Raw genomic sequence first — 107,213 nt, 5'->3', positions numbered from 1 at the left:
TTTCAAAATTGAAATAACTCTTGTATGTTCTGAATATGCTAGCAACAGGGTGTGTGTGTGCTGTTTTAATTGTGGCGGTTTGGGGCATCTAGCCCAAAACTGTGCGGGAAACGTATCAGGGGAGAGGACGTCAGCGCCGCCCTGCTCCCCGAGCAAAATTTGAACAAGACGCAACTAGTGATGACCGTCTACGTAAGCAGAATACCCTGCTCAGCACTTCTCGACTCAGGCTGTTCGCATACTATAGTGGCCGCCAGGCTGTGTCCACGTTGGACTAAGAGAAAGATCAAAGTCACCACGATAGGAGGCGAGACCCAGACATGCTGTGGAGCTGGAACTGTCGAGGTTTACACGGACACCGGTGCAGCCACTAAGATCAATGTGCTCGTGACCCAAGGAAATCTCCTGGGATTTGACCTGTTGCTCGGATACGATGCCATCAAGGCACTGGGGGAGTCACAATTCATCGGGATGGAAAAGTATGATTCTTGGAGGCCCCAGTGTGTGGAGCGCTCCACATCAATCGGGCAGATTTTACAGTGGACTACGACTCTCGCAAGAGGGCCTGGATTGCATCTTGGAAGTGGACCGAGGGAAGGGCACCGACTAAACTCAAGAATGGGGTTGCAGAGTACCCTATACCCAGTGAGGTCCGAGCAGAATACGAAAGGGAACTAAAGGCGTGGATCCAAGATGGCTGGTTAATCCCCTACCGTGAGGACAAGCTTGGACCTCCCAAGGGTCTAATACCCTTGATGGCAGTAGTCCAGCATAACAAGTCGAAAGTACGGGCGGTGCTGGACTATAGGGAGCTTAACAAGGATATTGAAGCCTACACTGCCGATGCTGACGTATGTGCCAGCAAGTTGAGGGAATGGCGTCAGAAAGGCACTAATGTCTCGATATTGGATTTGCGAAAAGCCTATTTACAGGTGCGAGTTGATGAGACGTCGTGGCCGTTCCAGACAGTTTGGTTCCAGGGGCAGAGGTACTGCCTTACATGCCTCGGCTTTGGCCTAAATGTGGCACCACAGATTATGAAGACTATTGTCAACACAGTGTTGTCCTAAGAAAAGCCCATGAGGGACTCAACGTCAGCTTACATTGATGACGTATACGTCAATGAAGATGTACAGTCTGCGTCGTGTGTCAAAGAAAAGTTGGCTCAGTTTGGTCTGGAATGCAAGAATCCTGAACGCTTGAGGGAAGGAGCACGTGTATTGGGATTGGATGATTATGAGGAAGATGGCACCCTACAATGGAGGCGTGGCAGCGAAATTCCAAGCATCCCCAACATCGTTACAAGGCGGACCGTTTTTTCTTGGTGTGGAAAACTTGTTGGTCACCTACCGGCCTGTGGCTGACTCCGCGCAGCTGTTGGTGTAATTAAACGCAGAGCAAATTTAACAACCACGGGTTGGGATGACATATCCGATGATGTCCTACTAACTCTGATGATTAAAGAGACACTGGAGAGAGTGAACAAGAAGGACCCTGCCTGTGGGTGGTGGTGTGTTAATGGAGACAACGTAGGTGTGTGGGTTGATGCCAGTTCTTTGGCGTTGGGAGTATCGTTGGAGCAAGGAGGAAACGTGTTCGAAGATGCATGTTGGCTGCGATCCATAACAGATTCTCAGCATATCAACCTGGCAGAGCTGGACGCCGTTGTAAAGGGGATAAATCTGGCCCTGCAGTGGCAGTCTAAGAAGTTGACCTTGTACACAGATTCTCTCTGTGTCTACCACTGGGTGTCTGACACACTTTCAGGACGGACACGAATCCGTACCAAGGCAGCAAGTGAAATGTTAATACGGAGAAGGCTAGACACGCTAAAAAACCTGGTATCTGAGTATGGGCTATCACTGAGCATCACTCTGGTGCCATCACATTGTAATCGTGCTGACTAACTGACCCGAGTACCTCACAAATGGTATGAAGCCGCGAAGATGGGAATGGAGATTACTGCTCGATCTTGTGCAGTTGCAATCGACCCATGTCAAATACAAAAAATTCATGCACAGAGCGGACATCCGGGTATTAAGAGGACCCTTTATTTTGTGAGGCGTGTATACCCAGCAGTGACCAAGATGGATGTCAGACAGATCATCAGAAATTGTGACGCTTGCCAGTCTATTGATCCGGCACCAGAGTGATGGCAGAAGGGTCGATTGGAAGTTGAGGGTGTGTGGCAGCGGCTGGCCATGGATATTACCCATTACAGTGGCAAACCCTTTCTAACTCTCATTGATTGCGGGCCTACGAGATTTGCGGTGTGGCGGCAGATGACCAGACAGGATTCTGCAAATGTTGTTCGCCACCTATCATCCATTTTTTCTGAGCGAGGTGCGCCGGAAGAGCTCCTGACTGACAATGATGCAGCGTTTTGTAGCCAGCAAGTCCGGCAGTTGTTAGATGAGTGGGGCGTCCGACTACGGTTGCGATGTGCGCATGTGCCGTCAGGAAATGGCATTGCTGAAAGAAGCCATCGCAGCATCAAAAGAATTGCTGCCAGGAAGCGATGTACTATTACGGAAGCCACATATTGTTATAACATTACGCCAACGGACGGGACGTCTCCTTCAACCGCACCTGCGAATGCTATTTACACATACCGATTCGGAGTGAAGGGAATCAACACTACGCAGCCAGCCGACAAGGGAGCATGTACCAGATATGAAGTGGGAGATCCAGTGTGGGTGCGGCCCCCAGGAAATCGGTGCACCGACAAGTTTAAGTGAGGACAAATATCCGGAGTGATTAGCCAGCAGTCTGTGTTGGTCGATGGAACCCCACAACATGTGCAAGATCTTCGCCCTACCAAGGCACGTCACACAACTACAGAAGAAAGCAGTGAAGTGTCCAGTGATGAGCTGCCGATACACGGATTCAGTGAGCCCCCTCCAGAGACTGATAGTGATACTTCGTCTGATGAGGCGGAACCAGATCCAGAGCCTGAATCTGAACCAGTGAATGTACCTCTTCGCACAAGCACATGCACTAAAAGGTCACCCCCCCCAATGCTCCCTATGTGATCATCAAATCAGGGGGAGTGTAATGTGCATCCAGGAGACAAGCGCCCGCGTGTTTGTGTGTTGTGTGGATGCGTAAGAGAGACGGACGAAAAGGAAAGACTTACCTCGGGGCCGGCTCAGCGTCGCCAACCGAAAATAGAGAAAGAAAGATCAAGATGGCGGCCGGCGTCTTTTGTAAAGGATGATATCTCGCAAAGTCACATGAATTCTCGCAATATGCAAATTTAGCCGGCCTGCAACGGCCATAAAAGCGGGTGATTGAAAGACGTTGGGAGAGCGATGATTGACTTGGTCGGGAATCGTGTTGCTGTTGCTTCTCGTGCCGTTTTTTTTTTTTTTACTTACCAGAACTCAATGTAGAGAGGTGAAACGATGGAATTCAGTGGCGACGTTCAAGAAAGAAATCTGTAATTGCTTGATCGGCTGACTTTATAGCGTCGGTTTGTTGTCCACTCATGTGGATTGGATGAAACAACATTAGCATAGAATCGACTAGGTGATTATATATATATAAAAAAAAACATATAGTCGATCCGTTGTTAGTTAATTAGTCAGTTTTAATTCGTTCGTTCACTAACGGTTCTATTTTTTGTTACAATTACAAGTACGAGCAGTTGTTGTAAGCAACGAGACAATTCGTTGCAACTCTCACATAAGTTTACTCAAAAGTCGGAGTTACGACACAAGGAGGTGATTTCGTTGTTTCCCCCCCCCTTCACATCGAGTTTGGGTTTTGGTGCTTCAAGTTGCCTAAACTGTCCACACAAATTCATCATTACACGTTTACATGGAAAGAAAAACGTCTTCAGATCACCCGAAGACTGCACTGCGCCAACCTTTTTGCTAGAACTCTAACCCCCCCCCCCTAGTTGAACTTTATTCTGCAGTACGTTTTGTTACACTCGTCGACATCATATAGGTCGAATCCTTTTTCAGGCATTGTTTTTTTTTTTGGGGGGGGGTATGTGTGTGTGTGTGTGTGTGTGTGTGTGTGTGTGTGTGTGTGTGTGTGTGCTTTGTTTTTTTGTTTTACCTTTGCTCATTTCGATATAATAAGCTACATCCCTTCCCCGCTTTATATCTCACTTTTATTTTTGTTGTGTATAATATTTCCTTCTAATGACTTGCTGTTGACAAATATGCAGCAGTCACAGAGAACTATTTTCTCTAGTGAATCAATGCCTCCCTCTGAGTTCTCCGGCCACAGGCTGACCAATCAGCTAACAGGGCGCACTGATTCATCTGCTCTCTTAAGGGAACGTCAGCAGTCAGATCCGGACCGCCAGCCTAGCAACATCTATCCTCTTTCGTATCCTGTCCACCGGACATCTCGCTATAGCATTGACGGTCTCGATTTGAGACAATTGCTATCCAGCTGGAGACGACACGATACTGGCTGACCTTTGACGACCTTAAAAGAACTTTCTTTTCCTTCTTCCCTTTTAGCAGCCTGACCTGCCAGTTCCTTCTACAAATAAAATACTCTTCATTGTCATTGTTTAAAAAGGAGTTTGTGCTTCTTTTGTGCCTTGTTCTTTGCTTTAATTTATTAGGAAGGTAAAACAATCATCCCTCCATAAATAAATATTTTAAATTATACCGCGGTGGTTTTGCATTATCTATCGCATGTTTTTCCTGTTTTCCCTTTCAATACACAATATCTTGAACTGCAAAATATTTTAACTCTGTGTTCTGTTATTAAAATTGAAACCGAAGGACCTAGTGGAAACTATACCGGTTTAAAAAACAAAATATCATTGTAACGTGCACGCTTCCGTATTCCCCAATAAAACCTGCCCGTATTATAAAACTATAACTAATTTTCTTAATGTAATTTTGTTTTAATTTCTATAAAATTAATCGACGTAAATGGCTTTCAATCTTTTCATACTTGAGGATTTGCTAAGGATTTTTTAAAATCCAGAATGACATTCTGTTCGACAATTTAAATGCTTCGAAATCCCTTTCGCATTTCGAAATGTCACTAAGTAATTAAAACATTTTTGGTCATTAACAAAAGTAAAAAAATGGCTGACTGTTTACAAAGAAACGGAAATGCATTCTGATAGATTTAAGTTCGTACTTTTTAGTTGGATTATTAGCAATAAATATCTCCGATAAATCATTAAAGCGAGTAAAAAAAAGTCTTCAACAGAAAAGAATTATGAATAAAAGTATTTTTGGATTTCCATATTTGTTTGATTAATAGCAAATAAAAAGCTTGATTCTATGTTTGACCATCAAAGTTAAGTCAAAAACAGTAATACTAACACACGCGCGTGCGCGCACGCGCGCGCGCGCACACACACAGACGTGAAGTTGTTTCATACACACTTATTTTACGTGTACGACAAACCCCAGTTGTATTTGTTTTCATTACTTTTATCTCCGCAAAGAAAAAACAAATGTATGGAACCCGATGCCACGGGGGACACAGAATAGGGAGAAACTACGCCCAAATACATTATACATGTTTTTTAACATATTCACAAATGTAACAAAGACAACATAACATACAATGAAAGGAATGTTACTCATTCTCGTGGTGGTCTCTACCATACGAGATAGGTTTTATAGGGTTTAGGACAGTCTTGCATTCACCTTCGTGGAATTCTGTCCACTATGGAGAAAACATGCTTTTGCGTCTTGCTGTTGGGAAGTAACCACCGGCATCTTAGTAACTGGCGTTTTTATTCTCGTTATTTCTCTACACCATTCTTACAAGTTTTACGTAATAACGTCTGTTTTATTTATGAGAGAAATCTTATCTCTCCTGGTGAAGCTTAATATGTGTCTCTTTTCTGAAAAAAGAAAACAACAATAGTTTAACTTAATTATTTTCCTTCATAGTATATTAACCAATTTAGGTTATATACAAGGTGTGATAAAATGATTTGAGACATTTGTAGGTTAAAAAATAAATAGATAACAATTAAATAAAGATAATTTTTTTTTTTACGTACGTAGGATGTATTTTATTTTAATTAGGTCAAAATTCATTTATATCTGTATTTTTTAAGGAAATGTTCCCGAATCATTTGATTTTTTTTTGTGTATAATGATATAGTGTTTCCCGCAAGGTCACCTGATCTAAATTCTGTGATTTTTTTCTTGTGAAGAGATTTGAAGTCAAAAGTATTCAGCCACCCTCCTCCACCTCTTAAAGAATTGAAACGAGTTATTTGTTCTGGAATTGCTGCTATTCCACCAGAAATGATCCATCAAGTTATTGAAAACTTTCGTGAATGTCTACAATCGTGTGTTGGCAATGATGGGAGACATTTAACCGATTTAATATTTAAGCCTTTGTGAAATAAAATGGTATTCTACGTACTATAAAAAATGTTCTTTATTTAATTGTTTTTTAATTTCTTTTATCAATAAATGTGTCAAATCATTTGGGGACACTATATGTATTTCATTTATGTTGGTAAAAAAATTATCCTTCAAGTTCTTAATATTTTTCATATATATATATATATATATATATATATATATATATATATATATATATATATATATATTACAAAGGAGTCACTACTTATCAAGGCCCAAAGGCCACTTGAGGATAAAGGTAATGATTGAACGGTAGTCACTGGGACAATATCGTAATAATCGTTAGTAGTGGAAATTTGTAAATTGGATTACTTACGGTGACTGCTCATCAAGAAGTTGTTCATCTTGGACTTGAAGCCAATCATATTGTAGTCAGCTGGAAAGAAGGAAAACAGAAGAGAGTTCCAGAGGCATGCAGTTCTAAGAAAGAAACTTTTTTCATGGAATCTACGTTCAAGTTTAGGCGCAGGCAAAGAGTGGGGAAAATTATTGATAGTGGTTTCAACCAGACAAGTTTTTCGTGAAAGTTTGGCAAGTGGGGGACCACAGATTGGAGCTCAGACGAGCACTTGACATGAAAATAATGATAAAGCAGAGACAGGCTCGCAACCTCTCTCCTGTAGGAAAGAAGTTGCAGGGAAGAGAAAAAGGCATCCCCCACTAGGTTATGAAGTCTATTTTGAACTCTGTCAAGGCAGGATAAGATCTTTCTAGCAGCTTCTGCCCAGATGTGACCACAGCACTCTATCCTGGGACGTACTTAGCTCTTATACAGGTAGAGAATTGCATCAGCAGTGAGATATCTACTGGAGCAGTAGAATGATCCCACCATTTTTCCAGCGACCTTGGCAACGGATTTGATGTACGTGTTCCATCTCAGATCAGGAGTAAAGGTCAGACCCAGAATCTTGTCAATGCATGAGGCCTTTCCAATACGAGAGCCATTCATTTCAATTGATGCCAGACGGGGATCAGAGCGTTGATGATGTAAAGATGGAAGCTTGGTTTTGGATGCATTATAATTAACCACACACTTTTTTCCCCCATTGTACGACATACTCATATATTGCTCCATTTCATACAAAATATTATCCTTATCTTAGAAAACATTGTTTATATCGGTAATTTGAATTATTAAAACTAATAAAAGCGTTTTACTCACTCTTGTGGTGGTTGGTCATTACCATACGAGGAGTCAGCAAGCAGTAAGTTCCACAAGTCTGTGGTTCTTCGAAAGAAGCTACTGGATTAGAAAATTGTATTACATAAAGGTATCAAAACAGCGAATTGATGAAAACCACAAGACAAACAAGTCAAACGAGCTGGAACAAAAAAGCAGGAAGTAGATCAGACAATCCTGAAGAACACGTGCAATAATAGTATTTATAGGAAAGACTGAGACTAGCAACATCACGTCTGTAAGAGAGATATTGTAGATAAGAAAGGAATTTTGTCTCCATTTTTTTTCTTCTGAGAAAGTATTTCCACGCTTGTTCTCAGGCTTATGAGACCTATTGATCCGATTCCGTAAGAGACGAAAACTGTCCCGAAAAGTTGTCCAGCTCGGGTTTCTCCTCCTCCTCCGTTTTCAAGCAAATCGTAATGCGTAAAGAAAGCAGGGGAAAAATGTCATTGGGGAAAAGAATCCAGACAAATATTTATAAATGAAAGTAAATATCGTGCAGTTCATTAGAAATGGGATTTGAATCGTCTAAACATTTGACATATGATCGTTTTAAGAGGAGTCCAAGCATTTCTATAAAAGCCTCTGTCCGTCCGTCTGTTCGTTTATTTTTTTTAGCTTCAGTCTGAAATGACAGTATCATCGCTAAACACGAAGATTGCGTGAAAGTGGGCTAGCTTCTCTGAACTTAGAAAAAGTGAGTTTGCAAAGCCAGATAAAGTTTAAACAAATAAAACTCCGAATTTGTCTATTCCTCTCTCTCTCTCTATATATATATATATATATATATATATATATATATATATATATATATATATATAATATTTTCATTTATTTTTTATTTTTTTAAACAGTAATCTACGTACATGCATGTTCCGGGGCCCTACCCCTCTTCAGCGTAGCTTGACTGTTATTAGGACTCGAACCCTGGATCTTATGTATTTCAGTCCAGCGTCTTATCCATTACTCTATGATGCCATAGACGATTTACTGTTTAGTTTTTATCGTTTTTATATATTTACGTAGTTTTTTTGTTGTTGATTTTTTAAACGATATTTAGGTTAGCGTCTTCACCTTGAAGATCGGATGTATTTCTGAAGAGGGGTAGGGCCCCGAAACATGTATGTGCGTAGATTACTGTTTTTAAAAAATAAATAAATAAAAATATTATTTGTTTACGTCCAAAATAAAAAATGGGCAATTTCTAAAAAGTACATCCGATCTTCAAGGTTAAGACGCTAACCTCAATATCGTTTAAAAAGTTCAACAACAAAAAACTACGTATATATATATATATATATATATATATATATATATATATATATATATATATATATTATAAATCCATATTCCTGTCGTGAATGACGTCATATCATTGTGTGTATTATATATCATTGTGTATACATATGCTATGACGTCATACGTGGTCATAGCAGATGGCGTCACATATGACGTCATAGCAGATGGCCAACCAGCCTGCTATAACACTATTACTGTAGGTGACATAGGCTTTTATCGTGATGATGGGCTAATAATAGTGAGAAACGCTACAAGTGTTAAATGTGATCGGGTTAGAAGAGCAATCCATAGAGAGATGAATAATTTGGGCCTAAAAGTCGAAGTTAATGCAAACTTAAAACAGGTTAACTTCCTCGACGTTACTTTGGATCTTGATTTAAACACTTATAAACCCTTTATGAAAGAAAATGCAAATCCTATTTATGTACATCCACAATCTAACCACCCGCCATCCGTTATTAAACATATACCGTTATCTATTGAAAGTAGAATAAGTAACAACTCATCCGATGAAGTAACTTTTAATGATTGCAAAGCTATTTATAACACAGCACTTAAAAGTAGTGGGTATAATGACATAGATATAAAATATAAAGTCACTAATACTAGCACAAATAGATCTAGAAACTGTAATAGGAAAGTAATCTGGTGTACTCCCCCTATTCAATATTATGCTGCAAACAAAACTTGGTACAAAATTTTTACAACTTATTAACAAGCATTTCCCACCAAATAATATGTTACATAAAATCTTTAATAAAAATACATTAAAATTAAGTTATAGCTGTGGTGATGAATTGAAAAGAATCATAATAAAGCATAATAGAAGAATCGTAAGGATGAAAAATAGTGAAAGTGTAAATGTTAGTGATAAAACAGCGGTGAATAAATGTAACTGCCAAAAACCCGAGGAATGCCCCATAAAAAAGGAATGTCTAACCCCATCAGTGATATACCATGCTAAGATATTCCCAGTGGAAAAACCCGAGGGATGAAAAACTCTATATATAGTAGTACCCAAATGACATTCAAAAATAGATTTTATGGGCATACACGTTCGATGAATAACCAAACGTATGAAAAGGACACCTCGTTATCGTTATACTACTGGAAGCTAGTTGGGGAAAATAAAACGCCTAAGATAGAATGGAAGGTTATTAGAAGAGCCAGTACTTGCCACTCATTAAACTCATCGTGTCAGTTATGCTTATCAGAAAAACTTTAGATAACTAGGCTTAAGGACAAGGACAGACTATTAAATATTAAACAAGGAACATCTATATCTTGCAAACATTTCAGAATACATGCGGTTAAAGAACTCTAAGTTATGAAAATCAAGGCAACTACAATAGCAACTATCCCCCATCCATTCCCACCCACAAAAAAGAGGATGAGTGAGGTCATGATTATGATCTGACCCAATTGATTGCATAAGTCTCTTAATATTCGATTTTCTCAAGCAGTTATAACATTACTAATCTGAATGGATGCCTATATAATGGTATATCTGAACTAAACGGGTAATAAATAGTTAGGCTAACCTCAAAATAATGTATGCATGTGGATGTATGCATGTGTATGTATATATATATATATATATATATATATATATATATATATATATATATATGGGGGCAGATGTATATGCGGTGTGTGTATTGGTATGCATATTTGTATGTAAAACGTCATGGAATTAAAAGAAGGTAAGTACTACAATATATAAACCTTTCTATTCCATTTGTATAACCAAAAGGCTCTGAATTTGTTGTTATATATTGTTATATATTGTTATATATCTATATAAACCTCGAGGAAGTAGTTGTTTAATCGGTGGATAGACCTATGGACTTCAATCTGAATTCACTCTAAGTTTTATCTAATAAAAAAAACGTACAAATTGCGAAAAATAACAAGCGGTTGGGCGCGTGTAATATAAATATGCGTATAGGATGTTGCAAAGAAGAGTTATGTTGTGAATGGGTTCATATCTATATCTACTTTAAATGTATCATGGATATGTGAGCGTGCATAAGTGTGTATCGATATATATATATATATATATATATATATATATATATATATATATATATATATATATATATATATATATATGAACTATTAAAATAGGCTGTCTCATATATGGGAGTAACAATAGTGTATATATTACCAGAGAGTATATGCGTATGTATGTATGTATGTATGTATGTATGTATGTATGTATGTGTACGCCTATATAAACTATAATAATACGCTGTTTCATATAAAGGGGTTACCACACCACCGAAGCTAGAAGGCACCTTATTAAATAAAATCAAATAAAGTATTTGGGTATGTACTTGTATGACTGTATATTTATGCGTTAGGGGTAAGCAGGTATCTGTGTATGTGTATTTGTATATATGTAGATGTATACGTGTGTGTATATAGATATCTATATATCTATGTACCTCATATTTGTATTTACATATATATGTGTTCATGTCCGTATGTGTGTATATATATTTTATTGAAAGGTGTATCCGATTGGGGTCTACAGGTTTTAAGGTTCCCAATTAACAGTTTTATTAGTACTAGTATAATAATAATGGGGGTAGTATAATAATAATGGGGGTAGTATAATAATAATGGGGGTAGTATGTAATATGCAGGGTGTATGGATATTTATTTAAGTATCTCTATAGATATAACCGCGTTTATGGGTATTTATGTAGATTGTATGGGTGTGCGTTTACGTTTAGTGTAAATGTGTATTTAACTGTATATATATATATATATACATTATGTATATGTGTGTGTATGTTTATGTATGTATATATATGTACGCGTGTGTATCAGAGTATTGATTTTTGTACATGTATTTATGTATATTTATGCATGCAGAAGTCGGTAGTCTTCTTATTTATATTTTATTTTTTTATATTTATAATTTCTATTTCTGTACGTATGTGTAAGTTGAAATATAACAAACGGTGTATCCACCCCTGAGTGTATATGTATATCTGTGTGTTTTACTTCTAGAATAGAAGGTGTATATAAACGAATGCCGGCCTAACACTGGGTAGCCACCGGAAGTATCTATGCTCTTTTGACCATCGGCCAGACGAGACAAAATATCTGGTCTGTCAAGCACGTTATAACGAAAACCGAAAGACGAGATAGATAAAAAAAAAAAAAAGGAATATAAAAAGGGAAGAATAAAAAAATAAAAAAAATAAAAAATAAAAAAAATAAAAAAATAAAATAATTAAAAAAATAAGATATGGAAAAATAAAAACCTGTGAGGAATGGATCTTTCAAGAACCTTATTTATTCTCCCACACATACCCCCCCCTTATTAGGTGACAAGATTTCTAATTTTGTAAACGAAATAAGGAAATGTTTTTATGTCTTGAAATGTCAGTTTTAGAAGAAAATTCGTGGCATGAAGACGTAATCTCCCTAGCACGGGTGATTACGCACATATGTAGTCATCAATGTTTGTATAAATAAATTTAATATAGAATTCTTATTTATAAGAAATTATGCAGAATTCTTATTTATATAGAAATTCCGTAAGTATTAAACGTAACGTTAAATTCCTTTAAAAAAATGAAAAAAAAAACGGAAATAAACTGAGGCATTTGCATGCGACTGATGTTTTGCCTAAACAATTCATTTCTTGTAAAAAAAAAAAAAATACTAAACCAAAACCTAAACACAGTGAGTCAAGTACAATAACCTTAAGCCCAGCTTGATATGATCTTTAAAACATGTTTTCAAACCTACTTATTTTTAATATAAGTAATTTGTCATGTCAACTTTTAACGCATGCGCATTTTGTAACAGTTGACAAACAGATAAAAATTCGAGCCCTCAAATATCAATTTTTCAACATTTACCCCCTTAGCAGCTTTTTTTCTGGATAAAAGACGATTAAAAATTTTTTCACTGGTCTAAATACCCTATACATCAAATTTCAAGTCTATAGATAAAAAAACTCGTAGAGTATATAGGTTGAGAAATGTTCTCACACACACATTCTCACTTTTATAGATAAATAGATTTTGATGCAATACGTATCACACTAGGCAGATTCACTATACTCTCTCTCTCTCTCTCTCTCTCTCTCTCTCTCTCTCTCTCTCTCTCTCTCTCTCTCTCTCTCTCTCTACTTCCTGGTGCGACACGCACCCTCGGCAGGCTTGCTGTATTCCTTACCAACCTCTATTTCCAACAATTGGATAAATAGTAATAATGCTATTGTTTATAAGGGACTATTTCATAATATTTCATTTTATTATCTATTGCTGTTCAGGGAGAGATAAATACGAATGGAGGTCAAACATCATACAGAGAAGGCGAGAGTGACATCACAACAGGAGCAGTTGGCGACAGTCTTTGGTTTGCGACAATTGACGACAGTTACAGATTAGGAGAGTTGTGAGTTGGACACATTTGAGGCAAGTTGTGGTTCAGAGGAGATGGGGAAATGAATTGATCAATTGAAAGACAAAGAAGAATATTCTAACATATATTCCGTGTGATCAAAATATAAGAAAAAGACCTTAGAGAAGCAAACGTTTATTAACTCAACTTTAGTTTAATAATAAATAATTAAAGCTGAGTTAACAACTTCTGAATGTTTACTTGCATGGAGTTGCATTTTATCAATGACTTTCAGTGTTATTTATTTATTTATTTATTTTTGCTTGATTTGCAAATTTAAAAAAGTACTTGAAATAACTTTTCGCCTTCTATTTGTGCTTCACTGCAAGACATGGACTCAATTTCTGATGGAGAGTATTTATATAAGTCATTTCATTACGAAAAGATAACACGGCAACATCAAGTGTGTTAATGGATGTAAAAATGAAAGATAACTTGTTTTTTAAAACATGATAACCCTATCATCTCTGAAGAAAAGACTTATACCAAAAAATGTAAAACAAAATATATATAATCACCTGCCTGATGAGATCTTAGTTATAAATAACTACAGATCGAAACATTGTCATGTCAGTGTAGAAAACCATATACACGTAATCCTGACACCCTTTGAGAATGTATTACTCAGTTTATAAAAGACGCTAACCAGCAGTAACTAGTGCGAGTAAGTACATCTTGACATTACGGCATTCAAGATACTGTTCGAATGTAAATGTCTGGTTTGTAACATTGTTCCTTTTTTGTATGAAAATACTTTTACTCTGTGTGTTGACCATCTTTTAATCTGAATTTATATTGAACATATTCCTCCAGGGATATATCAGATTTGGAGATGAAGAATTCAAGAACAAACTCACATCCAATCAAAAGTAGATTTGGCCACGAAAGGATTCGAGAAGAAACTTACATGCAATATACATCAGATGGACACCGACGTATTAGAATACGAAATCACGTATAATCTTCAACAGATTGGTGGAAGAAGATTCGACTACAAAATTATACTAAATTTCTATAAGATTAGCGACTCAGAATTCAATTGCGAGTTTGTGACAAATATATAATCCATCGACAAATATATAATCTATCGACAAATATATAATCCATCGACAAATATATAATCCATCGACAAATATATAATCCATCGACAAATATATAGTCCATTGACAAATATATAGTCCATCGACAAATATATAATCCATCGACAAATATATAATCCATCGACAAATATATAGTCCATCGACAAATATATAGTCCATCGATAAATATATAGTCCAGATTTGATGAAAAAGAATGAATTTTCAATACGTATCAATTTGTAAAAACTTGGACGAATGACGAAGATTTTTATTTTCTGTCACCGTATTAAAAATTAATTTAAAAATAATAATTTTAAAAGAAAAAAATATTTTTGAAATATGTCATCCTAACCTAGCTGGTGACAAGATGTGTAAAAAAAAAATGGATTAATAAAACAATCAACACCCGGGAATATAACATGGTTAAGCAAGGATTTGAATTGGGGAAGAAAATTCAAACAAGTGAAAACAAAAAATTAAGGTCAGAAGTAGATTTTTGGTCTTCCTCCCCCGCCCCTCATTGAAAGAAAATAAAGTAAAACTACGCCTTTTTACCAAAATTATTTAATTATCAGTAAAGATCTTCTTTTTTCTTTTTTTTTTTCTTTTTTTTTTTTTGTAAAAGAAAATTGTTTTGTTTTAGATAAAAACAAGAACGTCAACATTTGGTACATTTTAGATTATGAAGTTAGTATCTTCAGACAGTACATAAGAAGCTTGGCATTAAATTGTTTTGTTTCCTTTTATGAAACGGCATTTTTGCTTGTTTGTCAGATGTAAGTATTAAATAGCATTTTCGTCTGCCTCTCATACTTACGGTTTTGTTGGTCTGTCACGCCTATGTTTAAATAGTACATATTGAATTGATCTATCTTAGCAAAAAACATTAGTAAAAAAAAAATAGAGATCAGGATTAAATATTAATATGGATCGGAAATAAAATTTTTATTTATTATTTATTTTTAAGAAACACTATAATCTATATATTTATAAAAGTGAACGTGTCTGTGTATCTGTGTATCTGTGTGTCTGTGTACATTTTCCTTCGCAATAACTCTGTCAATTTTCAGTCTACAGACTCGAAATTTGATATATAGGGTACTGAGATTTGGAAAAATCTATGTGATCGGTTTTCGGCCAGAAATTTGGCTGTTAAGGGATCAAAATTCAACGATTTGACCTTTGAGAACTCTACCAAACTCCACCCACAATTTGGGGTCTAAACACTTTAAATTTTAGATATAGGTTCCTTGAAGATGGATCTAACTTAATAACTCGATTTGAACCCAAAACAATAAATGTTAAGGGGTCATAATAGGGGTCAAAGTTAAAAACATTGACCGTTTTTACTTATTTTATTTATTTTTTTATTTTTGCTCAGCATACACCTCCAAATACCCGAGCAACGCCGGACTGAAATGCTAGTATATATATATATATATATATATATATATATATATATATATATATATATATATATATATATATATATGTCCAAAACAGATTTTCATGGTAAACAAGTAAAGATTCCTACCATAATATTGAGACAAGCGTATTTTTTCTAGAACCAAACTAATACAATGATTGCAAGAGATTCATTGATTACAAGCAAAGAAGTTTTCTAGCAAAGAACTTGGGAGTAGAAGTTTATTTTTCATAGTTTTCTACACACAACGAGCTAACTACCTTTGCAGGTAAAGTTTTATAATGATAATAAATAACCATATGAGGAATAAAAGTTATATGAAGTTTATTGTGTCATCAGAACAATAAGTTAAGTGGAAAATTAAGAAAAAAACTCTTTAGGCCATGGCATTTCGAAGCTATTGTTCTGATGATATAATAAAGTTATATATAACTTTTATTTCTCATTTTTGTTTACAAGGTGGTCACCACTTATCAAGGCCCGGAAGCCACTCGTGGATAAGGGTTATTGCGTGTACAGTACGTTAATGTTGAGATTTGATAAAGTGTCTTACTTAAGGAGACGGTTCATCAGGAATTTGTTGGACTTGAAGACATCCAAGTTGTAGTCATTTTATTTAATATATTTGTTTAGTCCTCTTAATAGTGTTGAGCTTTTCTTATCTAGATAAGTTTTGCCTTGTTAAAGATTTACTCTTTGATAATATAATTATACATATATATATATACAGTCCTGGTCAAACTCATAAGACCACTTAAGAAAGTAAACGTCTACGCATAATATCGAATTTTTAATCAAACAAATGGTTGAAACCATTGCCAAAAGGAAAAATATGATGGAAAAAATGAAATCTGCTTCATTCGAAACCTTAACTCTGATCTAATAATTATTTTTTAAAAAACAAACATTTTCACCTGATTAAAATGATAAGACCACTAATAATTTATCTAACAAAAGGCAATTATAAATTACTAAAAAGGGTCTCAGTATTTAGTATAGCCTCAATTATTACGAATTACTTCAAAAATTCTCTTTGGCATGCTTGTGACTAAGTTTTTTATCAGTTGCGAAGGAATTTTATCCCATGTACTGAAAACTGAATCAGAAAGTTCCTTTATCGAACCATACTGGATTCGATCCTTGAACACTTCTTTTGGCATCCATCCCCAAAGATTTTCAATGGGATTGGGGTCCGGAGAACATGCCGGATGATCTAACAATTCTATATTATTTGAAGAAAAGTATTCTCGTGCTTGTCGAGAAGTGTGTATCGCAGCGTTATCTTGCTGGAAAATCCAATTTCTTCCACACAGACGTGGACCTTCAGTCCTGATAGAAGCATTTTCAAGTATTGAAATGTACTTCAATGATGTTTTCCGGCCTTTCACTACTTGCAACTTTAGGGTTCCAGCTGACGAGAAAGCACCCCAGATCATTAAAGACCCTCCTCCACTATGCTGAGTTGAAAAAGTCTCTTTGGGCAGATTTTTATCATGCCAATAGTGTTGAAATCCATCTGGATCATCTAGATTAAACTTTTTCTCATCAGAGAAAATTACATTTTCCCACTTCTCTTCATCCCAAGTCTGGTATTTGGCGGCGTATTTAAGTCGGTTAGTTTTGTGCTGTTCAAGAAGACGTGGTTTCTGCAGTCGCTTTAAATGATTGAAACCCTTCATTTTCAGATGCCTTCTGATGGGTTTAGGACTACATTCTGCTGCTGTTTGGCTTTTCAATCGACTTGAGTCCATACTGGAGTTTTTTTTTAAAACTTCTTCTGATACGGCGATCCAGTGATGGGGTTATTTTTTTTTGGTCGACCTGGACTCTTTTTGTGCTCATATTGATCTGGATTTCTTAAAAAATTTGTGATGACCGTTTTGCTACGATTCACTTCGTTTGCAATGGATCTAGGGGAGAGTCCACCCCTATTAAGCTCAAAGATCCTTCCTCTCTCAAACTCTGATAATGGTTTCCCTTTTGCCATTTATAATTTTGTAAGATGTTTTTTATCCACTAACAAGTTGCTTTTAGTAACATAGAAAGCTTTTCATGTTCATTTTTTCAAAACTAGCCGATTTTATTAAAGTGGTCTTATCATTTTGACCAGGTGAAAATGTTTGTTTTTTAAAAAATAATTATTAGATCAGGGTTAAGGTTTCGAATGAAGCAGATTTAATTTTTTTTCCATCATATTTTCCCTTTTGGCAATAGTTTCGCCATTTGTTTGATTAAAAATTCGATATTATGCGTAAATGCTTACTTTCTTAAGTGGTCTTATGATTTTGACCAGGACTATATATATATATATATATATATATATATATATATATATATAAATTGGTCCCCTTATATAAATTTTTCAAATAAATACTATGCTCTAATATTTTATTTTTCTTATAATTGGACATTTTATTCGGGTTCTTTCCCACAAAAACCACACAGATATATATATATATATATATATATATATATATATATATATATATATATATATATATATATATATATATATATATATATATATATATATAAACAATTTTACATTATGGTCGCTACACTGAACATGCTAATGTTTCAGACAAGTGGTCGGTCAAGATCATAAGTCCTCGTTAATAAAGTTTGTCTTACCTAAAAGATGAGAGAATAATTTGTTTAAAAAATAAACATGTTAAGATTTAGGGGGAGGGGTTTTGTGAATTTCAAAATCCAGACATTGAAAGAAAATTAGCTAACAAATTTTGCATACTAATTTTTCATTTTTCATGAGTTGTTAAATGAAAAATGGTAAGATATATATATATATATATATATATATATATATATATATATATATATATATATATATATATATATATATATATATATATATAGTAATTTATAAAATATATATGGCGATTAAGCTACACTGAATATTCTGCGTTTCATCCACTGTAGGATTCGTCAGGCTTATGCGCTGAATATGTTATGGATGAACCGCAGAATATTCAGTGTAGCTTAATCGCCATATATATTTTATAAATTACTAACTAGCTCTACCTACGTATTGAGCACTTTTGAAGTAAATACCTAAAGTTTACGCATAAATCTATACTTTCTTATATTAAATTTGTGTGAGTAAATGAAGTAGTTATATATATATATATATACTTGATTCCTCCAGCCTTGACAGACGTGTTTTAAATATTCTCTCCAGTGCTTTTTCTTTTAATGATTTGGAATTCATTCCATTTGCGATTTTTCCAAGGAACTCTGCCTTTTGGATCATTTTGGACCATTTGGAATTTACCCATTGGATTGGAACTTTTAAATTCGACCGTTTTGGATTTTACTATTCTTGGATTTTTTTACCCTTCACCGGACTATCCTTTCATGTGAAATCTTTTTATCATTTTTCTTTTACCTCCTATTCCCCTTACCTCACCCTTTTTTTAAACCAAGTAAGATCTGTGACTTACTTTTAGTTTCATTAAATACTTTTATATGCAAAATCCGATCCTGCATTTTGCTAATTCCTGCCCTCTGATGAGAAGGAGAGTATTTCTTCGAAACTCCGCGGATTGAGGACTATCCACTTATCTTGTGCTTCCTTTTTTAAAATTAAATATGTTTTAACTCTTTTTCAAGATGCTTTTTAACATGTTTTATTAATTATTTGTTCATATATATATATATGCGTATATGTATGTGTGTATATATATCTGGATGTATGTATATGTATATATATATCTATGTATGCGTATATAGTACATTAGATTATGTTTTTAGTATACTCATGAAATATTTCCCTAGATCCTCCCCCCTCTGTTCAATCTTTTTCAGAAAAATCCCCTGTTTTGACACCTCGCCTTCCCCCTTTATAGATAGTTAATTTATGTTCACCCCCCTCTCTCTCTCACACGCTCTTTCTCTCTGTCTCTTTCTTTCTCTGTCTTATTATTCCGTAATTAAACCTTTTCCATCCCCACTTACACTGACAATTTGATCACATAGATCTTGTTCTTCCCCTTTTTTCTTTCTCTTTCTTTCACCTCTTTCTTCTGCCTTCGCTTTCAATGTCTGGAGTTTTAAATGTCACATAACCATTCTCCTCCTCTTCCTTCTCCTAAATCTTAAGATGTTTTATTGTCCGGAACATTACATGTCCAGTGTCACGACTATGTAAATTTGTCTATATCAATAAAAATATATCTTGCTCTGTTTTATTGAGCACTCATAATAACCTTGATGAATTCAGGAGTTTTATCTTTTGAATACCTTTAACTTGGTATATATATATATATATATATATATATATATATATATATATATATATATATATATATATATATATATATATATATAAGTAGGTTGTAGTTTGCTTGAAGCATTGTTGAAGAAAATTATAAGATAAAATTAAAAGCCAAGAACAATGCGAGATTTTTTTTTATATAGAGTAAAATTAAATGCAAACAAAAGAAATAAATTTCTTTTTTTTTTGTTTGTTTTTTCTTTTTCACACAAATTTTAACTCTAAAGAACAGTAATTTAAAAAAAAAAAAAATTACTGTTCTTTAGAGTTAAAATTTGTGTGAAAAAGAAAAAACAAACAACAAAAAAAAAAGAAATTTATTTCTTTTGTTTGCATTTAATTTTACTCTATATAAAAAAAAAATCTCGCATTGTTCTTGACTTTTAATTTTATCTTATATATATATATATATATATATATATATATATATATATATATATATATATATATATATATATATATATATATATATATATATATCCAAGATGTCGGTTGAGGTAAACACCCAATACAGAATAAGTAAAAAGAAAAAATATATTTTTCATGAAAAGATTTGATATTGACATAATAATAATCAGATTGTTTCTGCATAACAAAATAGAACTGTAAAAAATGTACAGAAATTTTTAAATGCTGAAAAAATTTGGTAAAAAAAAAATGGAATTTGGAATGTAGCTATACTGTTTTACATATGTATATATATATATATATATATATATATATATATATATATATATATATATATATATATGTCTGACTGCGGAAATAATTACAAACACACACACACACACACTCATATATATATATATATATATATATATATATATATATATATATATATATATATATATATATATATATATATATATATCCATCTCCATACAGTACTGTTTCGATAGTGAGAAAGAGAATGAAAGAGACAGAAAGTGATACACTTATTCGGAAATGTACCAATAAGATAAACAAATTTTAGCTTAGAGCTTCACAAGCTCAAGTTTAGGGCATCAGCAAGTCTAAATCAAGCTTTACCCAAAGGAAATGAAATATAAGACTGAACCTCTTCTTTGTCGACGGTGGGTACATATGGTTTTGAGAGTAGAAGCACATGTCAGCAATCTGAACTGAAATATCAATTCAACTATTTTTATTTCGATGCAAAAGAATCCTGCAAAGAAACAAATTGGTTTTGCAAGAATCAAATAGGTTCAAAATAATTCACACCCAATCTTTTGGTATTAACAGAAGGGGAGCGCCCGGCATTTCCTGATCGTAAAATACATTAAAATAAGCTTAAATATGATATTTTAATTCATCCAGATTTCGTATATATTATTATAGAGTTAATTCTCTATTGATTACTTAATGTGATATTGTATCCAATACATAGTCGTGATTTCACGTTCTAATTTATATCAATTTTGATCCCTCTTTTAATCCTTTAGTGAAACCGGGTGAAGACCCATAAATAGCGATCCACAAAAAATGTAATCATTTGAGCCGCCTAGTGTGACTCTGCAACCTGCAATGGAGATAGACAGACATAGTGAGTTTTATAAATGAGATTTGCATTAAATTTGATTCAGTTATTAAACATATATAAAAAAAAATCTTACTTAACCTAGGGCGGGTATATATATATATATATATATATATATATATATATATATATATATATATATATGTATGTATATATATATATATATATATATATATATATATATAACTTTATCTACCCTAGGACAAGTAGTGTACAGTAAATATAGGAATTAAATTTACCTACAAGGTGAAATGATAAATTTGTCGCCCTAAAAAAAAAAACAACACTACAACTTTGTTTTAAAACTTTTATTGAAAAAATAAATTCAGGTAACTTGATTATGTAGTTGAGCTGTCATTTATTAAATGTAGCCGCCATCAGCCTCAATTACTGCCTCGATATGGGTCTAGAACTGGCAGCATGCATTTTCTACAAGCCCTGCCAGGAGCTTGGCGAACACTTGGCAGATGGCAGCGATCAGGCTGGCTTTGGTATTGTGGGAGGTCATGTTGGTGATGTTCTCAACATATGACCAAACGAAGTAATCCCGCGGGTTCAGGTCAGGGAAGAAGGAGAGCTAGTGAGAGAGGGATACAAAAGTGTAGCACTTCTGAAGCCACGCATGGGTCTCTTTGGACTTGTGGGCTAATGTCGAGTCTTGCTGCCACATCGCCAGGGTCTGCCAGCGGCTATCTAATTGCACCAGGGGATCACCACGCTCTTCAGCACATCCAGGTACACTTTCGTGTTAACTTTCAAGCCGACTTTGAAGATGTGAGGTTGCATGATGTGGACCTCACTTGAAACCACACCAAAGACCATAACCGTGGCCAGGAACTTCATTGAACTGTGCCCTCAAGTGTTGAACTGTCTGGATTTGCATTTTGAGGGTGCTGGCAATGGTCCTGTTGTCATAACTTGGTTCGGTAGAGAGCATGAGTTGTACAGCTTGCTCGTTGAAGATTGTGTCACTTTCAGATATGATAGAAGGCGTTTATCGCTCTGGAGATTTGTACACAACTGGCCGACTAGTAGATGGTCTGCAACATAAAAGAAACCCGGTTTTATCAAATGGAAATGGAATCGTGTCGTCTTTTCTATGGCGACAATTTTATCATTCCAACCTGTATCTTAGGGTGTATGTACAGTATATATATAAATCAATTTTACCTACCCTAGAAAAAGTGTTGTACATGCATGAATTAATTTTATTTATCCTATGACGGGTATTGAAATACATATACTAGCAAAGTTCCGACCTTAACCTTTGACCTTGACCTAAATAATGTGCACTGTCTCTAGGTTGTAGACAATCATCATGTCAGGTTTGGTTATGATCGATTCAGCGGTATGGGCTGTAGGAGAGTTGTACACCCAGACACAGACACACACATACGGACGCTACGAGCGCTATTACTTTATATATATGAATTAATTTTACCTACCCTATGACGGGTTTTATATAATGCATATATGAAATAATTTTACTTACTCTATGACGGATATTGTATAATACATATATGAATTAATTTTACCTTCCCAAGCGTTCCAACCTGAGACGTTGCCATGTGAGCCATCGTCAGTCGAATTTAATTTACTAAAAATAAACTAATATTAAATGTACAAAATGTATAAATATTTGCGCATGCGTAGAAGACCAGTTTAAGTCGACTTACGGTTAGCAAGTTCGAATTTCTTCCAATTTTGACTCCACCTTTTTTTTTTTTTTAATTTTTTTTTTACTCTTAACTATATTAACCGGATAAATGTCTATAAATACACAGTCCACAAAAAATGCAATCAACTGAGCCTCTTCGCTCTGCTCTGCGACTTTCGCTCTCGGAGAAGATACAGTTTGAAAAAGAAAATGGAGACAGACATAGTGAGTTTTATAAATGAGGTTGTACACACTTCATACAACGTATTATATAGCACAGGAAGAAACAGGATGTCAAATTCTTTGTACTTTGTAAAGGGACGTCACTCTACTTGGTCAAGGGAGATAACTAAGATTTTAAAAAGTGCTATTTTTATGTTATCTTATTTTCACTCGCACTTATATTGACTCTTATGTGTTCATATTAATAAAATGATGGGTGCAATATAATCAGATTTCGAATCAATAAATTTTATGTAAGAACACTTTTGCGTAATTACGTTGAAATTTGTAAAAATTCCCAAAATTACGAAAATTGATCGAGTAGAAAAAAGTGCTTGTTAAAATATAGTCGACAAATCGATTCTTTTAAAAAATATATCGTTTTAAGCAAAAACAATATTATGTATTTTATTATCATATCGAAAATAGTATTATATCCAAAAATTACGAAAATTCATAAAGTAGAACAACTGCTATTGTGTTTTTAGGAAAATAATGTCGATCGCTATAGACAATATATAATATTGCAGCCTTGACACAAGTAAACTAAAACATCCCTTTATTTATGCTAATTTATAATAACTAAGAAAAATGCGATTTTCAGCCAATTTTTCGTAAAAATTACCTTTAACTAGAAATAACTTTTTACTCGCTGATTTTTCGTAATTTGGAGATATATTACTACTTTCGGCTAGACAATTTTAGTACGTAATATTGTTTTTACTTAAAACAACATATTTAAAAATCGATTTGTTGACTGTATTTTAACAAGCACTTAGAAAAATAATTACAAGTAAAAATAAAATGTATCGAATTATAGAGTTTTATCGTATTGAGTTCATTTTTATTTATTTATTTTTTTTTTTTTTGTATTTTTTTTTTTTCTTTCTTATTTTGTAAAAAATAGTTTTAGCAGAGAGCTCCTGGATCACTTTTCGTGTCTTCTGAATTTTTACTAATTTCGGTACTTGTACATTTAACGAACAAGACGTAACTCAGCATTTGCTCGGCTTTGTCCGGCGCATGACGTCAACAGCCGGATAAAACCGAGCGTTGGCGATAAAATAAAAACAACGCTACAACAAAATAACTGTACAATGAAATTGTAAAATGTAGAAACATAAAAAAAATTAAATAAGTAAAAAGCAAAAACCTACCGTTCATTGTTTTTTTTTTATTATTATTATTGTTTGAAATTGTCTTCTGTTTTCAAAATAAATACATATAAAACAAGTTTTTTTGTTAAATAATAGGAAACTTTTTTTTTGTCTGAACTGGGTTTTTTTTTTTTTTTTCAATTTTTAATGTAAAAAAAACATTGTCTATCTTAAACACGTAAAAGTTAATTTTTTTTTTTTTTTTTTTTTTTGCAACTCTTTATGTCAAATAAATGGAAAAGGCCTAAAAAAAGGGCAATAAAAAGCATCGGGGGGGGGGGCAGGAACAAGGATTATTTGTACATTTTTTTTTTTTTCGCCAGAAACAAGGATTTCTTTTTATTTATTAGTGGAAGGAGGGTTTCGGCGTTCCTATTTGGTACAGTGACCAAGAAACCCTCCTTTTCGGCGGGGTCGTATCCACCGAAGACCCAGACCAGTGTCAAAAGTTTGCCGACGTTGTGTTTTCTGCGGTTAAAAACGGACTCGTCGATTTCTACCGTATGGCCTGGGCCTCCAATCTGCCGGGGATTCCTAAGAAAATAGTCCCTGCATATATCACGCAGGAAAAATTTCCAATCCACGATTGTGTGGCGAGAACGTAACCCACATTCGCGATGGAGATTTTTTGTAGATGCCATCTCGAACGCCCATAAGTATATTATTTTTATTATACATGCGATGGTTAGTCGGGATTTTGAGAAGAAGGTTCCAATCCTAATGGAGGTCCATCGACGACATGTTACACTTCTACACCTCCAACCGTAACCGTCGGAAAGGCTTGTTCTCTTTGCAAGTACACATCCTGACTAAAATGTAAACACCTTTTCTCTTCTGCCAACAATTTCCGTTGCTGGCAAAAGTTTAGTGCAGCCTCTGCAGTCTGGAGCTGGTCCGCAAGGTTTGTAATATTCATTATTATTTCGTCAGTTATCTTTTTAAAACAATTTTTTTTTTTAACTCTTCAAATAAGCGTTTCTTGAGTTGTGACACTCTTCCAATTCATAGCGAAATTCTCGTCTGCTTAATCGGCAACGCTCGGTTTTATCCGGCTGTTGACGTCATGCGTCGGACAAAGCCGAGCAAATGCTGAGTTACATCTGGTTCGTTAAATGCACAAGTACCCTAATTTCAACATGACACGTAAATGTGTAATAAGGTTTTTACTTCAAATACATTTTTTTAAATCCCATTATACTGTATCACATCAGCACCAAAAGATGTAATTTAATCAAAGGAATCATTCCCTTTGAAGCAGTACTTATGTAGGATAATCTTCACAAATGGATGTAATATTTGACTATGATTTTATAAGTAAAAAATAAAAAATAAAAAAAAATAAAAATTCATTGTATTTCTTAATGTCGAAAATTTCTTAAAAGTCAAGAAAGGTAACTGTAGTCTATGATTCTAATAAAATAATTGTAATCCTTCATTTAAAAAATCCGCAATTTAAATACAGAAGTTTTGTTGTTTTTTTTTTTTTAATTTAATTCAAAATGTATTGAAACACGTTTCTTTCTTTCTTTTTTTTCTTTTTTTCTTTCTTTTTTTTTAATTTAATTCAAAATGTATTGAAACACTTTTCTTTCTTTCTTTTTTTCTTTCTTTTTTTCAACTTTTTGAATTTTCTACGCGTTTCGGGAGGGACTTTTCAAAAATGAAAACAAAACTGTCATTTCGATTAATCGTGTTTGTTATTTTCACATTTTTATATTATTTGGGTGCAGTACGATTTAATGTCGGTTTCCAATATTTTAGATAAGAATTGAAAGATTATTTGTATACTATTCTCATTTTATTTGCCCGTGATTACAGCGTCTTAATATGCAGCCAACGTATATCGCAATATCAAATTAAAGGGAACTAACTCAGTATTTCAAAGATGGTGAGAATTATTTCCCTTAGATCTTAAACTATACCTCTGTTTATTTTTTATTTATTTATTTTTTATTTATTTATTTTTTATTTATTTATTTTTTATTTTTTACCGTGTGAAGTAAGTACCTATTTACAATGCCTCCCCACGCGACAGAGTTAGACACCAGGGTCGTTTTTTAACGTGGAGAAAAGGTAAAAAAATAAGAAATTGTCTCAGTCGAAAGAGAAACAATTTTTAACGTTTAAAGATTAAGGTTTAATTGGAGACAACGTTTTCACGTTTAACGCTTAACGTTTAATTAAAGACAAGCGACTCTTTTAGGCACCGCCAAAAATGGCCGAAAAATCAAGTTGTTGTTTTTTAAAACGAAATTACATTTATTAAAATCCATTACTTCTGAGTAACTTTTTTTTTCCAGAAAGATAAAACCCTGAATTTTATCATATAGAAAACAGAATAATGTAAAACTTTTTCTACTATTTTTAATTAAATTTTAAATGTTAAATTTTCCCAAAAAGCTAACAATTGACATTTTTTGTCTTGCACAAAAAACGTACATAAATATTTTAAAAAAAAGAAAGAAAGGTTTTTGAAATAATTAATTTATTTATTTATTGTCTAACTAAGATTTAGGATGATTTTCTATGAGAATATGCAAAAATATTATAATATAAGTACCTGGATTTCAAATAATTCCACTTATTCATATAGGCAACCAGTTACTTCGCGTCGATCTAGAGTCTAGATCGGCAATGTTTACGTTTGTAGTTGATAAAAAGCAAACTATGGAAGACCAAACAGGCCAAAGAAAACTTATTTTTCAGTGACGAAAATTTCAATGTATTATTAATGCTGAGGCTGGCCAGTACCAGATGGGTGACCATTTGTATGAGTTTGGTTTTTAATGTGTATGTGTGTGGTGGCCAGGCTCCTCAAAATGGGGGGGGGGGGGCAATTTAAAGCAGAATAAAAAAAAATTATTTCAGCGCGTTTAGTCCACCGTAGTCGAAAGGCGGCAAACGTTTTCAAACAGGATCGAAAAAATGATGCCATTTTTAACACAAAGGGCACAATATTTATCAATTTTTTTTTTTGTATCGATTCTTCAAAGCATGCCCTGTTTAATAATGGTCATGCATTATTCGGCTCGCTAAAAAAAAATGTTAATTTATTTATCAAAGTTAAAATCTTTGATAAATGAATTAACAATTTTTTTCGTATAAATATTAAATTTTTTTTTTTTTTTTGCTTAACTTAAATTAATTATTTTACTTAACATATTCACCGAATTTCACACTTCAAAACTCAAAAGCGGGATAATTAAACACAATCGAAGTTCTGATATTCAGACGTCAAAATAAGGTATGCAAACAATTTTTTTTTTTTTTTAAATCTATAATTCTGTCCCTTACAACAACACAATATGTTGTGTTCAGTTTCAGATGATTATTTTAAGCATATTTGTACCCCCTCAAAACAAGGTGGGGTTTTGTAAGCAAAAAATATATATATATAAATATCGTTTATGAAAAATAAGTACACTGTTATAAAGTTCATTCTTCTCTTAATAATCGCTGAAAATTTCGTATTGATCGGCTAATTATCTGATTTTTGGTAGATTTTTAAAAAGACGGTCCGTCAAAAAGTACTTACCTGCCCCCCCCCCCCAGTTTTGGCGGTGCCTAGACTCTTTACTATAATTTGGGTTTATTTATAATAAGAAAGTTTTATGTGTTTTTACATGTAAATTTGTCAGCTGCAGAGATTATTTTTTTAAATAGGTTGGTTGGTTGGTTGATTTTGTTTTGCGGCATATTAAACCTTTTTTAGGTCATTTAATGCTGAAACAAGTGATTTTGAAGAAAAGGTTTAATAGAATATGTTTTTTTTTTCGGGGGGGGGGGGTTCAAGTCAGTTTCTATTTAACTCAAAGTTGAGATCCTAACAGGTACTACCACTCCGGGTCAGAATGGACCTGAGAGCAATGGCAATTATGGGGTGGCACCACACTCCCCAAAACCCGCAACTTGGGGCCTCACCATCAGATATAGTTTAAGGTCATATCCAGGGCCTTTTAAATAGGACGACAACAAAATGTTTACATTGACTTCTTATAGGTGCGGGCAAAAAAAGAGCAAATAAAAATAGGGGAACCTAATTTTGAAAGCCAATTTATCATAATTTTTTTGTAGGTTTCCGACTATTTTTTATTGTATTTGAAAGATTAGAGACTAAAGTTAATTTCCTAAAGGAAAAAAATATTTGTACACGTGAAAAAATAGTTATGAGAAATGTTTTCACTGTGAGCTAACCAATTCAGCTAAATTTTGAAGTTAAATAAATTCATTGTAAAAATCTCTTAAAAGATAAATATTTGTTTTCTGGGTCTATTTCAAAGATAATTAATAAAGTTAAGTCCTAAGATATTGAACTAAATTAAAAGAAAAAAAAACACTTTGTTTGTACAAAAAGTAGCTTAATTAGCCCCCCAAAAGCAAGTAATTCTGTTTTTTGCCAAAACGCAATGAATAAAGTTTTGTAAACACGATTATACGGTAGCCCAAAATGACAATCAATCGAAACTCTGTTTCAAAATGAAGTCATGATATTAAAAGGAGAGAGGGATGCCAGTTTTCTTTTTTCCCCCCTCCCCCAGACATGCATCCGTACATTCCTATCCTGAACTTTTGTATCATTTTTATCGTTTTTTTTTATTTAATTATATTTTTATGTTCCTGTTTTAAATTGATTTTTTTTAATCATTGTTCAAGATAATATAAAAATTATGTTACGCCGAAAGTTTCACATTCATGCGAGCAAGAAAATTATTAAAATCTTGCATATAAAAATTATGCGAAATCTGGAATTAAAAAAAAAAAGTAGAAAGATCTTTGCTATTATAATTTTTTGGGTGAAAATATTAAATAAACAATGCTTAATTCAATGGTAATATCGGTAGTTCGAGAAATTAATTTTTTCTTTGAGTTATATCGAATTCATTAATACGGACTTTAGGGGCTTTTTTCGTAATGCCCCTGTAAAAGTTAATTTTTTATTTAATTATTATAATTTACGATGCTTTATTTTAATAAATAAAAAAAGCAAAAATAAATTCATTCATTTTTTTTTTTTTACTACAGCAAACCATAACTTTAGTAAAGGCATTTTTTTTATTATTTAAACAAAATAATACATTTCCACTAAGATTTAAATAAAAATAATAGGTTCATTATATTCCGTGATCATTATTTTATAGATACTGAAAATTTTATTAAAATGGATTAATTTCCTAATTTTTGGTGAATTTTTAAGTAGAGGGAGGGGTCAAAATATTTATACATTTTGAGTATCGGCATTCATTTTGTACATACCTAACTTTTTAACGTATAAAATTGAACTTAATGCTTATGTAGATTAGTGCTGCTTCAAACCAACGCGTTTCAGGTGAAAACATTAGTACGTACTTCCGTGTGCGCGAGCCTTTCCTAGTCTCACACAAAAACACGTTCACATTTCAAGCTATATTACTTGTCGCATACATACGCGCCCACAAAAATACGCGCCCACGTTCACACACGTACATATATTCACGTTCGCGTACATACACTCACATTCACGTGTATATACACACACGCTAACGTACACATATGTACTCACACACGCGCACACGTACGCACACAAGGACGACGTCACTTCCTTTCAAAGGAAATCCACACATGCGCAAAAGACCACCGGAAACAAGTATAAAAGGAAGAGACAAGCTGTTTCTAACCCTTTTTCGGACCAGCTCTTGAACTGAGAGGTTGGGCTAACCAGCCGCCTCCCTTTCGGGAGGCGCACACTCGAGCACGTCACGTCCCCTGCAACTATGTATGGGGCACGAGCTAACAGACCGTATGTACACCTTCACACTCTTTCTGTCTCTATCTACTACTTGTGCCAGAGAACACCACCACGTAGCTGACTTTTAACATGGTGCACAGTTTAACTGATGTCAACTCTCTATCCTCTTCTTTGTCTACACGCTGGACTATCGTTCCAATTTCCACTACATTACTCACTTCTCTTCCCACGCGCGAACAAACGATAGTGACCCGAACTTGAGATGAACACATATTTCCTTTTCTTTCTACAACACCAGTCCCGCAATGAACGATGGTTACACCCGCGTGGACATGAACACATGTTATAACTAAAACGTTCATTCTTTCAACAGTAAATAAACGACGTTTATTTTATCCATCAATTGAGTTTTTGTTTCCTTCAATTCCATTCGTTTCATTATTTCCTTGTAGCGAGTTAGGGTATTATTATATCCTGGTCTGCAACAGTAACACGTGTCATATCGAAATTTGTAAAAACCTACAAAATTACGAAAATGATCCAATAGAAAAAATAATTACAAGTAAAAATGAAAATGATCGATTTATACAGATTTCGAATTTTCATGAGAGGTAACTGCAATCGCTCATTTTTAACTAAATAATTACAACCCGTTATTTTTAAATACAAAATGTCGGAATGTAATTGTGGTTGATTTTTTTTTTTATACATCTAGCACATTTTCTACTGGATCATTTTTCATAATTTTTGTGTTTATATTTCGACATATGTAACTACGCAATAATTCACTATTCTGCACAAGCACTCAGAAATACTTTGAATCATTAGTTTTTGGGGTGTATGGAGGTAACATCAATATGTAGTATTTTTTCTATACTTTAACTGTTCTAACCTTGGTCAGTGAAGGAGAAATTCTTTTAGACTGAATCAATTTTTATTTTTGTCCCAACCTAGAGAGGCCCTTTTGGGAAGCTTCGTTTCCCATATTAAAAACCGGTCTTGTGTCTAACTCTGTTCTCGTGAAGAAACAAATAAATGAACAAACAAATAAATAAACAAATAAATAAATAAGCAAATAAATAAACAAACAAATAAATAAACAAACAAATAAACAAACAAATAAATAAACAAACAAATAAATAAATAAACAAACAAACAAACAAATAAATAAACAAATAAATAAACAAACAAATAAACAAACAAATAAACAAATAAATAAACACATAAATAAACAAACAAATAAACAAATAAATAAACACATAAATAAACAAACAAATAAACAAATAAATAAACAAATAAATAAACAAACAAATAAATAAATAAATAAACAAACAAATAAATAAACAAATAAACAAACAAATAAATAAACAAACAAATAAATAAACAAATAAATAAACAAACAAATAAATACGGACTTCATAACATTTTGAGGTGAATCCGAATAAACTTATCAATCCATGAATATTTTAGTTAAATTTTAACAATTTATTTTTTACGGTGTAAAAGTAGTTTGCTTGAAGCATTATTTAATGTGTATAGATGAAGGAATGTAAGTTTATATAACAAAGAACAATGCAAAGATGTGACGGATAAACTCAAACTGATACAACTTAAGATATAATGGTAGAACCAACTATGCTGTTTCACTTTTATTGATCAAATTCATGTGTTTATGTATAACTACATATGTATACATATTTTTTTATATATACAATATTTTACATGTAGGATGTTCTTAATTGCACCGCTGTACCAACGCACAAAAAAGTATATATTTATTTAAGTCGAATATTACGGCAAAATTCCGTTGTAAAAAAAGTTTCACTTTTCTGAAGATTAAAGATTCGATCCTCTGTGTGGACAACACCTAAAAATACAATTGTGAAATACTTAAGACTTCTGCCCAGTCATGGTTGATGAAACAAGTGCATGCCAGCCCTGTAAGGTTCCGTTCGAAATTCTGCGTAGATTCCCAAGTTCAACAGAAAGATTCCCGAGTTTGACAGAAAGATGTCCGAGTTCGATAAGATACATCTGAAAAAGGTCGGAGGTTACATCGACCGAAACGTTGTGCAAATAGCACTTAAGATGAGAACAGTGATCTAAATAAGAAGATTGAATGTTGTGCCATTTCGATTCTTTTTTTGTGACGTCACAATCAGAACTTGTATTATGACGTCATTATGAAACGTTTACTTTACATACCATAGAATAAGATCTATCATACATTAACTCAAAAACCTCTTGTCTCTCAATTCTTTGCTTATCTGACTAATTGATTTGGCTCATCTTGTCTGCCGTTTGTTTTGCATACTCTGTTGTTGTTGTTATTATTGCGTAGTTTTTTGTATTTTATTTCGGATTGGTAAATAAAATACTAGTTCGGATGCTCAAGTTTGTGAAAAGTCTGGGTAGAAAGCTCTTTGGAATACGACGTTCAATCCAGAGTGATGAGAGTTGGTTTATCAACTATGATGAAAAGTATAGACTCGTCTACAGTGTACGGGACAAAGATCTTGGAAAATTGCATAAAGCTGCGTGGTATGGCCATCTTGATGAAGATAAAATGTTGGCAAAGCAAGATCCGAACACATTTGACAAGTGTCACAGGTAAAGTTAAATGTCAAATGCAATTAATTTATTTGTACGGGTACAGATTTTGGCAAAATTGGGAGTTGAGTGGCAAAATACTCTTGATCCCTATATCATGATCCCTATATTATGATCCCTATATCATGATCCCTATATCATGATCCCTATATTATGATCCCTATATCATGATCCCTATATCATGATCCCTATATTATGATCCCTATATTATGATCCCTATATTATGATCCCTATATCATGATCCCTATATCATGATCCCTATATTATGATCCCTATATTATGATCCCTATATCATATAAAAGGAATCAAATTTTCCTAATTATATTCCTATTTACTTGCTCCCCCACGAGGGTAGAATTAGACACAAGGTCGGTTTTTGATGTGAGGAAAATCTAGCTGCCCCAAAGGGGACACTCCGAATAGGAACACAAATTAAACTTGTCTCAATCATGAAGGATTTCTCCTCCACTGACAAAGGACAGAAAAGGTAAAGTGTAGCATCAAAACAGATACTACACCGTGATCCTAGTAATATCGGTATTTCAGAAGGTAACAGTTTTAAATAAGCAGAACTTCTTTTTCAAAATAAGCAATATAAACAGAACATTTTTAAAAATAGTAGACACTTTTTATTTATTTTAAACAATATATACAGAACTTTTTTAATTTCAAACAATATAAATAGAACCATTTTATAATTTTAAACAATATATACAGAACTTTTTCATTTTAAACAATATAAATAGAACCTTTTATAATTTTAAACAATGTAAACTTTTTTAATTTTGATTTTAAACAATATGAATAGGACTTTTTATAATTTTAAACAATACAAACCTTTTTATTTTTAATTTGAAACAATATAAATAGAACTTTTTATAATTTTAAACAACATAAACGTTTTTATTTTTAATTTTAAACAATATATACAGAATTTTTTTTTTAAATCAAATATTGTTTAGGAATACTTTCACTTGTACGGGGCAAGGTGTCCTCTCTTTCCCTTCTTCGCCACATGAATTCGAACCATATGCATTCCATTTTCAATAATCACGTGATTAAATTTTAATCAACCATTAGGGAAATTTGGTTCCCTTTATGGGATTGAAAGTATTTTACCACTCAATCTCTAATCTTGCCCAGCTTTTGAGTCAGACAAAACCAACGTCTTGTTTGGCATTTTACGGGCGTTTACGTAAACAGCTGGAATGCGTCGAAGCATTTAGCCAATCATAAGCAGACGACAACGCTGGTTTTTCTGATGACATGACCTCACAGAGAAGGAGGGTTTCTGGTGACAGTGTGGAACAGGAATGGCGAACCCCTCATCCCGACTTCTGCACTAATTTTTTAAAAAATATGCATATCTTTTTATTTTTTGAAAATGAATAAAAAATAATTCTATCAAAAACACTGAAGTCTGCACAGCTTTTGAACCAGACAAAAGATGAACTGTTTTTGTTTGTTTGTTTTTAATTTTTTAACCTAACCTAACTCTAAATTAACCCTAACCTTGTTAGTTTTTTTTTGTTGTTTTTGTTTACACTTTCTTCTCAAAGGTCTGCAACATGTTTAAATATGTTAAACATGTTCAATATGTTCAATATCAAAAGATGGTAAAGAAAAAGGAAAAATAAACAGTAAAATGAAGAAGGCGTTAAAAAAGTTCATTTTTTCTTCTTAACTTTACTTACCATTTTACTGATCTGAAAATATACAAAAATTAAATTGAATTAATTAAAAAAGAAAAATCGATTACAAAATTATTGCAAAATGAATTTTTAAAAAAATTTCAAAATTTGAAAACATAATAAATTTTAAATTAAACAAAAATTGTCAATCCAATAAAAGAAGAAGAATAATCACAAAAATAATAACAATACTACTACTATATTTACTACTACTACTACTACTACTACTACTAATAATAATAATAATAATAATAATACAGGATGGAACAATAGAATTGTCGCCTTGGAAAAGACATGATTCCATTTCCGTTTGATTGATGAAAACCGGTTTTCATTTTTTTGTTGCAGACCATCTACTAGTTGGCCAGTTGTGTACAAATCCTAAGAGTGATAGGAGTCTTCTATCATGTCTGAAAGTGAATGTTCACCGAGCAAGATCAGAGATGCGCCACTGTACAACTCATGCTCTCTACTGATCCAAGTTATGACAACAGGACCATTGTCAGCACCCTCAAAATGCATTGCTAGATTGCCTGTCACGAATAACAGGGGCATGCCTAGAGTGATGAAAACAAAGTTTTTGGCCACAATTATGGTCTTTGGTTAGGGTTTCAAGTGACGGCCACTCATGCCACATCACATCTTCAAAGTCTACTTGAAAGTCAACACCAAAATATACCTGGATGTGTTGAAGAGTGTAGTGATCCCTTGATGCAATCAGGTGGCCACCGGTAGATCCTTGGTGTGCCAGCCAACAAGTCCAAAGAGACCCAGGTTTGGCTTCTGAAAGAGTGCTACGACTTTGTATCCTTCTCTCACTGCCCCCTCCTCCCATGACCTGAACCAGCTGGATTACTTTGTTTGGTCATACGTCGAAAGCATCACCAACATTGTTCATTAAGTTCAATTTAGAGGACCCATTAATGAGCTCCATTCAATCCAACCATCTTGTTAGCAAATGAGTGTAAAGTCAAAATTCCTGCCAAAAGTGCAATCTCTGTCTTCTGGCAGAAGTTGTAATATCAACCAATCAGGAGTCCTATCTTATCCATATTATTTCTGACATTACATTATTGACATATTGATGAACATTTAAATAATTTTATGATATCTACACATGTACATTTCATAATTGATAAGAGTATTATTTCAACAAATGTGTTTGTCCTTGTAGAACACCACTTCACTTGGCCTGTTGTCAAGGGTTTGCTAATATTGTCGAACAACTGTTGGTTTTGAATGCGCATACGAACGTGAAAGATAACGAATCTAAGACACCTCTTATGAAGGTAAGCATTTTATGGTACTTGTGTAGAATTTGAACCAGATGTAATTAACTGTCTGCTCGGCTTTGCTTGAAACATTATGTCATGCGCTTGGGTTTGACTGTCATCTGATGTAAGACGGCAATTAGCCAATCAATGCGCAGCAAAGGAGCAGACAATCTTTGGGGAAAATATTAGAAGAAAAAAAATCAATAAATTAAGTAAACAACACACCTTCAAACGGCTGTTCCTAACAACTTTATACAAGATGAATATCTCCACCTTGGATCAACAGTTACAGACGCCGGAAGATTGTCGTTTCATATTGCCAGACAAAATGATTAATCGCTGCAAAAAAAAAAAAATTTCACGTTTTGTGGCAAGAGGTACATCATCGCCAAAAGAGGACCCATTAAGGATGGATGTGGCTGGAGGTGTAGACGTCGATAAGGACTGGCACATTTTTTCAACATGAAAACACAAAAAAGTGCTTTTTTTTAACTTTTATTAAAAAAATATGAAAAACACAAAAAAATGGTTTTCTTATTAATTTTGTTTAACAAAAAAAAAAATGGTTGAAAGAAAATACTTGTTTATTTTTTCACTTAAAAAAATTGTTACAAGAATAAAACAGAAACGTTATGATTGTTACATTGTTATGTTGTTACATTGTTATGTTGTTACATTGTTATGTTGTTACATTGTTATGTTGTTATGTTGTTACCTTTTACTTTCATTATATTTTTTTCTGGTAATTTTATTATATTTACATGTTTTTTTCAGTATTTCCCTTGAGTAGCGTTGTTACACTCAATAACGCTCGATGTCATGTTCCGAGCAAAGCTGAGCGGCCAGTTCGTTACGTGTGGTTCAAACTCTGAACAAGTACCCATTTTAGAAGTACCCGTAGTGATGTTGCGGAAGTTTTTAGCTAAATATTCATCATTTAGATTATTTCTAATACACTGTTGTTATATCCACAACAGTTTGGTCGATCTAAACTCCGACCTGCAGGTATATCCTTTCAAACTTGGAAATTTACCAGTCGGACTTGAGAATCTTTATGACAAACTTGATAACTTGGTACGAATAAAGAATGAGGAGCCCCCCCCCCTCATCCGTGTTTCAGCGCAGTGACATGGAAACAAAAATACACGTTTTATAGCATAGCCTTCCCTCTCCCAGATGGGTGACCTGGCATACTGCTGCCATATCTGGGCAGGAGCTGCTAAAATCAGTCTATCCTGCCTTGATAGAGTACAAAATAGACTTCGTGGCTTAGTGGGGGATGCCCTTTTCTCTTCCCTGCAACCTCTCTCCCACAGAAGAGACGTTGCAAGCCTATCTTTGTTTTATCGTTATTTTCATGGCAGGTGCTCATCTGAACTCCAATCTCTGGTCCCCCCTCGCCAATCTTTTACAAAAAACATCCATCTAGCTGAATCCACTGTCAAAAACTTTCCCCACTCTTTATCTATGCCTAAATCAAAACGTAGATTCCATGAACAAAGCTTCTTTCTTAGAACTGCACGCCTGTGGAACTCTGTTCCGTCTGCCTGCTTCCCTCCTGACTACAACTTGGATGTCTTCCAGTCCAACGTAAACAAATTCCTGATGAACCGCCCCCTTAAGTAGACACTTTAAATATCCACACTAACTTACTGTACTTACAATAACCCTTATCCCTGAGTGGCTTCCGGGCCTTGATAAGTGGTGACCACCTTGTAAAAAAAAAAAAAAAAAAAAAATTACGGATCCATCATGCTAAAAGAAGTAACCATGCACCGGGATTCAAGACCAAGTATTTCAGCAACCCCCCCGCCCCCCCTCCATGGCTGTGGAAAAAAAAAATATTCTACTTAAATAAAGTTTGCTTTCTTCTAATTAAGTTAGCATAAAAAATTGAATATAGATTTCCCTCCAACCATAGGTAGAATTGACATATCATTTCAGCATGGTGAGAAGACGAATCTGTTTTAGTAATTTGCTTTAAAATAACTGAATAAAATATTGTAAAAAAATAATACTTGAAACAATATAAGAAAACTACAAACAAGAAAAAAGAGAAAACAGTGTTGGATTTGCATATAATGGTTTCATAAAAGACTAACAAAATGTACTTCACTCTTGGATCATCTAAGGCTTCTTATTTTCGTCTCTCTGGCCGATTATGTTCGAATGTTTTATTTAGCACATGGGTCATTAAGGACCTAGAAGAGCAGGAGCAATACAAACACATTGGCATAAAAGAAAATGATTCAGATGCCACGATGAGAGAAAAAATATGCAGAGAATATGTGTAAGAAAAAATTGTAAAACAGCTTACAAACAAAAACAAAGTAACTGCCATTAACCAACTTGACATGATTGTGATTGCATACAACTTTGGAATTGTTGATTGGTCACATAAGGACAACTGGCTTAATAAAAAAGAATCTTCAGAAATACTTAGAAGCAATCCATGGAAGACCAAGCTGTAACGCGATACAAATAGCAGCCATAAAGGGAACAGAATCTATTCTTAAAAGAGCCCTCGGATATAAATTTAAATCATAACAGAATCAAGTGTTAGCTCCAGGAAGGAGACTCTTGATCTCTTAAAACTTACTGAAGTAAAATACAAAACATTAAATCGATGAAAATGTTAACACTCTAACGATTAACATGCAGAAACCAGTGTATACTAAGGCCATATATGTCCAAAAGGAGCAGGCGGTATGGATCACTCAGAAATTGACCATCAACATCATGCCACTGTTGTGATTACGGGGTAATATCTGATGAGTTTCCAGAATTCAATCCTCATGATGGTATTATATATTATTTTTTTTATTGGAATCCTTTGAGAATGATTATTTTATGTATTTATTTATTTGCAAACTGTTATTCTCATCTTCATCGTTGTTGTTTCATCATGTTTCGGCCAACTAATCCTCTGGCCTTCTTCAGGTGATTAACCATGATGGGATAGGAATGCTGAGTCTCATAACTGTATCCCCAGTAATTACTGCCTTCCATAGTTGTTGTTGTCACGTTTTGGCCAACCAATCCTCTGGCTCCAGGTGAGCAGTGTCTGAAGATAGTGGTTTCAATTCTACCCAAAGCCAGCCAGGGGATTGGCTTGCCAAAACGTGGTGAGGGGACAACAACTATGGAAGGCAGTAATTACTGATGATACACTTAAGAGATTCAGGATTCCTATGATGTCGCAGTTAATCACCTGAAGAAGGCCAGAGGATGAGTTAGCCGAAACGTGGTGAAACAACAACGTTGAAGATGAGGATGCAAATAAATATTCATGATGGTACATCAACATCACAAAGCAAGATACAGCAGAACAACATCCATCACGAAACTGGCCAAAAATTTTGGACAAGACTGTCTTACAAATGAGAAAGAATTACATAAAAAGCTTGCAATGGAAATAACCAAAAGAGTCGCCAGAAATGCATCACAACCTTCCATCACAAAACAATGGAAGACTAGACCAACCAACAGCCACATATTTTCTATATGAATTCACTCAGAACTATATAGATAAGGAAGACTATATAGACTGGCTAAAAAGAGGATCATTTTATACAGTGTTTCTGTTGAGAAGCCGCAGCTACTTCCTGATTGGATTTTCCAACAGGATAATGATCCTAAGCATACCGCTAAATCTACAAGGAAACGATTTGCTGAAAATGACGTTGATGTCTTGCAATGGTAAAGTCTGTCTCCAGATTTGAATCCTATTGAGAATTAATAGAGATATATAAAAATTCAACTTGAGAAAAGAGAACTAACAAATATCAAGGCTGTTTAAGAAGATAGCTTGACAAATATCTTCAAGTCTAATGTCAACAAATATTTGTTGGGACATCTTCTTAAATAATTAAATTGTGTCCATCACAACTATCATTTTCAATCCTCTTATAGTATTGCTGATCATCCAACTAGCAATCTCCTTATTCTCCAATGGCTTTTGGCCTTAATAAATGGTAAATCATTCATAAAAATGATATGTAGAAACGGCATTATCAATTCAAAAGAAAATAATTATGTTTTTTGTTTTTTGGGGTTTTTGTTTTGTTTTTTGTTTTTTTTTCAATTTTTAAAGATTTTGTTTTTAAGGCTGTGGAATGTGGTCATGCTGATGTTGTAGAAGTGCTGTTGAGTTCTCAAGTTGATGGAGAAGCTCGCTCTGATGGTGAAGATACACTTTTACACTTGGCGATTAAATATGGTCATGTGGCGGTTATTAATGTTTTATTAAAAGCTGAAACGAATCCAAATCTTAAAAACATAGTAAGTATTTCATTTTATTTGCGTTGGATATCTAAGACGTGTGTTATGAGAAGTCACGCACCTACGAGAACAATAACATAATTATTAAAAGGTCATTTGAATAAAAATTATAACCCCAACACTGGCACTTGCATAAAGAAAGAAAGCCATTCGTCCATGTATGGAGTATTGTTGTCACATTTGGGCTGGTGCATTTGCTACTAGTCTCTCACTCCTGGACAGGGTTCAAAAGAGTCACCAATCCGATAGGTCCTAAACTGTCATCTAGGCTTCAGCCTCTGTCACATCAACGAAATGTTGCATCCCTCTGCTTGTTCTACAAGTATATTAATGGTGGATGCTCCAACAAACTATAAGCTCTTGTACCCCCTCAACGTAAATACCTTCAACAAACCCTACAAGCAGCAAAATCCCACCCTTACACAGTAGAGATCCCTAAATGTAAGAAAACCTTCTACTCTAATAGTTTCTTCTCCAGAATTGCTAGACTTTGGAACTCCCTTCCGGGTTCCTGCTTTTCCAACTGTATTGACATTCAGAATTTCAAATGTAATGTGAACAGACATCTTGCTGCTCAACTCCCTACATAGTATCCCTGCAACTTATGGCCCCGATGGTATCCCCCTACATCAAAGTGGCACTGTGCCTCGTCTGGGATGAAAATGGAATAAAAAAAAACAAAAAAACTTGAAATTGTCAGAAAAATAACTTAAAAGTATGATGCTTGGAAGGTCATTTTTGGCAAAAGGTTACACAGGTGTAATCGAAGTCAAGTCAATCAAGTTAAACAACAATGGACAGATAAAATGCCCTTGGTGTCATAGTGACAATATCATTCCAGAAGAGGCGTTTCAGGTGGTCAAAAATGCTTATATAATAAAAGTATATCATTGTTGGTTGATAATTTGGTCTTGAAAAGAATCAATCTGTCAAGAATTCCTGTGCATGTATCTCTCTCTTAACAACCAATCATCCATAATTGTCACCAACAATAAAGACATATCGTTATCTTCCATATCGATTAGGTTGGTGCAAAAATAATGTGGCTTCAATTTCAAAAGATCATAACTCTTTTCATAATAAACTCTATTAATCAAAATAAGAACCATTAGAATTGTAACGCCTCTTCGAGAAGGTGGTTAAGGACTCTTATTTCTCTAGATTCTCGGCACGTGTCATCTAGACTTCTCGGAGGTTGTTACATGAATCTGGTATGCTGAAAGCGAATATCGAAGCGGCAGGCAGGAAGAAAGACAAACAATTGTAGTCTATCTACAAAAGCTTAATTTTCACAAAATTATGTACAAAATGTTTTTACAATTCTCATTCAGATTTTGTAAGTTCTTTTCAAAGTCTCAACTCTCTTCACAGACAGCGACAGACGGTTGGATGAGGTAGGTGGAGGGGAACCCTCTCCAGGGAACGGCGGGTTTATACGACCTGTTCTCCTCGAATTCAACAAGCAATTTGTTTAATTTTAGAGCGCATCGACCCGATGTGGGAGTGGTGTAAGTCTCGCCAGCCAATCAAATCACGCTAAGCCCCAACAATCTGAGACCCCATTCAAGACTAAAAATCCCATAACCTCGAGGTCATCAACCATCACTCAGCCAGTACAATATGTTCGGCTAACATCCTCGCATTTCCTGTTGTTGAGTTTTTCCCAAATAACAAAATATCTCAGGTCTTCCAACCCAAAAAAAACAAATATATCCATTTTGACAGTGAATTAAAATAGATCTATATTTATCTTCTCTATCTTAAATCCTTGGGTTATCTGGCGTCACCCGGGAATACGAAGTTACCTCAGCATAGTTCTAACGCTCCTCAATGGGGGATTACATCACAGAATCGACATATTTTTGCCAACGAGAAACAAGTTTTTTTTATCCCATTAGCATGGAAATCTGGAGTTCTTGAAGCAATGAAATCTTTGAAGGTTGATTCGGCATCATCTCAGCTTTTGAAGCATTTTTCGTGCAGGAAGTTATCGAACTGCTTGAAAAAGTGATAATCAGTGGGCGAGAGGTCCGGTGAAAATGGGTTGATGAGGCAGAGTCTCGTAGCCCAATTCGTTCAGCTTCTGCAGAGTTAGTTGAGCAACATGCGGGCGAGAATTGGAGGAGAAGTGGTCCTTTCATATTGACCAATCTCAGGCACATACATTGGAGCTTCTGGTGCATTTCATCAATTTGTCGACAGTACTTCTCTGCCGTAATCGTTTCGCCTGGATTCAAGAAGCTGTGATGGATGAGACTGGCTGCAGACCACCAAACAGTCACCATAATCTTTTTTGGTGCAATTTCGGCTTCAGAAAGTGTTGTGAAGCTTCTCCAGCATCCAACCACTGGTTGTCGTAGAGGATCCACTTCTGCTAAGAGATCAAAATCGAAAAAAAATACATTGACTTTAGCAAGTCGATTAAAGGTGTTATTTCCAAGAATGTGCAAATATATATTTATACCTTTTACAATGTACTTTTGCAAGATTTTGCATGTGTATGGACATAGTACAGGTGATTACAGATAAGGCTGGAGACATATGTTTTGGTTTCGATTCTAGCTGATGGCACCCAAGTCATGTTTCTTTTTAACTATGAATGATTACTATATATTAGGTACAATATAATAATCAATAGAGAATTGTTTCCATATATTTTACAACCGGGCAATGCTGGGTGGCCTGCTGGTTTTTTCGTATATGAGAGTGTGTCGTTATTGTTTTAAACAGCAGAAATACAACATTTGGATGACATTCATTTAATTGTAACATCAAATTGATTCTACTTTATTAATTTATACTGTTTTTATTTTTTTAATTTAATTTATTTATTTTTTATGTTAATGTTTGATTGACCCATTTGGCATAATGGTAAGAGTGTTTGCGAATGAGCTGGAGACTAGGGTTCAATCCTGGAATGAGTCATACCAAAAATTTAAAAAATTGTACTCGATACCTTCTTGATAAACACTCCGCATTATAAGGAGTGTATTAAAGGTAAGTGGAGTAATCCTGAGAATAGAGTGGCGCCCTCCCCTACACCTCATTGTAGCAGCGTTTAGTCGCATTCGACTACAGATGACCACATGATATGGGTACTTGATAGCTCCGGTAAAAAAAGACACATACAGTTATTGATCTCTACCATATATTGAACTATGTTGCTAAAAAAGAAATTTTAATTTGGTTTGCTTTCTTTGATTTGAATATTTAGTTGTGCTCGCTACATGAAGTGGGAGGATTTTTACTCTTATATCTACTACCACTAGACCCATATGCACCAAGAAGACATGCTTGTTTTGTTTGATTTCTGTTTTTGGTTTTGTTTTGCTTTCTTTTTTTTTTTTTATAAATGACTGCTAATTACTAGTTGGAAGTTTATAAAATTGTGTATATGTTGAATATTGAGCCAGGATAACACCGATAAAAGTGGAGGCGTGTACACACACACACACACACACACACACACACACACACACACACACACACACACACACACACATTCCAGTCTAGTCCAGATGGACTTTTTTATCTACATTCTTGTGTCCCCTGAAATGACCGGAATTGCAATTATCATCAAAAACAAAGAAAGGCTTACATTCCAGGTTGGGAAATTAGAATTATGCAACGCAATATACAAACGAACAATGTAATATTTTTAATATTTACATTTCAGGAATGTTGGTTTATGTCTATGCAAGACAGTTGACATAAACAAGAGAAAGTGAGAGAGAGAGAGAGGAAAACAGAAAACCAAGTTGTCAAGTGTGAAATACATTTCTCTGCCATCACCTGCCACATACACACACACACACATTTTTTTTTTACAAAGGAGTCACTACTTATCAAGGCCCGGTGGCCACTCAAGGATAAGGGTTAAAGAGTGTACAGTAGTCAATGTGACAATATCATAGTAATCATTAGTAGTGGAAATTTGGTAAATTAGATTACTTAAGGAGACGGCGCATCAAGAACTTGTTTACATAGAACTTGAAGACGACCAAATTGTAGTCAGTTGTAAAGCAGGCAAACAGAACAGAGTTCTACAAACGTGCAGTTCAAAGAAAGAAGTTTTGTTCATGGAATTTACATTTAGGTTTAGGCACAGACAAAGAGTGGGGGAAATTATTGATAGTAGTTTCAACTAGACGAGTGTTTTTAGTGAAAGTTTGGCGAGGTGGGACCATAGATTAGAGCTCATGTTAATTTTGAATAAAACTTATATGTTGATAAATTCGCTCCTGTGTTGATTCTGAGGACAACGACAAAAGAATTATCAGGTGTATATATAATATTTTTTTGTTATAAAAGAGAATCTCAACATAAGTAAAATCACTTTTGAATTCAACTGTGACATTTTTTTTTCTTCTTCAGGAAGGTAAAACTCCTTTACATTATGCCGTACTGAAACAAGACTTGACAATTACTGACATTTTATTGCAACACAAATCTGATGTGAATGCAACAGATTTTAACGAAAGGTCAGTTTTATTTGCTTTTTTTTTTTTTTTTTTTTTTTTTTTTTTTTTTTTTACAAAGGCGTCACCACATTATCAAGGCCCAGAGGCCACTCAAGGATAAGGGTTAAAGAGTGTACAGTAGAAATTGGTCAATATAGTAATCATTAGTAATGAAAATTTGGTAAATTTAATAACTTATATGGAACGGCTCATCAAGAACTTATTTACTTTAGACTTGAACACAACCATATTGTAGTCAGCCGGAAAGCAGGAAAACGGAAGACAATTCCACAGGCGTGCAGTTCTAAGAAAGAAGCTTTGTTCATGGAATCTACGTTTAGGTTTAGGCACAGATAAAGAGTGGGGGAAATTATTGATAGTGTTTACAGCTAGACGAGTGTTTCTTGTGAAAGTTTGGCGAGGGGGGACCATAGATTGAAGCTCAGTTGAACACTTTCCATGAAAATAACGATACATCAGAGACAAACTCGCAACATCTCTTCTGTGAGATAGAGGTTGCAAGGAGGAGAAAAGGACATCTCCTACGAGGCTACGAAGTCTATTTTGAACTCTATCAAGGCAGGACAAGTCCTTTCTAGCAGCTCCTGCCCAGATGTGGCAACAGTATTCCATCCTTGGACGTACCTGGCTCTTATATAGGTAGAGAATAGCATCAGCAGTGAGATATCTACTGGATCGATAGAAAGATCCCACCATTTTTCCAGCGGCCTTGGCAACAGATTTGATATACGTGTTCCATTTAAGATCAGGAGTAATGGTCAAGCCCAGAAGCTTGTCAAAACTTGAGGCCTCCTGAAGACGAGAGCCATTCATTTCAATTGATGACAAATGTGAATTAGAATGTTGATGATGTAAAGAGTGAAGCTTGGTTTTAGATGCATTAAAAGTAACCAGCCACTCCTTTCCCCATTGTACTACGTGCTCAAGATCAGAGGAGAGAGAATTGGAGAGAACTTGGTCATTTACTGTCTTAGATGTGCTACCATAAATGGTAGTGTCGTCAGCATAAATGTCTACAAATGATGTAAGGATATGATTTGGAAGATCATTAATGTAGATCAGGAAAAGAGTTGGGCCCAGGATGGATCCCTGAGGGACACCGGCATTAATACTGTGAGCTTCTGATTTTTGCCCCTCAACTACTACTCTTATGAACCTATCAGAAAGAAATGATTTAATAATTGAGAAGACTTTTCCAGCTATACCATAGCTAGCGATCTTATGAAGTAAACCTTTATGCCATACCCTATCAAAGGCTTTAGATATGTCAAGAGCAATTGCCCTAGAAAGATTGCCACCGTCGAGAGATTTGCTAATCCTATGCGATATAACTGTAAGGACATCTGCTGTAGATCTAGCAGAACGGAAACCATATTGAGTGTCACTAAGAAGGTTATTTTTGTTGAGATGTTTGATTACTTCTGTATTTAACACAGATTCTAGCAACTTACTCATGACGCACAGGAGACTTATTGGCCTGTACTGAGAGGGGGATGAGCGATCACCTGAATTCTTAAATACAGGGCATACTGATGAGATTTTCCACGGAGATGGGAAACTATTCTCCTTAAGACAACGTTTAAACAGTTTTGTAAGTATGGGCGCTAATTCAGGTTGAAGTTTTTTGAGTACTATAATTGGAATACCGTCAGGGCCAGTTGCTTTACTCGAATCAAGGTTTTTGATTAGCTTCGCAACATCACATACAGATATACGTATATCACATAGCGTGTTTTCTGATACAGGAGGAAATATTGGGGGTTGGCGGTCTTGGTCGCAAAGGGTAGAATTAGCTGCAAAGTTCTTGACAAAGAGTTTGGCTTTGTCTGATGCTGACGAGATTACCTCAGGTCCATTGATAATAGTTGGGATGGAGCACACGCTTCTGTTCAGGATTCTGTTTGCTATTTGCCAAAACTGGTGGGAACCAAGCCGCTGCTCAGCTACTTTGGACTTAACAGATTGAGCATACAACACTCTTGCGTTCCTTATTACTTTCTTACAATGGTTGCTGGCAGTCCTGAAAACGGCTTTAGTTTCCATACATCTATTACGTTTGAAGCAGTGGAAAAAGTGATTTCTGTGCGCAATGGCAGCAGCACATTCTGGAGAGAACCATGGCTGGCTGTTAGGTTTTTGCTGAAACTTTTTAGAGGGTATGAAATGGTCAATACCTACAATTAACCATTCAGTTAGGTCTAATACTATAGAGGACACATCCTTTTTAAACATGGAATGCAGAGGTAGATCAGATATAAATGTACGGAAGCTATCCCAGTCAGCCTTAGTGTATCGATATACTGTACGATGAAGAGGTACGTCTGGGGACTTATTACATTTCATTTTTATCTTGATTGATACAACAGAGTGGTCGGAAGATCCAAGAGGCGACAGAACAGAAACTGAACATAGTTCAGGGCAAGTTGTGAGAAAAAGGTCTAGTAGGCTCGCATACTGGCCGTCATTATCGGGCACACGGGTAGGTTCCTGAACAATCTGAGTGAGGTCATAGGCAATGGAGAAATCATGACAGAACCTCCCCTCATCATCGGTCTTGTTTGAGTGGGTCAACCATTCGACGTTGTGAACATTGAAGTCTCCACATATATGAATGTTAGCTGAAGGATAAGTAGAAAGGACTTGGTCAATTTTCTCAGATATGCTTTGAAAGATAGTAACTCCGCTGTTGCTTCCCGTTTTATGGAGTTTTCTTTTAATAGAAATGTTCTTTGCAGCTTTCCTGAATAAAATACATTTTCTAAATTCCTCTCAAATCTGACAAAAAAATGTTACAATCACGTGATCCAAACATTTATCTCTCAAAACGATTAGATAGTAAGAATGTGCATGCAGACAATTTTCTCAGAAGTTGTTGGGATGTGAAGTAGCTTCAGACAATGCATGAAACCACTTGATGAAAAGAGCTAGCAAGAATGAAAAACGATTACTGGAAAGACAGGAGATGCTATTGACCTTGCTCTTGAAAAGAACAAGATTATATAAGTAGGAGGAAAACAGTCAGCAATAAGAGAATTCCATAATCATGCAGTTCTTGAAAAGAAGCTACTGGAATATGGAGCTGAATTATATCGAAGTATCTGAACAATGAATTAATGAAGAGAACTATTTTCAATCTGTTAATAATTATCGTCTGAAATTGAATCATCATCATCATCATCATCATCAATTTAAATTTAATGTTTGTTTTACATTCTGACATATGTTGGACGGCTTTTTAGAAACTGATTTTCAACTTTTGACGAAGACTTTATAATCTGAAATGTGATTGATTTTCTTTGAAAGCTGCGACAAGATTTTTTTTTTTATATATAGGCCAGATGTCCTCCTTGACGCCAACCCCATTTCTAGATGATTGCCTAGAAAAGCTAAAAATCGCTTCACTTGATATTTGAAAGAAAACGTTTCTCTTTAAATAAATAAAAGAATGAATATCACGTTGATGGAGACAGCTAAATATATGGGAATAAATTCTTTTAACATTTTCATTGTCAGCATTTATTAAAAACAGGATAAGTTTAAGTTTTACTATATGCAACGAATACAACCGTACTACCTAGTAACGGGACCATTCCAATATCCTTCACAATTCCAATACAATTACCAATTCTGATTATTTTAAAATCTATTTTGTTATAGAGATTATTTTTTTAAACCTTCAGATTACCAAAGAACACATAATATGTGTCTATATTATATAATACACTTGTGTAGGGAAGGGGGGGGATGAGCTGTAGATTTTAGTTTTACTATTTGTTTAAAATCTATAAATATTATTTTATAATAGGATCGGTAAATGGAAAATTAAGTTTTAAAAAATTAAAAGAATCGTTTTTGGCATCTGAAAATAAGCACTAATTTTTTTCAGATTCCAATACCGATTCCAATATCCCAAAGGTTCGGATTTTTCTGGTTCCCAATTCCGATTAATCTCAACACACACACACACACACACACACACACACATGCAGAGACACAAAAAGCGACAGTGACAGGTCAAGTTACAGCAGAAAAAAGGATTACATATAAATAGCTCCTTTTTATTGAGTGGTATTTAATGTCAAAATGGCTGCCACATAGTTCATTCAGGAGCTTATCCAGTTTACAATCCAACTTCCAGCAACTGCATCTGTATCTTCCATAAGCAGAAGCCAAAGCAAAAATAGTGACATGATTCATTCAAAATGCAACGTTCCCCTTTCCCTATCTTAAGAATAGCTTTCTATCACTGTATTTCACACTTTCATTGAAATTTGTTGTCTTCTGACAGCTGATTGGATAATCGCTTTGGCATCTTCCAGATGATTACGCAATCTGTCGGACAATGTCGATGCAAAGTTACTGTAGATTGGGTCGTAAATAAGATAAGTAAAATTTTAAATAAAAAATATTTCATAAAATATAAAATAAAAACTAATTCATAAATATTTACTAAAAAATAATCAATAAAAAATTTTTATTAATTAATTTTAAAGAAAAGAAATAAAATAAAAAAATATTTCATTTGTTTTGAATTTAAAAAAAAGAAGAAATTATACTTAATCAAAATTGTTTGCTAAAAAAGTTGAATTATTTCAATATTTAGTCTTCTTTACTAAAAAAAAAACCTTATCCAGAAGGTAGAATTTATCTTGCCTTTAGTTACATTTTTTTGTGGATTATCGCTGGGCCATTTTACGATACGGTGACTTGATACATTATGAATGCCATGTATCCGAAAGTGAGGGATGAATTTAGTAGAACGTTATAATGAAAATGTGATCCTGACGTTAAAAGTCATTACAAATATTCTTTTTTCAAATTTATTTGATAACCTGAAAGTTAAGTCTGTAATCGATAATACTCCTTGAAAAAGTGTAAAGGAAATCATCTACAGGTAGGGGACAAGCTCCTTCAGGTCCGCTTAGATTTGAAAATATCTTCAAAATGTCAATTCAATATTTAAGTCTGATCTATACTCCTATATATATATTTTTTTTTTTTTTGGTATATTGATATTTATATTAAAAACCCCTTTTTTCTATTTATTTAAAAAGAAAATACAACTTTGTTATATATGGATCGTGGAATTGCATTCATCTGCAAACGATCTAGCTAATTTGCATATTCTTTTAATATTTTGCATGAAAAGATTATAGTAAACACAAACCTCTTTCTATATATATATTTATGTATGCATATATATATTTGTTTAAAAACTTTTGCCTACCAAACTCCTCTGTCAGTTTTTGGTCTACAAACAGGAAACTTAATATACAGAGTATTCGAACCGATGTGAAACTTTATATTTAGATTTTAGCCGGGGAAAATCAGTGCAAAAGTGTGCAAATGAGAGAAATGGAATTTTCAAGGAACAGGTTGAACGATGCATTACGAATATGCATGCATAACGCAATAGCTATTAGTTCATTTTTAGCCTTGCAAAAAAAATCTTGTCTTCATAGCTCAGGCATTTTTTTTTTTTAAACTTTTTAAATCATTACTATATATTGGGTCCAATGTAATCTATATATATAAAAGCGAAAATGTATGTATGTATATATGTATGTATGTCTTAATTAATGGATACTCTAACTTAACATCTAAATCTGACCCCCAAGATCGCCATGGGCATGGAATATGTGTCTACATTAAAGATGGCTTCCCGTGTGACAGGGATATCTTCAAAGAAGACCCTAACTCACCTTATATGTGCTTCCGGGTTGCACTTGCTTACACCACCACCTTTATATTTGCCCTCTATCGCCCCCACAACAGCGGAGTTACTATCTTTAAGAGTATATCGGAGAAAATTGACTACATCCTGTCTGCTCATCCCGCGGCTAACATTCACATTTGCGGTGACTTAAACGTCCACAATGTTGAATGGCTGACCCACTCAAATAAGACTGATGATGAGGGGAGGTTCTGTGATGATTTTGCCATTGCCTATGACCTCACTCAGATTGTTCGCGAGTCCACCCATGTGCCCGATAGTACCAGTCAGTATGCAAGCCTACTAGACTTTTTCTCTCCACTTCCCCGGAGCTATGCTCATGTGCCGTTCTATCTCCTCTGAGATCCTCCGACCACTCCGTTGTATCAGTTAAGATAAAAATTAAATATAATAAGTCTACAGATGTACCTCTTCACCGTACTGTATACCGATACTCTATGGCTGACTGGGATAGCTTCCGTGCATTCATATCTGATCTACCTCTGCATTCCATGTTTAAAAATGATGTGTCCTCTATAGTATCAGACCTTACCGAATGGTTAATTATAGGCATAGACCGATTCATACCATAAAAAAAATTCCAACAAAAACCTAACAGCCACCCATGGTTCTCCCCTGAATGTGCTGCTGCCATCGCACATAGAAATCACTTTTTCCATAACTACCAACGTAATAGATGCACTGAGACTAAAGCTGCTTTCAGGACCGCAAGCAACCACTGTAAAAGAGTAATAAAAAATGCAAGAGAGCTATATGCTCAATCCGTTAAATCCAAAGTAGCTGAGCAGCGGCTTGGTTCCCACTAGTTCTGGCAAATAGCAAATAGGATCCTGAACAGAAATGTGTGTTGTATCCCAACCATTATCAATGGTCCAGAGGTCATCTCATCAGCATCCGACAAGGCCAAACTATTTGCCAAGAACTTTGCAGCAAATTCTACCCTATGCGACGAAGGCCATCAACTCCCCGTATTTCCTCCTACAACACACAACACGCTAAGTAACATACAAATATCTGTGCATGAGGTCGCCAAGCTAATCAAGAACCTTGATTCCAGTAAAGCAACTGGCCCTGACTGTATTCCAATTATAGTATTAAAAAAGCTACAACCAGAACTTGCCCCCATACTTACAAAACTGTTTAAGTGTTGCCTTAAGGAAAAGTGCTTTCCAACACCCTGGAAAACCTCATCAGTATGCCCAGTATTTAAGAACTCAGGTGATAAGTCATCTTCCTCTCAATACAGACCAATAAGTCTCCTGAGTGTCATGAGTAAGTTGCTGGAATCCATATTAAATAGAAAAGTAGTCAACCACTTCAGAAATAACCTTCTTAGTGACACGCAATATGGCTTCCGTTCTGCTAGATCTACAGCAGACGTGCTAACAGTTATATCACATAGAATTAGCAAATCTCTCAATAAAGGCTTCATTTCTAGGGCAATTGCTCTTGACATATCAAAGGCCTTCGATAAAGTATGGCATAAAGGCCTACTTCACAAAATTTCCAGCTACGGTATAACTGGAAATGTTTTCTCTATCATTAAATCATTTCTCTCTGATAGGCTCATAAGAGTAGTGGTTGATGGGCAGAAATCAGAGGCCCACAGTATTAATGCTGGAGTCCCTCAAGGGTCCATCCTGGGCCCAACTCTCTTCTTGATCTACATAAATGATCTCCCAAAAGACATACTTAAATCATTCGTAGACATCTATGCTGATGACACGACTATCTATGGCAATACATCAATGGCAACGTTCTCTCTGATTCTCTCTTCTCAGATCTTGAGCGCGTGGTTCAGTGGGGGAAGAGGTGGCTGGTTACCTTTAATGCATCTAAGACCAAGCTCCTATCATTACATCATAAACGCTCTGATCCCCATCTGGCATCAATTGAAATGAATGGATCTCGTCTAGGGGGGGCCCATGTTTTGATAAGCTTCTGGGCTTGACCTTTACTCCTGATCTGAAATGGAACACATACATCAAGTCTGTGGCCAAGGTCGCTGAGAAAATGGTGGGATCCTTCTACCGCTCCAGAAGATATTTCACTAATGATGCAATTCTCTATCTATATAAAAGCCAAATACGTCCAAAGATGGAATACTGCTGCCACATTTGGGCAGGAGCTGCTAAAATCAGTCTATCCTGCCTTGACAGAGTACAAAATAGACTTCGTGGCTTAGTGGGGGATGCCCTTTTCTTTTCCCTGAAACCTCTTTCCCACAGAAGAGACGTTGCGAGCCTGTCTCTGTTTTATTGGTATTTCCATGGCAAGTGGTCGTCTGAGCTCCATTCTCTGGTCCCCCCCCCGCCAATCTTTCACGAAAAACACCCGACTAGCTGAAACCACTGTCAATAATTTTCCCCACTCTTTATCTGTGCCTGAATCAAAACGTAGATTCCATGAACAAAGCTTCTTCCTTAGAACTGCACGGCTTGGAACTCTCTGTTGCTTGCCTGTCCCCCACCCCCGAATTAACTTGGATGTCTTCAAGTATAACACAAACAAATTCCTGATGAACCGCTCCCTTAAGTAATGACACCTATCAAATCCCCAATACTAACTATTACTACGATACTATCCCATTGATTACTGTACACACAATAACCCTTATCCCCGAGTGGCTCCTGGGCCTTGATAAGAGGTGACCCTCATGTAAAAAAAAAAAAATATCTGTATGTATGTATGTGTGTGTGTATGTTTGTGTCTGCTAAAAACTTTCGACAGACTGAACAAAAATTGACAAACTTGGTCTCATATAAAAGCCCCATCCTTCGTCCGACAACTATCGAAAAATTAGCCAAAAACGTTAATTTTTTCACCCTGAAATCAACACTTTTCTACAGGGGGAGGGGGTCAGCAAAACCGGCCTCTCATGACGAGATCAGTTCTACACATATGTCAGACAACGTCATAACCTGATTTAGTTTAAATATTTGAAGAACTGACACAATTTCATGTACGTCGTGTTAGCTCAGTTGGTTAGAGTGTTGGGTCATTATCTAAATGTTTTGGGTTCGAATCGTGTTGTGAGATGTCTTTTTTTTTCGATTTTTTAAATTTTAATATTGAAACAGACTTATTTAAGCCATTTTTCAGATGTTTTTTTTTTTTGTTTTTATTTTTCAGAAGTTTTAACGTTCGTTTTTCTGTTTTCTTTTTTGTTTTTCAGATTTTTACATTTAACATAGTTCGTTTGCCTAGTTTGTTTTTTTTGTGTGTTTTTTGTTTTGATTACTCAACGCCCCCCCCCCCCACCGCCCGGGTACCCACCGCTTTATTTTTCAGATAAGTTTTAACGTTCGTTTTTCTGTTTTCTTTTTTTACTTCGCTTATTATAAGGTTTTCATTAACACCCCCACTCCTGCTCGACCACACACACCTACAAACACTCGGGCAACGCCGGGTACCCCCCCCCCCCCGCTAGTATAATAATAAATACAAAATCGGCATGAATCAAAATATTATATTTAAGCGTATTTTACGACCGGGCAATGCCGGGCGACTTGTTAATGAATAAATAATTTAGCAAAAGTAAACACTTAAAATATTAATGAAATTATGATGAAAATTCTGCTTTTTATTTCTATTCTATTTATTATTATTTACTTTTTTTATTTTTTATTTATTTATTTATCTATTTATTTATTTGTTTATTTTCTCCAGAACTGCTTTGATGGTTGCTTGTTATTTTGGACTTGACAAAATTATAGCGCTCCTTTTAAAGAATGGTGCCAGTATTTCTGTTAAAGATCGCAAGGGTAAGGTTGCATTTTTTTAAATATTAGTGATGGAACAATTCCAATACTTTTCCTAATTCCGATACAATTATCGATTCTGATCAAAATTTCCGGTTCCGATACAATTACTAATTCCAATTCCGATTCATTTTAAATTTCTAAATATTTAGTTAAAGAGTTGTTGTCTGTATTTTTGAGATGAGGTGTTTTCATTGATTGAGATTGTCGGACTGACTTCCTCATCTTGTTTGTTATCGTCACAACATTTCGGCCGTTTTGCCCTCCGGCCTTCATCAGGTGTTTTGTATCGAACTGGGGAACCATTTGTTAGGAGTCTCGAACCCAACCCTTTATTATTATATGTCCTAGTGACATATGGCCGAGTGGTCCTAGATATTGTATCAAAGTTTACAGTTACCCAAAGGTGCTGAGTTCAATCCTGAACGAAGGCAGTGAAAAGTAACATTCAAAACAGAGAATCAGCAACTATGTCTCAGAGCCTGGCTGGAGTCCGAACACGGTACCCCCGTAATAATAATAAAGGGTTGAGTTCGAGACTCCTAACAAACGGTTCCCCAGTTCAATACAAAACACCTGATGAAGGCCGGAGGGCAAAACGGCCGAAACGTTGGGACTATAACAACCAAGATGAGGAAGTCAGTCTGACAATCTCAATCAATGAAGAGTTGTTGTTTTTTTAATTTTCCGATTACTGCAAAAATCTGTGTAATGTGTGCATGTATTTTCGCAAACATAAAAGTACACTTGAGGTGGGGAGGTACATTATACAAACCAATTTTTATGACTATTTATTTCTCTAATCTTTTTCTCAAAATTGATTGAAAATAATGAATTGATAAACTCATTGTGATATTTTCATCCATATTTTTTTTGTAATAATTTTTTCCTATTTATCAACTCGTGCCATTTTTACTGGTGCCATTTTTATTGTGCCATTTCTTCTTATGTTATTTTCATCTATAGCTTTTAGTTTCACTGGTATTTTAAAAGCAAAAAATATCTCAACAACGAAAGGGGGGTAAACTCAGTCTTAGTAGTGCTCTGAAGGCATCCTTGATTTCATTTACTGCTTCCAGTAGTGCTCTGAAGGCCTCCTAAGTTTTATTTTTTCACTCTTCACATAAAGAAATTTCTTTTCTAGGTGTGTGTATGGGGGGAGAAACTTCACATTATTTAACATCATCTGTTATATTTATTAGGGCAACGCCGGGTAGCTCTGCTAGTATGATAGAAAAGGGTTTTCTAAATAACTTTTTTTGACTCATGTTTTATTTGTGTAGGTTTGTCAGCAAGTAACTACGCCCTCCTGCGAGGGCACAAAGCTTGTTATATGCTTCTGGTATATGAGCAACTCCGACTGCAAGGACAATTACCTAATGATTCAACAAGTCAGAGCAAGAAAGACACGTCTCAGATTATTCCTGGTGGATTTTACATGAATCGAACGCCCACAACCTCATCAATGATGAGTCCAACAGAAAACGATTCAGGTTGGTTACCTTCAACATTTAATTAGTGCATTTGTAGCCAATATAATCTCTCTCTCTCTCTCTCTCTCTCTCTCTCTCTCTCTCTCTCTCTCTCTCTACATATATATATATATATATATATATATATATATATATATATATATATATATATATATAGTATTTCGTGTTTTGACACTTTCTCTCCCAAGCCCTTCTTCATAGATGATTTCAAATGTCAGCTCTACTACATAATCAAATTACCTGAATTGATTTTTTCAATAAAAGTTTTAAAGCTGTACTAGAGTGACAATTTTATCGTTACATCCTCTCTCTCTCTCTCTCTTTCTCTCTCTCTCTCTCTCTCTCTCTCTCTCTCTCTCTCTCTCTCTCTATATATATATATATATATATATATATATATATATATATATATATATATACTAGCAGGCCACCTGGGATTGCCCGGTCATAAAATTTAAATATGATATTTTGATTAATGTAGATTTCGTATTTATTATTATACTAGCTGGGTGCCCGACGTTGCCTGAGCAACAAAAAAAAGTGATAGTAGGCAGGCCCAAACCTGTGAAGAATGTGGAGAGAGGTGTTAAAAAAACATGGTAGTAGCGTGGGGAGAGAATCAAAACAACAGTAGGCAGCCAGGGTGAAGAGAGGTGTTCAAAAAAGTGGTAGCAGACAGGCAAGCTGGAACCTTGGTCAGGAAGGTAGAAAAGAAAGGGAAAGAAAATCTGACGTCTCCATGACGCGACCAGGAGTCAAAAGCATTGAAATTAACTGAAGTCAATCCAACGGTGATGATGACTTGCTAAAATGTTGGTGAAAAAAATCGACCCCCTCCTTGTACAAAACGGTCGTGAAGAAATTAATGTTTTGGGCTAATTTTTCGATATTTGCCGTATGTGACGTCGAGCTTCAAAATGATACCAATGTTGTCAGGATTCGTTGCCTCTGTCAAAAGTTTATGTGAGACATATATACATACATAAATACATACATACATACATACATTTAAACAGACAAGTGATATTTATATTATAGGTTATATTGGACCCAATATATAGTAATGATTTAAAAGTTTAAAAAAAAATGACTTGTGTGCCACCACTGAGAATCGAAATGAAAATGTTTTGCTTACGAATTACTTTTTCCTTTGATGTTAATGCCTGAGCTTCGGATACATGTTTACTGCAAGGCTAAAAATTAAAACATGAACCAATAGCTATTACGTTACGTATGCATATTTGTAACATGTCATTCGACCTTCACCTGGCAAATTCCATTTTTTTAATTTTCACACTTTTGCACCGATTTTCCCTGGATAAAACCCAAATATAAAATTTTGCATGAGTCCGAATATCCTATGTATTAAGTTTCATGTCTGTAGACAAAAAACTGACAGAGGAGTTTAGTAGGCAAAGTTTTTTAAGCAAATATATATACCCATACATAAATACAGAAAGAGGTTTGTGTTTACTATAATCTTTTTATACAAATATTACACAAGTATAAATTATATAGAATATCTGCATGAATACAATTACATGTTAACTAAAGATGATCATCTCATAAGAAAACCGAAAAACTAATAGGGAATTAATTAAAACGAATTTTTAAAAGAATATGCAAATTAGCTAGATCTTTTGCAGATGAATGCAATTCCAAGACCCATATATAACAAAGTTGTATTTTCTTTTTAATTTAATAGAAAAAAAGGTTTTTAATATGAATATCAATACACAAAAAAAAATTATAAGAGTATATATATATATATATATATATATATATATATATATATATATATATATGAGAACTGCCAACTGTCAACACGACGGTTTTAGGTTCAATCCTTGGCTTGAGAGAGATGCTAGTCTAGCGGCACTGATGAGTTGTGATACAACAAAACAGGACTGTATGTCGATGACTACAAATATATTTTAAGCCCTCCTCTTTGGGTAGAGCATTGTCGTAGATAATCTCAGCCGCTACTTAATTGACTGAAAATGCGAAGCTCATTGTTTGTTTGTTTACGAACAGGCGAATTGAGCACTATAAAAGTGGTGGCAGGTGTCTATTTAAATAGACATTCCGACTAGTTATTTACGGGTGTCGATTCCATGATCAAGTGGAAGAACTGCCGACTGTCAACACGACAGCTCTAGGTTCAATCCTTGGCTTGGGAGAGATGCTAGTCTAGCAGCACTGATGAGTTGTGATACAACGAAACAGGACTGTATGTCGATGACTACAAATATATATATATATATATATAGGTTTCAAAGGTTGTCACAACCAAGGATGATAGCAGAGATAAACTCTCTCTCCCTAAAAATGCCTTCATAGTGTGCGTCTCAAATAACTTCTGACAACCAAATCCAGCTCCTGACCTTCTCATGTGGTTTAGCTACTAACCCCAGCAAAACTGTTTATACTAACTGGGAGAAGGGGCAAAGGTGGTCCACTGGCGCCTTAAGACTAGTCACTTTCGACAGGTGAGGCTCGTCACCTAGGAGAAGGCAACTCTAATTCAAATTGTAGGATTACCTCATCAGGGGAAAGGCTAAGGGAGTAAACCCCAATAGAAAATCCAGAGATGAAGTTCCTAAGGCAGCCTGACTTTATATTGTCATCATCGGATACTCCTGCAGCTCAGTTAGAGCAAGCTGTATTAACTCGAATGTTTGGCATATGCTTGCTATGGCTAGATACACTGTTCAGTGTTCAGATGACAAAACAACAGATATATATACCTCCTATTTTTAGATAGCGGAAATAATTATTTCCCGTCAGCATAAAGTAATAATAATTTGAAAAGAATAGATTTCTTTGACAGGTAGTTTATTAGATTGTCTTTCATGAGTCTAATGATTCCTTTGATTATTGGAATGCTTAAAATCTTACTAAGGTTCCAATTTCTTTTCATGTTCTACATAAGACTTTGCTATTTCATTCTCTTTTTCATCTTAGTTTTGTTTAAGCCAGCAACATGAAGGACATTCAACTCGAGTGAAGCATTCCAACATCATTCTCTCCCTCTTGTCTCGTGTCACTGCGTCAGATTTAACAAGTCTGTTTTCTAAGCATGTAGTCACTGTAAGGATTGTGTAATCATTGTGGATGCTCTATGAGCCACAAATATTAATCTTTATTTCTCTAACACGGCAAGATGTGACACAAGGGTCAGAAAATGGGATTTGATAAAGCAACACCCTAGAGGAAGAGTACTCTGCTCAGCAATAGCGTCTAAACCAGCCTTTCTGAACCAGGGGCCATGAACCCCTTAAGGGGTCACGGGTCTTTGATGAAAGAGATATAAGAGAACACTGGCCAAAATTTTATTCAAAATGCAGAAACTTGCAATGTAGAAATAAGATAACAAGACTTCAGCCATGAAAAAAAAAGTAATTCATATGGAACCTCTACGTATGAAATTAATTAATTCCGGCTTGGTTTTTCTATCTGGAAAGGCGTTTTACATGTAAATCACTTAATTTGATCCAAGATAGAGCTGGACAGAAGAAGTCTCATCATATGAGCTCAACAGAAAATGTGTCTTTTTCAGCAAAATTTTCACTTTGATTTATTTTAAATAAAATGATAAAACAAAATCAGCATTTTTTTTTTTTTTTTTTAAGTGCAGGGAGCCATGAGTGTTGAGATACTCAGCAAGAGGGCCATGAGTCATCAAAGGTTGAGAAACACTGGTTTAGGCCATTGTTAAGATGACTCAGATGTTCCCTGTTGACTGCATGACTGTTGAGGTATGGCTTTAGTCCCATACAGTTCTAGGAGGTCCACTTACTCAGGCTTTACCTTCTCCCTTTAAGAAGGGGTTAGTCTTTGCTAATCACCTGAGGCATCTCTAGTAGGGAATGTCAACGAGGTTGACCATGCATTTTTTGCTTGATCCCCCAAATGTCATTGTCAGCGCATTTTGTAGCATTATTTTTTAATTGTTGTACACTTATCTTTAACTTTCTTTTCAAAACTTCATCAAAAAAATATAATTGTTTGGTAGATTTAGTTTTTGACATCTTACCAATAAATTACTTACCAATAAATTTCTTACCAATAAATTTCCAGGGGAGAAATCTTTAAATACAAAATGTGTTCTACATGCAAAAATGCTATTAATAATTATTAATAATTAATAATTATTAACAATTAATAATTAATAATTATTAATAATTAATAATTATTAACAATTAATAATTAATAATTATTAATAATTAATAATTATTAACAATTAATAATTAATAATTATTAATAATTAATAATTATTAACAATTAATAATTAATAATTATTAATAATTAATAATTATTAACAATTAATAATTAATAATTATTAATAATTAATAATTATTAATAATTGATTATTAATAATTATTAATTGTTAATAATTATTAATAATTAATAATTATTAACAATTAATAATTAATAATTATTAATAATTAATAATTATTAACAATTAATAATTAATAATTATTAATAATTAATAATTATTAATAATTGATTATTAATAATTATTAATTGTTAATAATTATTAATAATTAATAATTATTAACAATTAATAATTAATAATTATTAATAATTAATAATTATTAACAATTAATAATTAATAATTATTAATAATTAATAATTATTAATAATTGATTATTAATAATTATTAATTGTTAATAATTATTAATAATTAATAATTATTAACAATTAATAATTAATAATTATTAATAATTAATAATTATTAATAATTGATTATTAATAATTATTAATTATTAATAATTATTAATAATTAATAATTATTAACAATTAATAATTAATAATTATTAATAATTAATAATTATTAACAATTAATAATTAATAATTATTAATAATTAATAATTATTAACAATTAATAATTAATAATTATTAATAATTAATAATTATTAACAATTAATAATTAATAATTATTAATAATTAATAATTATTAACAATTAATAATTAATAATTATTAATAATTAATAATTATTAATAATTAATAATTATTAATAATTAATAATTATTAATAATTGATTATTAATAATTATTAATTATTAATAATAATTAATTATTAATAATTATTAATTATTAATAATTAATAATTATTAATAATTAAAATTAATTATTAATAATTAATAATTAATATCATTAATAATTCATAATTATTAATAATTAATGATTATAAACATCTTGATTAAATTCCACCCTCATTCATCTCTTTAGTAAAGTATTTAAACTTCAGGAATATAAATTAATTTTATAATTAAGATCATTTATTCCTCTAATTAGTGTAGGAGAATAATGGAAAAGAACACCGGTTGGGAGGACGCCGGTGGGTAACTCCTCCTTTGGCAAAGAGAGACTCAGGCGTCAGGAGGTAAAAGCATATTTTCTCCATGATGGGCTGAATTCCACCAGGGTGAATATAAGACCCTGTCCTAGACCCTATACCTATCTCGTATGATAGAGAGCACCACGAGAGTAAGTAACACTCGTTTCATTGTATGTTATGTTACTTGCTTTTATTACATTTGTCAATTTGTGAATAAAACGTGTGTAAATGACACGACCATCTACGGCAACACATCAAAGGCTGTAAATGACAAAGCTCTCTCTCATTCTCTCTCCTCTGATCTCGAGCGCGTGGTTCAGTGGGGGAAGACGTGGCTGGTTACCTTTAATGCATCTAAAACCAAACTCCTATCCTTACATCATCAATGTTCTTATCCCAATCTGGCATCAATTGGGATGGATGGCTCTCGTCTGGGAGAGGCCCCGTGTTTTGACAAGCTTCTGGGTTTGACCTTTACTCCTGATCTGAAATGGAACATGTACATCAAGTCTGTTGCCAAGGTCGCTGGAAAGATGGTGGGATCCTTCTACCGCTCCAGAAGATATCTCACTACTGATGCAATTCTCTATCTATATAAAAGCCAAGTACGTCCAAGGATGGAATACTGCTGCCATATCTGGGCAGGAGCTGCAAAAAACAGCCTATCCTGCCTTGACAGAGTACAAAATAGACTTCATGGCTTAGTGGGGGATGCCCTTTTCTCTACCTTTTAACCTCTCTCCCACAGAAGAGACGTTGCGAGCCTATCCTTGTTTTATCGTTATTTCCATGGCAGGTGCTCGTCTGAACTTCAATCTCTGGTCCCCCCTCGCCAATCTTTCACAAAAAACACCCGTCTAGCTGAATCCACTGTGAAAAATTTCCCCCACTCTTTATCTGTGCCTATATCAAAACGTGGATTCCATGAATAAAGCTTCTTTCTTAGAACTGCACGCCTGTGGAACTCTGTTCTGTCTGCCTGCTTCCCACCTGACTACAACTTGGATGTCTTCAAGTCCAACGTTAACAAATTCCTAATGAACCGCCCCCTTAAGTAAACACTTCATCAAATCTCCACACTAACGTAATGTACTTGCAATAACCCTTATCCCTGAGTGGCTTCCGGGCCTTGATAAGTGTAAAAAAAAAAATGTATTTAAACATAGTTTCTCCTTACTTCTGTGTCTCCCTATTGGCGTCGAGTTCCATATATTTGTTTTTCCTAAAAGATAAAAGTAATGAAAACAAATTAAAAATTAGTTTAATGACTTTTTTGTGCTATGCCGTCCAATTTAAATATTGTAAGAAATTTATTCAAGCACACATTTCTTTCTTTTTTTTATAGCACCTTCATCTACTGATGACAGCGAGGGGGAGATGGAAAGTGACTTGGATGCTTCACCTGTTCCTTCTGTTCAACCCACAACTAGAAATGAAGATAAGGTATGCGTCTCATGATGTACAAACTCACTTGCATGAAAATCTATGCTTATATATAAAAGGCACTTTGTGTGCGGATGTGTGTGTGTGTGTCTGTGTGTGAGTGTGTGTGTCTGTGTGTTTGTTTGTGTGTGTATGTGTGTGCATGTGTTTGTGTGTGTATGTATGTGTGTGTGTGTATGTCTGTGTGTGTATGTCTATGTGTGTATGTCTGCGTGTGTATGTCTGTGTGTGTATGTATGTGTGTGTGTATGTCTGTGTGTGTATGTCTGTGTGTGTATGTGTGTGTATGTCTGTGTGTCTCTGTGTATGTATGTTTGTGTGTGTATGTTTGTGTGTGTATGTCTGTGTGTGTATGTTTGTGGTATGTCTCTGTGTGCATATGCCTCTGTGTCTCTGTCTGTGAATTCTGACGTTTCTTATCCACTCCGAAATGGCTGGGCCGATTTTTTTTAATTCCACGCACACATGTACTCTATGTGTTTGGGAGTGTTCCTAGATAGATTTTATATCAGAATGTTTACAATATCAAAAATTGATAATTGAAAAAATCTGATTAAACAAAGAACAGGTTCGATTTGAACCAAAGTTACCACCCTTATACAGCCTAATATCACAAGTGCACTTGAAAAGATTTATCACGGCATAAAAGGAAGGTTATTTGATAGGACAGGGTCGCATTTGAAATGAATGTTTGTGTTTAGAGCTTAATTGAACCATGATACTTGACTTTTGATTTTAAACTTTAATTCAAGCTATTAAATAATTTTATAAAATCAACAGTAGGTTCTCTACAGTGCAATGTAGACTACAATGTATTGTAGACTAAGTTACTGTGGGGAGAAATGTGAAGCTTCCTTCCAGTGTATCACCGTTGACCCCTGATTAGAGCAGGCAATCAATCGAATTGTTGGGGCGATTTCACCAATTTCAATGACAATGAAAGTATTGGAAGTGTAGAACATTCATTGATCCTCATTCAATCCCGGACAACACCAAGTCTCCCTGCTACGTGTACCTTTAGTTATGTGAGAGACCAGAAACCACGAAAATATAACATGGCTAATGGGCATGTTAGATTTTTCTTTTTTAAGTAAATTGGCAGAGAAAGCAGTTTGATTTGGGATAGCTGCTGCTGCTGCCGCTGCTGCCATCCGGTCAGTCACGTCACTATTCAGTTATTTTACTTGTGTTTTTAAGCAAACATCTTCAAATGTTTGTAAGTTTGCTACTTATGTATCCATATGTTAGGAAGCTTTTACATATGTGCATACTTCAGTATATCATTTTTAGGCACTAATAAATAGATTTGTATTGTTTGGATCTATAACACTAACTTAAGTATTAATTTATTCGTTTCACGCTGTTTAACACTTTATAATCAGAATTAACTTTTTGCAAATTTGTGATCTCTTAAAATTAATGATTCTGAACTTAAATAAACATTTTCAATTTGTTATGGAAAATCACATTTGAATAATTATCGCTTGTGTAGTTTTGCTGATCTTTTAAATCAACGCATTTCAGGTGAAAACATTAATTCATACTTTTGTGTCATCTCAAAATTAGCATAAATTACAAAAATTAAAAAATATGATGCAGTAAAAGATGTGCTAGATGTGTTTTTAAAAAACAAAATAATCATCCACATTTATGGTCGGTTTAAAAATGGTGGACCATAAATTTAAGCCAATTTTAAGTCAAGGAAGATAAGCCAGTTTGCCATACTGAATTGGTCGCACAACTCTTCCACATACATACATTAAAAACTTGATAATTTGATAAATTCTATTTTTACTTGTAATTATTTTTCTAATGGATCATTTTTTGTAATTTGGGGAATTTATACTATGGCACGTAAGTACGTAATAATGTTTCCACCTGAAATGCGTTGGTTTAAAAGATCACCAATCTAGATGAGCACCAAATAATTTACTCCTATCAATAATTCATTATTTTTTTATTTATTTTAACAGAGCAAAATTGTTCAGCAAATGTCGAATGGATTTGCTTCCACTGACACGAATGGAAAAAAAGAAATTCCCATGATTGTTCGTCAGGATTCTGTTGCCACCAAAGATTCTCAAAAAACAGCCGATTCAATTGAAAGCACATCTTACATCCCTGTAACTAATGCGATTGTTGTCAGAAATGTCGTTGATCCTGAAACTGTCGACAATATATTGATATGTAATTCAATTCAGAGGATAGAGTGCCAGAAAACGCTGACAACTTCAATCACAGACTCATCATCATCCAAGCCGCAAGGTCCAGATCTAAGAACGTATGTTTTGCCATCTTCTCAGAAGACTTTTTACCCGTAAGTTTTATTTTTGTGAAGATTTTCTTTTCTTTTTTATTTTTTTTTTTAATTTTCTAATCAATTTGTTCAAACTGGGAATGGAGCATTCTACCGGATGCCAAACATTCATCTGCTAACTCAAATATTCCAACCGAAAGATGTTTTTAAGATTCTGACCATCCCTTTAAGTGCAATTGTTTGAATCTCTCTTGCATTTGGTTCACCGGGTATATTTGGCAGGTAGTTTTTTAAATTCTATTTTATGAACCCAGTTGATCCTATGATTACTAGAATGATGAAGATCTTCCTAAGATTCCAGTTTCTTTTCATGTCATACATAAGACTTTCGTATTTCGCTATCTTTTCCCTTTCAGCTCTCTCTAACCCAGCATCATTAGGGACACTAACTTCTACTAAGGTTGCTTCTTTCTCCGTGTCCCATATCATGATATCAGGTTTTATGGCTCCGTTTTCTTGGTACATAGCTGTGAAAATTGCATAGTCATAGTGGATGGTTTATGACTTATTTCCATCTGTTCTTTGTTGTATATGCTTCTAGGATTTGCTGCTGCATTTGATATTCAACTTTTTACAGATTGTCCAGTGAATATATTTGCACACTCCATTGTGTTGGGTCGTATAGTAACCATCCCCCAGCAAATCCTTACAGTCAGATGTCAGGTAGCTCACACTCTCTACTTCTGTGTAGCAGAACCTGCACTTGCTGTCATTGCTTAGATCACTCGTTTTCTTAAAAGAATTGCTCATCAAGCCTTGATTTTGGGAAGCCATTACAATCCTCTTCTGATCCTAGTGAAGCAATCTTCTTTTCAGCCAGTCTTTTCCTGTTTTCAATTTCTCTATTATTTATCAAATATATGATGTATCCTGTTCACAATCAAAATAATAATTTGGTAAAAAAAAATTTGATTTGAAGATAACTGTGTTGTAGTCTGTAGAGAAGCAGTCCCTGGAACAAATACATTGAGGACATTGCCAAGGCTGCTGCAAAGAGTTTGTGTTCTCTCTACCATGCTAGAAAATTACTCACACCTGAGAGTTTCCTGTATCTCTGCGTCCGCCCATGCATAGAACATTGTTGCCACATCTGGGCTGATGCACTTACCATAAGTTTTTCCCTTTTAAACAGAGTCAAGAGAAGATTTTCCAATCTAATAGTTGACGCACTATCAACCAAGCTTCAACCATTGTCGCATCACTGCTATGTTGCATTCTTGTGCCAGTTTTGTAAGTATTTTAATGGAATGTGCTCTGATGGACTAAACTGACAATAGAAAAATCCTACCCTTTCACTGTAAAAGTCTCTAGATGCTGGAAAGATTTCTGCTCTAATAGTTTCTTTTCTCGGACTGCTAGACTTAGGAATTTCCTCCCTGTTTCCTGCTTTCCTAACTGCAGAAATGCAATGTAAACATATATCTCGCTCATCTCCTCACATAGTCCCCTGTAGACATGGTCCAAAACAGTAGCACCTTAAGTCCAAGTGGCAATATACCTTGTTTTGGGTGAACAAGAATAAAAAATGTGTTCCACGAATGGGAAGCTTTCATTTTGTTTATTTTCTTTTACCAAATTATTATTTTTAATATGACTTTAAATAAAAAACGAATGTTTTAAAATAAAGTAGTAAAAATGTTTAAAAAAAAGAAAAAAAAACTATATTAAAAATGTTTAAAAAAAGTTTTAAAAAATCTACAGTAAAAATGTTAAAAAAAAAAAAAAGTAAAAATGTCTTAAAAAAAAAAAAGTAAAAATTGATAAAATGCATTCTGGTTAATTTAATACTTGAAGACTCTTTTCAATAAAAACAAAAAACATATACACTTACAACTGGAATTGTCTCATTAAAACTTTTCTTTCTTGATTTCTTTCTTATGCCAACAGACCCCTTCGATCTGAAATTATGAATCTGAAATTAAAACATGAAAAAGATCATCCGGTATGTTTATCAAATGTTTTAGTTCAATTTTAGATTTCATAATCATTACTATTACTGAATGCTTACTGAAGAGAACTTTAATGCTAACTGGAGAGAATTTGAATGTCTACTGGACACTATCTTCAAGTGTCTAAGTTCTTTTCATGAGTTTGTCAGGACAACCTGGCATGAGGATAGTTTTCCCTACAAGTACACATGTACTAATTATTCCATATCACATAGTATTCACAGCCCAAATAAGATCTCTTCAGTACGGCTAACCCACACTGGTTTCTAGAAGTAATCGTGCACGTTCTCCAAGTGAGGTTACCTTAGCTAACAGCACGAAGCTGAATACTCCACCAGACTAGACGAATCCTTGTCCTTGAATCCAATAAGACCAAGAGACCACAAGAAAAGTTATGCTTTAACATATTTGAATGTTCAATTGAGGAGAGGGAAATTATGTTCTCAACTTCAATACTAACTCAGTATTTGAGATGTAAAGGAAAACTTTAATGGAACATTCGAATATCTGTGTGTCTCGTATAGAGATCAAGTGTTAGTCTCAGAAAGGGTTCCCTTGATTTCTGAGAATGTTTACTGAAATAAAATGAAACAAAGGACATAAATTGTGTTGAATGAATTCCAGTTTAAAACGTATGAACCAAATATTCGGCCATTATTCACTCCCGCCCTTGTTACATACTTTGATCCTGTCCAAAATCAAAATGGCTAAATGCAAATAATTTTATGCAATCATTATTTACGATAAAGTACATTTTACCCGTTTAGCATAATGTTCAGAGTGTTTGCTAATGAGTTGGGAGACCAGGGTTCAATCTTCAGTCGAGTTATACGAAGGAAGTGAAAAATCGTACTTGATGCTTAAATGTTACTCGCCCTACTCTTAGTTGTGATGTCAAAAATTCAACACCAATGTTTAACACTCTGCTGTCTAAACTCTCAACTTCAAAATGCGACTAACTACTCACATGACTTGTTTCTTCCACATCCAAATTTAAAACTGCACAGTCTCTCAAAACTCAAACTTATTTATTACTAACCAGAGCATCTCATTTGCATATCACGTGACAAACTTGACAAATTCGTAGCCATATAAAGAAAACATTATTTTTCTTTCTTCTTCATTCTTTCCGGCTGCCCCAGAACAGGTTTGTACTAATTTTTAACATCTTGTCCTTGATAACATTTTAGACCACATATTCCAAGATCAAATAAGGTCCTCTCAGTATGGTCAATGCACTGGCTCATACGATGAATAGTGCACCTATTCCAAACTAAATCATTTAATCACAAACACACAACAGTATAAGGTGAGGATCAAGAGTAAGTGGAGTAATTCTGAGAAAGGAGTTGCATTCTTCCCTACATTTTGATGTAGTAGCTGATGAAAAAAGGACGCTTGTTCACTCTCAATTCTGGTTGCCCACTTTACTTTTGGAATCATTTTAAACTTTTTTTAAATATTAAAAATTTGACGCAATTAGGTCACAAATAAGTCGGTAAAAACAAAATAAATTGTTTTTGACTACTTTGAGTTAACGTGTTCATGTGAAAACTTAATTGCTTTTGGAAGTGATGAAGAAAGCGAATACAACGGAAACAAAGAAAGAAAGAGTGTGCCAGTTAGAGCCATTCAACCGTCACACTAATTCTTCAACAGTTTTCCTTTAAAATTAATGTCGGTAATAGTAATAATTATTGTAGATTTTATCTTAATATTTTATATATTTTTTTATTTGAAAATACCTTTTGTTTTGTTCTTTTTCTTACATTGTTGAATTATAAATATTAATGTCTGTTTTATATGCTTATATCTGTTTGCATATTCTATTTATAAACTGACTCAAAAGAAGTGTAAAATTTATTGATGAAATGCACAAAAGGCAAAAGTTCGAATGCCGTGTGTATTGAAAAAAAATTTCATATTCATAGAATTTAACAAATTTAATAAAATAGCATTAAAAAGTTTTTTAAAAAAGTGCAAAAAAAATAAACGGTAAGACAAATAACATCTTGGAATTAGGATGGAATACTGTTACCATATCTGGGCAGGAGCTGCAAAAAACAGCCTATCCTGCCTTGACAGAGTACAAAATAGACTTCGTGGCTTAGTGGGGGATGCCCTTTTCTCTACCCTGCAACCTCTCTCCCACAGAAGAGACGTTGCGAGCCTATCCTTGTTTTATCGTTATTTCCATGGCAGGTGCTCGTCTGAACTCCAATCTCTGGTCCCCCCTCGCCAATCTTTCACAAAAACACCCGTCTAGCTGAATCCACTGTGAAAAATTTCCCCCACTCTATATCTGTGCCTAAATCAAAACGCGGATTCCATGAACAAAGCTTCTTTCTTAGAACTGCACGCCTGTGGAACTCTGTTTTGTCTGCCTGCTTCCCACCGGACTACAACTTGGATGTCTTCAAGTCCAATGTTAACAAATTCCTAATGAACCGCCCCCTTAAGTAAACACTTAATCAAATCTCCACACTAACGTAATGTACTTGCAATAACCCTTATCCCTGAGTGGCTTCCGGGCCTTGATAAGTGGTGATCACTGTGTAAAAAAAAAAAAAAAAAAGGAATATAACTGTTTTGTCATTTATTTGTGTATGCTCTGTAGTTACATTTTACATACATTGAACTTCATAAATAAAAGGATTGGTAGAAATTATTATGTTAATTTTGAATATTTCCCCACACTGACTCTTCAAAAAACTAGAAACTTTTTAACATTAAAGTTACAAAGTTTTTCAAATGAAAAAGTTTTTTATGTTAAAATGTTCCTACTTAGTCTAAAGAGTCATTGCGGAAAATATCCAAAATTAACATAATAATCTATATGATTGTTTCTGCATTACGAAACAGATACTGTAAAGAGTGGACGTTTTGACATGTGGAAATAAATAAATGGTAAAATCAATAACATCTTGGAATTTGGAATATAACTGTTTTGTCATCTCTGTCTCTCTCTTTTTCTCTCACTCACTGTGTGTGTGTGTGTGTGTGTGTGTGTGTGTGTGTGTGTGTGTGTGTGTGTGTGTGTGTGTGTGTGCATGCTTATATACTTTTGTGTTCTTACTTGTGTCAGTATTATTTAATGTAAGTTCTGTATCGTATGATATTTTGGGAAAATGTTCCCTTCTTCACATATGTGTTCAACTTTAGTTCATAAACAGATCCGATAATTCTATACTTTTCACACACCCCTGCACCTCACATCCCTATAAAACGACATACTAGTCCAACTGCTGAAGCATGGTATGTAATGACTGTTTGTTTTTTAAAAGTTGTGAATGCAGAGGTTTATTTCAGGCTAAGACGATCCTTAATAGTTTGCATTGAAGACGGACGCTTTTAGCAAATAAGTTGTGAATTTGCGATATTTTCATTTTTATTTGATGCCAATGCTAATATTACTTATATTTATTTCAGTTTTTAATTTATATTTTGTATTTGATTGCTTTATTAAATGTTTTAATATAGCATAAATAGATCTGACAATTCTATTTATTTTCAGTTAGTGAAAGGGGGATCTATTGCCATACTTTCCCCTAAGCATGTCAATTGAACTTGGCATTATCAGCAGGTTCCATAACTCTCGCTTCTCCTAATTTGTCCCTCAGTCCTCATTTACAATGAGTGATTTTTCTGACAAAGCGAGAAGAAAAATCTATATTCTAGATCGGCAGTATTTTTGCATGAACAGTAGCCTGAGATATCGGAAATTTTCTGTTTCTATGTCTATCTTTGTGGCCAGGTTACTAATAAGGGTCTGGAGGTAAACGCTTTATTTGGGTTGACATTATCTGTCTGATAGTCAGGGACCTGAACCTTGGATCAACCAAGGAGTTTGTCCTATAAGCAGGTTGAAAGTACTGGGGCTGTTGTATTACCATTTGGTGAATGGATTCTGGACCATTGCAGTAGCTTCTAGTGGGGCTTTCGATGCCATATTAGTGGGTACTTGTTATGGCTTTACCTTATCATGTACTAAAAAAAAATATTTTTTTGTTTCTTTTTCTCTCTTACTTTCCCTCTCTGCCCTGCTCTAACCAAGTCTGTCGACCTGTTCCACAAATCCCAAAAGCCCATCATGAAAAGTTTCCAGAAAAAATACACGATTAAATCCAGAACTCCAACTTCCAATGTAGACACCCACTACCATGTCCCCTTCTCTCATGGGCATGGAATATGTGCCTACATTAAAGATGGCTTCTCAAGCCGTGGGGACATCTTCAGAGAAAACCCTAAATTGTTCTATATGTACTTCTGAGTTGCATTTGCTCACACCACTGTCTTTATATTTGCCCTCTACCCCTCCCCACAAAAGTGGAGTTACTACCTTTAAGAGCATATCTGAAAAAATTGACCGCATCCTGTCTGCTCATCCTTCAGCTAACATTCACGTTTATGGAGACTTCAACATTCACAATATGGAATGGTTAACCAACTCAAATAAGACAGATGATGAGGGGAGGTTCTGTCACGATTTCTCCATTGCTTATGACCTCACTCAGATTGTTCACAGAACGCACTCATGTTCCCAACACTGATGGTCAATATACAAGTCTCCTCAACCTTTTTTCTCACAACTTGTCCTGAGCTATGTTCATCTTCCATTACATCTCCACTTGGATCTTCCGACCACTCGATTGTATCAGTTAAGATAAAAACGAAATATAATAAGTCCTCAGACTTACCTCTCTATCGTACAGTATATTGATACTCTATGGCTGACTGAGATAGCTTCCGTACATTTATATCAGATCTACCTTTGTGCTCCATGTTTAAAAGAATGTGTCCTCTATATTATCAGACATGACGAAATGGTTTATTATAGGTATAGACGGCTTCATTCCCTCAAAAAAATTCCAGCAAAAACCTAACAGCCAACCATGGTTCCCTCCAGCATGTGCTGTTGCTATCGTACACAGAAATCTCTTTTTCCATTGCTTTCAACGTAATAGATGTACTGAGACTAAAGCCACTTTCAGGACTACCAGCAACCACTGTAAAAGAGAAAAAAAGAATGCAAGAGAGTTGTATGCTCAGTCTGTCAAGTCAAAAGTAGCTTAGCAGTGGCTTGGTTCCCAGTAATCTCGTCAGCTTCATACAAAGCCAAACTCTTTGCCAAGAACTTTGTAGCTAACTCTACTCTATGTGACTAAGGCCATCAACCCCCAATATTTCCTCCAGTATGCTATGCAACATACAAATATCTGTGCGTGATGTTGCCAGGTTAATCAAAAACCTTGATTCCAGTAAAGCAACTGGCCCTGATGGCATTCAAATTATAGTGCTGAAAAAGCTTCAGCCAAAACTAGCCCCCATACTTACAAAGCTGTTTAAGCATTGTCGTAAGGAGAATTGCTTCCCATCACCCTGGAAGATCTCATCAGTTTGCCCTGTATTTAAGAATTCAGGTGATCGGTCATCTTCCTCTCAGTACAGACCAATAAGTCTCCTGTGCGTCATGAGTAAGTTGTAGGAATCTGTGTTAAATAGAGAAGTAGTCAACCACCTCAGCAAAAATAACCTTCTTATTGACATGCAATATGGTTTCTGTTCTGCTAGATCTACAGCAAACGTGCTAACAATTATATCTCATAGGATTAGTGAGGCTTCCTTTCTAGGACATATCAAAGGCTTTTGATAGGTGTAGCATAAAGGTCTATTTCACATAATCTCTCGCTACAGTATAGCTGAGAATATCTTCTCAACTATTAAATTATTTCTCTCTGATAGGTTAATAAGAGTAGTGGTTGATGGAAACTCAGTATTAATGCTGGAGTCCCTCAGAGATCCATCAACTTTCTTCCTGATCTACATCAATGATTTTCCAAATCAAATCTGTTGCCAAGGTCACTGGAAAAATGGTGGAATCATTCTACCACTTCAGAAGATATTTCAGTGTTGATGCAATTCTCTACCTGCATAAGAGTCAGGTACATCCAAGGATGGAGTATTGTTGCCACATCTGGGCAGGAGCTGCTAGAAATACTTTATCCTGCCTTGACAGAGTTCAAAACAGATTTCGTAGCCTAGTGGGGGATGCCCTTTTCTCTTCCCTGCAACCTCTTTCCCACAGAAGAGACATTGCAAGCCTGTCTCTGCTTTATCGTTATTTTCATGATGTGCTCGTCTGAACTCCAATCCCTGCCCCCCCCCTTGCCAAACTTTCATGCAAAACACTTGTTTAGCTGAAACCACTATCAATAATTTCCCTCATTCTTTATCTGTGCCTAAACCCAAAACATAGATTCCGTGAAAAAATCTTCTTTCTTAGAACTGCACGCCTGTGGAACTCTGTTCCATTTGCCTGCTTTCCAGCTGACTACAATATGGTCGTCTTTAAGACCAACGTAAACAAATTCTTGTTGAACTGTCGCCTTAAGTAATCCAATTTACCAAATTTCCACTACTAACGATTATTATGATATTGTCCCATTGACTGTACACTCATTAACCCTTATCCTCGAGTGGCATCCGGACCTTGATAACCTTATTATTACATTGAATAAATATTTTTATTAGGTATATTTCTACTTTCAAACGTACTTATATTAATTAATACATTTTAGAATTAAATGACCTTTTATTTTCATTAATATGAGAGATTTCTTAATTTTTCGTCACATTTGTTTTTCTTTTTCATGCAAGGGACGCTATTCTACCTAAAAGTATATTGTATTATCTCCCTTATGCTTCACTTTACTTTTTCACTTCACTTTTTGGTCTCGGTTAATGGAGGAGAAATCCTTCATGACTAATACATTTTTTATTCTTGTTATTAACCAGAGTGCTCCTTTTGGGGAAGCTAATTTCCCCTCCCCCACATTAAAAACCGACCTTGTATCTAACTCTGCCTGCCTGGGGAGGCAAGTGAATAATAAAAAAAGACACTAAAGGTTATGTGTCATTAATTTAATTTTTTTTCATCTTCACCCCCCTCCCCTCCCTTTATGTTTATTTTTTAAGTTTTATTTATTTATTTATTTTATTTAGTTAAGCCGGGATATTTTAAATCAATTTTACTGTAAACTAATATATATTTATATATCGCCGTTAAAATAAATGAGGTGGCTATTTTTCTTATTGCTATCTTTTTTTTGTTTTAAGTCATGTTCACCACAAATAAGGCTTATTGCCACTTGGATGTAGGGTTTACTATTTGGGATGTAAGATGCGTGAGATGTTGGTTTATATTGCATTTAAACTTCGCACGTCAGTACAGTCAGGGAAGTAGGTAATAGGGAGGGAATTCCAAAGTTTAGCAGTTTGAGGGAAGAAACTATTAGAGTAAAAGATTTTCCAACATCTAGGGACGGGCCTCTACAGTGAAGGGGTGGGATTTTGTTGCTAAATATGTTTGTTGTGAGTATGTACATCGAGGGGGTACATGCGCAATGAGTTCATCAGAACACATTCCATTAAAATTCCATTCAAGTAACCCAATTTACCAAATTTTCATTACTACAATATTATCCCATTGGCTACTGTACACTCTATAACCCTTATCCTAGAGTGGCTTCCGGACCTTGATAAGTGGTGACTCCTATGTAAAAAAAAAAAAAAAAAAAAAAAAAAACACTTGTAAAACAGGCACAGGGATGTGACATATCGGCGATGGGACAGAGGTTGGAGCTTGGTTGATAGTGCGAGTCCTATTAGATTGGAGACTCTTTTTTAACTTTGTCCAAAAAGGGAGAAACTGGTGGTATAGCAACAATACTCCATCTTTAAAATAAAATTATTTGCTTTTTGTTTGTAACATAAAAAAATGTATACTTTTCAGCTTGATGGAATTGATGGAAAGGCAGTTTGCCTTTTATAATATCAAATAGTATTTAGCTGTCATGACCAAGTGACATTCAACAAAGTGTTATACATAGTGTTTTAAATAAATCGAATAAGAGAAAGGCTTAGAAATTGTCAATTTTATTGATTTATTGATTTTTTTATCGTATTACTTTTGTCTAATCTTGACGACTATGATGATGAGGACAAGTTTAATAGTTTAACTTATTTTCTCTCTTGGAGAACTCTTCCTGTTAGGCGATTTGGTTACACACCGACCAATCAGCTTATGAAGTGCGTTTATTTCATCAGTTCCAAGAACTATTTCAACCCCTTTGGGAATCAATGATGAAAAACGCCTTTTTCTTTTTTCTGTTTCTATCTAATGGACGCCCAAGCACTGACTATCTTCGCCTGAAGATAGTGCTCACAAACTTTCGGCATTCCAAAGAACTTTCTAACTTTTCCTTTTCTCACTTGGACACTGTATAATTTTCTTTGTCCGAACGATATATGTGACTTCAATAAATACTATCATTGTTGTTCATAAAAAAACGAGTTGACTTTTCTTTTCATGTGATTATAGGAATTAGTTTTAACACTCTATGCTAATGTGTGGTGAAAAGTTCTGTAGAGATGCATTGTGGGAATTTCCTTAAAAGGTATTGTTTCAAGAAATCTTGGCTTGGTCACTATTATGAACTGCTTGCTGGAATCCCATTTTCACCTATCGCAAGTTGGATATTTACATTTGGCACTTGAGCTGCTCTGAAGACTAAATGATCATCGTCATGACTTCTGCAAAGCAGCAGTAATTCTTTGTCTAAAATTTAAGGCTTAAGCTTCAGGAGTTTTAAGAAATTGAAATTCAGGAAATCTGGATTTAGTGATGAAACTCATATTATGCCCCCCTCCCCCCAAAAAACTTTAAAATATTTTAAAGAAATTGAAATTTGTCGAATATAATTAATGTCTAATGTCTATTGCTAAAATTTCATAAAAATTAGAGATATCTGAATTTTATCTTTGTCACCTTTACATAAAACTAAATTAAACAAAAGGTACTTCTGCATTACACGGACGGCGCCATTTTTTTATGTTTCACTAAACTATCGCCGGATAGCGCTTCTCAGTCAAAGAGATGATAAAATTAAAACTATACTTTGTTACAGTAACAATTTTAGTTTAATCAAATAAATGCTTAAAAAAACTCCAATGTTGCTTTAATTCAAAAAATGTTTCATTTAAATTATTAAATTGTTTGGGAAAAAAATCGACTTTTAATTAAATAAAAAAATCTTTCAGGAAAACAAACTCCAATATTGCTTTATTTCAAAAATTGTTTTATTAAAATTATATTTTCTTATGCAGACTTTTCCATAAATGTTTTTACAATTATTTATTGATACATTTTTGTACAATAAATAATTGTAAAAACATTTGACCAAGAAGAAATTGGAGTTATCGTCCACTAACAATGGCGCCGCCCATGTAATGCAGAAGTGCCAAACATTACTAGCCTAGCAGCTGTGTTCCAAAATTAATAATGATTGGTTAATTAGTTTAGGAGTGAATCCTATGCATACAAATGTATAAGCACATCTAATTTGATATGAATAAAGAATATCTCTTTTATCTATATACGATACATAAATTTTGACGAAACTATTTTATTATTAAATTATTACTTTGTGTCTCTTTCAGGTTGCTCAGTTGAATCGAGAGAACACACGTTTGAAAAAGCTAATAGAACAGGTAAATAACGTTAACGAACGTTTCTTTTTGTATAAATATCTTTTCTTCTTTTTATTAGGAACTAGCAGGGTGACCCGACATTGCTTGGGATTGAATGATGATCAATGAATGTTTCACACTCCCATATTTTTATCGTCATCAACATCGATTAAATCGCCCATTTTTTAATCAAATCGATTGATTGCCTGCTATAGTTGGAGAACCATCAGAGTTCACTGGGAGGAAGCTTCACATGCCTCCATGCAGTGACTTAGTCCACAATATGTCGTAGTCTACGTTGCAGTGTAGAAAACCTACTGTCGATTTTATAAAATTATTTTTATATATAATGGCTTGAAAATTAAAATGAGAAAGTCAAGTATCATGCTTCAATTGTGCCCTATGCAGAAACATTCATTTTGAACACACCTCTGTCATATTTTTTTTAATTTTTTTTTTTTTACATTTTCACCCCAAACAAGGCAAATTGCCACTTTGGTGTAGGGGGCTACTATCAGGGGCAACAACTACTGGGGTACTATGTAGGGATTTGGGCAGCAAGATGTCGGTTCACGTTACACTTGAACTTCTGCACGTCAGTACTGTTGGGGAAGCAGGGACCTGGAATGGAATTCCAGAGTCTAGCGGTTCTGGGGAAGAAACTATTGGAGTAAAAAGATCTTTTACATCTAGGGATCTCTACAGTGTGGGGGTGGGATTTAGCAGCCTGTCGGGTTTGTCGAGGGTGCTCACGTCGTGGGGGCACAAGTGATTGCAGTTCGTCAGAGCATTCACCACTAAAATACTTGTAGAAAAGGCAGAGGGATGCAACATTTCGTCGATGGGACAGAGGCTGAAGCTTAGATGCCAGTTCAGGGCCTATCAGGTTTGCGACTCTCTTTTGAACCTTGTCAAGGAGCGAGAGACTAGTAGCAGATGCACCAGCCCAGATATGACAGCAATACTCCATACATGGGCGAATGGTGGCCTTATAGAGGTACAGGATACTTTCGGGTGTTAGTAGTTGTCTAGCACGGTAGAGAGAGCCCACCTTTCTTGCAGCGGCCCTGGCAATGCCTTCAATGTAATTGTTCCAACTCATGTTTCCTGTGAACGTTAGGCCAAGGAGTTTGAAAGATGTACTCTCAGATAAAGAGTCGTTGGCCATTGCTATAGGTGGTAGAGAGGGTTTCTTGTAATTATTGAATGAATCAAAGAACCTACTGATAAACTTAATATGTATGTCTATATAGTGGTTTTCCATGGTGCTGAATTCAAATATATATGTCTTAAGGCATGAAACTGCCCCGTTTGTCTATTTTCACTGGGATTCGGCATTCCCAGGAGCTCAAAAGGAGTCACAAATGCCCAAAATTTCAAAAATAACACTTTTTACCCCATAACTTTTGCCTCATCCGTTAGATTTTTCTGAAACTTGGCGACAATGTGAAGGCAACATTGGCCCTTCACACTTCTCATATTCATCATTTCTTCACTATTTTTTGTGGTGTCATCTCACATGCAGCACCAGAGGAGGACTACACACACACACGGCTTGTTATATTCGACTATTTTGAGACAAATTACATTTGAACATGACACAAATTTGCAGATTACTGCTCAGCACCCACTTTCAACTATTCCAATTCTTCATGACAGAACAAATAACAATAGTTCTTAGTCTTTGAGATTGGCTCAAAATGGTAGAATCTGTATGCAGAAAACCAAAAATGAAAGACAGAAAAGTATTTTTTTGTCATATTTGATGCAGAAATCATGAATTACATATCAAGAACCCGTTAACACTAGCATAATTAACCTTGCACGATCAACAGAAAAATTACACGTCACAACTGAAGCAAATTAAAAGATGTGGAAATCTCATCAGCAGCAGCAGCCTTTCCACTTCCCATCCCTTACTATTATTACGAAACAGTGGCTGATGTGTGAACATATTACATTTGGATTTGTGAAATTTTAAAAGAGGAAGCGAGATGCAAATGAAATCATCGTATCCAATGATCAGTTTTATAGTCAGCAAAAAATTAAACCATCAAAACAATGCGTCAGTAGTCATCATTCTTATTATTTCTTTATTGTATTATACAGAATGACCTCAAAAAAACAAAAAACATAGAAAGTATATCTAGAACATATGCTGTAGAACAAAGAAAAAAGGGCAAAGGCCCTAATGTTTTGATATAATAAACTAGTTATGACCAAAGTTTCATTTCATTCGAGCAAAACACTAAGAAACGGGGCCTAATTAGAGTTGGGGCCCTTTTTTGGGGGGGGGGGGCACCCTGTATTTATAAAAAGGAAAACACGTTTTACTTTTAATTTATCCATACCAATAACATTGAGCGGTCTGTGACAAACTACTTAAGAACGGAAGGTCTAGTTATTATTTTTTTTTTTGATTTTATTACAGGAAACTGAGAAATCAAGAGAAGCTGTTGAACATAAGAATGCCGTAGAAGTTTTATTGGAAGCTGAAGTTGAAAAGTAAGATGACACTTTATTATAATATTTCTTTAATTATCTGTTTTCAATTCTGTTATGAATATTTGACTTACTTTTATTTGCATACACCAGAGAGCTTCACCATATGCTTGAAAACAAAATTTCATCACTTATCATGATCTTGGGCCAGACTTTTAGCTGTCAAATTTGGCATGCCAATCTAATCTCAAATCTGGTTGGTATATTTAGCGGTGATCGCCCTCTTGATTTTTTTCCTGAATGAAATCGTCTTGATATAATTTCTTTGGTCTGGTCGTTAGGGAAATACATCCAAACCTTGTTAATCTTTATTTTTTTCAAATTAATGTCGTTGTTGGATCTACGAGGTGCCTTCAATAAGTTTTTTTTCGTATGGGCACTTTTATTGATAGTACACACATGAAACGAGTCACCTTCAAAGTACTCTCCTCTGGCCGCAATGCACTTGTTGTATCATTCCAACAACTTCTGGAAAGCTTGATGGAAATCCTCTTGTATGAGCATATCAATGACCCTCGTCACAGCCTCTTTCATCTCCTCAATTGTTTCATAACGACAGCCTTCAAAGTTTTTCTTGAACGTAGAGAACAACCAAAAGTCACAGGGAACAAGGTCTGGACTATAGGGAGGGTGAGGAACTGCCTTGATGCCCATTTTGGTCAAACAGTCTGTAACAAGGATGGAGTTGTGGACTACACCCTTGGGACATACTTTGCACAAATCTTCCCCATCTTTAAGGGTAATATCTACCGATATCACAAGGTGGTTAGTGTTTCTAAATCATTAAGAGCATTTGTCACACAATCCTCAAATACTGTAGTTAAAAATAGATCTAGAAGTGATTTTTTTTTTTTTTTTTTTGCAATTTCACCCCAAACAAGACCCGGTGCCACTTTGATGAAGGGGGCTACTATCTGGAACATGATTGTAGTGATACTATGTAGGGAGTTGAGCAGCAAAATGTCTGTTTACATTACACTTGAACTTCTGCATGTCAGTACAGTTGGAGAAGCATGAAGGGAATTCCAAAGTTTAACATTTTTGGGAAAGAAACTATAAGAATAGAAAGCTTTCTGGCATCTGGGGATCTCTACAGTGTAGGGGTGGGATTTTGCTGCTTGTTGTGTTTGTTGGCGGTATTTATGTCGAGGGAGTACAAGTGCTTGTAGTTCATTGGACCATATACAATTAAAATACTTGTAACACAGGCAGAGGGATGTAACATTTCGTTGATGGGAGAAAGGCTGAAACTTACTGACAGTTCAGGACATTTCAGGTTGGCGACTCTCTTTCGAATCCTGTCCAGGAGTGAGAAACTAGCAGCAGATGCATCAGCACAATACTCCATACATGGACGAATGGTGGCATTGTAGAGGTACAGGATATTTTCAAGCATAAGTAACTTTCTGGCATGGTAGAGAGAGCCTACCTTCTTCACAGCAGCCTTGGCAATGCCCTTGATGCATCTGTTCTAACTTATGTTCCCTGTGAATGTTAAGCGAAGGAGTCTGAACAAAGTACTTTCAGGTAATGTATCATTAGCCATTGCTATTGGTGGTTGAGAAGGTTTCTTGTGATTATTAAAGGAAAGAAGCTTAGTCTTATCAGCATTAAATGTTACCAACTGTTTTGTCCCCATTCCACTACAAAGTGGAGGTCTTCCTCTAGGATTTCTGCCATTGCCTTGGATATTCATTCGTTTTCCCTTCTTGCCTGCCATAGAATGTGGTGTCATCAGTGAATATCCCCATCTCAGAGACAATTTTATCAGGGTCATTTATGAATATCAGGAATAATAAAGGTTCAAGGATCGACCCCTGAGGTGCACCCGTATTTACATCATATTGTTTAGATGTACAATCATCGAGGACCTGGATTCTTCTCTTATTTTAGAAGGATTTAATTAAGTTAAGTATTTATCCAATAATACCATATGATTTGATTTTCCTAAGAAAACCCTCGTGCCATACCCTGTCAAAAGCCTTAGATATATCTAGGATTACTGTCCTACCTTCCCTTGCTTTATCCAGTGCATGGTAAATGCATTCAGAGATTACAGTTGGGATATCTGCAGTAGAAGGGGCTTGTCTAAATCCATATTGTTGGTTGGACAGAAGTTTAACAACTGTAAAGTGGTATAGAGCTTGATTAATGATGAACTCAAATATTTTGGCCAAAAGAGGGAGCAGGCTAATGGGGCAATACATTACTGGCTCAGTTCTTTTGTCAGAATTCTTGTAAACTGGTACCACAGAAGCAGTTTTCTGGCATTTAGAAAATCAAGATTCATTAAGGCATTTGTTGAAAAGTTTGGCGAGAACTAGAGCAACTTCAGCGAAGCATTTTTTAATAGTACAGCTGGGAAGTCCACATGCTTTTGATGTGTCTGGATTTTTTATACTATCATGCACTTGCGGAGGGGTGATTGTCAAATCATCTAGTGTGGTGTCAGTCCACAAAAAATCAGGGAGGGAGTGGTTTGCTGGGTCCAATGTGGAGTTTGAGGCAAACCGACTGGCAAGCGTGTTAGCCTTCTTGGTTGCCGTGCAAACAATGCCATGATTGTTGGAGAATTGTTGATTGCCCATTATCTACTATTTATTTGCTGATCTTCACAATCTGGAAAGTGGGTCAAAAACATGACTATCTGTGTCTATAGAGAACCTAATAGTATAGTGTCCAGCTGCGTGTGTGTAACTCGAAAAACTACACCAACTACAGTGGTGGACATTAAAATCGCCAAATATATATACTTGGGCATTAGACGCTAAGATGACTATTGCATCTATACTGTCAGAGACATAATTGATTGTGGTACAGTCTTTGCTCAAGGGACAAAATATAAATAGCTAATGCAGTTTAAGCACATGAAGGTCTGATTATCTGATTCCAGATTATGCTCTAGTCAAGAAGAGGGTGTTCCAAATATAGACTTCAAGTCCATAGATATATCTGTCTGAGTCTTTACGGCAGAGAATGGGGTATCCTATCATGTTAAAACAGTTACAGGGGAATCAGGAGTATAGGTTAGTTTCACTTAATGCTAAGATATCTGGGAAGTTTCCTAGGAGAAAAAACTTTACATCATCTAGGTTACTTCTAAGCCCACGGATATTTGTGAATGCAAACCTCAAGGGAGCAGGTAAGTTGTTTTTGTCTGGTTTGGTCATGATTTTTTTTTTTGGAATGGGGGGGATCATTTTATTTTATTTGTATTTGGAATACTATTACATATGATACTTTCAGTTTGGAGGAAAAGTGTTGGGCAAAGTGGGTCAGTTTTTATGCCAAATATACATACACAAGTAGACTATTAGCTGAGTCTTGTTTAGATGGTTGTGACCTCGAGAAAGCCCACTGGAGATAAATGCTGTGTCCCTTTCCATGTGCAATATGACACTAGAATCATCCTGATATTATGCAGCTGACGATAGAGCAGCCGCTATAAGCATTACTAAAGAGTTAGGGCTCCTGTACTGTCAGTCGTAAATAGCAGTCAGACAAACTGCCAAACCTGTACTCTCAACCTCTCAGACAACAGCTGCTCAGACGAGTTGAATTAGCATATGGCATGCAAGTTGCTCAGTTTTCAAGTTTCAACATTCATTGTCCTAGTTAGGAAATAAGGCCAAGCACTGGGTATATCTGGTGAATCCCTGATATTGTAATTCGGTGCTAATAGATAAAGCAGGAGTGTAACTCCTTACTCCTTAAGCCATTTAGGTTCACACACCAGATATTTTATTTTAGTTACCAGCTTTAGGAAGATTGTTGACCAGGACTAATTATATGTAAAACTTAACAAATAGAAACGAGTGTTATCACATCGGTTGTCAGAATGAAAAATAAGAAAAAAGGTCATGGACACTTTATATTTGTGACCACGTGATTAAATCAGTCAATGGTTGGCTAACTTATCATCATGTGATTTGGAACTTCATATTAGAATCTAGAATTGTAGAAATACTACCTGAAAATGCATATCAGGCTGAAGAAGGTGAAATTCTTTGAGAGGTGTGTGAAAGTTTTGCATTTGTGCTAATCTTGAGTGGTATTTGGACATATCTTAGGTAAAGAATTTTGGGTCAGGGTTAGAATAAACACTGACACTTTATCAACTTGGTTAGACGAGAGTAGGTTACTTTTAGCCTCCCCTCCTTTTTAACTTATCTTGTGTATGCACAACGTCATAAGGCATCCTTTATTTTTGTCCTTTTTTATCCTGTCTTTTTTTTTACTCTTTTGTTTGACAATCTCCATTCCCGACCCCAAATAGGTGACAGATTTACTGTTTTGTCAAAGATGTAGGTCCACTTTCGAATTTTTCGAATAAAGTTAGTTTGGGGGGAATCTGCATCATTTTTTAGACTGGCAAAACTGCTTATCTGTCACATTTTATAGTGGAGGAAATTCTTTTACTAACACCCAATTTTCTGATTGCATATTTTTTTGTATATAAAATTTTTATTCCCCATTTCCCCATATCACGTATATATTGTCATGTTTGGTTTTAAGTAGGTTATTCATGCAATGATGTTATTTTTTGGTGATTAGTTAAGTTAATCAATGTTAGGTCAACATTATCCCCCATTCCAACATTTAGCATTTATTTAATATGTGTATTAAATAAATACTAAATTTATTTGTCAACAATATTTAATATTTGTATTAAATATTGTTAACAAATACTTAGAACTATGAGGAGCGTGCAATAAGTAATGCCTCTGACCCACTTCCCATAGCAGTAGAGCAACGAAACTTGGCACAGTTATTAGTCTTTCTCTACATAGGAACCACCCAGAGTTATGCATTTCTCCCATTGTTTAATGCAGGTCTGGAGACCATCTTTGTAGAACACCCTAGGTTGGTCCTCCCACCACGACGTGATTTCAGAAATCAAGGCTGCATCATCTGGGAAACGCTTTCCTTTCAAAAACAACTTCATTGCTGGGAAGAGGTGAAATCAGAGGGTGCAAGGTCAGGAGAGTAGGGAGGATGGGGAAGGATTTCATAACCACACACCCGGGCTTCTGATCTGGCAACATGCGAGTTGTGGACCAGAGCGTTGTCCTGCAGGAGGAGGGTACCTTTGCTGCCTCTTGATTTTGATAGCTTCCCTTAATTTCCTCAAAAGTGAAGCATAATAGACTCCTGTAATTGTGGTACCCTTTGCCAGGAAATCTGTCATCACTACTCCGTCCTGGTCCCAGAAGACTGTGAGCATGACCTTGTCAGCAGAGGGCTGCACCCTTGCCTTCTTTGGAGGTGGTGAGTCCAAGTGCTTCCACTGCATTGACTAGGCTTTGGCCTCTGGATCATAGTGATGGAACCAGGTTTCATCCTGTGTAATCAGTCTTTTGAAAAACTTTGACTCATCTTCTTGGCACATTTCCAAATTCATCCTCAAGCACTTGACGCGTTCTCGCTTCTGGAATGGTGTGAACAACCTGGGAATCCATTTGGCAGACACCTTATACATATGCAGATGGTCATGAATGATAGTTTCCACAAACCCTGTACTAATCTTGACATTTTGGGCTATTTGACGAATAGTAATGCGCTGATCTTCCAAAATGGCAGCCTCAACTTGACGGACAGATACCTCATCAATGGCAGAAGGCGAGGGGGGCAACCAGGTCTGGGAGCTGTTTCCACAGACTTCTGGCCATGTTTGAATTAATGATGCCAGCGTTTTACAGGGTCATATGATGGGGCATTATCACCATAAATTTCTTTCATTTCATCAAAAGTCTCCTGTGGTGTGTGTCCTTTCAAATACAAAAATCGGATCACTGCTCGACATTCAACAGGCTCCATTTCACACCTGACTCAGTTCAAAGACCTGTAAAACAGAAATCACAATTAGTTCAGCGCTGTAATTTGCCACATAACCCGAAGAGTTATAAATCATTGCACATGCAAAATTTCAGCTATATCAGACAACTGGAAGTGGGTCAGGGGCATTACTTATTGCACGGCCCTCGTATGTTAAGGTGATCTGCAATTTTACTTCAAGTTTGGTTTTGTTTTGATTGTAAAATTATTTTCAGTAAAATAACATTCATACTCAAAAAACGTTTTTTAATTTTATTTTCATCTTCATTTTTTTATTATTCTGCAGAAACCGTGTCCTTCAACGTGAATTGAAAACACAAAAACAAACAACTTCGGTATGTTTTTTTTTTTTTGTTGTTTTTAATTTATTTATTGCTTGCTTTGTTTAATTGCATTCCAATCTTGCTAGTCATTTTATGCCAAAAATAGTTTTAAGTGACTTTTAAAGAGTCTGAAGTTAAATGCGCTTGTGTAAGAATCTTGAAGTATTTTGGCGTCTTGAAGTAGACAACTTCATAGATTGACATAGCTTATTATATTTGGAAATATTTCTGTCTTTCATAGATTTTATTATATAGACCAACTTCTCATGCATATTCAAGTATTTTATAAGCTTTTACTTGGAAGAATATTTGTTTTAGGCTTGTTTCTTTGTAGTACTTTTGAAGAATTTGTTTTAAGTCTAAACAATTGTCAAAAGGTGGCATATTGTATACGTCTCCTGACATGCTGTACAAGTTTGAGCTGCTTTCTTCGTAAAGTCACGAGAATGAGTGATGTTCGAATGGCCCACACAGAGTCTTGATAGTACTGTTCTTTTCTAGCCAAATCATTTATTTTTCCAGTTTCTTCTTTTATTACATGTAATATATTTTTGCTGCAAGAATTTCATGATTTTTACCATTTGTTCATTTGGTGTTAATTATTGATTTTTTTTTATATCTAAAAAGAAAATAACAAATATTTTTTATATTTTTTGCATTTTATGTTGATTTCATATCAATGACAATCTAATTGTTCATCATTTGATTTTGTTTCTGCCTGACTTCTGTGTCGTTTCTTTGTAAATGCACGGTTTCCTTTTTAATTTGGATTACTTAAAAAATATCTGAGTGCCGCATAAAATCAGTCCTTTCTGCCTTAACAGATTACAAAATCGACTTCAAAATCTAGTGGACAGGGCTTCCCCACCTTCTCACAGAAGTCACGTTTCTAGTCTCCCTCTATTTTATCTTTATTTCCATGGAGGTGCCTGACTGAGCTCCAGTGTTTGGTTTTTCTTTGTAAAATGTTTTCTATGGAACACATTACCATGAAACTGCTTCCCTGATGATTAAAACTGGATCATCTTCAAATCTAATGTTAATAAACTCTTGTCATAAACTTCTCCATAAGTAATTAAAGGCAGTTCATAGCATTGATTAATGGTAGTACTTCTATAGTGTTTTTCATTTTTCGACTGGCAATCATTCTCGTCTTATTAACCCCTATCCTCAAGTAGCTATTAACCTTGATAAATGGTGATCATAATAATAAAACAGAAGAAATTTGATGCTTTATTGCACTTCTTTGTCTCACTGCTTGAAAAAGTCTTTCATAAATGGGATTAAATTCTCTAAAGACCAGTTGAAAATTAAAGGAGAACCTTGTATTATAAACTTACATAGAAAACTTGCTGAAAGTTGAAAAAAAATCTTTTTTTATCAAAGATTTTTATAATCTGAAAATTTGGTGCTTAATTAATAATCTAATTTATAAAATTCACTCTGTCTGTGTGTCTGTGCATCTCCATTTTTCAAACTGCATCTCCTCCAAAACAGAAGGTCACAGAGCGGCACAAGGCATGTCAAATAATAGCATTTTTGTGGACCGTTCTTTAATGGGTTTTTAGCCAGTAAAAATAGCTGCTAGAAGGTCAAAACTGAAAAGAATTGGAACTTGACAGGTGTAAGTTGATTTAAAGTGCTCTTGTATGTATGCGCAAATGCACATTTATACAGTATAGTCAGTTCACATTTAACTATTTCTTATCCATCTGATAATAGCTCAAATGGTAACGATTAAGGACTGGAGCACTATATGCTTTGGTTTCGATTCTAGCTAATGGCACCCAAGTCATTTTTGCTTTTTACTTTTGAAATCACTACTACATATTAGGTACAATATAATAATCAATAGATAATTGACTCGATAATAATAAATACAAAATTTGCATAAATTAAATTATCATATTTAAGCGTATTTTACAATGGGCAATGCTGGACTAAGGTAGTATTTAGATTTAAAAAAAAAAAAAGCCACTGGAAATAACAAAAGGTTTTAAATATTTTATATTCATTCTTCAACCCACCCCCACTCTAAAAATGAAAATTTAAAATTCACTTTTTAGTAATGTATTCTTAATATTATGGCAAACAAAGTAAAATGTCCAACAAATCATGAAAAACTGATTATATTATTCCCAACTCCAAAAAGAACCCAGCACTTATCATCTCAAATCGATACAATTCAGTAAAAGGTGAAACTATATCTGCTATTGTTAAACATTCATCCACAGCGATCCTCCTGGACTAAGAATGTTTTAATCTGGAATCAAAAGCCAGCAAACGATAGCAATCAATTTGGAAGAAGATCAGTTTTTATTTAGGTGTTGACATTGCTGATGACAATGAGAAAATGCTCCAATGTTGCAGAAACAAAACTCCAAAACCCTTTACTAATCCTTAAGTCATCTTAGTTAAGTCTGCTCTCTCCGATTTCCAAAACTCAACCGACAACTTTATACCCTTTTCCCTGTAGAAGCAGCATGCAACAACAGCAATATGACTCCAACTAGCAACCATTACGATTTTGAATTTATGCTTGATTCTTAAGCTCAACACTGATTAATGTGAGAACTTTATTTTGGGTTTGCCCAAGCAAAGGCCATCTCTCCAGCGAACTGAGGACACAGCAAGATGATAAAAGGGAGTGTCTGCTAGACTCTTCCTCTTTCTGGACAGCGTTTTTTCAATCCACCGATCCCCCCCCCCATCCCCCCCAAAAAACTTCACTTTTGGAACGCATTCCCTCCCCCCGGATAGTTTGGCTCTTTGGTTCAACAAAGATTCCAATATGGCTACGACTGACACACATATACTAAATAATGTATCACACACACTTGACTACATACATACATACACACGCACATACATACATACACACTGACATAGACACAGCTTGATTTTTCACACCTGTATATGTAAAAACATTCCCACATATAAGATCTGTTCTCTTTCTTATTAATCGCATATTTTTTTCTACCAACACATGGACTTTCTAACCCTTGGATATATTATTTTATTAACACTCTTCTCTTTCATTTCTTATTTTATATTTACATGCTATGGTCATAAAATCCAACATGGCACCCACCGATACACATGGACTAAATAATGTATCACACACATATCCACTCGAATTGAAAGCCACGTTTAATTTCAGAAGAGTTTCCAACGGGTACCTATTCTGTACAAGTCCTGAGGAGGAAGAATTTTCAGTGGGCAGCTGTTCTGTACAGATCCTGGCAAAGAACAAAAGATCCTTCTTGTGTTGACACAAAAAAATGATGTGCTGGAATGCGCAAAGATTCAATATTTTTATTGGATAATTCTGGTTTCTGATTGGTTGCTAGCAGAATGAGGCTTAATTCGATTTGTCAGTTCCTATCGGCAGTGTCTATAAGTAGAACCTTCCAACTTTCAGGGATCATTAAATTCTTTGAATTCAATGAGGATGAGTCTCCTTGCTGATTCAGTTGCTTGGAAACTGGGTAGAAACTATCAGTCAAGTGCTGATGCAATTCTCTACCTATATAAAAGCCAGGTACGTCCAAGGATGGAGTATTGTTGCCACAGCTGGGCAGGAGCTGCTAGAAAGATCTTATCCTGCCTTGACCGAGTTCAAAATAGACTTTGTAGCCTAGTGGAGGATGCCCTTTTCTTTCCCTGCAACCTCTTTCTCACAGAAGAAACATTGCAAGCCTGTCTCTGCTTTATCATTATTTTCATGGTAAGTGCTCGTCTGAGCTCCAATCTATGCCCCCCCTTGCCAAACTTTCATGAGAAACACTCGTCTAATTGAAACCACTATCAATAATTTTCCCCTCTTTTTATCTGTGCCAAAACCTAAACGTAGATTCCATGAACAAAGCTTTTTCTTCAAACTGCACACCTGTGGAACTGTCTTCTATTTGCCTGCTTTCCAGCTGACTATAATATGGTCGTGTTCAAGTCCAACATAAACAAGTTCTTGATGAGCCGTTCCACTTAAGTAATACAATTAACCAAATTTACACTTCTTACGATTACTATGATATTATCCTTTTGACTACTGTACATTCTTTAAGCCTTATCCTTGAGTGGCCTCTGAGCCTTGATAAGTAATGATTCCTTTGAAAAAAAAAAATCCACTCTTGAATTCAGGCGAAACAAAATACTGATCCTGCTGAACCTGCTGACTCAGTGTAATGACTACCAGTTAACGTGCCCTTCATTATTTACAAAAAAAAAAACAAACAAAAAAAACACAAATTCTTTTCTTTTTCCTTGTTTTAAAGAAATTCATATTTTTTCTGATGTGCTTTTAAAATAAAGCTGACATTTCTTCGTTTCAGGAAGAGATATTTCAATTGAAGCACAGTCTTAAGGAAGCTTTATTGGAAAAAGACAAAACATGCCAAAAGAGCGCTTCATTATCCTCGCGAATAAATAGAGGCTTGCATCGGTAACATGTTATGGCATCAACACCTGCCGCAGATTCTACTTAGGCCAAAAATTCGGGTGTTTTTAAGTTCCGGTAAGTCAGAACTATAGCATACATAGAAATTAAAATATTTGGAAAAGTAATTCACTCAAGTCCAACATTTATATTCACTGTCTTATTTCACTAAATAAGTGCAACAACAATGAGGTTTGGTAGACACAAACAATACTGCGTTTATAATGCAGATACATCATGGTATATACATATCTATAGTCCTATGAATTTGTTTTGTATGTGTATTGATATTCATATCAAAAACCCTTTTTTTTCTATTTATTTAAAAAGAAAATACAACTTTGTTATATATGGGTTGTAGAATTGCATTCACTAGCAAAAAAGAAAATACAATTTTCATATATTTGGGTTGTGGAATTTCATTCACCAGTAAAAGATCTAACTAATTTTCATATTCTTTTGAACATTCATTTATATTAATTCCCTATTAGTTTTTTGGTTTTCTTATGGGATGATCATCTTTAGTTAACTATTACGTGTAATTATATTCATGCAGATATTCTACATGATTTATACTTGCGTAATATTTGCGTAAAAAGGTTATAGTAAACACAAAACTCTTTTTACATATAGTTATGTATACGTATATACATTTGTTAAAAAATTTTGCCTACAAAACTCCTCTGTCAGTTTTTGATCAACAGACATGAAACTTAATATATAGGGTATTTGAACCCATGCATAACTTTATATTTGGGTTTTAGTCAGGGAAAATCGGTGGAAAATTGTGAAAATTAAAAAAATGGAATTTGCCAGGTGACGGTCGAACGACGGCATTACAAATATGCATGTCCAGCGTAAGAGCTATTCGTTCATGTTTTAATTTTTAGCCTTGCAACAAACATGGCTTCATAGGTCAGACATTAATGTCAAAAGAAAAAGTAAATTGTAAGCTAAACGTTTTGGTTTTGATTCTTAGTGATGATGCACGAGTCATTTTCTTTTTTTAACTTTTTAAATTATTACTATATATTGGGTCCAATATAATCTATCTATACTCCTATAAATTCATTTTTCTTTTGTGTATATTTATATTCATATTAAAAACCCTCTTTTCCGTTTATTTAAAAAGAAAATACAATTTTCTTATGGGTTGTGGAATTGCATTCACTAGCAAAAGATCTAGCTAATTTGCATATTCTTTTAAATATTCATTTTAATTAATTCCCTATTAGTTGCTTCGGTTTTCTAATGGGATGATTATCTTTAGTTAACTGTTACCCGTAATTATATTCATGCAGATATTCTACATGATTTATACTTGTGTAATATTTGCATAAAAAGTTTATAGTAAACACAAAATTGTTTCCGTATATATTTATGTATTTTGTTTAACAAATTTTGCCTAGCAAACTCCTAGAGTTTTTGGTCTACAGATATGAAACTTCATATATAAGGTATTTGAATCCATGCAAAACTTTATATTTCGGTTTTAGCCCGAAAAAAATCGGTGCAAAGGTGTGAAAATTAAAAAAAATGAAATTTGCCAGGTGAAGGGCGAACGCCGCCATTAGGAACGCATAACGTAGTAGCTATTGGTTCATGTTTTAATTTTTAGCCTTGCAATAAACATGTTTTTATAGCCCAGTCATTGATGGCAGAAGCAAAATAACTTGTGAGCTGAACGTTTTGGTTTCGATTCTCAGTGGTGGCGCATGAGTCTTTTTTTTATACTTTTTAAGTCATTACTATGCATTGCATCCAATCTATCTATCCATATATCTATAAAGTGAACGTGTCTGTGTGTGTATATACATTTCCCTACACAATAACTCTGTCAATTTTCAGTCTACAGACTCGAAATTTGATCTACAGAGTATTGAGATTTGGGAAAATCTTTGTAATCCGTTTTCGGCCAGAAATTTGGCTATTAAGGGGTCAAGGTTCAACGATTTGACCTTTGAGAACTCTACCAAACTCCTCTGCCAATTTTGGGTATAAACACTTGAAATTTTAGATATAGGTTCCTTGGACATGGATCTAACTTAATAACTTGATTTGAACCCAAAACAATAAATGTTAAGTGGTCATAATAGGGGTAAAAGTTAAAAATAAATTTGACCTCTGCGGCCTCTACCAAATTACTCAGACAATTCCTGGCCTAAACATTTAAAATTTTACATAAAGAGTATTCAGAGATAGGGCAAGCTTTTTAATCGGTTTGGGGCGAAAATTTGAGCTACCAATATATAAATGTATGTATGTTTGCATGTCTGCCTAAAACTTTCGATAGAGGCGACAGATTTTCACAAGATCAGTATCGTTTTGAAGCTCGACCCTTCAAACAAAAAATTAGCTAAAAACATTAATTTCTTCACCCTCAACTGGGCACTTTTCTACAGGGAGGGGTTGCTTTTGTCGCCGATATTTTCGAAAGTCATCCCCTCTTTTCGATTGTCTAGCCTTAATTTAAACCTATGTCACTTCCGGTTTGGCGGTGGTTGTAACAGCAAAGACGTCACATTTTTTTCCTGTTCTTTTCCTCCTTCACAATACAGGTTCGAGCCTGCCTTCCTACTACCACTTTTTTTTTTTGCTCAACATACACCTCCAAACACCCGGGCAACCAACGCCGGGCTGAAATGCTAGTATAATAATAAATACGAAATCTGCATTAATCAAAATATCAGATTTAAGCATGCCGCCAATACCAGGCGACCTGCTAGTATATATATATATATATATACACAGGGTGGAACAATAAAACTGTCGGCCTGGAAAAGACAACATGATTCCATTTCCGTTCGATAAAAACCAGTTTTCTTTTTTTGTTGCAGACCATCTACTAGTTGGCCAGTTGTGTACAAATCCCCAAAGCGATAGAAGACTTCTATCATGTCTGAAAGTGACACAATGTTCAACGAGCGAGATCAATGCACTGCTGTACAACTCATGCTCTCTACAGATCCAAGTTATGACAACAGGACCATTGCCAGCACCCTCAAAATGAAAATCCGGACTATTTAGGCTCAAATAAAGTTAAAAATTTGGATCCATGTCCAAGGAACCTACATCTAAAATTTCAAGTGTTTACACCCAAAATTAGCGGAGGAGTTTGGTAGAGTTTTCAAAGATCAAATCGTTGAACTTTGACACCTTGACAGCCAAATTTCTGGTCGAAAACCGATTAAAAAGATTTTCCCAAATCTCAATACCCCTTATGTCAAATCTCGAGTCTGTAAACTAAAAATTAACAGAGTAATTTGGTAGGGAAATGTACACACAACGACAGACAGACACACAGACAATTTCACTTTAATAGATATATATATATATATATATATAGATAGATAGATATGTATGTTTACATATGTGTGTGTGCTTGTGTATGTATGAGTGAGTAAGAAAATATATATAACGTATTCAAATTTGTGTATATATATATATATGCGTTAAAAAATTTTTACTAAAACAATTCAATATAAAAGTTTGCTGAATGCGAACAACAGAACATAAATAAGTAAACAATGGAATGTTACATTCCAATTGCCAAATTTTTATTCATTTTTTCTTACGAAAATTAAAAACAATTCGGTGTAACTTGACAACCATTTTGTACACAAACCAGGAACATATATGCAGCTCATAAAAAGACCAATGATTGCTCCCGGGAGAAAACCTTCTAGCAAAAATAACAAGACATAAAAAGCACTTTAATAATTTTAAGCATATTTTTCATAACTCAGGATTATAAATTCAAGATGAATAACTATGATAACATCCTGGTTTCTTTTGAGGAAATGGGTTTTGTGTAAACAAAGTGGGTTTTGTGTAAACAAAATGGTTCCTCCATCGCAACAAACGAAAATAATTTGATCATCCTCACGCTGAGAGTTTGTTTAAAATGAAACGTGTTCATGCAGATCCAGTGTTAATCGCTCATTCTAACTACCCTGATCCAGTAGCAGGACAGGCTCGAGACACCTGAAGACCAGGTGAGATGGAAGAGTGTAAACATCCTCCAACATACAGTACCTGGTATACTAAAATGGTCACCCATCTGGTACTGGCCAAGCTCAGTATTGCTTAATTTTGGTATTCTGACATGAACTCGTATATCAATGCGATTATGCAGGTTCTATTTAAGATGCCAGTAAAAGTTTTTTGCTAATTTTTTGTTTTTATTCATTTTATTAATTTTTTGTTTTTATTAATTTTGTAAATTTTTTTGTTTTTATTAATTTTGTAAATTTTTTTGTTTTATTTTATTTTGGTAATATTTTAATTTTTCTTTTGTTTATTCTCACATTGTTTTAAATTTCGGTAAGAAAAAAATGAATAAATATTTGGTCGTTGAATTTAACATTTTGTTTGTATTTGAATAAACTATTTTTTTGTTTTTCAGAGAATTTCCTTGTACAGATGCACTTATTTCCGCTCGATCATCCGTAAAAAAATTAAATATCGAATGCAGCAGCAAATCCTGGGAACATGTTTACCAGAAAGAACAGTCGGAAATAAGTCATACACCATCCATTATGATTATGCAATTCTTGCAGCTACATATTTAGAAAACGGAGCTGTTAAGCTTAACTTAGTGATTTGGGACAAGAAGGAGAAAGCAACAACCCTAGTTGAAGTCAGCATTCCTAATGATGCTGGCTTAAAAAGAGATTAGAGGGAGAAGATAAAAAAATATCAATATCTGACATGCGACATGAAAAGAAATTGGAATCTTAGGAAGATCTCCATCATTCGAGTAATCATAGGAGCAAACATGCGAATGAAAAATAATTTAAAAAACTGGTAAATATACTCGGTGAACCAAGTGCAAGAGAGATTTAAAAAACAATTGCACAGATTCTTAAAATATCTCTGTTGCAGTCTTTAAATTAGTCTATGATAACATGATGATAGAAAGCCCCTGATAGGATGCTCCATACCCAGCAAAACCAAAAAGATAAAAACCTTTTTTAAATAAATGAAAACTAGCTGTAAGATAGACAGCATTTATTCTTCAATTAAAATATGAGTTATTCCCCTTGCTCAATTTTAATTTTAGGTAATTATTTTAATATGTTTCATATTAACAGTGTTAAACTTTTCACGTTTTTTTGAACAACTATCTTCCTCCAAACACATGTGTTATGGATTTCTTTCTTTTTCATCTTCTTCATCTTCTTCATCCGGTCATGTTGGGATTCTAGTGTTGGTGTGGTTACTAAGCGCAAAGTACTCTCTCTTTGACGGAATGGTCATTATTGACCAGCTGTGGCACTCTTCATGAATCATCACCATTGACTCCAGTTCTGCGCCTTTCTGAGCAACTCAGCCAAGCTAATATCCGTGATGTCCTTCACATTGTCTGACATTCTTGTTTTTGATCTTCCACGTTCTCTTTTGCCAAGGGTTGTACCAAAGAGCAGATCTTTTGTTAGGCCATCTGTTCCTGTCATTGATGTTGTCCTAGGAGAGTCACATTCCAAAGCAAGTTACATTTAACGGTGGTAGCACAATTTTTACTCACTAATCATTTTCTCCTACCCCTCTCCCCAACATAACTGGTAACTTTTATACATTTGGTACATTTTTTTTCCGCACCAGTACTATGTGTATTTACCTTCTTCTTCTGATACATTTCACATTAAATCGGCATGGTGCAATCTCCTCCAGAACCCATTCATTTGTACATTTGTTCACCCAGCTTACACAAAGAAGTCTACAAAGGCACCACAATTCAAAAGCAGCAATTTATAAGTAAAGTACACTTCACAATTTAAATACACAATAAAAACGCACAGAAAAAAAATATTATCTACGTAAGCAAGTTAAATATAGGTGTGTGTGGATGTGGCATTGTTAGTATCTCTGCATTTGAACTAAATTTCTATCTTTCAACCATCTGTCATTTGACCCTTCTTAATGTTTCAAACCTAAATCGATCGTATTCTGTTGCCATTCTACCTGTCATGATTATTCACTGTCGAGTTCAACCAGTGTCCCCCAAATATATTTACTCTTGATCAGAAATCTTAAATGTCTATTTTTTTCTCAGTTTACTTCCACTAAAAACTATAAACTTCTTACCTAATTCTCTACTTACACCTCACCCTGGTTAACTGTTCATGGTGTCACTTTGTCTGTGTAGTACAATGGATCCATTATTTTCATATTGTTATTCATTACATAATTAATCTGTCACTGTTGTCAAGTTTGGAGAGTGGGGGCAATCTATTGCACCACAACAGAACAGATCTCCCTGGATTATTTCCTCTTGGTACCAAAATCAACAGTCTAGACTATTCTTGCAATGAGTTTTTCCTTGTTGATTGCGGTATGATGCAGGTCTTTTGCAGTTCTAGAAGGTTCACTATCCAGGGTTTTACCTTCTCTCTTTGGGAAGGGGGTTAGTTTATTGCTAACCACCTGAGGTAGGCGCCTTTACCAGAGAATGCATATAGGGCTGCTCAGGTACCTTTTGCAGGGTCAGAGTGTTCCCCTCCATACCTTGAAGGTGCTGACTTTTCAATCCCACTTTCCAACCCACGTTGGAAAAAAATAAATACCTTGAATTATGGCAAAATTCCTTCTTTAATGTGATAAAAAAATAATACAGATGATGATGATGATGATGATTGTTTATTTCTGCGAAGGTAGGTTACACAAAACAAGGTTATGAAATGGAATGAGATATATATATATATATATATATATATATATATATATAAATGCAACTTCGTGTTTTTGTAAGTGAGTTTGTTCTTTATACACTCTGAAATGGCTGAACAGATTTTCTTTAAAATTTACAGAACTTTAGTGTATAAGTCTGAGAGTGATCTTAGTTAAGTTTTGTCTTAGAATACCCTCGATAATTATCGATAATCGAAATTGTTAATTTATCATCGGTAAAGTCATTTTTTTCCATGTCATCACTTAGCAACAATGATAGAACAAAAGGCCGTGAAAATTCTACTGCAGGTAAGTTGATAACGTGTTTTTTTTTTTTTTTTTGCATGACGTGGTATGTAGGTTCAAATCCCACACATAAATTTCTTTGTTTTTTTCGTTAACTAGAAAAAAGTTTATATTAAAATAATTTTATAGAAGAAACAGTAGGTTCTCTAGAGTGCAATTTAGAATAACATATTTTGAACCAAGTTACTGCATGGAGGCATGTGAAGCTTCCTCCCGGGTGATTTCATGGATTTTGATAACAATAAAAATATAAGAGTATGAAATATTTGTTGATCATCAACGTCGAGTCTCCCTGCTAGTATATATAATAATGTATATCGCATTTGGAATTGAAAGTCAAAATAGACAGGATAAAATTTGGTAAATAAGTTAGATATAATGAACACTGTGAAGTTTTGTATTAGGGAGAAATTATTTAAAAAAAAAAAAAAAAAAAAAACTGGAAACAAACGAATATGAATGCGGTAAGCTATTACAAAAATGGGGAAGTTTTGCTTTTAATTTCGACAATCCCTGTGCCTTCTTATGCCCATAATTCATGTTGATATATATTAGGCTATACTAAAATTTGACCGGGAATAACTACATTGTTTTGAAAAGTAAAATTTTTAGAGTCTATTAAAAATAAATTTCGCCATTCAATTTATATTCAATTATCGAAAATCTACTTACCTCCTTAATTTGTCTTTAAAATGTGTTTTTCCAAAATTTAAAACAAAACCGAAGTAAAACATATCTAATATTTAAGGGGAGATAATTAATAATACCATTCTTTTCTACAATTTATCTCCCCTGTTAAAAGTGAATTCTCTGGAGTTAGGGGAACAAATTCTTTCTCTTGAACTGTTGAACGAATACAATTTTAAATGGCGCAAAATAGCGTTTATTTTGTTTTTGTCGATGAGAGAGAAACTACTTTTACTTCCAGAAACACCTGGAAGATTTTTCGGTGCTTGTTTAAATCAGTGATGTCTTAAACCAATGCATTTCAGGTGAAAACATTATTATGTACTTACGTTTCATGTCCAAATTAGTATAGATTCTAAAAATTTCGAAAAATGATCAGTACAAGAAAAAATTACAAGTAAAAATCGATTTCTTCTTTTTATTGTATAGTTTAATGTGGAACCGCTATGTGACATATTCGGTGTGACAAACTGACTTATCTCCCTTGATTTTAATCAAGGGAGATAAGTCAGTTTTAAACACAAAATATTAGAACATAATTGTTAGGTACGGGCAAAATGAATACCGATGCTCAAAATGTATAAACATTTTGACCCCTCCCTTTACTTAAAAATTCACCAAAAATTAGGAAATTAACCAATTTTTCAGTAGTTATCAAATAATGATCGCGGAATATAATGAACTAATTATTTTTATTTAAATCTGAGTGGAAATGCATTATTTTGTTTAAACAAAAAATACCTTTACTAAAGTTATGGTTTTCAGTAGTAAATAAAAAACGCAAGAATTTATTTTTGATTTTTTTATATAAATAAAGCATCGTAATTTGTAACAATAAAAAAGAAAATAATTTTTATATGAACATTACGAAAAAAAAGCCCCTAAATCCGTATTAATGAATTCGATATAAATCAAAGAAAAATTAATTTCTCGAACTACCGACATTACCATTGAATTAAGCATTGTTTATTTAATATTTTCACACAAAAAATATAATTGCAAAAAATATTTTTACTTTTTTTCTAAATTACAGATTTCGCATAATTTTTATATGCAAGATTTTAATAATTTCCTTGCTCGCAAGAATGTGAAATTTTCGGCTTAACATAATTTTTATATAATCTCGAACAATAATTTTTTTTTTTTTTAATTCATTTAAAAACAGGAACATAAAACATAATTAAATTAAAAAATGATAAAAATTGATAAGAATGTATGGATGCTCGTCTGGGGGGGGGGGGAAGAAAAAAGAAATCATGACTTCATTTTGAAACAGCGTTTCGATTGGCTGAAATTTTGGGTCTCCTTATAATCGTGTTTATAAAATTTGTTTGTTGTGTTTTTGGCGAACGGTAAATTACTTGCTTTTTGAGGGTTAGGTAAGTTATTTTTGCACAAACATGATGTGTTTTTTTTTTTATTATTTAATTCAAGATCTTAGGACTTTACTTTACTCATTATCTTTGAAATAGACCCAAACACTAATATTTATCTTTTAAAGGATTTTTACAATGAATTTATTTAACTTCAAAATTTAGCTGAATTGGTTAGCTCGCTGTGAAAACATTTTTCATAACTTTTTTTTTTTTTCACGTGTACAAATATTTTTTTCCTTTAGGAAATTAACTTTAGTCCTTTATCTTTCAAATACAATCAAAAAGTAGTCGGTAAAAATCATGATCGTTTGATAGTAGGAGAATCGTTGACTGCCCATTATTTACTACACTGTTGTAGATTTTCCAAAAATCATGAGTTCTTAATTTCTGTGCTTTGATGCGTTTTCTGGTGGTTTCAGTGTATTCTGTCTTAGTTGTCGCTATTTCTCTCTTAGAATTACTTCTAGCTTCTATATACTTCTGTCTGTTTAAACGGGACTTATGTGGGTTGAATGCGGTACACATGCTGCCTTTGAGCAATGGCAGCTACACAAGTGGGGAGAGTGGGGCTTGCTATAGAATTTCTGTGTGGGAACATGTGCTTCAATTGCAGTTTTGAACCATTCAGTGGTCTCATTTGCACACTGTTCAGCTGGAAGAGAAAGATATTTCCCTATAGGGCATCTCTGATGAGATCCCTGATGGCTTTCTAGTCAGCCTTTTTGTAATACCTCGTTGTTTTGTTGGGTCGAGAATTTAAGGCGATTTCTACCATTACCACAGCATGATTAGTATTCCCGGGTGGGCTGTGGGCATTCATTGTACAATCATCAGGAACATTAATAAACATGAATTTGCATGAACTTTTCTAAATGATTGCTTTTTGACTGAAAATATCTTTTATATTGTTGTAAAATGATAAATATGACAATATTTTGTTTTTCACAATTTTTCATTCTGCGAACTGGTGACCCATCTACTCTCTCAATCTTTCGTTTCCATTTTCATGTGCATAAACGTTATTTATATATCCCATTTTTTTTTCATGTGCATGAACGTTATTTATATATCCCATTTTTTTTCATGTGCATAAACGTTATTTATATATCCAAATTTTTTTCATATGCATAAACGTTATTTATATATCCCATTTTTTTTTCATGTGCATAAACGTTATTTATATATCCCATTTTTTTTTCATGTGCATAAACGTTATTTATATATCCAAAATTTTTTATGTGCATAAACGTTATTTATATATCCAAAATTTTTTTTTATGTGCATAAACGTTATTTATATATCCCAATTTTTTTTTATGTGCATAAACGTTATTTATATATCCCAATTTTTTTTTATGTGCATAAACGTTATTTATATATCCAAAAAGTTTTTTCATGTGCATAAACGTTATTTATATATCCAAAATTTTTTTTCATGTGCATAAACGTTATTTATATATCCCAATTTTTTTTTCATATGCATAAACGTTATTTATATATCCCAATTTTTTTTTCATATGCATAAACGTTATTTATATATCCCAATTTTTTTTTCATGTGCATAAACGTAATTTATATATCCAAATTTTTTTTCATATGCATAAACGTAATTTATATATCCCATTTTTTTTTCATATGCATAAACGTTATTTATATATCCAAATTTTTTTCATGTGCATAAACGTTATTTATATATCCAAATTTTTTTTTTCATGTGCATAAACGTTATTTATATATCCAAATTTTTTTTTCATATGCATAAACGTTATTTATATATCCAAATTTTTTTCATATGCATAAACGTTATTTATATATCCAAAATTTTTTTCATATGCATAAACGTTATTTATATATCCAAAATTTTTTTCATGTGCATAAACGTTATTTATATATCCCAATTTTTTTCATGTGCATAAACGTTATTTATATATCCAAATTTTTTTCATATGCATAAACGTTATTTATATATCCCAATTTTTTTCATATGCATAAACGTTATTTATATATCCAAAATTTTTTTCATATGCATAAACGTTATTTATATATCCCAATTTTTTTTCATATGCATAAACGTTATTTATATATCCAAAAATTTTTTCATATGCATAAACGTTATTTATATATCCAAATTTTTTTTCATATGCATAAACGTTATTTATATATCCAAATTTTTTTCATATGCATAAACGTTATTTATATATCCAAATTTTTTTTCATATGCATAAACGTTATTTATATTTCCCAATTTTTTTTCATATGCATAAACGTTATTTATATATCCCAATTTTTTTCATGTGCATAAACGTTATTTATATATCCAAATTTTTTTCATGTGCATAAACGTTATTTATATATCCAAATTTTTTTCATGTGCATAAACGTTATTTATATATCCAAATTTTTTTCATATGCATAAACGTTATTTATATATCCAAATTTTTTTTCATGTGCATAAACGTTATTTATATATCCAAATTTTTTTTCATGTGCATAAACGTTATTTATATATCCCAATTTTTTTCATATGCATAAACGTTATTTATATATCCAAAATTTTTTTCATATGCATAAACGTTATTTATATATCCAAATTTTTTTTTTCATATGCATAAACGTTATTTATATATCCCATTTTTTTCATATGCATAAACGTTATTTATATATCCAAATTTTTTTTTCATATGCATAAACGTTATTTATATATCCCATTTTTTTCATATGCATAAACGTTATTTATATATCCAAAATTTTTTTCATATGCATAAACGTTATTTATATATCCAAAATTTTTTTTCATATGCATAAACGTTATTTATATATCCAAATTTTTTTCATATGCATAAACGTTATTTATATATCCAAATTTTTTTCATATGCATAAACGTTATTTATATATCCCAATTTTTTTCATGTGCATAAACGTTATTTATATATCCAAATTTTTTTCATATGCATAAACGTTATTTATATATCCAAATTTTTTTCCGTTCACCATAATATAACATTCATAGCTATTTTATCACATTCATATTAATTGTAAAGGTCATTCTTGATAAATTTCTAAAGATGTGACTGTCGTCTGAGCAACCACAGCAGAAGAACAAGACAAAAACTTTCTTTGGTTTGTTACACTTACGTTTAAAATACAATTTCTCCAACGACAATGCTGTTCGGGTGTCAACATCACACAAAAGCTGAAAGAGAAATTCTTGAAAAGGATGGGTCTTTTCCTTGTGTGACAATGGCACCAGTTGTAAAACCACATGTTATCCTGCTCGACAGCATTGCCAACACCAGAGCTGTTTCCATGGTTTTCTTCTACTTCATCTTCTCTTCTGGACATGCCGTCGTCTCTCACATTGGTGGCTGCCAAGGGAGGAAGGTTGAGCGGCATAGTGGCTCACAACTATAAAAGAACAACAAAAAAAAAACACAAACAAAAACACAAACGTAATAAACACAAACGCAAAAAACACAAACATAAAAACCCAACAGAAAAACACAAACAAAATAAACAAAAAAAAAAAAAAAAAAAAAAAAACCAAAAATACAAACACAAAAAACACAAACAAAAAAATGCAAACAAAACGTATCTGTCATCTTAATAACCACACTGAAGAGAAAAACAACACAAAAAATACAAACAAGATATGACTGTCGTCTAAATAACCACACTGAAGAGAAAAACAACAGAAAAAACACAAACAAAAAACACAAACAGAAAACAAAACACAAGAAACACAAACAAGATATGACTGTCGTCTAAATAACCACACTGAAGAGAAAAACAACAACAACAAAAAAAAAACAAAAAGCACAAACTCCGACACATTCTGCAAATATCAGTTGTACTTTAGTGTGGGTGTGTGTGACACCATCGACCTTCTATAAAAGTCCAATCATTCTGTCGAGGTCATGTGCATCAGCTAATGTCAGATCAAATCGATCTCCTAAAACTCAATCTAGTCCAAGCTACAACTTGCTTACTTGCAATTGCCCTCAATCGAACTATCATCAATCTAAGACTGTTTTTTTTTTTTTTTTATTACATTTTCACCCCAAACAAGGCACATTGCCACTTTGGTGTAGGGGGCTACTATCAGGGGAAACATCTACTGGGGTACTATGTAGGGATTTGGGCAGCGAGATGTTGGTTCACATTGCACTTGAACTTATGCAAGTCAGTACAGTTGGGGAAGTTTGACCTGGAATGGAATTCCAAAGTCTAGCAGTTCTGAGGAAGAAACTACTGGAGTAGAAAGATCTTTTACATCTAGTGATATCTACAGTGTGGGGGTGGGATTTTGCAGCTTGTCGGGTCTCTCGAGGGTGTTTACGTCGTGGGGGCACAAGTGATTGCAGTTCATCAGAGCATTCACCATTATAATACTTGTAGAAAAGGCAGAGGGATGCAACGTTTCGACGATGGGACAGAGGCTGAAGCTTAGATGCCAGTTCAGGGCCTATCAGATTTGCGGCTCTCTTTTGAACCCTGTCAAGGAGCGAGAGACTAGTAGCCGATGCACCAGCCCAAATATGACAGCAATATTCCATACATGGGCGAATAGTGGCCTTGTAGAGGTACAGGATACTTTCGGGTGTTAGAAGTTTTCTAGCACGGTAGAGAGAGCCCACCTTCCTCGCAGCGGCCCTGGCAATGCTCTCAATGTAATTGTTCCAGCTCATGTTTCCTGTGAACGTTAGGCCAAGGAGCTTCAGAGACGTACTCTCAGATAAAGAGTCGTTGGCCATTGCTATAGGTGGTAGGGAAGGTTTCTTGTAATTATTGAATGAAACCAGTTTTGTCTTGGCGGCATTGAACGTGACCATCCATTTTTGTCCCCATTCCACTACTGATTGGAGGTCATCCTCTAGTGTTTCTGCCATTTCTTTAGATATGTGTTCATTTGTTTTTCTGTCGTGCCTGCTATAGAGTGTGGTGTCATCAGCATATATACCCATCTCAGAGTCAATTTTGTCAGGGAGGTCATTTATGAATATCAGGAACAGCAGAGGTCCAAGGATAGATCCCTGGGGCACTCCCGCATTTATATCATATTGTTTCGATGTACGACCATCGAGGACAACCTGGATTTTTCTCTTATCTAAGAAGGATTTAATTATGTTAAGTATTCTACCAGTGATACCGTATGATCTAATCTTCCTGAGGAGACCCTCATGCCATACCCTTTCAAAAGCCTTGGATATATCTAGAGCTACTGCTCTGCCCTCTCCCGCTTTGTCCAGTGAATGGTATATGCGTTCAGAGATTACAGTGAGGATGTCTGCCGTGGAACGGGCTTGTCTAAATCCATATTGTTGGTCGGTCAGAAGTTTAGAATCTGTAAGGTGCCGGACTAGAGCATGGTTAATTAAGGTCTCAAATATTTTGGCAAAAAGTGGGAGGAGGCTAATAGGGCGATAATTTAATGGGTCAGTTCTTTCGCCAGAGTTCTTGAATACTGGTACTACAGAAGCAGTTTTCCAGCAGCCCGGAAAACAAGATTCATTAAGGCATTTGTTGTAGAGTTTGGAGAGAACTGGAGCTACTTCGGCTGAGCACTTTTTTAATAGCACAGCTGGGATGAGGTCGGGTCCACATGCTTTTGAAGTGTCAAGGTTTTTTATGATAGCATGCATCTGAGCAGGGGTGATTATTAGATCGTCAAGCGTGGCGTCTGTCCGCATAGGAAATTGAGGTAGGGGGTGGTTTAGAGGGTCCAGTGTGGAGTTTGAGGCAAACCGACTGGCAAGCATGTTAGCCTTCTCGGTTGCTGAGCAAAGAACCTCGTGATTGTTGGTTAGTGGAGGAATTGTTGATTGCCCATTATTTACTACACTGTTGTAGATTTTCCAGAAGTCACGAATTCCTAGTTTTTGTGCTTCGATGCGTTTTTTAGTGGTTTCCGTAAATTCCCTCTTAGCTGTCGCTATTTCTTTCTTGACGTTACTTCTAGCTTCTATGTACTTCTGTCTGTTTGAACTAGACTTATGTCGGTTAAACCTACGGAATGCATGCTGCCTTTGAGCAATGGCAGTTGCGCAAGTCGAAGTAAACCATTGGGGAGAGTGGGGCTTGCTATAGAATTTCCGCATGGGAACATGCGCTTCGATTGCAGTTTTGAACCATTCAGTGGTCTCGGTTGCACACTGTTCAGCAGGAAGAGAAAAAATATTTCCCCATGGGGCGTCTCTGATAAGATCTCTGATTGCTTCCCGGTCAGCCTTTTTATAATATCTCGTAGTTTTGAGCACTGGCTCTTCAGTTTTGGGTCTAGAGTTTAGGGCGATTTCAACCATTATCACCGCATGATCAGCGTTCCCAAGTGGGCTGTCGGCTTTCGTTACACAGTCATCAGGAACTGTGGTCAAAAACAGATCTAATAGTGATGCGTGTTGTTCTTCCTGATCAGGGAAGCAGGTTGGGAAAGTAACAATTTGCGATCGGGAGTGAGATACAGAGAAGCTATGAGTTGCACTGCCTGCTGCATCTGTGTAAGTAGAGAATCCAAGCCAGTTTTTATGATGAACATTAAAGTCACCAAATACATGTACTTGGGCACTAGTGTCGAAGGAGAGTGCTGTGTCTATGCTGTCAGAGACTTTGTTTATTATGGTGCAGTCTTGGGTCGAGGGAGAGCGGTAGAGAAAGTAAAAGTAGCTAATGTTGTGTTGCATGATTAGTCTAAAGCACATAAAGGCTTGATCATCCGTTTCTAGGTTTATTTCTCTAGTCAAGGGAAGAGTGTTACGAATGTAAACTCCAAGTCCGTGCATATGTCTGTCAGAGTCCTTACGGCAGAGTGGGAGATATCCAGGCATGTTAAAGTAATTAGAGGGGATGGAGGAGTGTAGGTTAGTCTCACTTAGTGCTAAGATATCCGGGGTATTTGTTAGGAGAAATGCTTCAACATCAGCTAAATTAGTTCTAAGCCCACGGATATTTGTGAATGCAAGCCTCAAGGGAGGAGGCAAGTTGGATTTGTTTAACCCTAAGCCTGGTTTAAGCTTATTTTTAGATTGTACTGTCATCATTTTTAACGAGTTTCAGTTAGGTTAGGTTAGGGGATGCCGAGCAGGAGGTTATGCAGAATATCACATGCATCACAAGTAGACCATCAGCTGACCCTCCATCAACTAGGACTGTGGCCTCAGGAAAGCCCACCGGGGATGAGTGCAGGGTCCCTTGTCCATGCGCGCTATGGCACTGCAAACATCCCGATATTATACAACTGTTGATGGAGCAACCGCTCTAAGCGCTACCAAAGAGTTAGGGCTCCTGTACTACCAGTCGGAAACAGCAGCCAGTAACTGTCAATCCGGTACCCTCAACCCATCAGAGGAAGGTCAACCCAATCTAATTGCTCAGGCATATATGGTACTCAAGCATTCTCAAGTGCCCAGCTTTAGGTGTGGGGTGTGTCGGGAGTGGGGGAAACGGCGTTCATTGCCCTAGACAAGAAACAAGATCTACCAATGGGTGTTTCTGTCGAATCACTGTGATAGTATCTTTGCGCCTGACTAATAGGCAAAGAAGGAGTATGGAAGCCGGGCGATAGGCAGGATCTATCTACTCCTTAAGCAATTTAGGTTTGCAAACCGGTAATTTGTTTGAGTCACCAGCTCTAAGAAGGTTGTCATCCAAGACTGAAGAGGCCTCCCTCCTCTTTGGTTTAGTTTCAGAGTTTTCCTTCTCCTAGACGGATGATCTGGAAAGATCTCCTGGGTCCGTCACCACTGAGAGGGTTTGCTCCGCGCCTGGGTTCTAATCCAGGTATTTCTGCGACCCCGCGTGGTTAGTTAATGTTATTGGGTTAGTTTGTAGAGGTTATATATCTGCTAAATAGTTACACTCCTCAAAGTGAATTAGGGACATTGTTATTTCATTGTTACTGGATAAAGGGGTTGAGTAGAGCTCATGCAGTGTAAGCAACTATGATTGTAAGGAGGCTTGTTAGGAGGAGATAATGTGGTTTGAGGCTTTCTCATATATATACATTTTTTATTAGTTTTCTTTATTTTTTTTCTTTATTTTTTTTTATTCATGTGAGCTTGGGCCTAGTATAACATTAAAGTGTGAGTAGGTGTTAAGAATTGAACTACGAGTTATGCCCAAACTATATTTTAGATGACAGCAGGGCATGAGATGCGAGTGCAATATAGTACGGATACAACAGTAAGTTTTGAGTCATGTGTAATTTGGTAAATAGATATATGGGCTGGTTTTAGGTGCGAATAAAGTTGAAAGGTACAAAGTGAGTTTCTATTATTTAGAGATGTTTTCAGCTTTCAAGTAAGAGTTATGGACATTTAGCATAGCAAGGAGCATTGGTTCTGTTTCGTATTTGCGTTGCAAAGCTATCTAAGAGGAGACATAGTTGTGTAATGCAGTGCGGTGTGCTTTGCTTCCGAGTACATACTTTGGCTGTTAAATACCAACTGGAATAGGACTGAACTCCAATGCATGTCTAAAGGGTAGAATTGTATAGATGTGTAGTGATGACTAGGCAGTTAGCATGTGAGGGTTAGGGGCTGGAAGTTAAAGATTCCAGTAAAAAACGGTGTGAAATGTAGGAGTTAAGTGGCGGTTTGGTAGGAAGGAGCAGATTGTTAGCCTTCAAGAGACAGGGGTTATTAATTTACAAGAAACATATCTACATTAGGATTTAGAGTGGCAGGTAAGTTTCTTTTTTTTTTTTTTTTTTCGCATGCAGGTTAGACAGGTCTTCGAGGTAAAATGTGTATTGGGATTTCGTAGCTAGCAGTTAGGTGTTTGTTCCAGTTACAAGAACTAGTTAATGGCGGA

The 107,213-nt window shown here is 34.7% G+C and overlaps 2 protein-coding genes and 1 long non-coding RNA gene across 6 annotated transcripts in view; 1 reads left to right on the top strand and 2 right to left on the bottom strand.

Moving 5' to 3' along the window:
• The window catches only part of LOC145277519 (uncharacterized), a 175,854-nt gene extending 151,625 nt beyond the window's left edge, over positions 1–24,229 (bottom strand). For both annotated transcript variants that reach the window (XR_013868150.1, XR_013868149.1), the window contains exons 1-3: positions 23,285–24,229; positions 7,531–7,611; positions 6,685–6,744 (exon numbers count right to left, since the gene is read on the bottom strand). This is a non-coding gene — a long non-coding RNA (uncharacterized LOC145277519). The remainder of the gene's footprint in view (positions 1–6,684; positions 6,745–7,530; positions 7,612–23,284) is intronic.
• Positions 24,230–32,560: 8,331 nt separating this feature from the next.
• Positions 32,561–96,006, top strand: LOC145277516 (uncharacterized). Its single transcript, XM_080128942.1, has 14 exons — positions 32,561–32,979; positions 35,845–35,959; positions 40,052–40,225; positions 44,600–44,706; positions 54,110–54,204; positions 55,485–55,694; positions 62,384–62,481; positions 64,455–64,798; positions 66,686–66,740; positions 76,246–76,296; positions 78,707–78,780; positions 84,899–84,947; positions 89,267–89,448; positions 93,776–96,006. The coding sequence occupies exons 1-13, from the start codon at positions 32,756–32,758 to the stop codon at positions 89,378–89,380; spliced, it is 1,710 nt and encodes a 569-aa protein (XP_079985068.1). The 5' UTR covers positions 32,561–32,755; the 3' UTR covers positions 89,381–89,448; positions 93,776–96,006.
• Positions 41,493–102,509, bottom strand: LOC145277517 (uncharacterized). Of its 3 annotated transcripts, none has more exons than XM_080128943.1 (3): positions 101,544–102,501; positions 66,630–66,710; positions 41,493–42,599 (listed from the first exon to the last, which is right to left on the bottom strand). In XM_080128943.1, the coding sequence occupies exons 1-3, from the start codon at positions 101,799–101,801 to the stop codon at positions 42,504–42,506; spliced, it is 435 nt and encodes a 144-aa protein (XP_079985069.1). In that variant the 5' UTR covers positions 101,802–102,501; the 3' UTR covers positions 41,493–42,503. The 3 variants fall into 3 exon arrangements, with proteins under 3 accessions (XP_079985069.1, XP_079985070.1, XP_079985071.1); XM_080128944.1 differs by having other exon boundaries at positions 41,493–42,596; positions 101,544–102,482; XM_080128945.1 differs by lacking the exon at positions 41,493–42,599 and adding an exon at positions 62,218–62,260 and having other exon boundaries at positions 101,544–102,509.
• Positions 102,510–107,213: the final 4,704 nt, after the last annotated feature.

Source organism: Euprymna scolopes, chromosome 6, assembly GCF_053919585.1.
Source record: "Euprymna scolopes isolate OS-2025 chromosome 6, ASM5391958v1, whole genome shotgun sequence".
In the NCBI taxonomy this organism is placed as follows: domain Eukaryota; kingdom Metazoa; phylum Mollusca; class Cephalopoda; order Sepiida; family Sepiolidae; genus Euprymna; species Euprymna scolopes.
The sequence above is the reverse complement of the archived record's forward strand: the minus strand, read 5'-3'. Positions and strand labels throughout refer to the sequence as shown.

What these genes read in the sequence shown, in the direction of transcription:
- LOC145277516 (XM_080128942.1), top strand. Translation starts at nt 32,756, where the DNA reads ATGCTCAAGTTTGTGAAAAGTCTGGGTAGAAAGCTCTTTGGAATACGA. An exon ending in ACATTTGACAAGTGTCACAG is followed by an intron (nt 32,980 to 35,844) that starts GTAAAGTTAAAT and finishes TTGTCCTTGTAG; the next exon opens with AACACCACTTCACTTGGCCT. An exon ending in CAACTAGAAATGAAGATAAG is followed by an intron (nt 62,482 to 64,454) that starts GTATGCGTCTCA and finishes TTATTTTAACAG; the next exon opens with AGCAAAATTGTTCAGCAAAT.
- LOC145277517 (XM_080128943.1), bottom strand. Translation starts at nt 101,801, where the DNA reads ATGCCGCTCAACCTTCCTCCCTTGGCAGCCACCAATGTGAGAGACGAC. An exon ending in GGAGAAATTGTATTTTAAAC is followed by an intron (nt 66,711 to 101,543) that starts GTAAGTGTAACA and finishes TTTTAATTTCAG; the next exon opens with ATTCATAATTTCAGATCGAA. An exon ending in TTAATGAGACAATTCCAGTT is followed by an intron (nt 42,600 to 66,629) that starts GTAAGTGTATAT and finishes TTGATCTCTTAG; the next exon opens with CAGAAGTGGATCCTCTACGA.